General features: G+C 38.8%; 1 protein-coding gene and 2 long non-coding RNA genes across 4 annotated transcripts; 2 read left to right on the top strand and 1 right to left on the bottom strand.

Moving 5' to 3' along the window:
- Positions 1-3,208: 3,208 nt before the first annotated feature.
- LOC100369936 (atrial natriuretic peptide receptor 1-like) lies at positions 3,209-94,745 on the top strand. 2 transcript variants are annotated; one of them, XM_085503505.1, is made up of 21 exons: positions 3,209-3,681; positions 3,821-3,920; positions 5,098-5,254; positions 8,573-8,690; positions 36,664-36,874; positions 63,467-63,618; positions 65,180-65,252; positions 67,245-67,383; positions 68,206-68,292; positions 68,803-68,946; positions 70,267-70,388; positions 74,133-74,280; positions 75,594-75,759; positions 77,303-77,516; positions 77,827-77,914; positions 78,224-78,363; positions 83,735-83,887; positions 85,309-85,407; positions 85,553-85,644; positions 88,936-89,119; positions 91,161-94,745. In XM_085503505.1, exons 1-21 carry the CDS (start codon positions 3,610-3,612, stop codon positions 91,688-91,690), a joined length of 3,189 nt encoding a protein of 1,062 aa, XP_085359631.1. In that variant the 5' UTR covers positions 3,209-3,609; the 3' UTR covers positions 91,691-94,745. The 2 variants fall into 2 exon arrangements, with proteins under 2 accessions (XP_085359631.1, XP_085359632.1); XM_085503506.1 differs by having other exon boundaries at positions 91,254-94,745.
- On the top strand, positions 78,499-80,930 carry LOC102805385 (uncharacterized). The gene is made up of 3 exons (XR_014930467.1): positions 78,499-78,790; positions 79,234-79,423; positions 79,890-80,930. It is a non-coding gene; the product is annotated as an uncharacterized LOC102805385 (long non-coding RNA).
- LOC146739195 (uncharacterized) lies at positions 81,173-83,190 on the bottom strand. The gene is made up of 2 exons (XR_014930468.1): positions 83,032-83,190; positions 81,173-82,509 (listed from the first exon to the last, which is right to left on the bottom strand). It is a non-coding gene; the product is annotated as an uncharacterized LOC146739195 (long non-coding RNA).
- Positions 94,746-144,179: the final 49,434 nt, after the last annotated feature.

Here is a 144,179-nt window from a genome sequence, read left to right on the forward strand (position 1 = left end):
CTTCATGGCCCTGACCGTGTAAACGCCTTATTCTAATTACGTTCCATCTCGAGAGTGGAAATCGTCTGGACATCTGTAGATGAACGAATTGAAGCGGCGGCGGCGGTTTGAAAAAATCATTTACTACATTCTTGCTTGTCTTCTCCGAGCGTACCTATTTCTCAAAAAATCATGTAGGCCATGTCTCGACCTCATCGAGTCATGAACAGAAAATAGGAAGATGCGCTTGACAGCAAAATACTTACAAGACATGTTATTCTCTCACTACAGACGCACTGGGTCTCCAGCCGGAAAAACGTACAAGAGGAGGGGGTGTCAATAGTTCGGCTCCGGTGAAATGTTGCCGTGTAAAAATATCAATCGTTTCAAAGCTAATAATGAAAACGCCAAAACATACTACAATGCAAAACGGACAGTCAGAGTAAAACAGGTGTAGTAGTAAGGTATACGTCGTGGGTAAACTTGGTTCTTATTCAGCTCGGTTCGTCCAGAGCCGAACGGAAAACCCCCTTCGATCACTTGAGAACCAATATGACGGCAACACCTCCTAGATATTTATGTTACTCAAATACCATCCCAAATCTTGGGTTTTCTGTCATGACATAACCTACAAATTCTTGAGAAATAGGTACGCTCGGAAAAGACAAGAAAGAAAGCAGCAAACGAAGTGTACCTATCACCGCTGACAAACGGTCAGGCCCATTTCTATCTGAACTCAACACCGAGATTTATCGGAGCCCATTTTTGCTGGCTCGATCCGGCGGATAAAATGTTGTTGTGTAAACGAGGTATTAGTTCCACGTATTATCTTACATCTTGGGCAAACAATGAGGTGGGTTGATTACACAAAATCCTTATGACGTCATGAATGCTGATTACCTCAGTTTGTTATCCTTCTTATCCAAGGCCTATGGTGTTTGCAAATTAGGATAATTAGTACGGTGCTCTATGGGAGTAAAATAATGTAAACAATGTAAGTTGTTTCATGGTTTCCCAGGTTGTGCACCTATTCATACAGACAACTTTTCCTAAGTATTTGAAATTACGATAGTTCGTTTCACTCAAGGATTGCACTGAAATAAAAGATAAAAAGAATACCTTCGATTATACGAAATCCCTTGAAGATTCCAAGAGACAACAAATTAATGTATACATGTTAATTTGAAATAACACATTTTATAAGCAACAATGTCTAATTTATAAATGTTTGTACTTTGAAGGCAATATACCCGAGTGTTTAAAGTGTCCGCGACTTGTCACATCGTGAGTACCATCTAGTGCATTATATCAATCTAATCAAGGGCTTGGTAGGAAGGGTTTTATATATCTTCTTAAATTCATGAACGCTAAAAGGCATTTGCGTAAGTGTAATTCTTCTCACGAAAATAACTTTAGAAGGTTGGCGGCCCGAGATAGAACTCACCAAAGGATCCTAACCATTCAGACCATGGATATACCGATTCGAAAGTATTAACTGGTATTGAATCTGGACTATTTTTTTAAATCAAATTTCCACAGACTTGTGTGTTTCATCACAGTCCCTCAACTTGTTGAGGGACTGTGGTTTCATGCATGTTGATCAGTTTTGACAGTGTGATTGTTCATCACTCTCAAACACTGTGCACTTTGTTTGAACCAGCATGTATGCATGAATAAAAGAAAGAGTCCAGGGTTTGGATAATTTGAAATGTTCCAAACCCCGGCTTTTCTAAATGTCTAAATATTCCTAAATCTATCGAAGACTAACATAGACGTGGGGCCTATTGTTTACATTGTATTAGAAATCGATGTTATTGGCCACACTGAATTTCGCATCGATGGTCAGATACAATGCGGCTACCCAAGTAACCTTAAATGCGTTTTTCACAATAGATTCTCTGTATGTTTAATGAGACATTCATGTTGTATTGCACGTAAACAGGTGGATGTGGTGTTTAGATGTACTGAACCGACCCTGTCTCCACTCTTCCATAAACATTATTATTTTAATCAGGACAAATTGAGACACACGCAGTGGTTCTCAGGGGAAGGGTACTCAGTGAACTCGGCATGTCATTTGATTATTGGCTAATACTAGATAAGTGACACTTGTAGTCCGTAAAATTGTGTACAGCGCCCCCATCATTCAAAATAAGAATCTCTTGTTTGTCCTTATGGAATTGGCCACGGAACGCAGAACCCTGAAATATGGATGAGATTGTGGATTGTTTAAAACTGTATGTTCAATATTTTCATTGAATTGCGCTTTTTCGTAAATCATTGTTCTCGTAGCACACAACACTCGCTCTATAAAACAATAACATTCGCTAACACGCATTTGTGTCAATTGTTTGGATACATAGAACAGCAATCAATATAATTGTATAAACTCTGAACATCACATGAACTTTTTCAAGTTGACGCAAGACAACATCGACATAGGATACTAGTAGGTTGGGCGTCTTACAATCGTACAATTTACGATCAATCTACGACAAATGTACCGCCATTGTTCAGTCGTGTATGTAACCCGTCGAGTTTCAATGAAAAGGAAATTATTACTCAATTGACAAAATTTCCCTCCGAATATCATTCTTGCTTTAAAACTATCGTGTTTGGCCCAGTAACCATAAATCCATAGCAGACAGACATCTAAACAATGCATAACGCCCTCTGTTCGTGTTTAAACGCAGTCGGGAGCGGGCGTAAACAGTTTAATGTACCCTCCAACCAGGGAGCTGTAATGCTCCCTGCTCCAACTGAATGTTATTGGTGATCGGTGCTGCTGGCAAATACAGGAAATGATGCATCTACGTCTGAACAGATGAATTGTGGCTAGACGTATACATTGACTCGTCTATACGGTTTAAACGGCCTATGTTGAATGGAAAAAGTAGATCTTTTCTTCAAGACTTTGTGTGTGAAATAAAATGTCATTGTTACTGTAAAGGTAGATTGACAAATCCCCTTCAGTGAGTCGGAGTCTGTATGAATAGCTGCATCTACGTTGAGTTGACATGGTGTATTTGTAACGCCTCACTGTGATCGGATATAAAACATCTGAGACATTGGCATCACCTTCGTGCTCGGCAGTGATTGAGTTCGATTGGTCCAATTACACCGGGCTTTGGTCTGATTACAAGCAACAGACAATGTACTTCCCGACAATAACGCCTCAGTGTAAACAGTTGTCATAGCGATGGTCACGTGTCTCTACCTTTCACTCACTCACTCAGTCAACCAACAACCTCCAGAAAGTAAGAAACGCATGTCTTTGTCTAGGGAGGCATTGTCAAGCTCAAATAATCGTGTGTGTAGCTCGCATGCCCGCCGCCGTTGTGTGTTAACGTTCCGTTTGGCTATCTCGCTGTACACCCTATAATTTTCGTCGTAAAACTGTCGGACCAGCCACGGATTATTCGACGCTTGTAACTATAACAGCTAGGGAAACAAGACATATTTTATTTAATGTACGTGGAAATTGTCTGATGCCAGGGATCAGTGTGTTCCAGGAAGTTTTGCAAATGTGTAAATGTGTTGGATATTTTGACAGCAACAACATATTGTATCAAAGCCAATATACCATCATCATATAGGACGCTTTGTCTCAATCACTTCAGTTGTAGCAATATGTGGGTGACGATAGACATATCCAGTCTGAAATACCCCCGTATTTGTGCCGTATATCTAATCCTCGTCTCGGTGAGTAAAGTTTTAACACTCTCATTGTCGTAAACGCAACTCAGGCTATGTTATTGCGCTATAAGCAATTCAAACCACGGTATTGTGTTTGAATGACACTGATTCCCTGTCATATTACTACGGAGTTCTTGATTTCCAGGTGTTTGTCGAAGTACAAGGGTGGCATGATCTCGGCAACACGCTTTACCATTGCTGGCCGTTGATAAACCCCGACGATGCTAACATGGTTGATTGTCCAGGTGAGGTCCAGGTTAATTGTAAAAAAATAACATTAAATATATTGTGACTAATAATATTGTATTGAACAATGCAGCTGTTGTTAGACATTAAACTACACCAACACGTCCTCAAAACTCATACTAAATGGTTTTTAAACTTTGTTTTCGCTAAGTGAAAGTCGCCGTAGAGTATTTGACAAAGAATAGCACATTTACACTGTACTGAAATCACAACACTTCGACCCCCTGTTTAGTGGCTATTCAAAACAAACCGTCCCCATATGCACGTACCAACAAAGAATCGCCCCGGTTCCTTCTAGAAGAGTAGCTGAGAATGCCCGCATTGTATCCGTAGTGTCAGACGTGATTTATTTGCTGCGTATTCGGGTAGCAATGTCGGGTTTTATTATCGCGTTGCGATTCTGGATTGAAGAGGGAGGGGGACTGAAAGCTGGTTGTAAAAGGGCGGTTATTCCCGATCATTAACATATTTTTATTGTGTTACTCACAAACCCTGTGCAGCTGTTGGAGTTTCTATTTAAAACTGAGAACATGTTGATAAGTGAACTCTGACCAGCGTATCACCTTTTGCTGGTGTAGTCCGTTCTATAGTCGGTGTTAGTGTCGAAACCGACAAGACGTGCATTTCGAGTACATACTATAACGCTTGGTCATATTTTACGTGTACACCGCCAGGGTCCCCAATCGTACGCACCGCCATTGCTCATACCATGTGAACACACCTATACCATTACGACCAGGTTCCAGTAGAGTGTTCCCGTGAAATATATGTTTTATTGCGCAAAAGAGCGTAAACAAGCAATGAATCGTGTATATGTATATGTATAGATGTAATGAGAGACTAAATAGTCTTTATACGATGGAACACACGTAGATTGACGTACGTGATTTATTGAAGGCTTCATGCATGACTGATTTCCCAATTTTAAGATATCAAGTCCGAAAGACCAGCCTTCTTCAACTTTACCCCTCACTCACAGTCTATAGGCGTAGCGTAGCAATTAAGCAAACCGTTTAACTTCCACACACGTCAATGCAAATGTGAAAATATAGACGCCATGGGGTCTATGGTAATATACTATTAGTACGTTCAGTGATAAGTGCGTGAAATGGACGATAAATCTGTATTTTCTTTTGAGTAACCAAAGCTCGTTTATTTAATGTTTTCCCCTTCCAGGATTCTCAATGGAATGGATTGATGTGCCAAACACTGTAGTCAGCGAAGATAGTTTTAACGTTTCTTACCGCATAAACGCCAATGACATTTTTTTTGATTGGTCGGTGTTAAATAACTCGGACTATGCCGTCCAATATGGCAGTGTATTTCCTTTTAGGTAAGTATACGTGTCGTGTTTATTATTTCAACATATAATTCCATGTTTGAACCGAGTTTTTAAAGTAGTCAGGTCACGCGCTTGTCCCACGAACATTCACCACTGAAATGTGAAGCTATAGTTTCGTGAGGTCAAAAAAAGAGCAAATGTATAAACAAAAATATATTGACTGGAAACAATTAAGCCTGTTTGGTAGTCTAGGAAATAATTGTTGTTTATAATTGCCTCTATTGAAACAAAAAGTAATTTAATGATATAACAGTAGACAATACTTTCACTTATAAGTTGGTGGAGATGTACTCACGGGAAACGTCCTGCAAGGTCAGGGTCAAGGACGAGGTTCAGGTTTATTGGCCATGTATTGTTTAAAGAAGTTCCAAAACTCAACAATGGTATCAAGTTCTGGAGTTATCGCTGTTACTTGTACTTCTAAAAAACAGCCACAACTTGTTTTCCTATTTACTGAACAGCTGATACCAGTAGACGGTGTACAAAACATTTTACTACTATTTTATTACTAGTATATAGCTTTAGATAAGTTGATCTCAGGGAAAATGAGTTTCATAAGATTCACATAATACAGGTCTCTAAACCAAACTAAAGGAAATAACATGTACTTATAATGTAAGTGTGTTGGTGACACATAGCCTGGGTAATTAGCAGGTTGCAAGCAACTACTCAGATCTACACGTACGGGCTCGTACACATGTCACAATCTCGCACATCAAAGCCACAACTAACAAATATCTCTACGATATGCAACTAAATACTCAGGTATGCGTCGTACGTCATTATATGTTCATCTTACAAATTAACATTAGTGTAATACTAGTATATTTATATGTCAAGCTATGAGAACAGCCTTAGGGCTGAGCCATTGATTCTGTTGGTGGTGGGAAGGGACACACCCATGCGACTGTTGGTGGTGGGAAGGGACAAACCCATGCAACTGTTTGTGGTGGGAAGGGACAAACCCATGCAACTGATGGTGGTGGGAAGGGACAAACCCATGCAACTGATGGTGGCGGGGAGGGACAATCCATGTAATCTGAGGGTTGCGGGGATGAAAAGTACATGAAATCTGTGGGTTGCGAGAAAGGACAACCCATGTAATCTGTGGGTTGCGGGGAAGGACAAACCCATGGAATGTGTGGGTGGTGGGGAGGGATAAACCCATGCAATCTGTGGGTTGCGGGGAAATACAAACCCATGCACTGTGTGGGTGGCGGGGAGAGAAACAAACATGCAATGTGTGGGTCGGTGGCGGGGAGGGGCAACCCCATGTAGTTTGTGGGTTGCGGGGAGGGATAGACCCATGCAATCTGTGGGTGGCGGGGAGGGACAAACCCATGCAATCTGTGGGTGACGGGGAGAGACAAACCCATGCAATATGTGGATGGTGGGAGAGACAACCCCATGCAACCTGTTATTGACGGGGAGACAAACCCATGCAATCTGTGGGTGACGGGGAGAGACAAACCCATGCAATCTGTTGGTGACGGGGAGAGACAAACCCATGCAATCTGTTGGTGACGGGGAGAGACAAACCCATGCAATCTGTTGGTGACGGGGAGAGACAAACCCATGCAATCTGTTGGTGACGGGAAGGGACAAACCCATGCAATCTGTTGGTGACGGGGAGAGACAAACCCATGCAATCTGTTGGTGACGGGAAGGGACAAACCCATACAATCTGTTGGTGACGGGGAGAGACAACCCCATGCAACCTGTTATTGACGGGGAGACAAACCCATGCAATCTGTGGGTGACGGGGAGAGACAAACCCATGCAACCTGTTATTGACGGGGAGACAAACCCATGCAATCTGTGGGTGACGGGGAGAGACAAACCCATGCAATCTGTTGGTGACGGGGAGAGACAAACCCATGCAATCTGTTGGTGACGGGGAGAGACAAACCCATGCAATCTGTTGGTGACGGGGAGAGACAAACCCATGCAATCTGTGGGTGGCGAGAAGGGAAAGCCCCATTCAAACTGTGGGTTTTCTAACCGAAACGATTAGAGGGAAACAGTCAGAACATATGATATTGAACAAAAATAGTGATCCAGAACCCCCCCCCCCCGCCAATCACTGATGATGCCCTAATGTGAGCTGTTTACGTGCACCTTGCCACGCACGAAACCAACACAATGAAAGTAAGATTTAATTGTTAAATGTATCCCCTTGTACACCCTGGAAACTATCCGAAAACTGAGCTTGTCCAATAACATGCGCGGTTGTACCAGTTCATTTTCTGTTGATTTTTCTTTGGATATGACGTCATACCTGACCGTATTTACTTGACCCAAAAAATAAAAATGTATAATTTTGAAGGAAATCGAAAAATAACAAAAACTTGACGATGTTGAAGCAGGGTATTCTATTAAAATGACATCAAAGTATTATTTGTTATTTGCATGCATCCCTCGAAAGGATGGAAAAAGTGACATTATATTATAATACACAAAGAAACAAACAATATGTACAGATATGGATCACCAATTACTTCTAATTCATTTCCATAGTTAATATAAAAACATTCTTGACATACGGCGGGGTTTTGAGGTAGGTTGTAGCAATTGTAGGTGAAGATTGTAAATCGTGAAAGAAGGTATTAATCTTTCGACAAAATTTAACTTTGAATTCATTTTGTACTTGACGTTGTTTTAACTGAGTATTGTGTGAGAATGAATGTCACGGTGCATGTACGAAGTAATAGCCCTGGTCCAAAAGGTGGTTGCCAATGTGAGAAGAGAACTTATGACGTATATGTTCTATGATGTCATAATTGTTCAATCACGTAATTGGTTAACACCGATCAAATGCACATCAGTTTCACCCCATGAATATTCGATAATAAATAAATAAATAAATTAATAATTAATAATAATAACTAATAATAATAATAATACATGTTATTGATATGTACTAGTATATCTTTAAAAAATATATTAGTTGCGAAGCATAGACGAATGAGTTACCTAAACTCACGTCACGGTGACTTACATGGAACATCGACGCGATGGTTGTTGTGCTCGGCTCCGTCTCACATATACATACACCGCCAACCAGAACATGTTTTACGAGGACGTTGATTCGAGAATGTGTCATCGTATTGCACGTGTTTAGGAATGTTGATGCAAAGAGGGCGAAGTTTGTAATCCTGGTAGACATACAGTGTACAGTTCATACGTGTATTCATAAAATGCACGTACACAGTAAATGTTTTGACTCATACCCCACATACCACATAATGCATGTCTTCAACCTGTTATAACAACTACGATCACAAATATTCTACTCTGTTCTGTTTACAGCTCCGGGGCGGAAGCCAAACATTTCTGTGCAACTACGGATTGTCCTGCACCCAACATAGCCGGTGTGGATAATTGCTGTTTACATCACATCAATATCCACTCCTGTCCACAGGAAAGCGTAAGTGTATACATATTACTCAAATAGATGTTCGCCACTCGTTCTTCATATTCTTGTGTAAACGGAAACTAGATATATGTAGATATAAAAACAATGTAAGGTTTGCCTTGAACATCTATCATATTATGACTAGCAAGCTTATAGGAGACACTGTTGTATTATCATGTTCAACTTCGAGTTCGTGGAACAGTTGTTGTCGTCGATGATAGACTGTTCACGTCTTTTAGTGTCACGTGATATTTTTCAGTGTACGTTATTCAATTCACAATTTTGTTTAACTTAGTTCGCAGTTGATCATTAATAAATAACTACATTTGTATTTATGACGTCATGACTTGTCTGGAACCGTTAATTTTTGATTAACTGTGAAATATATACATGTTGTCACGTGTGAACCGTGGAGAAGGTAAATTTCTCTCGTTTAAAATAGAAATGACCTTGCCCATGTATATATTGTGCACATTTTTATATCACACTTGAATCTAAATTACTGTTTTACATTGTAATGAATAGTGGCTGCTTTTATTGTATGCCTTGCACCTTAGCATTGTTTCTTTGATGGCTAACCGGTACTGTCTGTTGTTAAAAGTTACTGATGCAGGGAACGTAAAATATTTAATATAATCTCGCGTCATTATCGGTGAATAGTTGCATTTCTTGTTTATTTCACTAACCGGTCGAGTCAAACAACTATTTAAATAGAAACACATGCTTGTGAGGGCAATATCATTATCTGTTGCCTGTCCAAGGGATGTTGGTCATGACATTGCCCAAATGACCACGTGTTAGTTATTTTTTATCACATCTGACACTCGTATATTTGTCATCTTTGTAAGGACAGGGAGGGGGTCTGTTTTTATTACGGGGTGTAGATAATGTACCCGGGGTAGTCATTGGTTATGAACATCTACAGACTTGTATTACCCGTCATTATGTTTTTACATACTAGTACTTATCACGGCGTATGGCATGGATTTATTGGTTTTCTATAAAAAGGTAGATCACAGCCATTGTATCGATTATAGCTGTATTGATCCAGAGTACCTGCGTATATGAGCTGGATGGTTTGATGCATCGTTATCGATCTAGTTCCGGGTTATGGGCATGGAAACAGAACTATTTATCACGACATCAAACTGCATGCGATGGTATACCGTATCGTTCTAAGCCCCATCCAGTGACGGAGAGGCTTGAAATGTCCTTTTATCACTACAACAAACGTTTGGTGGTGGGTTGTATCGCTTTTAGCTCCGTGCAGTAACGGAAAGGGTCGATATGTGCTGACATCGATATACTAAGTGCGTACTATGATCGCTACTTGAATACGTATAGTGGATTGGGCACATTGGTGTGTCGATATTACGTGTTGTCAGAACAAAATAACTGGAAATTCCACCCTCAACTAGAACATCTATATTCCCAATACGAAAAAAATTGTCCTTTCGTCACCGTTCAACACCGACCCTCACTCTGGCGACCCACTCCTCACCGTCGTTACGTATTTTGCTGGAGGAATCACCAAACATCGATAAACACTGTCATTGAAATGCACATCCTTTGGCCCATTCTCTTGCAGTGATTTATGCACCTGAATACAGATAGCGAATGAAGTGTTTAGTTTAGTTGCCCTTGGTTACCATAGCAATGTGCGTAGAAACTGACAATTATGTTCTGGAATCTAAGAACATTTATCAGTACATCATTAAAATAACAGTTAAATACAAGTAGACATGTTCACATTTTCCTTTCAAAACATAGATCACGTGATGAAGGGACTGTGATTTAGGCTTTTGTTATGCTATCCCAACTTTGAGAAAAATCATCGTCTGCTAGCTTCACCTTTGTTGTCAAAACTGCGTGGACAGTTGATAGTTTTTAGTGTTTTCTTTTTAAACAGTGTTAACAAGTTCAATTAGTTTTTATGAGATCGAAGGTACCAACTAAATAACAGCGTTGCAGAACAGTTGTAATAAATTTAAAAATGTATTACCAATAATAATATTTGTTGTTGATAAATCACTTGCGATGCTGCGTAGAACTGACTGGTGGTTACTGTAAAATTTGTATTACGAACCACGGCTTCAATTAAAATGGTACAATACAACAGAAGAGATGCGGTTTCTATTGGATCATCTAATTTGGTGAATTTTTAGTGAAAAAAATGAATGCAACTTCTATTAGAGATGCGGCTTCTAATAGGAATTTCACCTGTTGAACCCTTGTAGTAGTTCACAGAACACGTGGTGCAGTTTATTTGCATTTTCTCAAATTAGTACAAAACCTGTGAGAATAATACTATAAAACCATTTATATTCATTGGCATTTAATTTCACTATTTTGATGGTTTGAGCAATTTCAATGAGTTTTAAGTTCACGAACCTTGTAGGGAAACAATGCTCAGGTTCAGGATCCCGTGTGATTGATTTACAGTCAGTATGATGATATTAATCCACGGCCTTCTACTACATTGTTAAGTGGGGCTCAGATAACATAATAGTATCAATATAACATTTAATTGACATAACACGGACACGGAAAGGCACAGCAGTATGGTCTCAAAAACTAAAAATAAGACAAACAAAATACAACAATAAGATTGATAACATTATAAAAAATAAGAAGTAAAGGTGAAATATTTCAGAAGAATATAGCATTTGGACATAACAAGGAAGATTATTTAAATTAATTAATTATTGTGTTTTGTTTGTACTTTCCTAACATGATATTAAGAAATGAACTCATGATTGTGAAGAATTTGTTCTTTTTAGTCAAACCGATGGAAATTTGAGTTACTTTTGTCGAAAAGTATCTCTTTTGCATGACATTACGAAATGAGTCTCAATAACTTCAATAACAGTAAACCGTATAACTCGTAAAATCTGTTTTCAATCAGAGTTTTAGGTTTTGTATGCCTTTCCATTTCAATTTTGAGACAGTGATTGCCGAGTCTCAATTAACTCAACTGTTCTGTCAATTCGATGTTCTCGATATCAATCAGGTATTTTTCCAGTCTAGATATTGTTTTGGCATCTCTGTTTTCTCTGATGTCAATTCGATGTTCTCGATATCAATCAGGTATTTTTCCAGTCTAGATATTGTTTTGGCATCTCTGTTTTCTCTGATGCTATTCTTATTGTCACCATAGATATAATTTTTCAGTGTTAATATTTTTTGATTGGGTGATATTAGCAAGTTTGGTGTCCACCTCCTCGTAATATTTACTGTTAATTGGTTAAATCTGCAGATTCTTTCAGAAGGGTATTGTTTGTATTGATTATGCGATTGTAATATTTGATCATGTGTCTCTTGAAGAGTTTATCTAATGGGTATTTGTCGAGTCTTTCGTAAATGCCAATTTTTGGATAAACCGGCAGTAGCTTAGATGTACATCTTCTGTGGAAGATTTGTAATTACTTTGATCTTCCCCAGGTAAACTGCCATAATCTAATTTTGGTCGAATCAGCTTATCGAATAGTGATGAAAAGTGGTTATTTTTACATTTTGTTTATATCCTATACTTTCTTTAATTGAGAACATGGCCTTTTGGCGTTTTCATTTTAAGTTAATTGTTTCCTTTGGGATTCAGTACAATCCCGAGATAATTAAAAAAAATGGTGTTATCTGAAAGTGACGACTCCGTGAATTAACGCGGAAGGGCAGTACGCCAATTTTGGGGCCGTATGGAGACGACGTCTTTATGCCGCGTACACATATTGCCAATCCTGTCGGGTCTATTGTATTGGTGTTAGAAAGATATTTGTATAAGGTGCCTCGCGTATGGTGCCTGGATATGGTGCCCCGGGTACGATGCCCCGGATATAGTTCCCTGCGTATGGTGTCCCGCATATGGTGCCCCGGATATAGTTCCCTGCGTCTGGTGCCCGGATATAGTGCCCCGCGTATGGTGCCTGGATACGATGCCCGGATATGGTGCCCCGTGTATAGTCGGTTTGTATAGTGCTGCACTTGGGCACAGTATGAAAGTATGCAGAAAATCTAGTGTATAATTTGTCTAAAATTGAGGAAGATGTGATTTTATCAGCCGATATCCTACACTGGAATCTCGTAACCTTGTCCAGTCATTACTCGGTATTTATTTGTGGAAGGAATAGTACAATCAGCCAATATTCTACACTTTATAAAATAAATATATTAATATCCTGGCTTAGTAATCTATACCACACATCTGTATCCATTCCTAGCTGTTCACCGCCTTGATACAATCATATCAATCGAAATACACGCTGATGAATACATGTCTGAAAATCAAATCAGTTACACAGCCCCATGCGCACACAGCTGTATATTCGTTGATTTTGTTGCAACCTACAAAAATGTAATGCTATTCATAGTTATAAATATTCCATTTAATCATGACATGTTGTGTACAATAGTTCCCAGCATGCAATTCGATGTATAACTGTAATTACCAAACATTTATCATAATTAACCTAATTTCTCGTGAAGGAGTTCGTCTGTATACATCAGAAACGCGATATTCACACTTCAATCATCTCAGGTGTGAATGTCTGTTTGTCGGCAATCAACGAATACTTGATGACAATGAGACTGTCTAAAGTTATTAAATTGAAATGTTCGGGTTATCTGGGTGAAATGCTTTCGTCATAGTTCATCGTTTCCTCTTTGTAACCTGTTACAACCCCTACACAATAGATGTAAGAGCATGAACATTTCTAGGCGTGTACCATGGCAACGTATTCAATCTTCAGTTTTTAAGAGTATTTGTTGTTGAGTTCCTATAAAATAAAACCGCTATTCAGTCGAATCTGTCACTGCACTAGATAGCTGCGACGAAGACATGACTGCAATAAATAATAGGGGAATATACAGCTATTATTATACTAGATAACTGTGACGAAGACATCCCTGTTGTCACGGTAACCATGCTGCAGTATATAGCGGCGAATACATTACGGGATAAGCAGAACAGCGTCTCACAAATGATTAGTTTGATTAACCACAGTCCTTCAACAGGGTGTTGAGGGACTGTGGATTAACCTATGCCAAGTCCATGAACCTTGGGGCTTGTGCCTATACGTAGACCGAAACAATCTGTATTAGGAATGTTTTGACATCTAAGTAAATTAGCAATAGGTTTCTCGTGGAATACTGATGGGCCATAGAATTAACATTCATAGGAAATTAAATGGATGTGTTTTAACACCGAGTAGTCTATGCACGCCTGAATAGTATTCCATTATCTCCAAATCGCCGTACAACCAGTGACACTGATTACTTGTCTAATACATCAATTTGTTTTACGGAATGCGTACACATTACATCAAATTGCATCTCACAATAACTGCCTTTCCCTGTATTCCGTATCATTAGTCGTCGTCAACGTATCGTGCTAAAAAATAATGCTGTCATTGCTAAACATTCTACATATTTCATCATAAAAAATTAATATTCAAATTTTCAAAAAAAATACCGAAAACATTCAGATATGTGCGTCATTGATATGTGATCTGAAGGGGTGATTAGAGGCCTTGCCAAAGGCATCATTTTCGCTTCACTTCTCCCACTTTTAATAGACTACTATGATGTCGGTGATTATTTCTCTATTTGTGATTCCTCCAAGTTTATTTGTCCATTCGACCTTCAAGTACTCTCAAGGGTCCCGTGCCTAACGAATTGGTCGACGTAGACAATATGTTAACTCGGCACGAAGTATGCCCGCGCCGGTCCAAGGGAGCGTTACTATACTCATTTGGAGGACAAGCACACTAGTGAAAGTATTGAACCAAAAGTGTTGAAGGCAGGTGGAATTTTCCGGCGTTTGTTTGTTTTGGATTCATGTTGTGTGCATATTTGTTTTATTTTGTTATGTCTGATTTCACAATCTACTCCCCTGTAGAAATAATGACATGTTCCTTATCTGATCCAAGCTACCTGGTACATGTAGTCTTATTTCACCATCTACTTCCCTGTAGAAATAATAACTTGACACATGAAGTCTGACGGAGAGAATCTCTCCTTGGGAGAACCTAATTTTGTCAATGTGTAGTAATTCCTGACATGTAATCATTTGACCCTTGACCTAGAGTGGCTTTCAATCAGGGGTTATTATGTTGTCACTATCAATTGACAACAACTTTTAAAAATTAAATATACTATAATTATTGCGATATGATCACGTGGTGTCATGCATATAAACCGTCATTTCGCCATTACGCTACACATTTCGTGAAAGAAAGATGTGGAAGAGTCAATTTCAAAATTGCACTGTACAAATGTGCGGGCCATGTAGTGACTATGTGTCAGTAGAAAGGAATCTGCTATTAAGAATTACAGACCAAGAAATCACGTGGAATGGATGACATCTATTTCAAAAATGCTTCACCGATATTGTTGGATTTATTATGTTGTCCATCGTTCCTATTTTTCTCTGAATTCTGCCTGATTCTGGGATATATATGACTTTTATTCTAAGTATTAAAAACAACTGTCCTAACTAGTCTTAGTCAGTATTATCAGTAGTTTACTAGTACTCGAAAATATATTACTGAATCGTAAGTTAATAAACTTAATTTCACATTCGTTTTAAATTCTAGTATCAGGCCCGTAGCCAGCACTTTGAATAGGGGGTTCAAAAACAACACTAATATATTTGACGTAAAACGTGTGAATTTTATAATATTCAAAAAGTGTCTTTGAGCTCTGTTACAGATATTTTTATATTCTCGGTTTTAAATTCAATCGGTTTACTTTGTGTTACAATGTTAAGTTACTTCACATAACATCTTTGTACTATTTTTGGGCCATTCCCCACCCACAGACAAACACACCCACACCCTAGATACACTACGGCACAATGTTGTACACAAAAAAGACAAGACTGTACGTATCTTAGCATTATTCTCTAATCATTTTAAGATAGAATGCTACTCACGAGTTTTTTCGCTTTTTGCATATGTTATCGCACACAAGAATGATACGATTTATGTCGAAATCTGTCTACAGTTATTCATTTTAGTATTAGTCAATTTAGTATTATGTAATTTTATTTCTGTACAGGACCTCAGCCCATCGAACAAAATGTAATGCGTAGAAAAGTGCATAGCACGTTTTAAAAACAATAAAACATCCATGTAAACATATGGTACTATTAAAGTTAAGCTGGATTCATATTCATCTCGTCGCTTGAAACTGATACAGAGCTAGTTGATAAATGGCTTGACAGTTTGTGTTGCGACGAAGTAAGCCCAGACTGTCAGTATTTGCATAATTGCATATGGTTATTGACAAAAGATCAGCCCTTAGATCATTATAAAATGGACATATAAAAACAAAGTTAATTTAATTTTCTACCATGCTAAATTCAAACGTATCACTGCAAAAACTAAAAATTTATTATTCTAACTGTATTGTTGTGTGTCTGCCTAATTCAACATTATGTTTATGGCCAAAACAGCGAAAACTCGTCAGTATATATTTTATATAAATCTCCCAGGTTATAATACTACTTTGATTTTTCCGAAAGTACAAAGCCTGGAGGATTGTGAAATTGAGGCATGCCATTCTTGCTGACAACATTTGTTTATTCTTTGAAGTAAATATCTCTAAGAAATCTGCAGTATCTCCAACTTGGTTTTCAAACCAGACAATGCCGAAACCATATTTGAACAGGAGATTTTTATGTGGGTTTCCCAAGTAAGTCTGCCCGTCTTGTCTAATCGTTTAAGCATGATATAACATGTTTTGGGGTTCCAGCTACTTTTTACTTCAAATAATTCTAACCAATATGAGATACAACGCTTGAAATAACCACAGCATAATGGCAGCCTTCCACATTCGTCCAACATCGCTACATTGTTTGTACAACTATTAACGCCAAGTAGATATCTGCAAAATGTTGTCTGTACCCTCTCGATTTCCGAATTTTTGTACCCCCATATCGCTACCATAAGAAATAACAGGCACAATGATTGCATCAGACAAATTAAATGCACTACCCAATGGCATACCACCAAGTTTCTACCAGTATGTAAATCTTTTGGTTCACTGTAAATTTGTTTTTATATGGCGGCAAAATAATATGCATATAGTGGCAGTTTAGCAGCGGTCTCAAGAGTCTTCAATGACTACATCTCATTTTTATGAACCCACTAAATATATAGTAAATTTTCTAAGACATAAAAAAATATATATTTGAAAAATATAATTCGTCGCATAGTTTCAGTGCTGAAGCAACTCTATGGGGAAAATTGTTGGCTGCAAGAAGCTCTTCGACCTGTACAACTCGTGATGATAAATCATCGGCATTATTTTATGATATGTTCAGCCCGTAACTGTACACTATTGTCAAATAACAGAGGCTACACGTACTAATACAATAAGTTAACATTTGGCTGATACACTTAGAACAAAACAATATATATGCCATCATTAACTTGAAAAAAACAAAACTAATGAACCAAACTAGGAAAGTACAGTGTCGTGTTGTGTCAATCCCGTTCGATCCCCACAGTTTACTAACTGAGCGAACGCTAGCACATGACTACCATAACATTATTGTTTCAGTGTTTTACACCATAGCGGAATCACCGAATAAAAGCTTGCCTATTTATAACAACTTTTTTTTATTTGCTGCCGCTGTTGAGCTGAGACGGCGTAACTTCACGATTGACATTTAAAGCTCGTTTCCACCAAAATGCTCAATACTATGCTGTTAGTTAGTCAAGTGATTTAAACGATAATAATTATTTTTATTAATACTGTTCGTTTTATTATGTTCTAATCTTCGATTCACTTCCAAAATTTAGGGGGTTCAACCGAACCCCTCGAACCCCCCCCCCCCAAAAAAAAAAAAACTACGGGCCTGCAGTATATATACGAATACTTGTTTGTTACATGCCGGGAATGCTTGATAAACGTGTAGGCTGCCTTGGCTACATTATCGGATCATTGACCTGTGTTACATGGGGAGTTGATTTTGGTGTATCTAATGGTATAAGACAGTGTGACGTCTTGTTCCTGTATCATTATTATTGTTAACGTAGATGACCTAAGTGACAGGCCCAAAGCATGACATTCTTATTAAACATATTGCGTATTTTGACGGCTTAGTTGTTTTTGCGTATCAGTTAAAGGCGTAACCAGACTGTTATCAACACATGAAACATTCAGTAATAGCAATATCATTAAGTTCAGCTCTGTTAAAAGTGTTATCAAGATATTAAATCACTCAATTTGAGATACTCTGTGTTGTCAAGTTTAATTTTGAAAAAAAAGTGAGGAAGTTCGTCAAAGTCAAAATCAAATACCCTGCGTATTACTAGTATATGTTCAACCTCAGGTTAAACGATCTGACTATGCCGACATTGACAGACAGTTTTGGTGCAGGGTATATTTCACAACAATAATAATAATAACTTTATTGCCTCCGTGTAAAAAGATTTACATAAGATAAATGCAGCAAAAAAGAGTTAAAATTATAACAAGATATATGTAAAAATATTATAAAAAGTACGTAACTAGTATTTATATACTATAATTAGCAACTTCTTTAATTATGCTGGGATCTTTGATTGAGCATATATATGTGAATTGTGTATTTTAGTATCAACATTTTTTCGGTCAAGTTTTCCCTATATCATATTATATAGTGTACTAGTATTATATTTTGGGCAATTCAATAGAAAATGTTCTTCATTTTCAATTAAATTTGTATCACAGTTATTGCATATTCTTTTGTTTATATGTTTTTTTCTTGGAATTGAATATCTGCCTTCCTCTATTGCTAATTTATGGTTACTAATTCTAAATTTTTTCAACATTTTTCTCTTATGAGTGTCAAGTTCATTCAAATATGGCTCAAAGATGTATTCTGTTTCAAATTTAACATATGTTCTTAGTTTGCTTTGAAAATCATTTCTTTCCAGGAATTGGAATATTTATTTTCAAGGGAAGTATTTAAAATTTGATTAATTTGATTTTTTTTGTTTCATAGTGTATGTTTTTTCTTTTATGAAGTTTAATGATTTGTCTTCCAATATTGTATGTATATGTATTGCATTTATCTATTTGTATTGTATAGTATTGTGTTGTGTTTGTTCTAGGTATGCCTGTTTTGTTAGATTATCATCTGAGAGTTCCTTATATGCAACACGTAATTAATAGCTTGCACTGAGCAGTAGTAGATAATGACCAACCTCTGCTCTTGATGCATATGTGTACATTGCTTTATAATCTAGCTTTATTCCCTGCATATTGCAATCCAATGTATGCTATTCATTTGTGAGGGAACTGTAGCAGATCTTTCATTAATAGATTCCATCATTCGCGATACTTCATGGTCAAAGAAACTGAACACGACTGAGTTAGTAGATAAAATACATCGCATGTGTTGCCATCATGAAAGTAATTGAAACTCTGTAAAAAAAACACCATGCAGCGAAATCAATGCCAACGAATCGTACTCAGTCTGCGACCCATTTCGCAACCGGCAATGCGTTTTTAGCGATCGCTAATTTTCGGAATATGTCGGAAAAGGTCGACAATGCCATATGGTATTCTGATTGGTTAATCGCATTCTTGACCTATTGGGTCAAAGGATAACATGGCGGTCAACTCATATATGCTGGAAGTTGAAGTTTACAAATTACATATACTTCACAGTAAATTTAGGAAAATAACATAGTTTGTATCGCATTGTGACCGAATAATAAGTAATGCTGTTTGAAACTCGGAAAAGTATGTACGTTTACTTTTTAAATTACATTCACTCGAGGCTGAAAATCCAAGCTAAATAGATCAGGACTATGTATGAATATTTTTTCCCCGGCTGATTTTGATTTTTATCCATCATGTGTCTGTGTAGAAGCCAATTGCAAAAATCTGCAATTACGTAATTACAGTAATACGTGGTTGAACGTTTAGATTAGGCGTAGCTTATGGAATGTCACCGAAGACACGGACGTATCACCTTTTATTCTTTCTTAAAGCGGGGGATTCGTCACCTGCGCATGCGTCAGATGGCCATAGCGTGTCATTGTTTACAAACAAGTGTCTAACCAAAAGCCTTTGCGTTTTTAGAATGTATTGTTATCGTTGCTTGGGACTCAATTCCTGCGTGTTCGCAGCTGACGAGCCTCCCGCTTTAAACATTTGTAACCATTGCCAATCCCTTCGGGGAATGTGTAAGTGTTAATAAAATTATTATTATCAGTCAAACAATGATGATAATGAAGGGAAGTCAGATATTGAGCAGACTCAAATGATTTATTCAATAATTTATGAGTAAAAACAAGTTTCTTTTGCCAATCTTACCAAAAGGTATCAATTCCACAGAGTGCAAGGGATTACATTGTTTGCTTAATTGCTATGTTCATATGACAGCATTGTATCGAAGCCCCATGGCTCGAGACAGCAAAAATGGCCGTGTAGAGCTAAATACAATTTCAGCCATGTTTTTTTCATACTAAGTATTTGAAGGCACTGTTACGTTTGGTTCTGATCGAACTCTGGCAGATCTTGGTCCTTCTTCAACCCAAACGTGTGAACGCATTGGTGAAAATCTCCTGTTAATCGGTGGAAGAAGCAGTAGTTCAGCCCTGATAGATTGCTGCCATGTGAACATAGCAATATTCACTGTATAGTCCAGTGATAAATTATGACATCACATATAATCTTAATCTATTGGTGTTCATTATACATGTACATTAATTTGTATGATGTAGATTCAAATTTCAAACTACTGTGAAATACTTTTGGTGTTTTGTATGGAATTTCAGTAATTTGCGACTCGGATGTTTTCTTATACTGCATACTGTAAGTTGTGTTTTTTTCATTGCTAGAATGTTTTTGCAATTTCAGAATTTTATGGCATTTGTGTAGACAAAATTTCGCAGTGACCTTTCATAGGGGTGCTAGGGAGTCACAGTTCATTTCACTGGGGTCTTAGAGAGTCACTGTCTTACACTGGGGTCCTAGGGAGTCATGGTGACTTTGATTAGAGTTCTAAGGATTCAGTGACTTTCACAGAATCTGTTTTTTTTTATATTTGATTCATTCTTGCTTCCATTGTCAATTTAATATTTAATCATTTGTGCTTCATTTCATCGCATTTAGTGGATTTGAAATCGCAAATAAATAGTATTGTTGACCTGAAAAATACAGGAACACTTATCTAAATCTGGTGGAATTTATAAAATTGAATAAAAAAAAGTAATAAAAAAACATTCATAGTTAATTATATTTTAATAAAAAGTGGCAGAAGCACATTCAACTACACATGACAATGGGACATCTCACTGGATGAAGAAAAATTAGTTCTTATGACTTTGTTGCTTAGCAACCTCTGAAAGGTACGTTTCCTGACTGAGGATTGTTATTTTAAAGCCTAAGGAAATAAATGATGAGTGAATAAACACAGTAGTTATAGTCTTTTGTAGCTATTTAAGAATAAATCAGCTGCTGACCTTATGAGTCAATTTTTCTAACTTTAATGATAGCTACTTGTTTATTTGACCAGTTTGTTTTGCCAAATCATTCTAAAACTAGCCCCACACAACAATCCAGTGGTGTCTGCGTATGTGACGAATTTATTTACAAAAAGTAGTCAGATACAGAAGATTTTAACTGCTATGATCAAGTTAATGATCAATTCTCAACAGGCAATAGTTACATACAAATTTCCAGCAAATTTACATTTTCTTGAGTTCAGATTCTACATTGCCTTGTGATCAGAATTTGCTATTTTCATGCAAATCTACCTTGCCTTGTGATCAGAATTTGCTATTTTCATGCAATTCTACATTGCCTTGTGATCAGAATTTGCTATTTTCATGCAATTCTACCTTGCCTTGTGATCAGAATTTGCTATTTTCATGCAATTCTACACTGCCTTGGGATCCGAATTTGCTATTTTCATGCAATTCTACACTGCCTTATGATCAGAATTTGCTATTTGCATGCAATTCTACACTGCCTTGGGATCAGAATTTGCTATTTTCATGCAATTCTACACTGCCTTGGGATCCGAATTTGCTATTTTCATGCAATTCTACACTGCCTTGGGATCAGAATTTGCTATTTTCATGCAATTCTACACTGCCTTGGGATCCGAATTTGCTATTTTCATGCAATTCTACACTGCCTTGGGATCAGAATTTGCTATTTTCATGCAATTCTACACTGCCTTGGGATCCGAATTTGCTATTTTCATGCAATTCTACACTGCCTTGGGATCCGAATTTGCTATTTTCATGCAATTCTACACTGCCTTGGGATCAGAATTTGCTATTTTCATGCAATTCTACACTGCCTTGGGATCCGAATTTGCTATTTTCATGCAATTCTACACTGCCTTGGGATCCGAATTTGCTATTTTCATGCAATTCTACACTGCCTTGGGATCCGAATTTGCTATTTTCATGCAATTCTACACTGCCTTGGGATCCGAATTTGCTATTTTCATGCAATTCTACACTGCCTTGGGATCCGAATTTGCTATTTTCATGCAATTCTACACTGCCTTGGGATCAGAATTTGCTATTTTCATGCAATTCTACACTGCCTTGGGATCCGAATTTGCTATTTTCATGCAATTCTACACTGCCTTGGGATCAGAATTTGCTATTTTCATGCAATTCTACACTGCCTTGGGATCCGAATTTGCTATTTTCATGCAATTCTACACTGCCTTGGGATCCGAATTTGCTATTTTCATGCAATTCTACACTGCCTTGGGATCAGAATTTGCTATTTTCATGCAATTCTACACTGCCTTGGGATCAGAATTTGCTATTTTCATGCAATTCTACACTGCCTTGGGATCAGAATTTGCTATTTTCATGCAATTCTACACTGCCTTGGGATCAGAATTTGCTATTTTCATGCAATTCTACATTGCCTTGTGATCAGAATTTGCTATTTTCATGCAATTCTACATTGCCTTGTGATCAGAATTTGCTATTTTTATGCAATTCTACATTGCCTTGTGATCCGAATTTGCTATTTTCATGCAATTCTACACTGCCTTGTGATCAGAATTTGCTATTTTCATGCAATTCTACCTTGCCTTGTGATCCGAATTTGCTATTTTCATGCAATTCTACACTGCCTTGGGATCCGAATTTGCTATTTTCATGCAATTCTACACTGCCTTGGGATCCGAATTTGCTATTTTCATGCAATTCTACACTGCCTTGGGATCCGAATTTGCTATTTTCATGCAATTCTACACTGCCTTGGGATCCGAATTTGCTATTTTCATGCAATTCTACACTGCCTTGGGATCCGAATTTGCTATTTTCATGCAATTCTACACTGCCTTGGGATCCGAATTTGCTATTTTCATGCAATTCTACACTGCCTTGGGATCCGAATTTGCTATTTTCATGCAATTCTACACTGCCTTGGGATTCGAATTTGCTATTTTCATGCAATTCTACACTGCCTTGGGATCCGAATTTGCTATTTTCATGCAATTCTACACTGCCTTGGGATCAGAATTTGCTATTTTCATGCAATTCTACACTGCCTTGGGATCAGAATTTGCTATTTTCATGCAATTCTACACTGCCTTGGGATCCGAATTTGCTATTTTCATGCAATTCTACACTGCCTTGGGATCCGAATTTGCTATTTTCATGCAATTCTACACTGCCTTGGGATCCGAATTTGCTATTTTCATGCAATTCTACACTGCCTTGGGATCAGAATTTGCTATTTTCATGCAATTCTACATTGCCTTGTGATCCGAATTTGCTATTTTCATGCAATTCTACACTGCCTTGTGATCAGAATTTGCTATTTTCATGCAATTCTACCTTGCCTTGTGATCCGAATTTGCTATTTTCATGCAATTCTACATTGCCTTGTGATCAGAATTTGCTATTTTCATGCAATTCTACACTGCCTTGTGATCAGAATTTGCTATTTTCATGCAATTCTACACTGCCTTGTGATCAGAATTTGCTATTTTCATGCAATTCTACACTGCCTTGTGATCCGAATTTGCTATTTTCATGCAATTCTACATTGCCTTGTGATCAGAATTTGCTATTTTCATGCAATTCTACACTGCCTTGTGATCAGAATTTGCTATTTTCATGCAATTCTACATTGCCTTGTGATCAGAATTTGCTATTTTCATGCAATTCTACACTGCCTTGTGATCAGAATTTGCTATTTTCATGCAATTCTACATTGCCTTATGATCTGAATTTGCTATTTTCATGCAATTCTACACTGCCTTGGGATCAGAATTTGCTATTTTCATGCAATTCTACACTGCCTTGTGATCAGAATTTGCTATTTTCATGCAATTCTACATTGCCTTGTGATCCGAATTTGCTATTTTCATGCAATTCTACATTGCCTTATGATCAGAATTTGCTATTTTCATGCAATTCTACATTGCCTTGTGATCAGAATTTGCTATTTTCATGCAATTCTACATTGCCTTATGATCAGAATTTGCTATTTTCATGCAATTCTACATTGCCTTGTGATCAGAATTTGCTATTTTCATGCAATTCTACACTGCCTTGGGATCAGAATTTGCTATTTTCATGCAATTCTACATTGCCTTGTGATCCGAATTTGCTATTTTCATGCAATTCTACATTGCCTTATGATCAGAATTTGCTATTTTCATGCAATTCTACTTTGCCTTGTGATCAGAATTTGCTATTTTCATGCAATTCTACATTGCCTTATGATCAGAATTTGCTATTTTCATGCAATTCTACCTTGCCTTGTGATCAGAATTTGCTATTTTCATGCAATTCTACACTGCCTTGGGATCCGAATTTGCTATTTTCATGCAATTCTACACTGCCTTATGATCAGAATTTGCTATTTTCATGCAATTCTACATTGCCTTGGGATCAGAATTTGCTATTTTCATGCAATTCTACACTGCCTTGGGATCCGAATTTGCTATTTTCATGCAATTCTACACTGCCTTGGGATCAGAATTTGCTATTTTCATGCAATTCTACACTGCCTTGGGATCCGAATTTGCTATTTTCATGCAATTCTACACTGCCTTGGGATCAGAATTTGCTATTTTCATGCAATTCTACACTGCCTTGGGATCCGAATTTGCTATTTTCATGCAATTCTACACTGCCTTGGGATCCGAATTTGCTATTTTCATGCAATTCTACATTGCCTTGGGATCAGAATTTGCTATATTCATGCAATTCTACACTGCCTTGGGATCCAAATTTGCTATTTTCATGCAATTCTACACTGCCTTGGGATCCGAATTTGCTATTTTCATGCAATTCTACACTGCCTTGGGATCAGAATTTGCTATTTTCATGCAATTCTACACTGCCTTGGGATCAGAATTTGCTATTTTCATGCAATTCTACACTGCCTTGGGATCCGAATTTGCTATTTTCATGCAATTCTACATTGCCTTGTGATCAGAATTTGCTATTTTCATGCAATTCTACATTGCCTTGTGATCAGAATTTGCTATTTTCATGCAATTCTACATTGCCTTGTGAAGCGAATTTGCTATTTTCATGCAATTCTACACTGCCTTGTGATCAGAATTTGCTATTTTCATGCAATTCTACCTTGCCTTGTGATCCGAATTTGCTATTTTCATGCAATTCTACACTGCCTTGGGATCCGAATTTGCTATTTTCATGCAATTCTACACTGCCTTGGGATCCGAATTTGCTATTTTCATGCAATTCTACACTGCCTTGGGATCCGAATTTGCTATTTTCATGCAATTCTACATTGCCTTGTGATCCGAATTTGCTATTTTCATGCAATTCTACACTGCCTTGTGATCAGAATTTGCTATTTTCATGCAATTCTACCTTGCCTTGTGATCCGAATTTGCTATTTTCATGCAATTCTACATTGCCTTGTGATCAGAATTTGCTATTTTCATGCAATTCTACACTGCCTTGTGATCAGAATTTGCTATTTTCATGCAATTCTACACTGCCTTGTGATCAGAATTTGCTATTTTCATGCAATTCTACACTGCCTTGTGATCCGAATTTGCTATTTTCATGCAATTCTACATTGCCTTGTGATCAGAATTTGCTATTTTCATGCAATTCTACACTGCCTTGTGATCAGAATTTGCTATTTTCATGCAATTCTACATTGCCTTGTGATCAGAATTTGCTATTTTCATGCAATTCTACACTGCCTTGTGATCAGAATTTGCTATTTTCATGCAATTCTACATTGCCTTATGATCTGAATTTGCTATTTTCATGCAATTCTACACTGCCTTGGGATCAGAATTTGCTATTTTCATGCAATTCTACACTGCCTTGTGATCAGAATTTGCTATTTTCATGCAATTCTACATTGCCTTGTGATCCGAATTTGCTATTTTCATGCAATTCTACATTGCCTTATGATCAGAATTTGCTATTTTCATGCAATTCTACATTGCCTTGTGATCAGAATTTGCTATTTTCATGCAATTCTACATTGCCTTATGATCAGAATTTGCTATTTTCATGCAATTCTACATTGCCTTGTGATCAGAATTTGCTATTTTCATGCAATTCTACACTGCCTTGGGATCAGAATTTGCTATTTTCATGCAATTCTACATTGCCTTGTGATCCGAATTTGCTATTTTCATGCAATTCTACATTGCCTTATGATCAGAATTTGCTATTTTCATGCAATTCTACTTTGCCTTGTGATCAGAATTTGCTATTTTCATGCAATTCTACATTGCCTTATGATCAGAATTTGCTATTTTCATGCAATTCTACCTTGCCTTGTGATCAGAATTTGCTATTTTCATGCAATTCTACACTGCCTTGGGATCCGAATTTGCTATTTTCATGCAATTCTACACTGCCTTATGATCAGAATTTGCTATTTTCATGCAATTCTACATTGCCTTGGGATCAGAATTTGCTATTTTCATGCAATTCTACACTGCCTTGGGATCCGAATTTGCTATTTTCATGCAATTCTACACTGCCTTGGGATCAGAATTTGCTATTTTCATGCAATTCTACACTGCCTTGGGATCCGAATTTGCTATTTTCATGCAATTCTACACTGCCTTGGGATCAGAATTTGCTATTTTCATGCAATTCTACACTGCCTTGGGATCCGAATTTGCTATTTTCATGCAATTCTACACTGCCTTGGGATCCGAATTTGCTATTTTCATGCAATTCTACATTGCCTTGGGATCAGAATTTGCTATATTCATGCAATTCTACACTGCCTTGGGATCCAAATTTGCTATTTTCATGCAATTCTACACTGCCTTGGGATCCGAATTTGCTATTTTCATGCAATTCTACACTGCCTTGGGATCAGAATTTGCTATTTTCATGCAATTCTACACTGCCTTGGGATCAGAATTTGCTATTTTCATGCAATTCTACACTGCCTTGGGATCCGAATTTGCTATTTTCATGCAATTCTACATTGCCTTGTGATCAGAATTTGCTATTTTCATGCAATTCTACATTGCCTTGTGATCAGAATTTGCTATTTTCATGCAATTCTACATTGCCTTGTGAAGCGAATTTGCTATTTTCATGCAATTCTACACTGCCTTGTGATCAGAATTTGCTATTTTCATGCAATTCTACCTTGCCTTGTGATCCGAATTTGCTATTTTCATGCAATTCTACACTGCCTTGGGATCCGAATTTGCTATTTTCATGCAATTCTACACTGCCTTGGGATCCGAATTTGCTATTTTCATGCAATTCTACACTGCCTTGGGATCCGAATTTGCTATTTTCATGCAATTCTACACTGCCTTGGGATCCGAATTTGCTATTTTCATGCAATTCTACACTGCCTTGGGATCCGAATTTGCTATTTTCATGCAATTCTACACTGCCTTGGGATCCGAATTTGCTATTTTCATGCAATTCTACACTGCCTTGGGATCCGAATTTGCTATTTTCATGCAATTCTACACTGCCTTGGGATCCGAATTTGCTATTTTCATGCAATTCTACACTGCCTTGGGATCAGAATTTGCTATTTTCATGCAATTCTACACTGCCTTGGGATCCGAATTTGCTATTTTCATGCAATTCTACATTGCCTTGTGATCAGAATTTGCTATTTTCATGCAATTCTACATTGCCTTGTGATCAGAATTTGCTATTTTCATGCAATTCTACATTGCCTTGTGATCCGAATTTGCTATTTTCATGCAATTCTACACTGTCTGCCTTGTGATCAGAATTTGCTATTTTCATGCAATTCTACCTTGCCTTGTGATCCGAATTTGCTATTTTCATGCAATTCTACATTGCCTTGTGATCAGAATTTGCTATTTTCATGCAATTCTACACTGCCTTGTGATCAGAATTTGCTATTTTCATGCAATTCTACACTGCCTTGTGATCAGAATTTGCTATTTTCATGCAATTCTACACTGCCTTGTGATCCGAATTTGCTATTTTCATGCAATTCTACATTGCCTTGTGATCAGAATTTGCTATTTTCATGCAATTCTACACTGCCTTGGGATCAGAATTTGCTATTTTCATGCAATTCTACATTGCCTTGTGATCAGAATTTGCTATTTTCATGCAATTCTACACTGCCTTGTGATCAGAATTTGCTATTTTCATGCAATTCTACATTGCCTTATGATATGAATTTGCTATTTTCATGCAATTCTACACTGCCTTGGGATCAGAATTTGCTATTTTCATGCAATTCTACACTGCCTTGTGATCAGAATTTGCTATTTTCATGCAATTCTACATTGCCTTGTGATCAGAATTTGCTATTTTCATGCAATTCTACATTGCCTTATGATCAGAATTTGCTATTTTCATGCAATTCTACATTGCCTTATGATCAGAATTTGCTATTTTCATGCAATTCTACATTGCCTTGTGATCAGAATTTGCTATTTTCATGCAATTCTACACTGCCTTGTGATCAGAATTTGCTATTTTCATGCAATTCTACATTGCCTTATGATATGAATTTGCTATTTTCATGCAATTCTACACTGCCTTGGGATCAGAATTTGCTATTTTCATGCAATTCTACACTGCCTTGTGATCAGAATTTGCTATTTTCATGCAATTCTACATTGCCTTGTGATCAGAATTTGCTATTTTCATGCAATTCTACATTGCCTTGTGATCAGAATTTGCTATTTTCATGCAATTCTACATTGCCTTATGATCAGAATTTGCTATTTTCATGCAATTCTACATTGCCTTGTGATCAGAATTTGCTATTTTCATGCAATTCTACACTGCCTTGGGATCAGAATTTGCTACTTTCATGCAATTCTACACTGCCTTGTGATCCGAATTTGCTATTTTCATGCAATTCTACATTGCCTTATGATCAGAATTTGCTATTTTCATGCAATTCTACTTTGCCTTGTGATCAGAATTTGCTATTTTCATGCAATTCTACATTGCCTTGGGATCAGAATTTGCTATTTTCATGCAATTCTACTTTGCCTTGTGAACTGAATTTGCTATTTTCATGCAATTCTACATTGCCTTGGGATCAGAATTTGCTATTTTCATGCAATTCTACATTGCCTTATGATCCGAATTTGCTATTTTCATGCAATTCTACATTGCCTTGTGATCAGAATTTGCTATTTTCATGCAATTCTACATTGCCTTATGATCAGAATTTGCTATTTTCATGCAATTCTACACTGCCTTGTGATCAGAATTTGCTATTTTCATGCAATTCTACATTGCCTTATGATCTGAATTTGCTATTTTCATGCAATTCTACATTGCCTTGTGAACCGAATTTGCTATTTTCATGCAATTCTACTTTGCCTTGTGATCAGAATTTGCTATTTTCATGCAATTCTACATTGCCTTGGGATCAGAATTTGCTATTTTCATGCAATTCTACATTGCCTTATGATCAGAATTTGCTATTTTCATGCAATTCTACATTGCCTTGTGATCAGAATTTGCTATTTTCATGCAATTCTACATTGCCTTATGATCCGAATTTGCTATTTTCATGCAATTCTACATTGCCTTGTGATCAGAATTTGCTATTTTCATGCAATTCTACATTGCCTTATGATCAGAATTTGCTATTTTCATGCAATTCTACATTGCCTTGTGATCAGAATTTGCTATTTTCATGCAATTCTACACTGCCTTGGGATCAGAATTTGCTATTTTCATGCAATTCTACACTGCCTTGGGATCAGAATTTGCTATTTTTATGCAATTCTACATTGCCTTGTGATCAGAATTTGCTATTTTCATGCAATTCTACTTTGCCTTGTGATCAGAATTTGCTATTTTCATGCAATTCTACATTGCCTTGGGATCAGAATTTGCTATTTTCATGCAATTCTACATTGCCTTGGGATCAGAATTTGCTATTTTCATGCAATTCTACATTGCCTTGTGATCAGAATTTGCTATTTTCATGCAATTCTACATTGCCTTGTGATCAGAATTTGCTATTTTCATGCAATTCTACATTGCCTTATGATCCGAATTTGCTATTTTCATGCAATTCTACATTGCCTTGTGATCAGAATTTGCTATTTTCATGCAATTCTACATTGCCTTATGATCAGAATTTGCTATTTTCATGCAATTCTACATTGCCTTGTGATCAGAATTTGCTATTTTCATGCAATTCTACACTGCCTTGTGATCAGAATTTGCTATTTTCATGCAATTCTACATTGCCTTGTGATCAGAATTTGCTATTTTCATGCAATTCTACATTGCCTTATGATCAGAATTTGCTATTTTCATGCAATTCTACATTGCCTTGTGATCAGAATTTGCTATTTTCATGCAATTCTACACTGCCTTGGGATCAGAATTTGCTATTTTCATGCAATTCTACACTGCCTTGGGATCAGAATTTGCTATTTTTATGCAATTCTACATTGCCTTGTGATCAGAATTTGCTATTTTCATGCAATTCTACATTGCCTTGTGATCAGAATTTGCTATTTTCATGCAATTCTACATTGCCTTGTGAACCGAATTTGCTATTTTCATGCAATTCTACTTTGCCTTGTGATCAGAATTTGCTATTTTCATGCAATTCTACATTGCCTTGGGATCAGAATTTGCTATTTTCATGCAATTCTACACTGCCTTGTGATCCGAATTTGCTATTTTCATGCAATTCTACACTGCCTTATGATCCGAATTTGCTATTTTCATGCAATTCTACATTGCCTTGTGATCAGAATTTGCTATTTTCATGCAATTCTACATTGCCTTATGATCTGAATTTGCTATTTTCATGCAATTCTACATTGCCTTATGATCAGAATTTGCTATTTTCATGCAATTCTACATTGCCTTGGGATCAGAATTTGCTATTTTCATGCAATTTTACACTGCCTTGTGATCCGAATTTGCTATTTTCATGCAATTCTACATTGCCTTATGATCCGAATTTGCTATTTTCATGCAATTCTACATTGCCTTGTGATCAGAATTTGCTATTTTCATGCAATTCTACATTGCCTTATGATCTGAATTTGCTATTTTCATGCAATTCTACATTGCCTTATGATCAGAATTTGCTATTTTCATGCAATTCTACATTGCCTTATGATCCGAATTTGCTATTTTCATGCAATTCTACATTGCCTTATGATCAGAATTTGCTTATTTTCATGCAATTCTACATTGCCTTGTGATCAGAATTTGCTATTTTCATGCAATTCTACACTGCCTTGGGATCAGAATTTGCTATTTTCATGCAATTCTACATTGCCTTGTGATCAGAATTTGCTATTTTCATGCAATTCTACATTGCCTTGTGATCAGAATTTGCTAATTTCATGCAATTCTACTTTGCCTTGTGAACCGAATTTGCTATTTTCATGCAATTCTACATTGCCTTATGATCAGAATTTGCTATTTTCATGCAATTCTACTTTGCCTTGTGAACCGAATTTGCTATTTTCATGCAATTCTACACTGCCTTGTGATCCGAATTTGCTATTTTCATGCAATTCTACATTGCCTTATGATCTGAATTTGCTATTTTCATGCTATTCTACATTGCCTTGTGATCAGAATTTGCTATTTTCATGCAATTCTACACTGCCTTGTGATCAGAATTTGCTATTTTCATGCAATTCTACATTGCCTTGTGATCAGAATTTGCTAATTTCATGCAATTCTACTTTGCCTTGTGAACCGAATTTGCTATTTTCATGCAATTCTACATTGCCTTATGATCAGAATTTGCTATTTTCATGCAATTCTACTTTGCCTTGTGAACCGAATTTGCTATTTTCATGCAATTCTACACTGCCTTGTGATCCGAATTTGCTATTTTCATGCAATTCTACATTGCCTTATGATCTGAATTTGCTATTTTCATGCTATTCTACATTGCTTTGTGATCAGAATTTGCTATTTTCATGCAATTCTACACTGCCTTGGGATCAGAATTTGCTATTTTCATGCAATTCTACATTGCCTTGTGATCAGAATTTGCTATTTTCATGCAATTCTACATTGCCTTGGGATCAGAATTTGCTATTTTCATGCAATTCTACACTGCCTTGTGATCAGAATTTGCTATTTTCATGCAATTCTACACTGCCTTGGGATCAGAATTTGCTATTTTCATGCAATTCTACATTGCCTTGTGATCAGAATTTGCTATTTTCATGCAATTCTACATTGCCTTGTGATCAGAATTTGCTATTTTCATGCAATTCTACATTGCCTTATGATCAGAATTTGCTATTTTCATGCAATTCTACTTTGCCTTGTGAACCGAATTTGCTATTTTCATGCAATTCTACACTGCCTTGTGATCCGAATTTGCTATTTTCATGCAATTCTACATTGCCTTATGATCTGAATTTGCTATTTTCATGCTATTCTACATTGCCTTGTGATCAGAATTTGCTATTTTCATGCAATTCTACTTTGCCTTGTGAAACGAATTTGCTATTTTCATGCAATTCTACATTGCCTTATGATCAGAATTTGCTATTTTCATGCAATTCTACATTGCCTTATGATCTGAATTTGCTATTTTCATGCAATTCTACATTGCCTTGTGATCCGAATTTGCTATTTTCATGCAATTCTACATTGCCTTGGGATCAGAATTTGCTATTTTCATGCAATTCTACACTGCCTTGTGATCAGAATTTGCTATTTTCATGCAATTCTACACTGCCTTGTGATCAGAATTTGCTATTTTCATGCAATTCTACACTGCCTTGTGAACCGAATTTGCTATTTTCATGCAATTCTACATTGCCTTGTGATCAGAATTTGCCATTTTCATGCAATTCTACACTGCCTTGTGATCCGAATTTGCTATTTTCATGCAATTCTACATTGCCTTGTGATCAGAATTTGCCATTTTCATATAAATTTACATTGCCTTGGGACCAGAATTTGCCATTTTCATATAAATTTACATTGCCTTGGGACCAGAATTTGCCATTTTCATATAAATTTACATTGCCTTGGGACCAGAATTTGCCATTTTCATATAAATTTACATTGCCTTGGGACCAGAATTTGCCATTTTCATATAAATTTACATTGCCTTGGGACCAGAATTTGCCATTTTCATATAAATTTACATTGCCTTGGGACCAGAATTTGCCATTTTCATATAAATTTACATTGCCTTGGGACCAGAATTTGCCATTTTCATATAAATTTACATTGCCTTGGGACCAGAATTTGCCATTTTCATATAAATTTACATTGCCTTGGGACCAGAATTTGCCATTTTCATATAAATTTACATTGCCTTGGAATCAGAATTTGCCATTTTCATATAAATTTACATTGCCTTGGAATCAGAATTTGCCATTTTCATATAAATTTACATTGCCTTGGGACCAGAATTTGCCATTTTCATATAAATTTACATTGCCTTGGAATCAGAATTTGCCATTTTCATATAAATTTACATTGCCTTGGAATCAGAATTTGCCATTTTCATATAAATTTACATTGCCTTGGGACCAGAATTTGCCATTTTCATATAAATTTACATTGCCTTGGAATCAGAATTTGCCATTTTCATATAAATTTACATTGCCTTGGAATCAGAATTTGCCATTTTCATATAAATTTACATTGCCTTGGGACCAGAATTTGCCATTTTCATATAAATTTACATTGCCTTGGAATCAGAATTTGCCATTTTCATATAAATTTACATTGCCTTGGAATCAGAATTTAGATCAGACTTTATATATATGTCCAACTTGAAAATATTAACATAAATCTTTTTGTGTGTAATGCTTGTAATGAATGGCTAGAAATAAACCCCCTCTAAATAATAAGAATAAAATAAGAGATGATTAACTTCAAAGGTACCTGCACAATGGTAAATATGACTTTTAAGATGAACATATGCATAACAATGTAATGTCATTACCTATAACCGCTTATCATATCTTTTATGGTAATTATTCTTTATGCTTTATTTAAAATTATTAGTGGATCGTGGTATAAAAACCATAAATAAAAGGTACATGTACCTGTAAGGTACCAATAGTTATAAATAAAAGAATCAAAATCAGTTTTGACCAAAAATGAATAAAAATACTCCATCACATATGAATCCTCCCTGATGAGAGCAAAGTCAGTGACTATTCTGTTGTCTGTGTCAGACAATTACTAGTGTTTATGTATGTCATCTGACAGCTGACACAGGTAAAAATAGTTTGAATAATGTAGAGATTGATACACAAAAGTCAGTCAGAATTATACCTTTGAAAATTACAGTGCTTTTAGTTTGATATTTAGATCTGCTTGCAGATTATAGAGCAGAGTAAAAATACATCAACCTGTGTGACATAATTGTAACACATATACAACATGTCATTGTTAGTAGATAAAACAAATGATTTTATCTGAGTCTTTTGAAATATTTTCTGTGCTGATAAGCATTACTGTGTCAATGCTCTAATCCAATATTCCATAACCATATTTGCCCTATTAGATGCACATCTACAATAGAACCGTATTTGCCCTATTGGATGCACATCTACAATAGAACCATATTTGTTCTATTAGACGCACATCTACAATAGAACCATATTTGTTCTATTTGATGCACATCTACAATAGAACCGTATCTGCTCTATTAGTGCACCTCTACAATAGAACCATATTTGCTCTATTAGATGCACATCTACAATAGAACCGTATTTGCCCTATTAGATGTACATCTACAATAGAACCGTATCTGCTCTATTAGATGCACATCTATTATAGAACCATATTTGTTCTATTAGATGCACATCTACAATAGAACCGTATTTGTTCTATTAGACGCACATCTATAATAGAACCGTATCTGCTCTATTAGATGCACATCTACAATAGAACCGTATTTGTTCTATTAGATGCACATCTACAATAGAACCGTATTTGTTCTATTAGATGCACATCTACAATAGAACCGTATTTGTTCTATTAGACGCACATCTACAATAGAACTGTATTTGCCCTATAAGATGTACATCTACAATAGAACCGTATCTGCTCTATTAGATGCACATCTACAATATAACCATATTTGCTCTATTAGATGCACATCTACAATAGAACCATATTTGTTCTATTAAATGCACATCTACAATAGAACCGTATTTGTTCTATTAGACGCACATCTACAATAGAACCTTATTTGTTCTATTAGACGCACATCTACAACAGAACCATATTTGTTCTATTAGATGCACATCTACAATAGAACCGTATGTGCTCTATTAGATGCACATCTACAATAGAACCATATTTGTTCTATTAGACGCACATCTACAATAGAACCGTATTTGTTCTATTAGACGCACATCTACAATAGAACCGTATCTGCTCTATTAGATGCACATCTACAATAGAACCATATTTGTTCTATTAGATGCACATCTACAATAGAACCATATTTGTTCTATTAGATGCACATCTACAATAGAACCGTATTTGTTCTATTAGATGCACATCTGCAATAGAAGCGTATTTGTTCTATTAGACGCACATCTACAATAGAACTGTATTTGCCCTATTAGATGTACATCTACAATAGAACCGTATCTGCTCTATTAGATGCACATCTACAATATAACCATATTTGCTCTATTAGATGAAACATCTACAATAGAACCGTATTTGTTCTATTAGACGCACATCTACAATAGAACTGTATTTGCCCTATTAGATGTACATCTACAATAGAACCGTATCTGCTCTATTAGATGCACATCTACAATATAACCATATTTGCTCTATTAGATGCACATCTACAATAGAACCGTATCTGCTCTATTAGATGCACATCTACAATATAAACATATTTGCTCTATTAGATGCACATCTACAATAGAACCATATTTGTTCTATTAGATGCACATCTACAATAGAACCGTATTTGTTCTATTAGATGCACATCTACAATAGAACCGTATTTGTTCTATTAGACGCACATCTACAATAGAACCATATTTGTTCTATTAGATGCACATCTACAATAGAACCGTATTTGCTCTATTGGATGCACATCTACAATAGAACCATATTTGTTCTATTAGATACACATCTTCAATAGAACCGTATTTTCTCTATTAGATGCACATCTACAATAAATAAATTATATTTTAATCTCATTTGCATAACATTTTAGGAAAATTAGAAACTAAATGTAGAATGGAATATTTTTGAGAGCAACTGTAATTGTTCTGATAAAATAACACATTTTATTAGCAATATATTCACATGTATTAATTACGATACTATTTTAGCCTGAAGTAATTTAAAAAGTGTAGTGTAGGAAAATTCTCTATCAAATAGTTAATTATAATAATATTATATTGTACCAATGGATAGTCTACATATAACAATATAGGGGTTCAATTGGTTCAGCATCTTATTATTAGTTAATTATAACATTGCTACATTATACAAATATCATCTCATTTGCAGAACATGTGTTGGGAGAATTTACTTCTAAGTGGCTCAGCACAAACATTTTCATGATATATGTTTTTTCCCAGCTCCATGGTAGTATTTGCGGCCCTTGGGTGCCACCTGATGGGGATATTTTCACACACACTGGTAGTCTGGTCAGCCCTTTAGAAGATTCACTTGACTGGTGGACAGAAGTTAGACTGATCCCATCCGGCACTACATCCATTATTGCTCATATCCGTATCGGAAATCTACAAGCAGCCCTTCATCATGTCATTCAAGTAATTCCTCAAACAGGTAAAATACACAATTATATCTTTTCAGTTCTCAAAAATTTGTTTACTCTTCTCACCTATGGATTTTATTTTTTAATTCCTGGTTCATCTGAATTTCACAAAATAAACATCCACAGATTAATAACCACTTCAATTAGTTTACCAGAGTATTTATATTTTGAATACATATTTTAGTTATCTTTTCAACATTATCGATTTTTTATGGAGAATCTTTCAAGAAAATAGCATATTTTTTATTTTGTCGATTGATAGCATTTTTTCTTGAATTCAACTACAACCTCGTGTTAAACCATACCGTGTAACCGTACTTGCATAAATGTATCGTATCGTCTGTTGACACGGGTAAGTACTGATGCCACAAATAAAAAATGTTATGGGTTTTATTTTGAAAAAAATGTCCATTTTGGCTCAATGGTTCATTAATGATCTTGTATATTTTCTACATTATAACTCAAGTATGTTTTTCTCTTTGTAAATCAAAAGAATTGCATTTCATGAACACAGAGTATTTTGGGAACGTATAAATCACCGGCTTCGAACCTTGCATTGCGTAAATATTGATATTGACCAACCTGTATTTCAAAAATTGTAACATGTTTCAATTAAATGAAAAACAGAATAGTGAGAAACTTAGTGTGTACTGCAATTTGGGATATAAATGCTAGAATGCTGTATGTAAATGATATGCAAATTAATATTCAAAATTTATGCTAATTATTGTGGAGAACACTGATTGCATTTACATAACAAAGCAAATACAAAGAAATAACATAATTTTGGTAGATGTTTGAATTAGTGGCAGGTCTAAATGCACATTGATTTGGACTGTTTTATATGTCAGTTGCTGACAGGCTAAATACGCAATTCCACAGAAATACAATATGCTGTGTAGTACAGTTCACCATCTTGGATTGAAAATTGGTCCATCTATAAAATACAAAATACAACAGCAAAAATTAAATTGAGTAATGTATTAAGACTGAGATTTAACTGTATATTATTCTCAGCCAATTAGGCACAATCTTCAAAGACGATACGCCAGGTTGACTAACACTTGATTGACAACATTCAGTCAGTCTGTTTCAAATTCCAGTCATGCAATACAGGCTCATACAGGTCACAATTTAAACAGATTTGATGATCAAACAACAATGATAGTTTTACACCTGAATAAAACACTTTAAAAAAACAATTTGAGATATGAATGCCACTTAAAGCTTGCATTTCTTTTTTTAAATATTTTTGTGTCAAGTGACATCTGGACATTTGTGTCACTGCTGTCTCTCTTGATTTTTTCGTTGTTTTTAGTGCTAATTGCATATGCTTTACATTTTAAAGACAGGGCTTTGACAATTGAAACCACAACTACATTCTGTATGCAATAAATAATAAAATAAAAGCAAATCATCAGATAAAGGTGAACACAACTAATTGCATAAATATGGTGATTACCTGAGTGTCTATCAGTGATTGATCAGTAGCTGAATTATTGTCCCTACCTCTGTCCAGTGTCTTACTGTACACCTTTCAATGCTTTTGTTGAATTCTCCAAAGAACAGTAAAGTTGTCATGGAAAAAGAAAAACAATTGTTGAATACGTGCCAGATAGTTATTCAAAGGTGGGCTGTTAGTTGTGTAAGAAGACATTAAATTGTTGTTTTCTCTTTTATTGTTCATTCACTCATTGTCTGAGTTTAGTCAAGCGAAAAATTACTTGTCACATAATTTTACACAATTCGGAAGCATCCAGGTATTTTTAAATTGAGCAGTAAGGCCATCTGGATGAAATCTCAGTGACAGGCACCCTAATAAGAACAGAGGTTACTCGGGTGTATATTTCTTTAATTCTTAGTGATGTGAGTTTAGGTATAATTAGGTAAACATTTATTACAACAGAAATCAAGTGTTTCTCATTCATCTTTGCTGCCATTTATAATTTACAGACAGATGGATTTGCCGATGTTGTATGATCTTTTGGCTTGGATTTTGATGGGAAAGCGGTATGATTTGTTTTCAAATAAAAAAAATTTGTTGTGTTCAAAAGATAAACTGAGCATTTGAAGAATAATTTAACATTATTTACAGTGATAACAGCTCATTGTCGAAACAAAGTTTACCCATTCACGCTAGTCGCAATAAACATCGTACTCTTGAATAGGCGTCAATGACTACGGTGAAACTTCTAGGAATCAGAAAAGAAATAACACCTTAAAAAACTGCTGAAAAATGGTCCTGGACGATTTCTTGGTCCCATTTTATTTTTTTTAAATCCCAAACTGCCGTTTAACGACTCAAGGCGTATTTGTGGCAGAATCCCGTATTATGTGATACTTGGTTTAAAATAGGATTAGACATGCATGGTATTTTATGTCTTGCGAAGTGTGTATTGACTATTGTCACTTGCATGAAATGCTGCAATGCAGGGAGCACTTGTTCAAGGTGAGAGTGTTCAGCTGGATTCTGTTAACTGGTTATATGTATCTGATTGTTTTGGAGTGTTGGATTTATATTTATCATCTGTGATGCATGTGAGATTTACCTATGTTACCCTGCAATTGGGTACAAATGCCAGTATTCCATCTGTAATATATAATATTATTTTGAAAAAAGTACAGTAGGTTTAGTAATTCCATTCCCTGGGGTTATAGGTAATGGTATGTCATTGACAATATTTTGAATTGGTGGCCCTGGAAGGTACCATGATGTGGATCAATTCAGTGTGTGTGCTCATTCACTAGTTGGTATTTTTTCTGATGACATACTTTAGAGATTATATTTTGCCACACTACTGATAATAGTCATTTACAGACATAGTTTTGGCACAAATTAATGTTACTATGGTAACACTGACAACGGAAAGCAATTTGTAAGTCTGCCAGAAATTTGAAACATATTTTTGCAGAAAAAGTACATTAGGCAAAAGGATTTAAGGAAACATAGCCCATCAATAGACCATTAGCACTGCAGCCTTCCCTGATTTAAGGAAACATAGCCCATCAATAGACCATTAGCACTGCAGTCTTCCCTGATTCAAGGTTTGTAAACAAACTTTACATATTACATGGCATTAATTAATTGTTAGTACAAGAATCACTTGTAACTGTGTCATAATGCACCTGAAAACAATCATTTTTTACCACAAGTTAGGGCTGGTGGCTTTTCTCAAATTAAGTGATTACAAACACAATATAAATTGCAGTCCTTGGGTGCCACCTGATGGGGATATTTTAACGCACACTGGTAGTCTGGTCAGCCCTTTAGAAGATTCACTTAACTGGTGGACAGAAGTTAGACCGATCCATTCGGCACTACATCCATTATTGCTCATATCCATATCGGAAATCTACAAGCAGCCATTCATCATGTCATTCAAGTAATTTCATTTTGTGTTAACCTGTTGGGCTTAGTCACCCCCTCAGTCTCAATGGTTCATCCCCTCAGTCTCAATGGTTCATCCCCTCAGTCTCAATGGTTCATCCCCTCAGACTCAATGGTTCATCCCCTCAGTTTCAATGGTTCATCCCTCAGTCTCAATGGTTCATCCCCTCAGTCTCAATGGTTCATCCCCTCAGTTTCAATGGTTCATCCCTCAGTCTCAATGGTTCATCCCCTCAGTCTCAATGGTTCATCCCCTCAGTCTCAATGGTTCATCCCCTCAGTCTCAATGGTTCATCCCCTCAGTCTCAATGGTTCACCCCTCAGTCTCATTGGTTCATTCTCTCAGTCTCAATGGTTCACCCCCTCAGTCTCATTGGTTCATCCCCTCAATCTCAATGGTTCATCCCCTCAGTCTCAATGGTTCATCCCCTCAGTCTCAATGGTTCATCCCCTCAGTTTCAATGGTTCATCCCTCAGTCTCAATGGTTCATCCCCTCAGACTCAATGGTTCATCTCCTCAGTCTCAATGGTTCATCCCCTCAGTCTCAATGGTTCATCCCCTCAGTCTCAATGGTTCATCCCCTCAGTCTCAATGGTTCATCCCCTCAGTCTCAATGGTTCATCCCCTCAGTCTCAATGGTTCACCCCCTCAGTCTCATTGGTTCATTCTCTCAGTCTCATTGGTTCACCCCCCTCAGTCTCATTGGTTCATCCCCTCAGCCTCAATGGTTCATCTCCCTCAATCTTAATGGCTTGCACTATGGTAGAATAGCCTACTAAGACAGAAATAAAAAAATATTAAATAAAATTAATTCAGTACTCACTTCCGCTAGACCCTTGCCAATCACAAAGATAAACTTCCTATTCTGTGCATTTTAAAGTCAGGTAGACGAAAGTCTTTGTCTTTGGAAAGTAAATGTCTGATCATTATGTCAACAAATATGTATAATAATAGAGAGGATGGGAGGGGGGGTTTATAACAAGCACTATGATCTGTTTACATCCTACAACACACGTACACGCAGCTGTCGTTACGTACAATCTGTTTAGACGTGTTTGACTCAATGGGCATCATTCAAAAAAGAACCATTGTTTAAATCTCAATTTCTAAAGAACAAAGTGGTGAAAGGAATGAACAAAGAAATGGCAACCAGGATGGCTCTCTAGTAAAGAAAACACTTTTTTTTTATCAAATGTTCAAAAGTAACCAAAAAATGACTGTTAATGTTTTAGAAAATGTTTCCTTTGAAATTAATGTCTTTTATTAATGACTATTAATAGAGCTTTGACTGTAATTTAGTAAATATAATGACTGCATATATTGAATATTCTTTGCAATCCCTTATTGTTATGGTTCATTTGAGATTTGTTGGTAAAGTATATGGTATTAATATGTAGATGAAGTATATACACTAGTAAGTACACAAAATGTTCACAAAAACAGTTGTTAGAAATATAAAAACAATTTCTGATTACACACTATGTGTGTTTCATGTCATAAAATTTGAATTTATAGGATGACTATTCTACTCACATTAAACTAGTATCTAAGTGAACTTAGAACATCAAACATGTCATACTTCCTACTAGTAGTTCGTTTTGTTTATCAGACACCCAAATAAAATTTGAATTTACAATACTCTTTGATTACTATACCTTTTGAATGCTGAAACAGAAATGGCTTTCAACTAAGTTTTGCGGATAACTTTAAAAACCTGGTCTTTTATTAAAATACTAGTAATAAAATGTACATTTTTACTGAGTGTTGGTACATAGATAGACTTGAAATGTTTACAAAGTGCTCAAACAATCATGATTAAATGTTGATTACAATTTGTCATCTAAAAGTTGGCAAGAAGTCATATTTAAAATGGCCATGCATGCATGTCCTCAAAATGACTTTCAATCATGTACATTGAACACAATAATAGCTTGATCCACATCATTTTATTTTTTACTCCTGTCTGCGAAGCACACAATGGGTGTCTGCATGTCTGTCTGTCTGTATATGTTTGTGAGTGTGTGTGTGTGAGTGTTTGTCTGTCTGTTTCACTGATATCTAAAGAATCATATGTTGGTTTTTGATGAACTTGATGCATGGATACTATGGGTTAATGCACAGGTTTTGGTTAAAATCTGTGCATATTAATTACCTAATTTGCACTATAAATAGCTGATTTTTAGCTGTTCCATGGATATTGAAGAACTACTCATTGGATGCTCTGGGACAATGCGCAGACTTGATTAGTTTTCGGTAAAAATCCATGCGTTTTAATTATCTAATTTGCATAATGATTTGTCAATTGTTGACTTTTCCACTGATATCTGAAGTACTAATCATCACATTACAATGAAACTTGGTACATAGATGTCATAGGTCAATGCACAGACCTACCAGGTAAGTGTTGGCTTAATATCCTTGCATATCAATTACCTAATTTGCATAATTAGTAAATTTTTGGCTTTTCAAGTACTAATCTTTACATTTCAATGAAACTTGGTGCACAGATGCTCTATGACTATTCACAGACCTGATTAGTTTTTGGTTGAAACGATGCATATTAATAACGTAATTTGCATATTGATTAGCACATTTTAAGCAATTTCATTTGTTTCTCAAGTACCGTTCAACAGATTTTGGTGAAACGTGGTACATAGATGCCCTGGGATAGTGCGCAAACCTGATTAGTTTGGGGTTGAAATCAATTTGATATAAGCAATTTTATAAACAATTTTGTCCGACATATATGACCAAAATACCAAGTCATCTTATGTGGTCATTATTTCATTAAATATTTATAAATGTTAAACCATAGAACCCTCTTGATCATTGTTTGCAGTTATATTTTTAAATGCTTTATTTACTCTAATAGAATCACATGTGCTAACTTTATGCCTCAAATACCTTCAGCATTTGGCTTTCTTTGATCAGCTTGAGTTCAAAATGGCCAACTGGTGGTCATTTTGTTTTAAAGAATGCAGTTCCGAATCCCCTGACTGGCCACCATATTGTTTGATTGAATGCTGTGCATAATAGAATAGAATTTCTTTACTACATCTTTTAAGAAAATTGACATTTTTGTTTTGGTTTTTAGCGTAGTAAAACTCATTTATAATAAGTACAAAAATTATAAAACAGAAGAAAATGTATGTGTCTAGATGTGATGAGATATCTCATGCCTATATTGCAATCAGGACCCTCAACTAGTGGTGTGTTAAATTGCCTGAACTATACTCGAACGAAATGAACCCTCAGAACACTCACTATAAGTGGGTGTAAGTGGGTCCATTATGTGGGATTATAGTAGATGTATGTGTACCTCAAAGTAATAAGACACAATAACACAGAATTCTGACACAAGATCCATTCTTGCTGACCAAACATAGATACCAACAAAGACATATTTGTGTTTTTAGTAGGGACATGCAATGATATATGGGGTATAAGTACAGAGAGACAGAATGCTTTGTATTCATAGCATTGTTGTCATTGCTTCACTTCGCTTAGTTTTGTTTTATCAACACAATGTTTTAACATTTTATCTGTTCTTTTCTCATCACTATATTGCACTTAACGGTATTGTTCAAGGGTTTAAAAATAAACTTGTTTCATTTAATCAAATGCTACCCAATTTTTTAATAAATTTTTTAATTAAAATTAATTGAGTCACACATTTTGCTTATTTATAAATTGTATGTGTACTATTAAACAAGAATACCTATTGTCATATTCTCTGGTACCAATAGTGTTGCCATGACAACATATAGCCCTCTGAGCAGCAACAAAAAGGAATTGTTGTCTATTATTGTTGTGGTACATGTTAACCAAACTATTTGATTCTTTACGCCATTGATTACATCTAACAGCAGTGTTATATATTGTCCCCATTCTTATATGTCCATAATTATGGCACATTTTTGTTTCCATTGTTCACATAGCTGTATGGTATGTAGTTGGTGTGACTGTTAGTCAGGCTGTCTAATTGTACAAATTTATAACAAAATCAACCTTATACATCTTTGGCGGTATTTAATCAGACTTAAATATTTGTTAGATTTTCACCTATATTCGATAGACGAAATTAAAAATATTTTTTTTTTCTGCAATTGAATAATGGAAATCTTCACAAAAAGTTATTGTTAATGTGCAAGATTTGTTAGGGTACATATGTAATCTGTACAGTTATTTTGCAATAAGTCAATTCTTTTTAATAATCTAGGGAGCAATTCACAGAGAAAGAAAAAGGCACAATTCTTGATATGAAACATATATGCAGTATGTCCTCTAACTAGGACAGATTTTGTATGTATCTCAAGTCACAATGAACTTCTTGTATGGGTTTCTTCTAACAAAGTAAACTATTGTTCCTAATGTATTTATGCTTATTTTGTTCATGAAATACAGATTCTTATTACCAAATAGGTCATATTGTGGAGATCACCAGAACCACTACATTGCCCAGGATGATGTTTTGGCATTTTTTTCTCAACACTGTTTGTGAAAGCAACTGTTTTCACGTCCACCCTCAGTGTCAACACATACTGACTTTGTCTATTAATTCATGGTTTCTATTAATTTGTTTTTCCAAAATCATTTTATAAACTAGTTATTAAATGTATCGTATTAATTTTTGGTGTCCAAAAAAAGATTTTTATCTGTATCCCTTTTAATTCTATTCTAGCTTGTCATGTGAAATATATGCCATGCAAATTGTTATTGTCAAGGAAAAAAAGTGCAAGGCATCATAACACTTTTTCAGTCAACATGGGTAGAATTAGAAAGCATTGCTCTCGACATGAATGACTTTGACGTCATGTTGTTGAAAGGTTCATTGCTACCATATACGATGCCATGAGTGACTTGATGCGTGTATTCAGGTTTTTGATTATATACTTGTGGGTTAACAAGAGTACCTAGTTTTTTGGAGGTCTATCATGGGTTTAACTTAGATGTCACAACATTATTATGTAGTTAGAGACATTATCATCAATTGGATAGTGAGATTTTATTTTTCTTATTATAAAAGAAATCAATTCCCGGAATTTTAATTGACAATTATGAAGTATACACAGAAAAGATTGATTAGAAAGCTTTCTGTGTTCCTTCTGCTCTAAGTAAATTGTTCTAAATGAACACGAATTCAATTTCTTTTTATGCATGAGGTTACAAATTCCCAATCAATTTCCCCTCATGGAATTGAAAGTGATTATAAAGTTCAAATACAGGTAAACATGACAAAAAGCCACGTATATTAAAAAATATTGTTATTGTAAATACCTCCAGATATTACCAGGATTTGTAACCTTAAAGGGGATATGCATATAGGGTCTATTACTTCCACTCCATTCGAATAACAAGTCTTGTTTAAATTTCACCTCCTGAGGGCAGAATAACAAAGATTGTCATTGAATATTAAATTAGTTGTACATCAGGATCAGAATGTGAACAAAATTACAGTTAAAAGTCATGACAAATAACATGAAAAATAACAAATAACTTTAAATATTTGACAATAAATAGTTATTGTCACAAAATGATCAATTCTGATAAATGAGTAGTTTCAATTTGGCTTAAAGTGAAATGGTACGTTTCCTGCCCATGGGTATTTTGTCTTCTTTTATCGATATGCAAATTAGCAGAAACGCTGATTCAGCACTATTGGCATAAAGCCAAACCTGATAAATTAAAACCGATCAAAGAGACTTCCGACCAAGTTAATGTCAATACTCTGATATAATCTTTTTTCAAATCCCTCAGAGGCATAAACATGAGACAGATAATTAATGCCCCGAGACAAATCTGAATTCGATGGTTTTAATTAGAACACCAACTATAGCATTGCTCATTTCATTGGATTTCACTGCAGATGAATTAAGGCCAAATCTTGAAAACCTGTCTTGTATTTAGAGTAGGTGACCTAAATAGCTGCCCGGCTAGCACTCGATTTATATTGCAGATGAGTTTCTGCACTTGCATCACGGTCTGATGAAGTCACATGTGCCACTTCCTGGATTATGTTTGATTATATGACTTCCCCAGAGAGTCTCTTTTTGCAACAGGATAAAACGGTGACGTCACCTAGGGCATGATCTAACATACTCCAGTTGAGTGTCTTAATCTCTAGGTAATGTTCCTTTGTTACGGTAGGTCATAGGTATGACATGATTTACATTTTTTACAACTAAGTTGTGAACACACAGACAATTCCTTTAAATCAAATTGGTTTCCATTAAACATCCTCAGTGTCCCACATCCGAGTGTGAGTTCCACATCCGAGTGTGAGTTCCACATCCGAGTGTGAGTACCACATCCGAGTGTGAGTCCCACATTCGAGTGTGAGTCCGACATCCGAGTGTGAGTCCCACATCGGAGTGTGAGTCCCACATTCAAGTGTGAGTCCCCTCCATCCATCCATCCATCCATCCATCCATCCAAGAAAATTATCCTGATAAGATTAGAATTTATTTTAAATAGTTACTTCTCAAATTTATACTTCCTGGTATAAACTTACCCCTGTATAATTCATCTTGAAATATGCTCATTATGAAATCAGCTTATTGATTACCTACCAAAACTTTTGTACATTTGTGATGAAGATTCAACAGTGTTTCTCAGTGAGGTTTCTAATGCGAAATAAAAAACTCATTTCGTGTATGATGATCATAAATATCCATTATGTAATTTTCTTTTTTAATGTTTTAATTCAACAGTTGTGTTTTAAAGATTTCATCTTCTCTATATTTTTTATGAACATGTTTATTTCATTATCTTACTTTATCTTACAACACAATGTTTTTATAAATATGGAATATTTGTTATCAAAAGTAACAAAAACAGGTGAATCTAGATTAAGCTAATTCAAGAAAGAAACATCTTCTCTGAAATAATGCAGTGCAAATAGCCGGTAAATGCAATATTATTCAACAGCTACTATCCCAGAGCCTTTTCAGAAAAAGGAAAACAAGAAATAAACAATATATGAAAAAACAAAAATCAGTTAAACCATGTGGTCATGAAGTGTTCAAGCTTGGTCAGAAATCAACAGTTGAACCGTGTGGTCATGAAGTGTTCAAGCTTGGTCAGAAATGAACAGTTGAACCATGTGGTCATGAAGTGTTCAAGCTTGGTCAGAAATGAACAGTTGAACCATGTGGTCATGAAGTGTTCAAGCTTGGTCAGAAATGAACAGTTGAACCATGTGGTCATGAAGTGTTCAAGCTTGGTCAGAAATGAACAGTTGAACCATGTGGTCATGAAGTGTTCAAGATTGGTCAGAAATGAACAGTTAAACCATGTGGTCATGAAGTGTTCAAGCTTGGTCAGAAATGAACAGTTAAACCATGTGGTCATGAAGTGTTCAAGCTTGGTCAGAAATGAACAGTTAAACCATGTGGTCATAAAGTGTTCAAGCTTGGTCAGAAATGAACAGTTAAACCATGTGGTCATGAAGTGTTCAAGCTTGGTCAGAAATGAACAGTTAAACCATGTGGTCATGAAGTGTTCAAGCTTGGTCAGAAATGAACAGTTAAACCATGTGGTCATGAAGTGTTCAAGCTTGGTCAGAAATGAACAGTTAAACCATGTGGTCATGAAGTGTTCAAGCTTGGTCAGAAATGAACAGTTAAACCATGTGGTCATGAAGTGTTCAAGCTTGGTCAGAAATGAACAGTTAAACCATGTGGTCATGAAGTGTTCAAGCTTGGTCAGAAATGAACAGTTAAACCATGTGGTCATGAAGTGTTCAAGTTTGGTCAGAAATGAACAGTTAAACCATGTGGGCATGAAGTGCTCAAGCTTGGTCAGAAATGAACAGTTAAACCATGTGGTCATGAAGTGTTCAAGCTTGGTCAGAAATGAACAGTTAAACCATGTGGTCATGAAGTGTTCAAGCTTGGTCAGAAATGAACAGTTAAACCATGTGGTCATGAAGTGTTCAAGCTTGGTCAGAAATGAACAGTTAAACCATGTGGTCATGAAGTGTTCAAGCTTGGTCAGAAATGAACTGTTAAACCATGTGGTCATGAAGTGTTCAAGCTTGGTCAGAAATGAACAGTTAAACCATGTGGTCATGAAGTGTTCAAGCTTGGTCAGAAATGAACAGTTGAACCATGTGGTCATGAAGTGTTCAAGTTTGGTCAGAAATGAACAGTTAAACCATGTGGTCATGAAGTGTTCAAGCTTGGTCAGAAATGAACAGTTAAACCATGTGGTCATGAAGTGTTCAAGCTTGGTCAGAAATGAACAGTTAAACCATGTGGTCATGAAGTGTTCAAGTTTGGTCAGAAATGAACAGTTGAACCATGTGGTCATGAAGTGTTCAAGCTTGGTCAGAAATGAACAGTTAAACCATGTGGTCATGAAGTGTTCAAGCTTGGTCAGAAATGAACAGTTAAACCATGTGGTCATGAAGTGTTCAAGCTTGGTCAGAAATGAACAGTTAAACCATGTGGTCATGAAGTGTTCAAGTTTGGTCAGAAATGAACAGTTAAACCATGTGGTCATGAAGTGTTCAAGTTTGGTCAGAAATGAACAGTTAAACCATGTGGCCATGAAGTGTTCAAGCTTGGTCAGAAATGAACAGTTAAACCATGTGGTCATGAAGTGTTCAAGTTTGGTCAGAAATGAACAGTTAAACCATGTGGTCATGAAGTGTTCAAGTTTGGTCAGAAATGAACAGTTAAACCATGTGGTCATGAAGTGTTCAAGCTTGGTCAGAAATGAACAGTTAAACCATGTGGCCATGAAGTGTTCAAGCTTGGTCAGAAATGAACAGTTAAACCATGTGGTCATGAAGTGTTCAAGTTTGGTCAGAAATGAACAGTTAAACCATGTGGTCATGAAGTGTAAATGTAAAAGGTTTCTTCCAATGCAGAATGGCTATTGATTAGCAGCTGATGATGTTAAAGTCAATGTTTTAACCAATAACAGCTGGTGGTTCACTTGTATCTACTTGAAACAGACAAAAACACTTACCAGGGTACTAAAATGTTTGAAGGACACTGAGGTCAAGGTAACAAAACAACAAAACTGAAACTATATATGTCAGTGTGCTGTGATGGTGCAAAGTTGTTTTTAGTCTTGCTGTCGTCTATAGCCCGTGTGAATTTTTCAATTTTTTGACTTCTTCTTGAAAACTACAATTCTTATTTCTTTGATACTTGGTGTATATGTACCTTGGGCAGTCCTCTCAGATTTGCTCATTTCGTGATGATATCTTCAATTCACTATTTTTGATGAATATTTTTGTCATTTTTGGTAAAAAGTGATATTTTTTACTTTTTGGTAAAAACTGCAAGTTCGATTTATTTGATACTATACTATGACAGAACCCCACACCCTCCCCGTGGCTTTCGTTGCGTGTGGAAGTTATTTTCACGAGTGATGCGGTGTATCCTGCGGCCTTCGCGAGTGAAAATAACTTCCATACGCAACGAAAGCCACGGGGAGGGTGTGGGGTTCTGTTATTATTACATATGTTCCATACTTGATTATTTCGTATTAAAGAAAGAACGTGCAAACCGGGATGGAATTTAGGTCGGGGAACCCCATTGCCCATTAATATGTTCCAATGTAAGTGTTACGCCCTAGCAGCGCGTGTCAGTGTAGAACGCGCCCGGAGAATGCGTGTCACTGTTTGTTTGAAATTAAAATAATCAGACGTCTAATCTGAGTCACTGTCCGAATAAATAACTCGTTGACGTTTAGTTGGGGCCACGGCAGAACCAGAACTTGAACTGGACGACTATGATACACAGTTTATGTTGAAGTTAAAAGTTCCGCCACAGAATTGTGCATTGGCAAACATGCCGTGCAACTGCGGTACTCCACAGACGGGATGACTTTCGTCGACAGCGGTTGTCGCTTAGCTGCACCACAGTCCTTCGTTGATGGACTGTGGCTGCACGCTACACCTTCGTGTGTGATGTTGCTTGCTGGTCGTGGATTGACTGAGTCTTGATTACCGGTTAAAATGTTGCTCTTTTGGCGCTGGTAATTTTTATTTGGAACTGAGTAACGCCGCAACGTCGCCAGCAGAAACCTGGTATCGATGCTGATGGTTGCGGCTGCATAGTAATCGCTGATTTTACTGCTGGTGGATCTTCTGAGAGCCCTTCAAGGTTTATAAAACTCAGTTTCCAGGTGATCAACGAACATTAAGTTCTCCCAATCGTAGTATTCCATGTGATGTACACCTGACATGCCAAAAATGTTGTTGAAAGATTTGAACTGGATAAAAATAGCAGACGAAAATGTGTTTACAAAATAAAAATAGTTCGGTAGCCAATGAAAATACCATGTTCATTTGCATATCGACCGTGAAAATACCGAAAACATTATTGCATGGGTGATATGCAAATTAGTTTGGGCCAAAATAAGTGACTGCCTAAAAGTACCATTACTCTTGTTCAATTTTCATGTCACTCGGCAAGTATATTCATGTACCCCAAGGGGAAAATATCGTACTTCTAAATATTGTTTATTCCGAAAAACTGTACTCCTGAAGGGACTACTTTGTTTGCTCTCGGACCTCATTTGCATATGGCTTGTGGAAATACCGATTTTGATTTCAAGGACGAATGAAAATAAACTGCAGTACATATGTAATAAGTATAGGTACCTAATGTAGACCTCTCTCAGATTTGTTCATTTTTCAATGATATCTTCAGTTTTTTAATTGAAATGTGCATTGCTAATAGCCGAGATATCTCAGCCAAGAGGCTGCTTGTTTTATCTAAGCTGTATCTATCATTTTCCAGTTTTCCCAGCGAGCTCTTTAGGTTAAGATGTGTTTATATAGAGGAAAATATGGAAGAAATGTCTATGGGTGGTGACATTTTTGTTGTTGGAAAAACATCTTAGAAATGTTCTTCAATGATAAGGTAATTATTTTTTGACAAAAAAAGAAAATAGTTTAATTTTGAACGGTTTTTCAAGTGATTTAGTGATTCATTGATTGTCCTGAGTTGTGTGTGCAGATCATCTTCAATCCTGTTCAACTCAATGTTTTGCATTTCACACGTTTTGATGTTCCTTTGCTACATCAGTTTTATTTTTAGTAAATCAATAATGCGCATTACTTGCATAAATGACAGAGGTGCATGTATGGTCAAAATAAGTCATATTTTTAGTCAACACAGATGTGCACTTCTGTCACAGATGTACTTTTAATAGAGTAAATACAGTACATGTATATTTGATTCAGCATGGTTAAGTATTTTACTTAAAATTCAAAATGATACCTAGGTTGCTATGGGAACCATCACTGGTACTTCCTGTTTGCATTTTGAGATTTATAGGTGTTAACTGTTAAATTTACTTAAGTTTGTCACCAAGTCACATGACCCATTGTGGTAATGATGATGGAAATCTTGCTTGTTATAGGCTTCATAGATTTACAAAATATTATATTCTCTAATACCATAATCCCTACAACAGAAAATTTTATTGTATTCCATGAACTTTGTCTTTTTTTGTCCCTCCAACAGAGACAGACTAAACATAGTTGTAAAGCATAGCATAAACCATTTCCTAATTACAGTGCATTAACCTTAGATTGTGGGTTTAATTAGGCTAAGGATGTAGTACAGACAGGTTACTTGTTACTAAAATTAGTCAACCAATTTTGTAATGATGTAGTACAGACAGGTTACTTGTTACTAAAATTAGTCAACCAATTTTTTAATGATGTAGTACAAACAAGTTACTTGTTACTAAAATTAGTCAACCAATTTTGTAATGATGTAGTACAGACAGGTTACTTGTCACTAAAATTAGTCAACCAATTTTGTAATGATGTAATACAAACAGGTTACTTGTTACTAAAATTAGTCAACCAATTTTTTAATGATGTAGTACAAACAAGTTACTTGTTACTAAAATTAGTCAACCAATTTTGTAATGATGTAGTACAGACAGGTTACTTGTTACTAAAATTAGTCAACCAATTTTGTAATGATGTAGTACAAACAAGTTACTTGTTACTAAAATTAGTCAACCAATTTTGTAATGATGTAGTACAGACAGGTTACTTGTTACTAAAATTAGTCAACCAATTTTGTAATGATGTAATACAAACAGGTTACTTGTTACTAAAATTAGTCAACCAATTTTGTAATGATGTAGTACAAACAAGTTACTTGTTACTAAAATTAGTCAACCAATTTTGTAATGATGTAGTACAGACAGGTTACTTGTTACTAAAATTAGTCAACCAATTTTGTAATGATGTAATACAAACAAGTTACTTGTTACTAAAATTAGTCAACCAATTTTTTAATGATGTAGTACAAACAAGTTACTTGTTACTAAAATTAGTCAACCAATTTTGTAATGATGTAGTACAGACAGGTTACTTGTTACTAAAATTAGTCAACCAATTTTGTAATGATGTAGTACAAACAAGTTACTTGTTACTAAAATTAGTCAACCAATTTTGTAATGATGTAGTACAAACAAGTTACTTGTTACTAAAATTAGTCAACCAATTTTGTAATGATGTAATACAGACAGGTTACTTGTTACTAAAATTAGTCAACCAATTTTGTAATGATGTAGTACAAACAAGTTACTTGTTACTAAAATTAGTCAACCAATTTTGTAATGATGTAGTACAGACAGGCTACTTGTTACTAAAATTAGTCAACCAATTTTGTAATGATGTAGTACAGACATGTTACTTATTACTAAAATTAGTCAACCAATTTTGTAATGATGTAGTACAAACAAGTTACTTGTTACTAAAATTAGTCAACCAATTTTGTAATGGTGTAGTACAGACATGTTACTTATTACTAAAATTAGTTAACCAATTTTGTAATGATGTAGTACAAACAAGTTACTTGTTACTAAAATTAGTCAACCAATTTTGTAATGGTGTAGTACAGACATGTTACTTATTACTAAAATTAGTTAACCAATTTTGTAATGATGTAGTACAAACAAGTTACTTGTTACTAAAATTAGTCAACCAATTTTGTAATGATGTAGTACAGACATGTTACTTGTTACTAAAATTAGTCAACCAATTTTGTAATGATGTAGTACAGACAGGTTATTTGCTACTAAAATTAGTCAACCAATTTTGTAATGATGTAGTACAGACATGTTACTTGTTACTAAAATTAGTCAACCAATTTTGTAATGATGTAGTACAGACAGGTTACTTGTTACTAAAATTAGTCAACCAATTTTGTAATGATGTAGTACAGACAGGTTATTTGCTACTAAAATTAGTCAACCAATTTTGTAATGATGTAGTACAGGTAGTATGAATTTAATTAATTTGCCTGAAAATCACATGATTGTTATTAAATATTAAATTTGGTCATGAAGTTGGTATTGGCTTGTGATTTATCATTTTCATCTCATTACTGTGTTGGTAATGGCTTGTGATTGGTCATTTTCATCTCATCACTGTGTTGGTAATGGCTTGTAATTGGTTGTTTCCATCTCATTACTGTGTTGGTATTGGCTTGTGATTAGTTGTTTTCATCCCATTACTGTGTTGGTAATGGCTTGTGATTGGTCATTTTCATCTCATTACTGTGTTGGTAATGGCTTGTGATTGGTTGTTTTCATCTCATTACTGTGTTGGTATTGAATTGTAATTAGTCATTTTCATTTCATTACTGTGTTGGTATTGGCTTGTAATTAGTCATTTTCATCTCATTACTGTGTTGGTAATGGCTTGTAATTAGTCATTTTCATCTCATTATTGTGTTGGTAATGGCTTGTAATTAGTTGTTTCCATCTCATTACTGTGTTGGTGTTGGCTTGTGATTGGTTGTTTTCATCTCATTACTGTGTTGGTGTTGGCTTGTGATTGGTTGTTTTCATCTCATTACTGTGTTGGTGTTGGCTTGTGATTGGTTGTTTCCATCTCATTACTGTGTTGGTATTGGTTTGTAATTAGTCATTTTCATCTCATTACTGTGTTGGTAATTGCTTGTAATTAGTTGTTTCCATCTCATTACTGTGTTGGTATTGGCTTGTGATTGGTTGTTTTCATCTCATTACTGTGTTGGTGTTGGCTTGTGATTGGTTGTTTTCATCTCATTACTGTGTTGGTATTGACTTGTACTTAGTCATTTTCATCTCATTACTGTGTTGGTATTGGTAGTGAGCTTGTCAAATCAAGGTGGTAAACGGTTAGTATAAAAGTTCTTTTGATTTGCTAACTTGACTGGTCACATACTGCTCAGATCATATTGTGTTGGTGGGTTAATTGTTCGGACTAAGCCATATATAACAACTTTGTGTGTTTGCCCTTGCATGTTAAATTTAGTCATATTGACTGGTTCAATCATTGATCTGTTTTTATTTCCAATGCAGCATTCATTATTAACAGTCTCCTTCACTTCTTCTCTATAAGCCACCAATTTGTCTTTTGTAGCTTCATAGACATGTTTAGTGTCACATCAACACAATGCCCATGGCAATACAAATTGAAAAACACAATTGGCATTGTGAAATGAATTGTCCATGTAAGAGACAGAGTTTGTACAGTACTATTGAATCTACTGTAAACCCCCTACTTGTATGTACTTGTATTTCATAGTACCAAATCGGTTCTAACCTCATAAATAACTTAGCATTCACATATATCACATGTAAGTGCTAACACACAATGTCACATATTTATTAACCAAATCACTTCTATTTGCTGAGTTTGCCATTTTCAATCAGAGCATGAAACAATGTGCATCAGAGACCTACCGTATATGATTTTAAGTTTAATTAAACAAGGTATGCCTGAAAGTTTATCAGTACACAAAATTGCAAAAAAATGCGTGAGGCAAAGATTTGAAACTGAATGACGAGAAGCAAAACCTGGAATTGCCCTTAAAATCACTGTGTGTGTGTTGGCGATTCGCTCCGCTAGGATTGCCCTTATAATCACTTTTGTCGTTTTGTGTGCGTGTGTCTGTGTGTGTGATTTCCAGTGTTTTCACGTATGATTTCTTCTGTGATTTTATTGGCTTGGCCGATTTCTTTCAAACTTGGCAGGTAGGTCACACCTTCACCCTAGTTATTAGGAAAAATCTGAAAAAATTGTTGGATAGCTACGTGCCAAATGTATCTCCTCCTACAAATTTGGGATAAAACACTTCACACATAGCTCATTCTACTCAGATTAAGTGTGGGCACAAAGTTACTATTTGAATTTTTGATATCTTTTTTCATTACCGAGGAATTTGACCCCAAAATTGGGGTAACTTTTCACCAGCAATGGCTTTTAACTCCTCTGTGATTTTTTTTGGCTTGGCTGATTGTGTTCATACCTGGCAGGCAGGTCATACCATCAATAATTGGGAAAAAAATCCTGATCTACTACTGCCATGGCAACAGCCAAAAAAACTGATTTTTGAATACTTTCGCCTCGAATGTATTACCTTCTACCAGTCTTGTAATCATGCTTTTATTTTGGCTAAGTTGCACACAGACAAGAGATCACCGGCACCAACAGTGTTACACTGTAACATTGCCAGAAATAGACAATAGAATCTGGTCAAGTAGAGATTTCCTGTCTATCCACCCTGTGTCTATCCAATTGCAGTGACTATAATTACATGCAAAATTATTCAAGACAACCGATGATGTCATAGACTTTAAAGGTCTATTGTTTAGCCTAATTGAGAGTCTATTGTTACATTAAGTAGTTCACAGCTTGGGGTTGGAAACAATAGTAAGTGAGGTAATCTTTTGTTTCATTTGTTCGGTGCATACTTGTATTTGTCAGCTGATCATATGAAGCCATGTAATAAATGGTTGTGGTTACCAGAAGACAATATACCCTTAGGTACACTCTTAAGATGGCATTGAAGACAGTCACCTGTTATATACTTTATACAAAAATATGTGGACAGACTAATCTTGTTAATATCATTGTGGTTGTCAATGGCGATTGGTATGCAAATTACGTTTGTCTGACGCATTACAATACAAAAGTCGAGACTGTCGTGGAATAATACACAACTCACGGACAGACAGTGTGATGAAACCCCTTCTTTATAAAGAGGAAAAACGGCTGATACAATATATTGATCTTGTGGTCTGACCTTCAGCATCAAAAGCAGTATGGCGATAGTAGTTCACGTTCGAAAAGTGGGATAATTTTTAACATGAAATAACGGACATAAAATAAATCTTGATTCAGGTTACTTCCTGTTGTTAATTGGATAAAAACAGTTATATTTGCTAACAACTGGATCGTACATCTGTGTAAAAAATGCATGAATTTTAACTCTAATTTGGGCAGCGAATACTGCGTCTACAACTGCGTCAGCTGCGTCGCCGTGTTCATTGAACCAGAGAGTATCCAGAACGAAGCAAACAAACTTGAACAGTCACCTGCGTTACTGCATTTTCCTATTTTTAAAAATAGAGTCTGGCACACAATTACATATCGTCCATTGGTAATACACTGGGCCAGTGTAGAATTTATCATCAGGTTTTACGGCAAGTTGGGCATTTAATGGTGGAGATTTAATGGAAACATATCGAAAGCTTGGAACGTCACCTGTCTATTACGAAGCACACAAAAGTGAAAAAATGAAAAATATAAACTCAAAATTAAATTTTGTTTTAATATATGTTTATGCAATGCATTCTCTATGGCACATCCTGTGATGTTTATTTGACTGGGAAACACTGGCCAGGGCGGAAGTCGGCCATCTTGTCCACTCATTTCTGGCGATGTCTCAAAGTAACTTTGAACTTTAATGAACTGTAAATGCTGCGTTCGATCAAAGAATCTAGAAAAAACAATTGCAAAACGGTCAGAAATAATAATTATAACAGCAGAATACGTCCTAGTAATAAACTAAGTGACTTCTAAAGACTGATTGTTTTTTGCGAACTTCGTATATGGGCCCAGCTTTAGTTATAAACCAACGATAGCTTCTCGCTCATGTCCTACCATCGCAACAGCTGAAAACATAATCGCCAACCAGCCTACTGGCTTGTTTGTTTTGTTTCCTGCTAATGCAGAGAGTCAGAATGACTTTCAGGGAACTCAATTCTTGCCAACGCAGAGAGTCAAAATGACTATCAGGGAATTCAATTCTTGCCAATGCAGAGAGTCAAAATGACTTTCAGGAAATTCAATTCTTGCCAATGCAGAGAGTCAGAGTGACTTTCAAGGAATTCAATTCTTGCCAATGCAGAGAGTCAGAGTGACTTTCAGGGAATTCAATTCTTGCCAATGCAGAGAGTCAGAGTGACTTTCAAGGAATTCAATTCTTGCCAATGCAGAGAGTCAGAGTGACTTTCAGGGAATTCAATTCTTGCCAATGCAGAGAGTCAGAGTGACTTTCAGGGAATTCAATTCTTGCCAATGCAGAGAGTCAGAGTGACTTTCAGGGAATTCAATTCTTGCCAATGCAGAGAGTCAAAATGACTTTCAGGGAATTCAATTCTTGCCAATGCAGAGAATCAAAATGACTTTCAGGGAATTCAATTCTTGCCAATGCAGAGAGTCAGAATGACTTTCAGGAAATTCAATTCTTGCCAATGCAGAGAGTCAAAATGACTTTCAGGGAATTCAATTCTTGCCAATGCAGAGAGTCAAAATGACTTTCAGGGAATTCAATTCTTGCCAATGCAGAGAGTCAAAATGACTTTCAGGGAATTCAATTCTTGCCGATGCAGAGAGTCAAAATGACTTTCAGGAAATTCAATTCTTGCCAATGCAGAGAGTCAAAGTGACTTTCAGGGAACTCATTTCTTGCCAATGCAGAGAGTCAAAGTGACTTTCAGGGAACTCAATTCTTGCCAATGCAGAGAGTCAAAATGACTTTCAGGGAATTCAATTCTTGCCAATGCAGAGAGTCAGAGTGACTTTCAGGGAATTCAATTCTTGCCAATGCAGAGAGTCAGAGTGACTTGCAGGGAATTCAATTCTTGCCAATGCAGAGAGTCAGAGTGACTTTCAGAAAATTCAATTCTTGCCAATGCAAGAGAGTCAGAGTGACTTTCAGGGAATTCAATTCTTGCCAATGCAGAGAGTCAAAATGACTTTCAGGGAATTCAATTCTTGCCAATGCAGAGAGTCAGAGTGACTTTCAGGAAATTCAATTCTTGCCAATGCAAGAGAGTCAGAGTGACTTTCAGGGAATTCAATTCTTGCCAATGCAGAGAGTCAAAATGACTTTCAGGGAATTCAATTCTTGCCAATGCAGAGAGTCAAAATGACTTTCAGGGAATTCAATTCTTGCCAATGCAGAGAGTCAGAGTGACTTTCAGGAAATTCAATTCTTGCCAATGCAAGAGAGTCAGAGTGACTTTCAGGGAATTCAATTCTTGCCAATGCAGAGAGTCAGAGTGACTTTCAGGAAATTCAATTCTTGCCAATGCAAGAGAGTCAGAGTGACTTTCAGGGAATTCAATTCTTGCCAATGCAGAGAGTCAAAATGACTTTCAGGGAATTCAATTCTTGCCAATGCAGAGAGTCAAAATGACTTTCAGGGAATTCAATTCTTGCCAATGCAGAGAGTCAGAGTGACTTGCAGGGAATTCAATTCTTGCCCATGCAGAGAGTCAGAGTGACTTTCAGGAAATTCAATTCTTGCCAATGCAAGAGAGTCAGAGTGACTTTCAGGGAATTCAATTCTTGCCAATGCAGAGAGTCAGAGTGACTTTCTGGGAATTCAATTCTTGCCAATGCAGAAGGTCAGAGTGACTTTCAGGGAATTCAATTCTTGTCAATGCAGAGAGTCAAAATGACTTTCAGGGAATTCAATTCTTGCCAATGCAGAGAGTCAGAGTGACTTTCAGGGAACTCAATTCTTGCCAATGCAGAGAGTCAAAATGACTTTCAGGGAATTCAATTCTTGCCAATGCAGAGAGTCAGAGTGACTTTCAGGGAATTCAATTCTTGCCAATGCAGAGAGTCAGAGTGACTTTCAGGGAATTCAATTCTTGCCAATGCAGAGAGTCAGAGTGACTTTCAGGGAATTCAATTCTTGCCAATGCAGAGAGTCAAAATGACTTTCAGGGAATTCAATTCTTGCCAATGCAGAGAGTCAAAATGACTTTCAGGGAATTCAATTCTTGCCAATGCAGAGAGTCAGAGTGACTTGCAGGGAATTCAATTCTTGCCCATGCAGAGAGTCAGAGTGACTTTCAGGAAATTCAATTCTTGCCAATGCAAGAGAGTCAGAGTGACTTTCAGGGAATTCAATTCTTGCCAATGCAGAGAGTCAGAGTGACTTTCAGGGAATTCAATTCTTGCCAATGCAGAGTCAAAATGACTTTCAGGGAATTCAATTCTTGCCAATGCGGAGTGTCAAAATGACTTTCAGGGAATTCAATTCTTGCCAATGCAGAGAGTCAGAGTGACTTTCAGGGAACTCAATTCTTGCCAATGCAGAGAGTCAAAATGACTTTCAGGGAATTCAATTCTTGCCAATGCAGAGAGTCAGAGTGACTTTCAGGGAATTCAATTCTTGCCAATGCAGAGAGTCAGAGTGACTTTCAGGGAATTCAATTCTTGCCAATGCAGAGAGTCAAAATGACTTTCAGGGAATTCAATTCTTGCCAATGCAGAGAGTCAGAGTGACTTTCAGGGAATTCAATTCTTGCCAATGCAGAGAGTCAAAATGACTTTCAGGGAATTCAATTCTTGCCAATGCAGAGAGTCAAAATGACTTTCAGGGAATTCAATTCTTGCCAATGCAGAGAGTCAAAATGACTTTCAGGGAATTCAATTCTTGCCAATGCAGAGAGTCAAAATGACTTTCAGGGAATTCAATTCTTGCCAATGCAGAGAGTCAGAGTGACTTTCAGGGAATTCAATTCTTGCCAATGCAGAGTCAAAATGACTTTCAGGGAATTCAATTCTTGCCAATGCGGAGAGTCAGAGTGACTTTCAGGAAATTCAGTGCAGAAAGTTTGTTATTTCTTATTATTACCTAAGTCATTATAAAATGTCCACCTAACAAATTCAATTGCAGATAAAAGCAAATTCATGTAGAGTATTTTTTCATGTAATTACATGCTCCCACTCTATAAAGGGTCATTTTTCAATGCACACTTCCTTTTTTACTTCCTTTTCTTTCTTTTCTCATTTCAAATTATGACACACAAACAGGAACTCATTATAGCGGTGTTGTGCAGTATAATTTTCTCCATGAGCCTTTGGGACAATATCTGGGGCCAGTCATTCATTCAAAGAAAGTAGCGGTATTCAATCTTTCTGCAAAAAACGTACAAACCCTGAGCTGAGATATAATGCATACAATACTCTGAAAGCTGATTGATTATGATGCAATGCAATTATTTTGGCTGCCAAATTTGAATCGTATCAGTATGTTACAGATGCAGAGAATTTCTCTTATCTTTGGATCGTTGCTATGGATATCAGTCTGTTGCTATGGTGATTTTGAAATCATCATCAGCTGCACAGTTTTTCCTTTCATGAGATGAATTGGATAATGAAGTAGGCCATGTTTATTTAAAAGACAATTTATTTTTAAGTTCCAACTGAAGGCAATTAAGGCATTCCCAAATTACTACTCATCACAATAATTATTATAGAAGTGATAAATAAAACCACCTCATTATCTTGTTGGAATGAACTACTTTGTTTGTCAGTTAACATTTTGTGTGTTTTGTGCCCCAAAATGAGAGTCCTTTTCAAATACTGAAGGAATTTAGTGTTAACACATGGCCAGCTGAATGTCTCCATGTTTAGCCGAATTTAATGGGTAAAATAGGGCACTAGCAGATGTGCTGTATTTATTAACTCAATCCATGTTAGCTTTTTTACAGCAGTCTTGAGTTGTGAGTGTGACCTTTTGATTTGTGTTGATTTTTTAATTCTATTAACTGCTCAAACACAAGAAAGAGCAGGTCATCAGCCACTTATAGCTGAAACTAGGAATGTGGATTTTTCTGAAAAAAAGTACATGTGGATTACCTTGACCGCTGTGCTCTCAGTCAAATTGAATATTTGATCAAAAAGGAGATATTTAGAACAAAAGAGGCTGTCAAGCATTTTGATTGAACGATGAGATTATGAGTACCAATACTATCATGTGTGTAAAAATAAAAATCAGTATCTCACATCAACTGTCAATCAAAACAAGACCATGTGTTCAAGGTCTTCAGTCAGAGGTAAACATAAGAAAGCCAAAACCAGTTGTTTTTGATTACAGACTGGATTCTTACATAAAATGGGCAAAGATCATAATTATACACTATAGTAAATATTTAAATAATAAAGCAAGTAGATTTGTCTAGTTTGTAAGAGTATGTGGATTTATGGTATAAATATAACAAATGCTGAATTATAAAATAATTTGAGGGAATTTTTTGAGAAAGACAGATCTTCGCAATTTTTGGCAAATGTCATGAGTCAGTGAATATTGTAGAAGTTTTACAGCAGTGCACATTTCACTGAAACAGCAGACAAAGTGAATTTCATAAAATTGTTAGTATCAGAAAATCTAACGGCTACAATTTAATTGTTCACAGTCTGTACAATAAATGCACATGATATTTACAGACGTTACAGATAATACTTAATACATATTTAACCCAATATAGTAACTTGATTAACTTGCCAATTCAGATTGTAGTTGTAGCATCTGGAAGTGGCTAGAGTGGAGAGATGAGCATATGTTGTCTTGGCAACAACAGGAGGAAAGTAGATGAAGCAAACATTTTTCTTCTTGTTGTAACTTGAATGAGAAAGCTTGAAACCAATTACGTGTGTTATTTTCTTACATCTTCAGTAGTACAGATTTCATAAAAATTCTTTGTTAAAAGAAATCAAGATGCTTGTTGTCAAGACACTTTTCTCTAAGAGAGTGTTCTCTAACTAAATATGTTGAGTGTTAGAAAGGAAAGCCAAATTTATACTAACATTCTGCCTAACATAAACCATTTATAATCTTTTAATAACAAATAGCAAAAAGTGATAATTTATAAAATTAATTTTAAATAACCTATTAAAAGATTATATATATATATATATATATATATATAAATGAATAAAAAATTGAGATCTTTTATGTGAATAGATTTTTACTATCATTTATCTTTGATGAAATATTTTTATCTATTTATTTGGCTGATGGGAAATTGTATATTTGGTCTAAAATAAAGAAAATATAGAAAATACAAACACATTTGCAATTAATGTCGCACTAAAATATTGGCAGGAACAATTTTTAAAAAAGTTAATGACTTTATATTCAGATTAACATTTTGTCAGCTACAAGAATATACTGAACTGTAATTTCATGATATTGTAACAAATATTACGCATCAAAATCTGTTAACGAGATATACATTAAAGTCTTTGCATGAATTTTATGAAAAGCTGCAATTTATTTCTTTTAAACTCAAAGTATATTAGTGTTTTTAGACACAGTAGGGGTTAAGCCTGTTGTGACCTTAATTCAAAATGGTGTGTCATAATGTATAATAGCGTACCATATTATTTCCAAATTTAGAAACAGTCATCATTATTTTTTTTTCTACCTGGAAATCAATTCCCAAAAGTGTTGTTGGAGGTCAGGAAAGTCTATAATCAAATTGAATAGTTCAGAATGATTTGATGATTAATTTTTCTGAAATCAAATAAGAAATTATAATAATGTTATTTACAAAATTCACCTAATTTTTTGGACGCTCAAAGGATTTAACAGAAAATGTAAAAAACAAATTGAGATGACAATTTCAGAAATACAAGTTTTAATCAGACAGATTATAGAAGTTTATTTTCATGGTACAATACAGGTAAGGAATGAATTGAATTGATAAATATTACACATTTGTGATTTGAAACTATCTCATTCCACACGTTATTGTCTTGTACATTTATGAATCACAGTGTGGCTAAATCTGACATTCTGTATATATTGCTGGAAGGTTGTACAATGTACACCTACATGATGTCACCTGTACAACATATTTCATCAATACATGCCCACTTTATCATAGCAGACTCACTTCAGCATTTTCCAAGCTGCTCTCAGCTGCTCTCAAATCATTCCTCTACCACTCCAATCTAAATAATTTTCTAGCCTCTTTGCTCTGGGTCGAATAAATTAAATAAAAAAAACTATATGGAAATTAAATGCATTTCTTCAAAGCAAAAAAGTTGTTAGTCATTGTGTTTTGGCAGGGACATGTTAATTATCATAACACATTAGTTTATAAATATTGGGAAATACATACAACTACAAATATGTATCTGTATCTTTACAGTGTGTGGTAATGGTGAATGTGAGGATGACAGAGGAGAGGATTGCCAGGTCTGCCCCAAGGACTGTGGAATATGCCCCCTTGAGACGGTTGAGATTGTTGGCATTGTCATCGCATGTTTGTTTATCATATGCACATTTATTGCAATTATTTTGGTAAGTATGCATATTAGTTTGGGTTTAACAAGGTGATTGGGAATTGCAATGCACATAACTGATATTGAAAATAATAATAATATGATTAGCCGATTTAAAATGTAATAACATGAATGTTAGGTCAGTACATTCTATGCTTTATTAGAAATGCATGTGTGCTCATGTAAGAGCTTTGTTAAAATTGTTCACTAATTAGACAACATGTTCTTTGCACTTCTATTGGAGTTATGTAGCAACACAAAGTACTGTCAGTTGTACAAAGTTTACCACATGCAATTTCCAAAACTAACCACTAGGTGGCGCTATGTGCCTCTTGACTGATGTTCCTATCAGGTACTAGTATTACAGGCAATTTCACTTCATGGCTGCATCCCTTATAGATGAGTTTCAAGCTCTATGCCAAATTTAATTCCCCTGTGAAATGTGGCTTTATTTATAACCATAAAAAATGCAAATCAAAGCTACATTTACACACTATCATGTTCTATAAATTGCTGTCAGATATCTAGATATATACATAGTTGAAAATAACCACTTCAGATAGAAGGTGAAAATGCTTATTTGTCTTGTTATCCAGAATGCTACCCAGATTTGATCATATACCTCCTCCTTCGACTGTCTTTGAGTGATTTAACCATCTGACATCTTTCCTCTTTCTTCACACATTATCTTCCTTCCTTTCTACAAAGATTCATCATATGGTAAGACTCCACATCTAACCACTTACCTTGCTATCACTAGGGACATACCATTATGTTTGAAGGGGACACTATTCTGCTAAACTAGATAATTATGCCATCTGGATTGTACATTCAATGATGTAGGAATGAAAAAAGATTTTATAAACAAGGAAAATCTTCATCCCTCTCCTGGTACAAAATGGTCTGTCCCTGACTGTAATTTCACTGCACTTGTATCACTTACTAGCACATCCTCCTCACCATTGTATCTTTCTGAACATATCTCTCCTCATTCTCCAACTTAATCAAAATGAAGAAGTAAATATTTTAGACCAATAGGATGAGTTGTTCTGGAAAAAAATGTTTTATGCTTGTTTTTTGGTAAATTCAGTGTGAAGGCCTGACTGCTAAAGTTTATGTTCTTGAAGTTGGTAGCACATATTACAAAGTTGTAAAAACAATAAATTGGTATCAACTAGACCCATAGAAGTATGAGAAATATAACATTTCTTAACACCAGTATGGCCTACAACTATGTGACAGATCAAAATATTGAAAGTTAGGTATACCACTTTACATTATTCCATGTTGGTATAAGCATACCAAGTTTGAGATGACTCTGTTCAGCAGTGTTCTGAAAAAAAATGATAAGAGGAATATAAGCAATAACAAGACATTTATTAAGCAGGGTTCCAAGCAGGGACATACTGTAAGCTACAATCCAAACTGCGTTCCAAGCCAGGCAACAAGTCAGGTACTAAGCTACCGGGGTAGTTTCCTAAATGGATTCCCTTCAGGGTGCCAAGCAGTTTTCCAAGTCTGGCTCTTATAATGTTTCATGACAACGGCATTCTTTTAATTTTTTTTTATTACTTTTACAGTATTTTTATATCAAACAACAGAAAATGCTATGGGATGAAAGCTGGGTTATTCCATATGAAGACATACATCCAGGTAAACTCTCAAATCAATTTTTTAAGACTTTAGCAGTTACAAGTGGGAAATTGAGTGTTTATGCATATTTTTGACTCCCATGTGCGAAGCACATAATGGGAGTCTTTGCAGTTAGTGTGTCTGTGTGTGTGTATGTATGTGTGTCCGACTGTTCCACTGCTATCTCAAGAACCATACATCGGTTTTTGATGAGACTTGGTGGATAGATGCTCTGGGCCAATGCGCAGATTTGATTAGGTTTTGGTAAAAATCCATGCTCGTTAATTACCTAATTTGCATGATAATTAGCTATTTTTTAGCTGTTCTATGACTGTTCCACTGATATCTAAAGAACCACTCATTGGATTTTGATGAAACTTGGTACATAGATGCTCTGAACATTTGATTAGTTTTTGGTAAAAATCCGTGCATATTAATTACCTAATTTGCATGATAATTAGCTGATTTTTAGCTGTTCCATGATTGTTCCACTGATATCTAAACAACCACTCATTGGATTTTGATGAAACTTGGTACATAGATGCTCTGAACATATGCGCAGATTTGATTAGTTTTTGGTAAAAATCCGTGCATATTAATTACCTAATTTGCATGATAATTAGCTGATTTTTAGCTGTTCCATGATTGTTCCACTGATATCTAAACAACCACTCATTGGATTTTGATGAAACTTTGTACATACATGCTCTGAACTAATGCTAGGTTTTGATTAGTTTTTGGTAATAATCCGTGGATACTAATTACCTAATTTGCATAATGATTAGTCAATTTTCAGGTTTTCCACTGATATCTCAAGTACTAATCATCACATTTCAATGAAACTTGGTACATAGATATCATATGACACTGCACAGACCTGATAGTTTTTATGGTAATATCAGTACATATTAATTACCTAATTTGCATAATTAGTTAATTTTCAGCATTTGATATAAGTACTAATCATCACATTTCAATGAAACTTGGTACATAGATGTCATATATGACACTGCACAGACCTGATAGTTTTTATGATAGTATCAGTACATATTAATTACCTAATTTGCATATTTAATTAATTTTCAGCATTGGATATATGTAGTGAGCATTACATTTCAATGAAACTTGGTACTTACATACTCAAGGACTATGCAGAGATTGATTGTTTCCGATAAATATTTGTGCATATTAATCACCTAATTTGCATAATTAATTAATTTTCAGCTTTTTCGCAGCTATCTCAAGTACTAATCATCGCATTTCAATGAAACTTGGTACATAGATCTTTTAGGACTATGCAGAGACCTGATTAGTTTTAGGGTAAATAATTGTGCATATTAATTACCTAATTTGCATAATTAATTTTCATATTTTCTACTGATATCTAAAGTACTAATCATCACATTTCAATGAATCTAGAATTATGCAGACCCAATTAGTTTCCGGTAAATATTTGTGCATATTAATCACCTAATTTGCATAATTAACCAACTTTCACTCTGATATCTCAGGTACTAAACATCACATACCAATGAATGTACATGTATCACATACCAATGAATGTACATGGATGCTGTAGGACAATAGACAGACCTGGATAATTGTGGGTTAAAATCTGTACATATTAATTACCTAATTTGCATAATTAACCAATTTTATGCTTTCACTCTGATATCTAAAGTACTAATTATTCCATTTCAATGAAACTTAGTACAAAGATGCTCTAGGACAATGTACAAACCTAATTAGTTTGGGGTAAAAATCTGTTCATATTAATTCCCTAATAAGCATAATAATTCATAATTTTTTGGTTCTAATCACATTTTAATTAAACTTGGAAACATAGATTTTCTATTACATTGCGCAGACCTCATTAGTTTTACACTCAAATCTGATTTGCATAATTAGTTTTCAGCTAAGTAATTTCGAATTATATTTAATGCGTCTCCAATACTCTCAGCACATGGGAGTTCTTTCTAAGCTTTCTTTGATTATCATTCTTTTTTGTTTCAGATACGGGTATTCGTGGGTTTATGGGCAGCATTATTAGTGTACAAAAGAGTTATGACAAGGTTACTGACGGTGCAAGCAGTGCTGGGGCCATGGCAGTTGCTGCACAACAAAAACAAATATTTACTCAAACAGGGATATTGTAAGTATTCAATTCCTATTTTATTAAAAGCTCACATGATTCTGCCATTATAGTCATCATTCTTAGAAAAAATGAAATACACAATGTATTACTTTTTTCATGCGATATGTCCTGATTATGTTTCGTTATTTTCTTGAAGCAAATAAGAAATGCAGGCTGTGTAATTGATAAGCAGGAACAAATTGTCTGTGTAAACATTACAGGCATTGCTCAAATGAAATAGATATACATTTTAGATTTGAGTATATTTAGACACAAAAAAGAAACCTTTTAGTGTGACCTGCTTTTCAGATTTAAGTGATGCATTTAATGCTGTGTCTTTAAGTGAGATTACCTTGCATGCAATCCACTGATATTTTTTCCTGTCTGTTACTTTTATAAATATTTAAGCTTTTCTAAGTACACTGGCCAAACCAGTTCATATAAGTACAATTAGGGTCCTGATATGGCAATTTTATGAAAATATAAAAAAAAAAAAAATTGTGATCAGTATTGAATACTGTACTTTGCAGTATTTAGGCAAATTTGTATACCAAGGCTTCTTCATGAGAGAATACTTCATTAAATTAAAACGTTAAACATTATTTTATATATATATATATATTTTTTCTCTCTTATTTTCATTTTTAATAATATTTTTTTTTTTTATTTTCATTTCATTTAACTTTATTGTATTATGAACTATATCCCAATTAAGGATACGTTTATCAATAAATATTATTATTATTATTATTACATTACATTTTTTTCCTGACTTCAATGTAATGCAAGTGAAAATAATGTACTTTATATTTTGTGACTGACGTTTTCATTCTTTTTCAGTAATGGACAAACTATTGCAATTAAAAAGATAGAGAAAGTGAGTTTTTCTCTCACCAAGTCATTGCGTAAAGAAATCAAACAAGTCAGGTAGGTTAAAGATTACCTATAACATGTCAACATTCAGTCACTTCTAGGGAGGACGGAAGGAGGGGGGGGGGTGTTTCTTAAACAGTGGTATCTTAAACAGATTTCAAATTCTATCATAACATGTTTTGTTGAATCTAAATTATTATACTAGTATTTTCTTTCATGTGTCTTGAAATTATACCACCAATGAAAATTGTTTTGATAAATATAAATGTTTTTTCTTATTTTTTCTGGCAAATCAGAACTCTTGTCAAAAAAGTGGGTTTTTTCTTCACTTAGTTTTATTCAGTTATAATGTTGCTGTTATTATTTGTTCTCTTTGATGACACAATTTTCATGGAAGTTTGACCTGTATCTTGTGCAAACATTTTTTTGTGTTTTGTGAACTCCAGCATAAAATAAAACCATATTGTACAATTCAAGAAAAGCTGATCATTTGTTTTAGTAGTAGCCAACTACTTCCAATTTATTTATGTATTATCAAACCTTTTACTATTTACCATTCTACAGAGACATGAATCATCCCAATCTATGCAAGTTTATCGGTGGTAGTATTGAAGTGCCAAATGTCTGCATTTGTTCTGAATATTGTCCTAAAGGAAGTTTGAATGATGTCTTACTGAATGAGGATATTCCACTCAATTGGGGTTTCAGGTATATTAACATTAGATACAAATAGATAGATAAAATAGATAAAAACTTTATTGCAATCACAAACTTTTACATTTCTAATTTGGTGTTCTAATAAAGTAAATAACCAGAGCCAAATAAATACATATAATGTTGTGGTAACCATTGGAAACCAAATGTGGCATCTGCCACTTATCTTTCACAAAATATTACATATTTTTTCACCTATTTTGCGTATAAAATTTTACAAGATTCATCCAAGAAATCCACATATCAAGTATCAGCCTAGCAGTCTTCAATAAAAAAGTCTAAAACAGCATTTTTCACCATAAATATTTACTAAAATTAGGGAATTGAATGTATCATCACAAAATAAACAAATTGACTCAGGTCAATCCAAGACACCCACATATAAAATATGTAAGTAAATCAGGCAAGCCATCCCCAGAAAGAAGTGAAAATAAAATTTTTACCAAAATTAAAAAATACCCGGTAGACAATAAAATTATGGAATGTAGTTCATTATTATTGTAGGGGATTATAGTGAGTGTATGAAACCCACACAGTTATATTTTAAGATGGAAAATGTCAGGTTTACGATAATGACAGACAATCAGAAATAATAAAAAATGACATACTTGTGAAAAGGTATGACATATGTATAGCCCAAGACAATCATGTGACACTATTGTTTATAAGTTGTTTAGAATACCTGTCTTCGATTTTTCTATTGTAATTTTAGTCTGGAGTAAGTAAATGTGCTAGGAGATAGGATTAACTAAAGTAGTCCATAAATTGTTCATTAAATCAGCTTTACATTTCTCTCATTTGTAAGAGACATTACAGTTGTTTTCAATTCAAATCGTTTAACACATATCGAGAATTTTGAAGTATTTTGCAAAGTTACAGCAGGGTGTGAAATAGTATCTATTATTAGTTAACTATAATGTTTCACATTATAATCATTGAAATTTAAAATGAATAAATTAAGCACTTAGCCGTTACAATGATTGGGGTATTCAATCATTTAATTGACAAATGGTTGTTGAACCATCATAATGAGACATTGAGTATGTTGAGTACTGGGGTCACTGCACCATTTAAGTGGAAAATTAGTTAAACTAATATGTGAAGTCTGTCAGTTGTAAACATTTACCAACCTCAGCTTATTTCAAGGTTTATTTACTGTGTGAATTATAATTCCATTGAAGTACCCCACAGTGGTTCAGTTCTGCAGGGTCAATGAACTTTCACCTGGGATTTACTGATACAAACACTTGTTTACAACTCCAAACAGAGATTCTGCTTCATTTTCATGTACCAAGTTTTTTTTGTTTTCAACAGATTTTCATTTTGTGGCGATATTTCAAGAGCAATGGTTTACCTCCACCAGCACAAACTTTACCATGGCAGACTGAAGTCGAACAACTGTATCATTGATGATAGATGGGTAGTCAAAGTGTCAGGTGAGTTCAATGACCTTTGATGTTATGTTAGGAAGACAGTTCATATAACAATAATGAATTGTTTATAGTGGCCATAGCAGTCGAAGTCATAATCACTGTATTGGATTGTTTGTGAACATTTAGCACATTGAACACTACACATTGTGATGGAACACTACACAGTGCGATGGCACCCACATTGAACACTACACATTGTGATGGAACACTACACAGTGCGATGGCACCCATATTGAACACTACACAATGCAAATTGCACCCATATTGAACACTACACAATGCAAATGGCACCCATACTGAACACTACACAATGCAAATGGCACCCATATTGAACACTACACAATGCAAATGGCACCCATATTGAACACTACACAATGCAAATGGCACCCATACTGAACACTACACAGTGCGATGGCACCCATAATGAACACTACACAATGCAAATTGCACCCATATTGAACACTACACAATGCAAATGGAATCCATACTGAACACTACACAGTGCGATGGCACCCATATTGAACACTACACAATGCGATGGCACCCATATTGAACACTACACAATGCATATTGCACCCATATTGAACACTACACAATGCAAATGGCACCCATACTGAACACTACACAGTGCGATGGCACCCATACTGAACACTACACAGTGCGATGGCACCCATATTGAACACTACACAATGCAAATTGCACCCATGTTGAACACTACACAATGCAAATGGCACCCATACTGAACACTACACAGTGCGATGACGCCCATATTGAACACTACACAATGCAAATTGCACCCATATTGAACACTACACAATGCAAATGGCACCCATACTGAACACTACACAGTGCAATGGCACCCATATTGAACACTACACAATGCGATGGCACCCATATTGAACACTACACAATGCAAATTGCACCCATACTGAACACTACACAGTGCAATGGCACCCATATTGAACACTACACAATGCGATGGGACCCGTATTGAACACTACACAATGTGATGGCATGAAGGTACCCATATTGAACACTACAAAATGCAAATTGCACCCATATTGAACACTACACAATGCAAATGGCACCCATACTGAACACTACACAGTGCGATGGGACCCATATTGAACACTACACAATGCAAATGGCACCCATACTGAACACTACACAGTGCGATGGCATCCATATTGAACACTACACAATGCAAATGGCACCCATATTGAACACTACACAATGCAAATGGCACCAATACTGAACACTACACGGTGCGATGGGACCCATATTGAACACTACACAATGCAAATTGCACCCATATTGAACACTACACAATGCAAATGGCACCCATACTGAACACTGCACAGTGCGATGGGACCCATATTGAACACTACACAATGCGATGGCACCCATATTGAACACTACACAATGCATATTGCACCCATAATGAACACTACACAATGCAAATGGCACCCATACTGAACACTACACAGTGCGATGGCACCCATGCTGAACACTACACAGTGCGATGACACCCATATTGAACACTACACAATGCAAATTGCACCCATATTGAACACTACACAATGCAAATGGCACCCATACTGAACACTACACAGTGTGATGGCACCCATATTGAACACTACACAATGCAAATTGCACCCATATTGAACACTACACAATGCAAATGGCACCCGTACTGAACACTACACAGTGCAATGGCACCCATATTGAACACTACACAATGCGATGGCACCCATATTGAACACCACACAATGCAAATTGCACCCATATTGAACATTACACAATGTGATGGCACCCATATTGAACACTACACAATGTGATGGCACCCATATTGAACACTACACAATGCGATAGGACCCGTATTGAACACTACACAATGTGATGGCACCCATATTGAACACTACACAATGTGAAGGTACCCATATTGAACACTACAAAATGCAAATGGCCTCCATATTGAACACTACACAGTGCGATGGGACCCATATTGAACACTACACAATGCAAATGGCCTCCATATTGAAAACTACACAATGCGATGGGACCCATATTGAACACTACACAATGCAAATGGCACCCGTACTGAACACTACACAGTGCAATGGCACCCATATTGAACACTACACAATGCGATGGCACCCATATTCAACACTACACAATGCAAATTGCACCCATATTAAACATTACACAATGTGATGGCACCCATATTGAACACTACACAATGTGATGGTACCCATATTGAACACTACACAATGCGATAGGACCCGTATTGAACACTACACAATGTGATGGCACCCATATTGAACACTACACAATGTGAAGGTACCCATATTGAACACTACACAATGCAAATTGCACCCATATTGAACACTACACAATGCAAATGGCACCCATACTGAACACTACACAGTGTGATGGCACCCATATTGAACACTACACAATGCAAATTGCACCCATATTGAACACTACACAATGCAAATGGCACCCGTACTGAACACTACACAGTGCAATGGCACCCATATTGAACACTACACAATGCGATGGCACCCATATTGAACACCACACAATGCAAATTGCACCCATATTGAACATTACACAATGTGATGGCACCCATATTGAACACTACACAATGTGATGGCACCCATATTGAACACTACACAATGTGATGGCACCCGTATTGAACACTACACAATGTGATGGCACCCATATTGAACACTACACAATGTGAAGGTACCCATATTGAACACTACAAAATGCAAATGGCCTCCATATTGAACACTACACAGTGCGATGGGACCCATATTGAACACTACACAATGCAAATGGCCTCCATATTGAAAACTACACAATGCGATGGGACCCATATTGAACACTACACAATGCAAATGGCACCCGTACTGAACACTACACAGTGCAATGGCACCCATATTGAACACTACACAATGCGATGGCACCCATATTCAACACTACACAATGCAAATTGCACCCATATTAAACATTACACAATGTGATGGCACCCATATTGAACACTACACAATGTGATGGCACCCATATTGAACACTACACAATGCGATAGGACCCGTATTGAACACTACACAATGTGATGGCACCCATATTGAACACTACACAATGTGAAGGTACCCATATTGAACACTACAAAATGCAAATGGCCTCCATATTGAACACTACACAGTGCGATGGGACCCATATTGAACACTACACAATGCAAATGGCCTCCATATTGAAAACTACACAATGCGATGGGACCCATATTGAACACTACACAATGCAAATGGCACCCAGACTGAACACTACACAATGCAAATGGCACCCATATTGAACACTACACAATGCGGCGGCACCCATATTGTACACTACACAATGCGGCGGCACCCATATTGAACACTACGCAATGCAGTGGCACCCATATTGTACACTACACAATGCAAATGGAACCCATATTGTACACTACACAATGCATATTGCACCCATATTGAACACTACACATTGCGATGGCACCCATATTGATCACTACACAATGCGATGGCACCCATATTGAACACTACACAATGCGGCGGCACCCATATTGAACACTACACAATGCGGCGGCACCCATATTGAACACTACAAAATGCGGCGGCACCCATATTGAACACTACACAATGCGGCGGCACCCATATTGTACACTACACAATGTGATGACTCTGTGATGCCTTTTTCTTGTATCAGACTATGGATTGAGAAATATCCGTAAAGAAGAATTTGGTGATGATGAATATGAAGAGACTTACCAGAAACAAATGGCAAGAGTCTATCTACCACCTGAAGCATTAGACGATCCAAAGAATATATATCTACCTACAACCGATGTGTATAGGTAAGTGATATTTATAGTGTGATGGCTGACTAAGTCAATATTCACCTGCTGACAACCATGGTACAGTGGACGACTGAGTCAATATTCACCCTGCTGACAACCATGGTGTGGTGGCAGACTGAGTCAATATTCACCTGCTGACAACCATGGTACAGTGGACGACTGAGTCAATATTCACCTGCTGACAACTATGGTGTGGTGGCTGACTAAGTCAATATTCACCTGCTGAAAACCATGGTGTGGTGGCTGACTAAGTCAATATTCACCTGCTGACAACCATGGTACAGTTGACGACTGAGTCAATATTCACCTGCTGACAACTATGGTATGGTGGCCAACTGAGTCAATATTCACCTACTGACAACCATGGTATAATGGACTACTGAGTCAATATTCACCCACTGACAACCATGGTACAGTGTTGACTAAGTCAATATTCACCTACTGACAACCATGGTGTGGTGGCAGACTGAGCTGGCACCATTGCAAAGACATTGTCTATGGTATACCATGGTTGTCATCAGGTGAATATTGACTCAGTCTGCCACCACACCATGGTTGTCATCAGGTGAATATTGACTCAGTCTGCCACCACACCATGGTTGTCATCAGGTGAATATTGACTCAGTCTGCCACCACACCATGGTTGTCAGCAGGTGAATATTGACTTAGTCTGCCACCACACCATGGTTGTCAGCAGGTGAATATTGACTTAGTCAGCCACCACACCATGGTTGTCAGCAGGTGAATATTGACTTAGTCAGCCACCACACCATGGTTTTCAGCAGGTGAATATTGACTTAGTCAGCCACCACACCATGGTTTTCAGCAGGTGAATATTGACTCAGTCTGCCACCACACCATGGTTGTCAGCAGGGTGAATATTGACTCAGTCGTCCACTGTACCATGGTTGTCAGCAGGTGAATATTGACTTAGTCAGCCACCACACCATGGTTGTCAGCAGGTGTACTCTAAAACCCACTGATTGTCCAGACAATATGTAAGTAGACACTCAAGAATCAACTGGTTGCTACAAAGTCGTAAGAGGTTGCAACTAAAATTGTATTATACATGTATGTGCCAAGCATGAAACAAAAACATTTGCTTTCATGTATATGGTGCGTAATACCCAAAAGTTGATCTAATTGGTTGTGCCTATTGCAACTATAAAATATTCATGGAAGTAGTACATCCCATCATATGTGACAACCCTATGACCCATCATGTACTGTTTTTTGTACGGTTCTGTTTTTTTATTGTTATTTTTAATCTTATAAAGAATAAACAAATTTTATTTTCATTAATTTTTCAGTTTTTCTATTATCCTGGTTGAGGTAGCAACACGGAATGAACCATGTAGTTCTGATGATGTGGAGTTAATGGATGGACTGTGGCGTCCTGATTTACCTGACCTCTCCGTAGCAGCTGAAGGAGATACCAGTGACGAGCTGTGTCCATGTCCACAACAATTCACTGATGTAAGAATAATAGTTCATCCTTGCCAAAACTTTCTATTAAACCATTGTTCAAATTTTGGTGACAATAATTCTTCTAATAGTTAGATCACTTATTTATTGCGAATACTTAAAGGTTTACAAATGATCTTAGTATTTGGATGTTAATATACCAAAGTCACAAGTAAAATATATCACATGGAGATGCCATATGTGGTGCGCTGTGGGACAAATACAAATGATTTTTCTGCAGATTTCATCATTTCCTTTGGAACTGGATGCCCTGCTAGATGTGTGTAATTGGTGAATGACACAGCTCTACACACTCTTGGCTGAAGTTTGTGGAACACTTTATAGTTGATAGAGAAACATGCAGTAGTATTGTGTATGCTCAATTTAAAATTAGCAATTCATTCTTGTCGATCATAACTGCTTATGACGATTTCTGAAATTGCTATATTGGTTTAAAACAAAATAACAGTGTTTGTGGATCTGCAGTTTCATACACCTGTATGATTAATGGAATATGTGAGTGATAGAGGATACAAAGTTAAAACATAACATTCTAGATGTGGTGCGTAGTTTGTGCTATTTCATTTGCAATCGCTGCAAACTATCATGTTTTCTGTTTGATTGCTTTTTAGTACCCGTTCGGGCGAAGTCCGAAAACGGGGACTTATAATTCGGTCTCCGTCTGTGCGTCCGTCCGGAGTCACATCTCAGAATCCCTTGGACCGATTCCGTTCATTCTTTGCATGTGCCTAGTACTTTATCTGGGACATATGCACATGCAGTGGTTTAGCGATTTGATTCAAAATGACCGACTGGCAGCCATCTTGTTTTTTGAAAATGTTGTATTTTGGACATGCTCTGTCAGTTTTCATTCAAATTTGGTACATAGATTATCCATGTTAGGTTACATGACAATTTATTTCGCAATTGGATCAAAGATGGTCGACTGGCAGGCATCTTGTTTTGTTTTTTTATGCGGTATCTTGGAAGTGCTCTGTCAGTTTTCATTCAAATTTGGCACATACATGTACTTTATACATGTTAGGATGCATGTCCATGACAATTTGTTTCAAAATCTGGTCAAGGATGGCCGATTGACAGCAATCTGACTTTTTGGCCTTACTACTATATTTCCACAATTTATGTACCATTTTCATTTGTATTTGGCACATACATCATACATATCAGTGTGTTTCATAATCAGATCAAAGATGGCCAAATTACTACTACACGGAACACGTGTTTTGATGTAAATAAACAATCTGTTGTATACGCCACTTGGAACTCAAGTTTCAAGGACACGCTCGCGACAACCCCCCCTCTTCCCGCTTTAATATGACAAGCACAAAGAGAACTTTCAAAAATTTAACGGGGACTGTGTCATTTTCAATGACTTGTTCTTAGCTGGAACAGGCTAAGTACAAAAAATATACAGTGAGGATAAGACCAAAAATGATTTACCAGATGCTTTCTCAACTTCAGTGTCTGTGACTTTATTATCTTCCCTTCATCTTTATATTCTTAGTAATAAATATGAATTACATTTTGTTTCCAGTTGATTAAAGCATGTTGGAATGAAGACCCAAATGAAAGACCAACATTTTCAAATATCAAACAAAGCCTTCATCGTATCAATCCAAATAAGGCAAGTCCTGTGGATATGATGATGCAGCTGATGGAAAAATACTCCAAACATTTAGAAGTACTTGTTGCAGAAAGAACACAGGATTTAGTGTTAGAGAAACAGAAAACAGACAGGCTCTTATACAGTAAGTGAATTCAGAAAAGCATTATTAGTGATATTAATGTTCACAAAATAGTTACTAATCAATATTTATGAGTTTAATATTTATCAATATTCCTGGACCAATTAGTTGATTTAAATCATATTCATGATTCTTGATTGAATAATTGTGTGTGTCATTTTTACTGAGTTGTGAGGAAATATTTTCTGAATTCATTGTATCATATTTCCTTGAAAAATACCACTTGTTGGTAAGCCATGGAGAAGAATATATCATTTCATTTGTTAAAAATCATAAACAGCATAATTAAAATGATTCTTGTTTATATTTTCAGGTATGCTTCCAAAGGCAGTAGCAGATCAACTACGACAGGGGATGTCTGCTGCAGCTGAAAACTTTGATGAGTGTACTATTTTCTTCAGGTAATTTTAAACAGATATTATGATTTTGCAAAAGGTGTAATTATTATTTAAAATATATAATTTTTAATGATAATATAGCCATATAAGGTCATATTTATTTGACTTCCTAATGTTGCTGCGTAAACTCTATTCATGTTCATAAAGACACTTAATATTCATGTGGTTAATCAATATTCATAAAGTCTATTATTATTCACAAAGTCAATATTCATGAAATCTATTAAAAATATTCATGAGTTTGAAGAAGTGCACTAAGATTATTCATAAAAAAAAGGCACTCTGTAATTTGAATTTTGTTTCCCTCTGTAGTGACATTGTTGGTTTTACTTCTATATCTGGATCAAGTACACCATATGAAGTAGTGGCATTATTAAATAAACTCTATGTTGCATTTGATTCAATTATTGATAGCTATGATGTTTATAAAGTAGAAACAATTGGAGATGCATGTAAGTATACTTATTATTATGCAAATTAATAGTTGCCATAATTAATTATTCAATATAGTGTACATGCTGAATTCAATCTGATTAAAATAAGATCCTGGTTTGGGCTTTTTTTTTTTTTTTTTTTAAATAATATCATTCATATTTTTTTCATATATTCTATTATTTTTTTTTTCAAAATTTATTTGCTGGTATTTTTTTGAAGTTTTGGTAATCGCGAAAGCCCACAAGGATCTGACCAACTACCTATACAAATCGCGTTCAAGTACCTCTCCGCTGACGGGATTAGTCAACCAATCACAGAGCGCCTTACGAAAACATGGTGATGCACTTTGCGCGTGCGCATGAAGTGGTCACAAAAAAAATGAAAAAAATGGCGGTGCTTACCGGCCAATCGAGCGAGAAACTCGAACAAATAATTGACCATGAGGTGAGTATTTGTTGAATATGACATGTTTCCTATTATGATTGAACTATGTCGGGTATTGGTGGACGTTTAGTCAAGTAACAATGTTTATATACGCGAAAATGCGTACTTGTGTGGATATAAATAAAAACACCAGTGTTATTCACAGGCGCTCGGAACGTTTCTTGGATAATAAAAAATGACCTAAAGTAGAATCGACATAATTAGTCAGTCGCCTACCACTCATGTTAGTCACATTAACAAGGATACAAGGAGATTGTGTTTTAATATTGTCGCCTCCTGTCTCATTAATGAAAGACCAAGTCACAGTCCCGCTATCCTCTACTGTCACTGGGAATTGTTTAATTTGACTGGTTCATCTCATTTCGAAATCTATACTTCCTGTTATTATTTTAATATCTTGGTGATTAGTTTCTAAGTGATTGATTAATTGGTAATTCTTCCAGATAGACAGTTTGACTTTGTTGGGATTTAGTGCAAAAATGGCCAGAGATATCCAGATTGATAGAAAGTTGCCAACCTATATATATAGTACCCCAGAAGAACAAAGCACACCTTCATAGACATGCTACATCAACATCATGGTGATAAGATTGTATTATTGGTAGTTGATGAAGTTCATACTATTCAAAAGGGGTAAGCATATTGCTTGTATGCTTGCATGTAAAATTTGTATGCATGTTATTTCCATAATTGACACTAGAGGCATTTTGAGTCGATCTGTAATTCCAAACCACTCACTGCATCATGGGAAAGAACTTCCATTGTATATATAATCTGGAAACTGACTAAATCCTTATGTAAATTTTATGAAATTTTTCAACAATATTAGGATTTGTATCACTATATTAATATACAATTTTTTCATCCTATGTCAGAGATTTTTTGGAGAAACAAGTGAAAAAAAACAAAAACATTATTACCATATACATGTACCACATTTTGGACTCTTGTAATCTCGATTTTATTTATTTTATTTTGAGTATCCTGATGGCCCAGTACCGATAATGATAAAACTATGACAAACACGACCTAATCTTGAATTCAACATGAATCTCTTTAACATCTAAATTTAGCATAATTTTTTTGATCAATTTAACAGGGGTGAAAAATCTGATGCAAGTAACAAAAGCAGACGAAAGGCACAAGAAGGGGCATTCCGAACTAGGGAACTGAGATAGTTTTTTCCTGGTGTCGGAGTTTTGGCATTAACAGCAACAGCATCAAAATGTCTGCAAAATCAGATTAAGGAAAATTTAATTATGCAGACTGCAAAGTTGTAAATGTTTGCCCAAACAGAGATAATATCAGACTATCTGTTTTGAAGATTCAACGAGATATCCCATCATCATTTTATTGAATGGTCGACAAGCTACGAGAAGATCTACATGAATCCCAAAGGACAATAGTATACTGTTCATCTATTGATGCAACAGAAACACTTTATTATTTTTTTAAGGAGGAATACCCTCAATTACAGCGAGACGGAAAATACAGTCCAGGAATCGCACTTAAAAGAGTTTACTAAATTATCTACTTCTAATTTTGAGATTATTTTTTGTACAACAGCCCTTGGGCATTGACATGAAATCAATATACCATGTACTTCACTATGGGTCATCATTTGATCTCGAGAGCTATATACAAGAATCTGGCAGAGTTGGAAGAGATGGTAAACCATCTCATGCCGCGTTATTTTATCACGGTGGAATGTTATGCGACATTTGTCCAGAACTAAAAAGTTATGTCAAAAATGATACTCTTTGTAGGAGAGTTTAATTATTTGAAGATTTTACATCCAGTAAATACTTAAGTGTTTTAAAAAACAAGGAATCACAACTGCTGTGATATATGTGAACGGAACTGTTCTTGTAGTAATTGCGACTCTCATGCTAATTGTGTAGAAAAATATATGGTCCATTACTGTGCCAATACAGAGAGTGATGAGTCACGTGCAGTTTAGAATCGGATGCTGTATTGGCAGATTCATTACAGTCTTCATGTTCTAATGAAAGTTCGGAAGCAGACCAAACTGAATAAATCAATGTACATGTACATATCACTTTGTTGATCATGTATGCATTTAAAATCAGAGTAAAAAAAAACACATCATTAATGTAAATAAATAATTGTTTATTACAAATTATATGATTCATTTTTGGCTCAAGTGTGAGTTTAAGGTGTGTTCCAGAAAATTATTTTGTGAACAAATCAAAGGATTTGCACCAAATTTGATAGGGATATTATACATTGATGTATCTACATGGCATTACTGTTGGGGATAATTTACTCGTGCAAATTAGTTTTACATCATGAACACCTCCAATTTGTATTCTGAGCTTTTACAAGCTTGTCATTAAAACCCATACAAATCACACATATGGATGATAACCAAAATAACAAAGCCTTTTATTTCTATAGCGCTAAATGTGACATACAAAAAAGAATTAAAATAACAAGCAGATAGATATAACAGCTATAGAAAAGGGGCAACAAGAAGCATTGCCACCTGTATACATTGTGATTATAGGGGATGTGATGATTTTGGCATGGCAAGGTTCTGGTAAATAATATAAGGGAGAAATAATTGACAAAATAAGTTAAACATTAAATAGACTCTTTACATAGAGGTGTTTAAATTTTGTTTGACTATTGCAATATTTAATATAATTTTTGATATTACTACCGGTAGTATTCCAAAGTTTGATTCCATAACATGACATGCACATTGACTTGAGTAGTTCTTCTATATTTTATACAGAAATCTAAATGTTTTGTACAATGGTTGTGTACTTCATGGGTATTTGTAAAGTACTTCAAGTTGTTTTCTGGGACTTTTTTATGATAAACATTATACATTGCAAGCATGGTTCTTAATTCAATTAGATTTAATACATTTAGTTTATAAAATAATGGTTTTGTATGGCTAAAGTATCCCTCTTTTGTAACAATTCTTATAGCTTTTTTTGGAGTAAAAATAAACAAATTAGAGTAGTTTTATATGTATGTCCTCAGATTTCACAACAATACACAAGATATGGCAATATAAGGGTTAAATACAGACGAGTCTAACAGGTATTTTAATTTTTAAAGAATACCTAAGTTTTTAGCAGCTTTAACTAAATATTTTTCACATGTTCTTTCCACTGGAATTTACAGTCCAGTTCTACACATAAGAATTTAGTATGATACACTCTTTCAATATAAACATCATTGATTGGATGGACACTGTTTACATTTTTACAATAGAAAATCGTGTAGTTAGTTTTAGTAATATTTAAAGATAATTTGTTAGCCATAAACCATAAGTGTAAATTCTTCATATTTTCTAGATAAAAATATGTTAGTATCATTTGCATATAGAATAACCTTTAACAATTATGATACATTACAGATATCATTTGCATATAGTATAAATAAAGTTGAACCTTGCGGAACGCCATGAATTATACTCATTAGATCTGAGTTAATACCATCAATACAGACCTGCTGTAACCTGTTATCCAAACACCTCGAATGCCATAATTACATATTTTTTGGACTAGGATTTTGTGATCTATAGTGTCAAACGCCTTTTTTAGGTCGATGAAAACACCAACTGTATACATAGAGACCATGATGGTAATTGTATATCTTGTAAAACATCACATTAGATATCTGGATTATCGTGGAACTTTAAATCACAAACTGCACACAGGTTTGTTTGGGTTGCCATGATTAATCTGTGTGGAAAAAATACAAAACCAATTATCTCCACAATTACTAGTAGTATAACGTTTTACTGGGACGTGAAGTTGACGATCTAACGTATGCGGTTGGTTGCCGAAGTCTAGTAGAAAATATTGTTTATAAATGATAAAAGACGCCCAAAATTGCCGCTACTACGTTTTAAGCCGACCCTGTATAACTAGTGTCATTTATAAGCATTATTTCCTGCTAGATTTCGGCAGAGACCTTTTGTCTTTTAAGTTCTATTGATTTCAGCAACCAACCGGCGACTGACTGACTAACTATGCCGATCCCACTTTAGGTAATTTTTTTTATTATCCAGGAAACGTTCCGAGCGCCTGTGCAACCAACCACATACTAAAATCGCCTATGATTGTTTCGTTACGGCACGGAAATCTTACAATCAAATCAATAATGCATAACGTTAATCATTTTCCAAGCTAAACTAATTAGTGAATGGCAGCTCAAAAAACAAGGCACGTGAATGGTTACTGAAATCGATAGCGATAACTTACGTATTTGCACTGTTCAATGTAGCTTAGTATACGTCTTCTGAAAAAATACAGCAGAAAAACAAGTCCACCATTGTTCATGTGTTTGTTTGTTGTGTCGCTTCTCCTGCTCTAGAAAGTGATTTGTAACACGAGTTCTGATTGGTTGCTGATTCTACGAGACTTGAACGCGATTTGTATAGGTAGTTGGTCAGATCCTGGTGGGCTTTCGCGATTACCAAAACTTAAAAAAATACCAGCAAACAAATTTTGAAAAAAAAATAATAGAATATATGAAAAAAATATTAATGATATTAGTTTAACAAAAAAAACAAAAAAAAAACAAAAAAAAAAAAAAAAGCCCAAACTAGGATCTTATTTTAATCAGATTGATGCTGAATTATATTGTAACTAATATGTTTTTTATTGTGAAACAAATAGTATTGAGAAAAATAAATATGAAATTAATAAAAATTACATGTACAATGAAATAATTTTTCATTGGTCAACTAATATTGATGCTGTTTATTAACCATTTTAGCACCATTTAAGCAAAGTTTTGCTGCAACATTTTGGACCAAATGGACATTTTCTATTGGCTACAAGTGTTGATCACAATTTTGGTAAAATTATGTTGACTATGCAGATGCATTATGTTATTCATATTACCCCTTTCATCGTATTACCAATAATAAAATGACTGATGTCATTGTTTGATTGTTTTCAGATATGGTTGTGTCTGGGGTACCTAAACGTAATGGTTACATACATGCCTCTGAAATTGCCAGTATGGCTTTAGATTTAGTCAAAGTCTGTGAAACGTTTGTCATTCCACATAAACCAGATGAAAAACTTCAAATACGAGCAGGAATACACTCAGGTACAGTTGTTTTTAAGCACCCAGGGGACTTACTATATGTTCACATGATTTAATCTGTGTTAATCTTTTTCATCCAAAATTTTAGTGCCATATTTTGTTTTTGTTTTTAGCTCCGCTGTCGAATTTGTCGAGCGGAGCTTATCATATGAGTGATTGTTCGTCGTCGTCCGTGTCAATGTTTTACTTTTTCGACTTCTTCTTGAAAACTACAAGCCTGAATGCTTTGATACTTGGTGTATATGTACCTTGGGTAGACCTCTCTTAGGTTTGTTCATTTCATGTTGATATCTTCAATTCTCTAATTTTGGTGAATATTTTTGTCATTTTTGGTAAAAAGTGATATTTTCGACTTCTTGTTAAAAACCGCAAGTGCAATTGCTTTGATATTACATATATAGGTACTACATGTGGACCTCTTTCAGATTTGTTCATTTTGTAATGATATCTTTAATTCTCTAATTTTGGTGAATATTTTTGTCATTTTTGGTAAAAAGTGATATTTTCGACTTCTTGTTAAAAAACGCAAGTCCAATTGCTTTGATACTACATATATAGGTACTACATGTGGACCTCTCTCAGATTTGTTCTTTTCGTGATGATATCTTCAATTCTCTAATTTTGGTGAATATTTTTGTAATTTTTGGTAAAAAGTGATATTTTCGACTTCTTGTTAAAAATCAATAGTTCAATTGCTTTGATATTACATATATAGATACTACATGTAGACCTTTCTCAGATTTGTTCATTTTGTGATGATATCTTCAGTTCTCTAATTTTGGTGAATATTTTTGTCATTTTTGGTAAAAAGTGATATTTTCGACTTCTTGTTGAAAACTGTAAGTCCGATTGCTTTGATATTACATATATAGGTACTACATGTGGACCTCTTTCAAATTTGTTCATTTTGTGATGATATCTTCAATTCTCTAATTAATTTATTTTGGTGAATATTTTTGTAATTTTTGGTAAAAAGTGATATTTTCGACTTCTTGTTAAAAACTGTAAGTCCGATTGCTTTGATACTATTCATATTGTTCATTTTCTAATGATGTCTTCAGTTCTTTAATTGAAATGTGCATTGCTAACAGCGGAGTTATCTCAGCCGATAGGCTGCTTGTTTGTATTTACAATGTACTTTGTTAATTTTGGACCAAACTGGCATAACTTCTTGTTAACAAAAATATTTGAACAATATGCAGCTGACCAAAGTTGACTTTGACATTCAAGTTTTGTGAGTTTGTTTATGATGTTTTTGTTAATATTGATCACTAAGGATTTGCACATAATCTCCAGTTGGATACTGGTCTTGAAAAACATTTGTGAAATAGAACAAATTAAGTGATTTAAGTGACAAAATTTACTTTGGTATTTTTACTGAATTCTATGAGTTTATTAATACTTGCATGATTTGACAATGTTAGGCTCTGTGGTGGCTGGTGTGGTGGGACTTAAGATGCCCAGATATTGTCTGTTTGGTGATACCGTAAATACAGCATCAAGAATGGAATCGACAGGAGAAGGTAAAACAATATATTTACTATTTTGAGGAATTCATGCAAATGGAAGCATACTTTGATAGCATTCAAGCTACTTTAATCTTGTATAAGACAGTTTTCTCAAATTATGATTCTAACAGATCTTGTATTTTTGATGTTATACCCACAGCTCTGAAGATCCAAGCGAGTGATCCATGCGTGACTTGTCTGAAACAGATTGGATCATTCAAAGTAGAGTGTAGAGGAGATATGCAAATCAAGGTAAGCAATCCCACCCACAATGCAATGGACAGGAAATAATATGCATACCATGTGACACCCCTGGGCCAATAACAATCAACCCTTCAAATAAAACTGTTAAAATGAGGCACATGCATGGGTAGGATTATTGCATATTTGTGTAAACTGAAATTGAATTGGCAAGTACAATGACAATATCCTTTCAAGGATTTGCCCATTATCTCTACTGGTGGTGGCAAAGTCACATTTTGGAGACTATGAACTTCTTACTTACTGTTCCTCTGAGATCTCTGTAAGACCTAGAAAATATACATGTTCTTGGTCATCATCACACATGTGTTAAAAATGTGTGTTTTACAAACACCTGCACTTGTCAGATTTTTAGCTCCGCTGTCGACTTTGTCGAGTGGAGCTTATCATATGAGTGATTGTCCGTCGGCGTCCGTCGTCCGTGTCAATGTTTTACTTTTTCGACTTCTTCTTGAAAACTACAAGCCTGAATGCTTTGATATTTGGTGTATATGTACCTTGGGTAGACCTCTCTTAGGTTTGTTCATTTCATGTTGATATCTTCAATTCTCTAATTTTGGTGAATATTTTTGTCATTTTTGGTAAAAAGTGATATTTTCGACTTCTTGTTAAAAACCACAAGTGCAATTGCTTTGATATTACATATATAGGTACTACATGTGGACCTCTCTCAGATTTGTTCATTTTGTAATGATATCTTTAATTCTCTAATTTTGGTGAATATTTTTGTCATTTTTGGTAAAAAGTGATATTTTCGACTTCTTGTTAAAAACCAAAAGTTCATTTGCTTTGATATTACATATATAGATACTACATGTAGACCTTTCTCAGATTTGTTCATTTCGTGATGATATCTTCAATTCTCTAATTTTGGTGAATATTTTTGTCATTTTTGGTAAAAAGTGATATTTTTAACTTCTTGTTAAAAACTGTAAGTTCGATTGCTTTGATATTACATATATAGGTACTACATGTGGACCTCTCTCAGATTTGTTCATTTTGTAATGATATCTTTAATTCTCTAATTTTGGTGAATATTTTTGTCATTTTTGGTAAAAAGTGATATTTTCGACTTCTTGTAAAAAACCGCAAGTCCAATTGCTTTGATACAACATATATAGGTACTACATGTGGACCTCTCTCAGATTTGTTCATTTCGTGATGATATCTTCAATTCTCTAATTTTGGTGAATATTTTTGTAATTTTTAGTAAAAAGTGATATTTTCGACTTCTTGTTAAAAACCAAAAGTTCATTTGCTTTGATATTACATATATAGATACTACATGTAGACCTTTCTCAGATTTGTTCATTTCGTGATGATATCTTCAATTCTCTAATTTTGGTGAATATTTTTGTCATTTTTGGTAGAAAGTGATATTTTCGACTTCTTGTTAAAAACTGCAAGTCCGATTGCTTTGATACTATACATATTGTTCATTTTCATAGCAATGTTACAAACTCCTTATTGATGTTATAATTGATTGCAACATAGCCATGCTACAAACTCCTTACCAATGTTATAATTGATTGCAACATAGCCATGCTACAAACTCCTTACCAATGTTATAATTGATTGTAACATAGCCATGCTACAAACTCCTTACCAATGTTATAATTGATTGCAACATAGCCATGTTACAAACTCCTTACCAATGTTATAATTGATTGTATCATAGCCATGCTACAAACTCCTTACCAATGTTATAATTGATTGCAACATAGCCATGCTACAAACTCCTTACCAATGTTATAATTGATTGCAACATAGCCATGTTACAAACTCCTTACCAATGTTATAATTGATTGCAACATAGCCATGCTACAAACTCCTTACCAATGTTATAATTGATTGCAACATAGCCATGTTACAAACTCCTTACCAATGTTATAATTGATTGCAACATAGCCATGTTACAAACTCCTTACCAATGTTATAATTGATTGCATCATAGCCATGTTAGCAACTCCTTACCAATGTTATAATTGATTGCAACACAGCCATGTTACAAACTCCTTACCAATGTTATAATTGATTGCAACATAGCCATGTTAGCAACTCCTTACCAATGTTATAATTGATTGCAACATAGCCATGTTAGCAACTCCTTACCAATGTTATAATTGATTGCAACATAGCCATGTTACAAACTCCTTACCAATGTTATAATTGATTGCAACATAGCCATGTTACAAACTCCTTACCAATGTTATAATTGATTGCAACATAGCCATGTTACAAACTCCTTACCAATGTTATAATTGATTGCAACATAGCCATGTTAGCAACTCCTTACCAATGTTATAATTGATTGCAACATAGCCATGTTACAAACTCCTTACCAATGTTATAATTGATTGCAACATAGCCATGCTACAAACTCCTTACCAATGTTATAATTGATTGCAACATAGCCATGTTAGCAACTCCTTACCAATGTTATAATTGATTGCAACATAGCCATGTTACAAACTCCTTACCAATGTTATAATTGATTGCAACATAGCCATGCTACAAACTCCTTACCAATGTTATAATTGATTGCAACATAGCCATGTTACAAACTCCTTACCAATGTTATAATTGATTGCATCATAGCCATGTTAGCAACTCCTTACCAATGTTATAATTGATTGCAACATAGCCATGTTACAAACTCCTTACCAATGTTATAATTGATTGCAACATAGCCATGTTAGCAACTCCTTACCAATGTTATAATTGATTGCAACATAGCCATGTTAGCAACTCCTTACCAATGTTATAATTGATTGCAACATAGCCATGTTACAAACTCCTTACCAATGTTATAATTGATTGCAACATAGCCATGTTACAAACTCCTTACCAATGTTATAATTGATTGCAACATAGCCATGTTACAAACTCCTTACCAATGTTATAATTGATTGCAACATAGCCATGTTAGCAACTCCTTACCAATGTTATAATTGATTGCAACATAGCCATGTTACAAACTCCTTACCAATGTTATAATTGATTGCAACATGGCCATGTTACAAACTCCTTACCAATGTTATAATTGATTGCAACATAGCCATGTTACAAACTCCTTACCAATGTTATAATTGATTGCAACATAGCCATGTTACAAACTCCTTACCAATGTTATAATTGATTGCAACATAGCCATGTTAGCAACTCCTTACCAATGTTATAATTGATTGCAACATAGCCATGTTACAAACTCCTTACCAATGTTATAATTGATTGCAACATAGCCATGTTACAAACTCCTTACCAATGTTATAATTGATTCAGGGTAAAGGTATAATGCGTACATGGTGGGTGAAGGATAAAGACCCTAATATCAAACCGGAGAGTAAAATTGAAGGCTATCTAGATATCAACCAGATTGTCAGGGATGATAAAGACAATAATGTGAAGAAACTGTCACTTGAGGAAAGAAGTGACGATCTCAGTTGCCAGAATATTTCACTACCAGGTGAGTTTTGTTCAAACCACTATCAAGAATAGCATTTGCTATATAGCACCACAAGTGTTGAATAGCTGTATAATATTTTCTTTTGTTTTTCTTCTGTCATTTTTAATTTAAAATGATCACAATGAGTTCTTAATCTTATTTGTTTTATTTTTTCATAATTAACTAACATTGCTTTTCCCATTAGCAGTTATCATATAACCTTTAGCCTTTTTAATTTGTTGAGGAAGGATTAATTTCACAATTGGTCCTGATATTTTAAGTCTTTAAGGGACGACGTCAAAAGATCAATGTCGGATAAAAAACTTATTTGCTTTAGTTTGGGGGTGGGGGGTTTTGACCTCAAAAAGTTTCCATCCTACAAAATTTTTTAATGAAGTCTAAAAAACCTTGGAGTATTTGTAGTTCGTTTTTTTCTATCCAATCATAGACAAAAATAACAGAAAATGAAAAAACAAACATCCAAGAGGAGAAAATGGTTTGGTTCGAGTGTAAATATGTGCGTCAAATGAGGTCAACTTCAGGGCATGGACCTAGAGCAAGCGCAGAACCCAGAAAAGTAGTTTGCGCATGCGTATATTCCGCTTCATTATTAAACCAACTGCTATGCCATACTACTGTCCGATTATCAATTTGTATTTAATGGTGGATGTAGTCTGACGCCATGATCAATATTTATCAATTAAGTTTCAGTGGGGGGGGGGGGTGGAAAAAAACTAAAAGAATTAAGTTTTTTATCCGACATTAATCTTTTGACGTCGTCCCTAAAAGGTTTTTGTTGTTTAACCTTCAAAGCTAGTAATTTGAATTTTAACTAAATTTTAACTGAACTTTTACAGAAAACATGCAACGTTATGTGATACTTGTAACTTGAAATTTGCTTCATAGTTAAATTAAAATTATCCTAGTTAAAAATGACCTTTGCCAAGCATGCTTCTTAAACATCAAATAACGATGACGTGGTAAGTGGAAAACAATGATAGATTCACACTGGATAGTTCCTATTTAGTTTTTTTAGATATAAGGGTATTTACAAAGTATCTCATCATTCAATTAAACTGAATGGTATATCAGAAATATAGGGCAATGTCAATAACTCAGTTGTCAAATTGCACCATGTTTTACCAAATTCAGACATGTTTTGACATTTACCTTTACCAATAGATATTCACACTTTGATTAAGATCAGAAAAACAGTTGACATAGGTCATTGGAAAGGCATGCCACTGGAAACAAAATACAGTTTTCAAGTGCCAGTAGACGATGGACTGCTCCGTTCCTGTAGTAAAATTGTTTGTGTGAAAACTAATAAAAACATGCCTGTTGTCTCCTGAAGTATTTGAAAGGTCTAAGTGGGGCTTTGTACCAGACACTTTCAGATAAGCTCAGTCGATTACATGTGTGACGTTGAAAAAACATGATTATCATTATCGCACAATAGTTTCGCCATTTTGTTTCCTGCCAATTGATGACAAACTGACTTTTAAATACGTTGTGTGTGTGAAATATGATGCTATGACCCTGGTAGGATCATGCAAACTTGTTATTGGGATAGAATATCTTCATTTTGGTGGCAATTTATCTCTGTTTTTTTCATGTAATCGCATTATGGGAATGTTTAGGAATTAAATAAATCAAAATGATCATAGAACATGGGAGAACAATAGTATCCTCTCTTCTGTCCTGTTACCTTTATGCTGGTGAAGAATAGTCAAGACAGGCTTATTTGCATAGAATTAGCATATCTAAATGATCAGTAGTAAGCTTGGTGGACCACAATTGTAGAGAGAGAACACTGCCAGTTTCAAGACAGGCTTATTTGCATAGAATTAGCATATCTAAATGATCAGTAGTAAGCTTGGTGGACCACAATTGTAGAGAGAGAACACTGCCAGTTTCAAATAATCACAACTATCCTTCCTCAATAAGACTAAAATGATTTTCTAAATACTAACCTCTATCACCATGGCAACCAATTGTGTATGATTTATTTCTCCCTTTGTCATCATAACCAAATTCCCCTTTCCCATCGCTATCAAATTAGGTTCCATAGAAGAAAAAGAAACAAATGAAGGACCAGAGATGGGTGGGTTCAAGCAGTATGATAAACCAGCCCACCTGTTTTTACCACCCCTAGATAACGGAGGTCTGAATATTCCATTGGATAGCGATGTAACAGAACACACCAGAGTGCCTTCACCAACTGACAACACTGTGCCAGTCAACATATCACATGTGGTTACATCATCAAATTTGAACAGAGCATCCCTGCCACCAGTTGAAACAATTACAATGAATGGAGCAGTGCCGCCTTCAGTTGAAACAATTGCTGACATAGCAAGTCCAATGGAGAATACAGAAAAAGCGAAAAAGAAACATAAAAAGAAAAAGAAGCACAAGGAAAAGAAAAGAAAAGAAGAAAAAGAAACAGTTCAAAATTATTTGGGCAGCGGGACGCTAAAGGATAACGGTGACGTTAAGAACGGACAAGTTAGTGTTGTGTTTAATGAAAGCACGCAGAAATTTGGAAGTGCTGAACCCTTAATAGGAAATGATTTAGAAAGTAAAGTTTGAATCAAAATCACTGCAAATATTGACCCTGCCCTGTGCTTGCCAATAGGTGTATACCCATTGCATAATAATTATTTTTTAAATTGTGATAAAAAATTTTATTTGCATTCCAAGAACCTTTTTAAATCATTACATGTTGGTACATTCAGGAAATTATTCAAAAACAGTTTAACACTGCGAAAAAAGTGAATGTGTGACTTTTAGGGCTTGTAAATAATGCTCATTTTAAATTCATATATTTGTATCAGGGCAAGAGCTTAATCAAATAAGTATATAAGAACAATTCATTATTAGTAATAATTGCAGTAACTATGACAATAAATATAATTAAGGATTCATATTATAAGGGTGTGTAACTTTGTACATAATCAAAGAAGATCCTATTTCCTATCAATCAGACATATTTAAAATGAATGGTATTACACTTAGAAAGGTTTGAATGCACAAATTGAAAGGAGTGATAATATCGCTGTATTCAAAAAAGTAATATGTAAATAATATACACTTTGTGAATATGCAAAAACTAACCAGTTCTTTGAAAGACTTACCATGCTCATACATTTGTATTTCACGAAATGTATATTAGTTAATTCTCTTGACTCTACTTCAATTTTCACCATATATCACACAGATTGCATAGCCTTATATTATACATTGTAGTTACTTCAATAGTTTTAAATTAGTAAATGCAGTGAGGTATATTATAAAATGAAATAGGTCTCATGTACTGTAAGCATTGCTACACAACAATAATGTTTTGAAAAATATGGTGCAAACTGTTATACATGTAGTTTTATCATACTTCATAACAGAAGACATGTGATCAAAATGAATGAAATGTAGATTCAGAATATACAGGTGTTGTTTCCAAGTTACAAAAGTTGACATTATTATTAATGTTGATTATTCGTATATGGTAATGCCTGAGACAAAATTTGATTTATAGAGTTTTTGAAACTTGGGCAAACTTATCCATTTATAATCATTGCCGCTGTAACATTGTTTAAATCAGATTTATGTGCTGATACAGCATACTGGTAATTTTTACACACAGAGCAGAGAGTTAACCAGTTTATTAACCAGTTTTTAGCTCCGCTGTCGACATTGTCGAGCGGAGCTTATCATATGAGTGATTGTCCGTCGTCGTCCGTGTCAATGTTTTACTTTTTCGACTTCTTCTTGAAAACTACAAGCCTGAATGCTTTGGTGTATATGTACCTTGGGTAGACCTCTCTTAGGTTTGTTCATTTCATGTTGATATCTTCAATTCTCTAATTTTGGTGAATATTTTTGTCATTTTTGGTAAAAAGTGATATTTTCGACTTCTTGTTAAAAACTGCAAGTGCAATTGCTTTGATATTACATATATAGGTACTACATTTGGACCTCTCTCAGATTTGTTCATTTTGTAATGATATCTTTAATTCTCTAATTTTGGTGAATATTTTTATCATTTTTGGTAAAAAGTGATATTTTCGACTTCTTGTTAAAAACCACAAGTGCGATTGCTTTGATATTACATATATAGGTACTACATGTGGACCTCTCTCAGATTTGTTCATTTTGTGATGATGTTTTCAATTCTCTAATTTTGGTGAATATTTTTGTAATTTTTGGTAAAAAGTGATATTTTCGACTTCTTGTTAAAAACCAATAGTTCAATTGCTTTGATATTACATATTTAGATACCACATGTAGACTTTTCTTAGATTTGTTCATTTCGTGATGATATCTTCAATTCTCTAATTTTGGTGAATATTTTGGTCATTTTTGGTAGAAAGTGATATTTTCGACTTCTTGTTAAAAACTGTAAGTCCGATTGCTTTGATACTATACATATTGTTCATTGTCTAATGATGTCTTCAGTTCTTTAATTGAAATGTGCATTGCTAACAGCGGAGCTATCTCAGCCGATAGGCTGCTAGTTTTATTTTTATGTTGTTTGAAGTATTTTAATAAGTTTTTATTTTGTTCCGCGTTTTTGTAATCTCAAGAAGTAGCAAGAATTATTTTTATTTGCTTGTAATTTTGTTGTGATTTTGCATTATATTTTTCAAAACACGTTCTTCCCATATTTTAAAATGTGGTGTTTTAAATGCACTGCATTGATCTGCCTGCTTTAATTAATAATTAATTAACTGTTAGGGAATATGAAGTACTAACAATATGAGACACATGATAACTTTTCATGACAATGACTTAAACAATAAATGGTGAGTTAATTTGCATAATTACCGTTGTCATTATCCAGTTATGCCTGTGAGCTGACAATACAGTAAGAGAATTTTTACCTGATATAATGTACATATATAAACACGTTTTATTTATATACCAATAATTACCTAAAGACATTATTTATATTTTTTAGTTTTTAAACTTATATTAACATAAAAATAATAATCATCAATTTGATATCTATTTTTCTACCTTAAATGTATAATGATTGCAGACTATCAGTGTTTGTATTGTTCATATTCAAAAAAAGACATTATGGTGATCTTCTCAAACATATTAGATATTCAAAGCCAGCTTAGGATGATGTGTTTCTTTTCACTGAAGCCATTTTAGCCAAATCACCAAGGTAACAATTGTATTAAATTGATTATGACCAAAGGTGATAGGAGAAAAGGGCATGCAACCGAGGTGGCATGAGATAAACATATCAATGTTAGTGAGACATATAGACTGTACTGTACTGTGTGCTGCCTTCAATGGAAGCACAACTACAGTGATTTGTGATTGGTCATAACAAGGTTAATTGACACTTGCATGGGACACTAGTTTGAATTGCGTACATGGTTATAAAAGTTGCATGCCCTTATCTTATCTACCTTTGCTATGACATATTGAGACTAATTTGAATGCTGTCTATAGACGTAGATTGTGACACTTCTTATTTCTCAAAGACTTTCACAAAGATTTTAATTTGAGTTGGGTTTTACCACTTGAATTTATGATATAGTATTTTCATTGCATCTGAATGCTCCAGTTTTTTTCACACTGTACTGTAATATAGTACATATTTACAAAATAAAGTGTTTTCTAATGAACAAACAAATTCATACTAGTTATGTGTTGCGCTGTTATGGATACCAAAAAAAATTTTTAATTGAGCACAAAAATGATCAGTCTTCTTGAATTGTAACACCAGCCAAAATGATATGCATATAGATTTGTAGACTGCTACTAGGAGAGTGACTGTGGTGCAAAACACACAATGGCAGTCTTTGCAGTTAGTGTGTCTCTGTGCGTTTGTCCACCTGTTCTACAGATATCTCAAGAAACATATGTTGGTTTTTGTTGAAACTTGATGCATAGATGCTCTGGGGAGAGTTAAGTTTTGAGTTAAATCCATTTATATCAATTTCCTAATTTGCATGAAGATTTGTCAATTTTTGGCTTTTCCACTGATATCTCAAGTACTAATCATTACATTTCAATGAAACTTTGCACATAGATGCGCTAGGACTATGCACACACCTAATTATTTTTGAATGAAAATCTGTGTTATTAATCATCTAATTTGCATAATAATTCATAATTGTTCAGCTTTTCCATTAACATCTCAAGTTCTTATCACATTTCAATGAAACTTGGTACATTGGTGGCTTGACATTGCGGAGAACTTATTAGTTTTACATTAAAATCTGTGCATAATAATTACCTGATTTGCATGATAATTAGTTTTCAGCTTTTCATCAATAGCTCGAATAATTATCTTTTTCCAATGAATATTGGTACATAAATATACTAAGACAATGTAACTAATTAGTTTTGGGTTTATATACTTAATAGTTTACATTTTGGCTTTCCATCATTTTTTTTAAAGGCTTGGTCATAGCACTGCACATGAGTGACATTTATGTTGATAAACATTGTTTTTCCCACAATCAAATGCGCTCTTCTAATTGAGTTTGTATGAGTTTGGCCTGGGCGTGACTTGCACTAACTATTGCCAGTGTGAGATATAAGTCTACTTTAGTGTAGCATTGGACCATGATAGTCTACTGAGTCTACGATGTGAGATACAAGTCTACTTTAGTGTAGCATTGGACCAAGATAGTCTACTGATTCTACAATGTGAGATACAAGTCTACTTTAGTGTAGCATTGGACCAAGATAGTCTACTGAGTCTACGATGTGAGATATAAGTCTACTTTAGTGTAGCATTGGACCAAGATAGTCTACTGATTCTACAATGTGAGATATAAGTCTGCTTTAGTGTAGCATTGGACCATGATAGTCTACTGAGTCTACAATGTGAGATATAAGTCTGCTTTAGTGTAGCATTGGACCAAGATAGTCTACTGATTCTATGATGTGAGATACAAGTCTACTTTAGTGTAGCATTGGACCAAGATAGTCTACTGAGTCTACAATGTGAGATATAAGTCTGCTTTAGTGTAGCATTGGACCAAGATAGTCTACTGAGTCTACAATGTGAGATGCAAGTCTGCTTTAGTGTAGCATTGGACCATGATAGTCTACTGAGTCTACAATGTGAGATATAAGTCTGCTTTAGTGTAGCATTGGACCAAGATAGTCCACTAATTCTACAATGTGAGCTGGAAGCCCGCTTTAGTGTAGCATTGGACCAAGATAGTCTACTGAGTCTACGATGTGAGATATAAGTCTACTTTAGTGTAGCGTTGGACCAAGATAGTCTACTGATTCTACAATGTGAGATATAAGTCTGCTTTAGTGTAGCATTGGACCATGATAGTCTACTGAGTCTACAATGTGAGATATAAGTCTGCTTTAGTGTAGCATTGGACCAAGATAGTCTACTGATTCTACAATGTGAGATACAAGTCTACTTTAGTGTAGCATTGGACCAAGATAGTCTACTGAGTCTACAATGTGAGATGGAAGTCTGCTTTAGTGTAGCATTGGACCAAGATAGTCTACTGAGTCTATGATGTGAGATGGAAGTCTGCTTTAGTGTAGCATTGGACCAAGATAGTCTACTGATTCTACAATGTGAGATAGAAGTCTGCTTTAGTGTAGCATTGGACCAAGATAGTCTACTGATTCTACAATGTGAGATAGAAGTCTGCTTTAGTGTAGCATTGGATCAAGATAGTCTACTGATTCTACAATGTGAGATGGAAGTCTGCTTTAGTGTAGCATTGGACCAAGATAGTCTACTGATTCTACAATGTGAGATAGAAGTCTGCTTTAGTGTAGCATTGGACCAAGATAGTCTACTGAGTCTACAATGTGAGATATAAGTCTGCTTTAGTGTAGCATTTGACCAAGATAGTCTACTGATTCTACAATGTGAGATAGAAGTCTGCTTTAGTGTAGCATTGGACCAAGATAGTCTACTGATTCTACAATGTGAGATAGAAGTCTGCTTTAGTGTAGCATTGGATCAAGATAGTCTACTGATTCTACAATGTGAGATGGAAGTCTGCTTTAGTGTAGCATTGGACCAAGATAGTCTACTGAGTCTATGATGTGAGATGGAAGTCTGCTTTAGTGTAGCATTGGACCAAGATAGTCTACTGAGTCTACAATGTGAGATAGAAGTCTGCTTTAGTGTAGCATTGGACCAAGATAGTCTACTGAGTCTACAATGTGAGATATAAGTCTGCTTTAGTGTAGCATTGGACCAAGATAGTCTACTGATTCTACAATGTGAGATGGAAGTTTGCTTTAGTGTAGCATTGGACCAAGATAGTCTACTGAGTCTATGATGTGAGATATAAGTCTGCTTCAGTGTAGCATTGGACCAAGATAGTCCACTGATTCTACAATGTGAGCTGGAAGTCTGCTTTAGTGTAGCATTGGACCAAGATAGTCTACTGAGTCTATAATGTGAGCTGGAAGCCCGCTTTAGTGTAGCATTGGACCAAGATAGTTTACTGAGTCTATGATGTGAGTTATAAGTCTGCTTTAGTGTAGCATTGGACCAAGATAGTCTACTGAGTCTACAATGTGAGATACAAGTCTACTTCAGTGTAGCATTGGACCAAGATAGTCCACTGAGTCTACGATATGAGATGGAAGTTTGCTTTAGTGTACCATTGGACCATGATAGTCTACTGAGTCTACAATGTGAGATATAAGTCTTCTTTAGTGTAGCATTGGACCAAGATAGTCTACTGAGTCTACGATGTGAGATGGAAGTTTGCTTTAGTGTAGCATTGGACCATGATAGTCTACTGAGTCTACAATGTGAGGTATAAGTCTGCTTTAGTGTAGCATTGGACCAAGATAGTCTACTGAGTCTACGATGTGAGATATAAGTCTGCTTCAGTGTAGCATTGGACCAAGATAGTCCACTGATTCTACAATGTGAGCTGGAAGTCTGCTTTAGTGTAGCATTGGACCAAGATAGTCTACTGAGTCTATAATGTGAGCTGGAAGCCCGCTTTAGTGTAGCATTGGACCAAGATAGTTTACTGAGTCTATGATGTGAGATGGAAGTCTGCTTTAGTGTAGCATTGGACCAATATAGTCTACTGAGTCTACGATGTGAGATACAAGTCTGCTTTAGTGTAGCATTGGACCAAGATAGTTTACTGAGTCTACAATGTGAGATACAAGTCTGCTTTAGTGTAGCATTGGACCAAGATAGTCTACTGAGTCTACAATGTGAGATATAAGTCTGCTTTAGTGTAGCATTGGACCAAGATAGTCTACTGAGTCTACAATGTGAGATGCAAGTCTGCTTTAGTGTAGCATTGGACCATGATAGTCTACTGAGTCTACAATGTGAGATATAAGTCTGCTTTAGTGTAGCATTGGACCAAGATAGTCCACTAATTCTACAATGTGAGCTGGAAGCCCGCTTTAGTGTAGCATTGGACCAAGATAGTCTACTGAGTCTACGATGTGAGATATAAGTCTACTTTAGTGTAGCATTGGACCAAGATAGTCTACTGATTCTACAATGTGAGATATAAGTCTGCTTTAGTGTAGCATTGGACCATGATAGTCTACTGAGTCTACAATGTGAGATATAAGTCTGCTTTAGTGTAGCATTGGACCAAGATAGTCTACTGATTCTACAATGTGAGATACAAGTCTACTTTAGTGTAGCATTGGACCAAGATAGTCTACTGAGTCTACAATGTGAGATGGAAGTCTGCTTTAGTGTAGCATTGGACCAAGATAGTCTACTGAGTCTATGATGTGAGATGGAAGTCTGCTTTAGTGTAGCATTGGACCAAGATAGTCTACTGATTCTACAATGTGAGATAGAAGTCTGCTTTAGTGTAGCATTGGACCAAGATAGTCTACTGATTCTACAATGTGAGATAGAAGTCTGCTTTAGTGTAGCATTGGATCAAGATAGTCTACTGATTCTACAATGTGAGATGGAAGTCTGCTTTAGTGTAGCATTGGACCAAGATAGTCTACTGATTCTACAATGTGAGATAGAAGTCTGCTTTAGTGTAGCATTGGACCAAGATAGTCTACTGAGTCTACAATGTGAGATATAAGTCTGCTTTAGTGTAGCATTTGACCAAGATAGTCTACTGATTCTACAATGTGAGATAGAAGTCTGCTTTAGTGTAGCATTGGACCAAGATAGTCTACTGATTCTACAATGTGAGATAGAAGTCTGCTTTAGTGTAGCATTGGATCAAGATAGTCTACTGATTCTACAATGTGAGATGGAAGTCTGCTTTAGTGTAGCATTGGACCAAGATAGTCTACTGAGTCTATGATGTGAGATGGAAGTCTGCTTTAGTGTAGCATTGGACCAAGATAGTCTACTGAGTCTACAATGTGAGATAGAAGTCTGCTTTAGTGTAGCATTGGACCAAGATAGTCTACTGAGTCTACAATGTGAGATATAAGTCTGCTTTAGTGTAGCATTGGACCAAGATAGTCTACTGATTCTACAATGTGAGATGGAAGTTTGCTTTAGTGTAGCATTGGACCAAGATAGTCTACTGAGTCTATGATGTGAGATATAAGTCTGCTTCAGTGTAGCATTGGACCAAGATAGTCCACTGATTCTACAATGTGAGCTGGAAGTCTGCTTTAGTGTAGCATTGAACCAAGATAGTCTACTGAGTCTATAATGTGAGCTGGAAGCCCGCTTTAGTGTAGCATTGGACCAAGATAGTTTACTGAGTCTACAATGTGAGATACAAGTCTACTTCAGTGTAGCATTGGACCAAGATAGTCCACTGAGTCTACGATATGAGATGGAAGTTTGCTTTAGTGTACCATTGGACCATGATAGTCTACTGAGTCTACAATGTGAGATATAAGTCTTCTTTAGTGTAGCATTGGACCAAGATAGTCTACTGAGTCTACGATGTGAGATGGAAGTTTGCTTTAGTGTAGCATTGGACCATGATAGTCTACTGAGTCTACAATGTGAGGTATAAGTCTGCTTTAGTGTAGCATTGGACCAAGATAGTCTACTGAGTCTACGATGTGAGATATAAGTCTGCTTCAGTGTAGCATTGGACCAAGATAGTCCACTGATTCTACAATGTGAGCTGGAAGTCTGCTTTAGTGTAGCATTGGACCAAGATAGTCTACTGAGTCTATAATGTGAGCTGGAAGCCCGCTTTAGTGTAGCATTGGACCAAGATAGTTTACTGAGTCTATGATGTGAGATGGAAGTCTGCTTTAGTGTAGCATTGGACCAATATAGTCTACTGAGTCTACGATGTGAGATACAAGTCTGCTTTTGTGTAGCATTGGACCAAGATAGTTTACTGAGTCTACAATGTGAGATACAAGTCTGCTTTAGTGTAGCATTGGACCATGATAGTCAACTGATTCTACAATGTGAGATGGAAGTCTGCTTTAGTGTAGCGTTGGACCAAGATAGTCTACTGAGTCTACGATGTGAGATACAAGTCTGCTTTAGTGTAGCATTGGACCAAGATAGTTTACTGAGTCTACAATGTGAGATACAAGTCTGCTTTAGTGTAGCATTGGACCATGATAGTCAACTGATTCTACAATGTGAGATGGAAGTCTGCTTTAGTGTAGCATTGGACCATGATAGTCTACTGAGTCTACGATGTGAGATACAAGTCTGCTTTAGTGTAGCATTGGACCATGATAGTCAACTGATTCTACAATGTGAGATGGAAGTCTGCTTTAGTGTAGCATTGGACCAAGATAGTCTACTGAGTCTACGATGTGAGATACAAGTCTGCTTTAGTGTAGCATTGGACCATGATAGTCAACTGATTCTACAATGTGAGATGGAAGTCTGCTTTAGTGTAGCATTGGACCAAGATAGTCTACTGAGTTTACAATGCGAGATAGAAGTCTGCTTTAGTGTAGCATTGAACCAAGATAGTCTACTGATTCTACAATGTGAGATGGAAGTCTGCTTTAGTGTAGCATTGGACCAAGATAGTCTACTGATTCTACAATGTGAGATGGAAGTCTGCTTTAGTGTAGCATTGGACCAAGATAGTCTACTGATTCTACAATGTGAGATGGAAGTCTGCTTTAGTGTAGCATTGGACCAAGATAGTCTACTGATTCTACAATGTGAGATGGAAGTCTGCTTTAGTGTAGCATTGGACCATGATAGTCAACTGATTCTACAATGTGAGATGGAAGTCTGCTTTAGTGTAGCATTGGACCAAGATAGTCTACTGAGTTTACAATGCGAGATAGAAGTCTGCTATAGTGTAGCATTGGACCAAAATAGTCTACTGAGTCTACGATGTGAGATGGAAGTCTGCTTTAGTGTAGCATTGGACCAAGATAGTCTACTGAGTCTACAATGTGAGATAGAAGTCTGCTTTAGTGTAGCATTGGACCAAGATAGTTTGGGAGGTTGTCTCACATGTCACATTGATAGGGTCTGGGTTTGAAGGAGTTTGTCTCTCATGTCATATTAATTGGGACTGGGTTTGAAGGTTGTTTCACATTGATAGGGACTGGGTTTGAGGCAGGTTGTCTCACATTGATAGGGACTGGGTTTGAGGGAGGTTGTCTCACATGTCACATTAATTGGGACTGGGTTTGAGAGAGGTCTCACATTGATAGGGACTGGGTTTGAGGGAGTTTGTCTCTCATGTCATATTAATTGGGACTGGGTTTGAAGGTTGTTTCACATTGATAGGGACTGGGTTTGAGGCAGGTTGTCTCACATTGATAGGGACTGGGTTTGAGGGAGGTTGTCTCACATGTCATATTAATTGGGTTTGAGGGAGGTTGTCTCACATTGATAGGGACTGGGTTTGAAGGAGGTTGTCTTAAATGTCACATTAATGGGGACTGGGTTTGACGGAGGTTGTCTCACATGTCACATTAATGGGGACTGGGTTTGAAAGAAGTTGTCTCACTTGTTACATTGATAGGGACTGGGTTTGAGGGAGGTTGTCTCACATGCCACATTAATTGGGACTGGGTTTGAAGGAGGTTGTCTCACTTGTCACATTGATAGGGTCTGGGTTTGAAGGAGGTTGTCTCACATGTCACATTAATTGGGACTGGGTTTGAGAGAGGTCTCACATTGATAGGGACTGGGTTTGAGGGAGGCTGTCTCACATTGATAGGGACTGGGTTTGAGGGAGGTTGTCTCACATGTCATATTAATTGGGATTGGGTTTGAGGGAGGTTGTCTCACATTGATAGGGACTGGGTTTGAAGGAGGTTGTCTTACATGTCACATTAATGGGGACTGGGTTTGACGGAGGTTGTCTCACATGTCACATTAATGGGGACTGGGTTTGAAAGAAGTTGTCTCACATGTCACATTAATTGGGACTGGGTTTGAAGGAGGTTGTCTCACATGTCACATTGATAGAGTCTGGGTTTGAAGGAGGTTGTCTCACATGTCACATTAATTGGGACTGGGTTTGAGGGAGGTTGTCTCACATTGATAGGATCTGGGTTTGAAGGAGGTTGTCTCACATGTCACATTAATGGGGATTGGGTTTGAGGGAGGTTGTCCCACATTCATAGGGACTGGGTTTGAGGGAGGTTGTCTCACAAGTCACATTAATTGGGACTGCGTTTGAAGGAGGTTGTCTCACATTGATAGGGAGTGGGTTTGAGGGAGGTTGTCTCACATGTCACATTAATTGGGACTGCGTTTGAAGGAGGTTGTCTCACATTCATAGGGACTGCGTTTGAAGGAGGTTGTCTCACTTTGATAGGGACTGCGTTGGAAGGAGGTTGTCTCACATTGATAGGGACTGGGTTTGAGGGAGGTTGTCTCACATGTCACATTAATTGGTACTGTGTTTGAAGGTGGTTGTCTCACATTGATAGGGAATGCGTTTGAAGGAGGTTGTCTCACATTGATAGGGACTAGATTTGAGGGAGGTTGTCTCACATATCACATTGATAGGGAATGGGTTTGAAGGAGGTTGTCTCACATTTCACATTAATTGGGACTGGGTTTGAAGGAGGTTGTCTCACATTGATAGGGACTGCGTTTGAAGGAGGTTGTCTCACATTGATATGGACTGGGTTTGAAGGAGGTTGTCTCACATTGATAGGGACTGGGTTTGAAGGAGGTTGTCTCACATTGATAGGGAATGGGTTTGAGGGAGGTTGTCTCACATTGATAGGGACTGGGTTTGAGGGAAGTTGTCTCACATTGATAGGGACTGGGTTTGAGGGAGGTTGTCTCACATGTCATATTAATTGGGATTGGGTTTGAGGGAGGTTGTCTCACATTGATAGGGACTGGGTTTGAGGGAGGTTGTCTCACATTTCACATTGATAGGGACTGGGTTTGAAGGAGGTTGTCTCACATTGATAGGGACTGCGTTTGAAGGAGGTTGTCTCACATTGATAGGGACTGGGTTTGAAGGAGGTTGTCTCACATTGATAGGGACTGCGTTTGTAGGAGGTTGTCTCACATTGATAGGGACTGGATTTGAGGGAGGTTGTCTCACATTGATAGGGACTGGGTTTGAGGGAGGTTGTCTCACATTGATAGGGACTGGGTTTGAAGGAGGTTGTCTCACATTGATAGGGACTGGGTTTGAAGGAGGTTGTCTCACATTGATAGGGACAGGGTTTGAGGGAAGTTGTCTCACATTGATAGGGACTGGGTTTGAAGGAGGTTGTCTCACATTGATAGGGACTGGACTGGGTTTGAATGAGATTGTCTCACATGTCACATTAATTGGGACTGGGTTTGAGGGAGGTTGTCTCACTTGTCACATTAATTGGGACTGGGTTTGAGGGAGGTTGTCTCACATGCCGTTAATGGGGACTGCGTTTGAAGGAGGTTGTCTCACATGTCATTAATGGGGACTGGGTTTGAAGGAGGTTGTCTCACTTGTCACATTGATAGGGACTGGGTTTTAGGGAGGTTGTCTCACATGTCATTAATGGGGACTGGGTTTGAAGGAGGTTGTCTCACTTGTCACATTGATAGGGACTGAGTTTGAGGGAGGTTGTCTCACATTGATAGGGACTGGGTTTGAGGGAGGTTGTCTCACATTGATAGGGGCTGGGTTTGAAGGAGGTTGTCTCACATTGATAGGGACTGGGTTTGAAGGAGGTTGTCTCACATTGATAGGGACAGGGTTTGAGGGAAGTTGTCTCACATTGATAGGGACTGGGTTTGAGGGAGGTTGTCTCACATTGATAGGGACTGGGTTTGAAGGAGGTTGTCTCACATTGATAGGGACTGGACTGGGTTTGAATGAGATTGTCTCACATGTCACATTGATAGGGTCTGGGTTTGAAGGAGGTTGTCTCACATGTCACATTAATTGGGTCTGGGTTTGAGGGAGCTTGTCTCACATTGATAGGATCTGGGTTTGAAGGAGGTTGTCTCACATGTCACATTAATGGGGATTGGGTTTGAGGGAGGTTGTACCACATTCATAGGGACTGGGTTCGAGGGAGGTTGTCTCACAAGTCACATTAATTGGGACTGCGTTTGAAGAAGGTTGTCTCACATTGATAGGGAGTGGGTTTGAGGGAGGTTGTCTCACATGTCACATTAATTGGGACTGCGTTTGAAGGAGGTTGTCTCACATTCATAGGGACTGCGTTTGAAGGAGGTTGTCTCACATTGATAGGGACTGGGTTTGAAGAAGGTTGTCTCACATTGATAGGGACTGGGTTTGAGGGAGGTTGTCTCACATGTCACATTAATTGGGACTGCGTTTGAAGGAGGTTGTCTCACATTGATAGGGACTGCGTTTGAAGGAGGTTGTCTCACATTGATAGGGACTGGGTATGAGGGAGGTTGTCTCACATGTCAGATTGATAGGGAATTGGGTTTGAAGGAGGTTGTCTCACATTTCACATTAATTGGGACTGGGTTTGAAGGAGGTTGTCTCACATTGATAGGGACTGCGTTTGAAGGAGGTTGTCTCACATTGATAGGGACTGCGTTTGAAGGAGGTTGTCTCACATTGATAGGGACTGGGTTTGAGGGAGGTTGTCTCACATTGATAGGGAATGGGTTTGAGGGAGGTTGTCTCACATTGATAGGGACTGGGTTTGAGGGAGGTTGTCTCACATTGATAGGGACTGGGTTTGAAGGAGGTTGTCTCACATTGATTGGGACTGGGTTTGAAGGAGGTTTTCTCACATTGATAGGGACTGGGTTTGAGGGAAGTTGTCTCACATTGATAGGGACTGGGTTTGAAGGAGGTTGTCTCACATTGATAGGGACTGGACTGGGTTTGAATGAGATTGTCTCACATGTCACATTAATTGGGACTGGGTTTGAGGGAGGTTGTCTCACTTGTCACATTAATTCGGACTGGGTTTGAGGGAGGTTGTCTCACATGTCGTTAATGGGGACTGCGTTTGAAGGAGGTTGTCTCACATGTCATTAATGGGGACTGGGTTTGAAGGAGGTTGTCTCACTTGTCACATTGATAGGGACTGGGTTTGAGGGAGGTTGTCTCACATGTCATTAATGGGGACTGGGTTTGAAGGAGGTTGTCTCACTTGTCACATTGATAGGGACTGGGTTTGAGGGAGGTTGTCTCACATTGATAGGGACTGGGTTTGAGGGAGGTTGTCTCACATTGATAGGGACTGGGTTTGAAGGAGGTTGTCTCACATTGATAGGGACTGGGTTTGAAGGAGGTTGTCTCACTTGTCACATTAATTGGGACTGGGTTTGAGGGAGGTTGTCTCACATGTCGTTAATGGGGACTGCGTTTGAAGGAGGTTGTCTCACATGTCATTAATGGGGACTGGGTTTGAAGGAGGTTGTCTCACTTGTCACATTGATAGGGACTGGGTTTGAGGGAGGTTGTCTCACATGTCATTAATGGGGACTGGGTTTGAAGGAGGTTGTCTCACTTGTCACATTGATAGGGACTGGGTTTGAGGGAGGTTGTCTCACATTGATAGGGACTGGGTTTGAGGGAGGTTGTCTCACATTGATAGGGACTGGGTTTGAAGGAGGTTGTCTCACATTGATAGGGACTGGGTTTGAAGGAGGTTGTCTCACATTGATAGGAACAGGGTTTGAGGGAAGTTGTCTCACATTGATAGGGACTGGGTTTGAGGGAGGTTGTCTCACATTGATAGGGACTGGGTTTGAAGGAGGTTGTCTCACATTGATAGGGACTGGGTTTGAAGGAGGTTGTCTCACATTGATAGCGACTGGACTGCGTTTGAATGAGATTGTCTCACATGTCACATTGATAGGGTCTGGGTTTGAAGGAGGTTGTCTCACATGTCACATTAATTGGGTCTGGGTTTGAGGGAGCTTGTCTCACATTGATAGGATCTGGGTTTGAAGGAGGTTGTCTCACATGTCACATTAATGGGGATTGGGTTTGAGGGAGGTTGTCCCACATTCATAGGGACTGGGTTTGAGGGATGTTGACTCACAAGTCACATTAATTGGGACTGCGTTTGAGGGAAGTTGTCTCACATTGATAGGGACTGGGTTTGAAGGAGGTTGTCTCACATTGATAGGGACTGGACTGGGTTTGAATGAGATTGTCTCACATGTCACATTAATTGGGACTGGGTTTGAGGGAGGTTGTCTCACTTGTCACATTAATTGGGACTGGGTTTGAGGGAGGTTGTCTCACATGTCGTTAATGGGGACTGCGTTTGAAGGAGGTTGTCTCACATGTCATTAATGGGGACTGGGTTTGAAGGAGGTTGTCTCACTTGTCACATTGATAGGGACTGGGTTTTAGGGAGGTTGTCTCACATGTCATTAATGGGGACTGGGTTTGAAGGAGGTTGTCTCACTTGTCACATTGATAGGGACTGGGTTTGAGGGAGGTTGTCTCACATTGATAGGGACTGGGTTTGAGGGAGGTTGTCTCACATTGATAGGGACTGGGTTTGAAGGAGGTTGTCTCACATTGATAGGGACTGGGTTTGAAGGAGGTTGTCTCACATTGATAGGGACAGGGTTTGAGGGAAGTTGTCTCACATTGATAGGGACTGGGTTTGAGGGAGGTTGTCTCACATTGATAGGGACTGGGTTTGAAGGAGGTTGTCTCACATTGATAGGGACTGGGTTTGAAGGAGGTTGTCTCACATTGATAGGGACTGGACTGGGTTTGAATGAGATTGTCTCACATGTCACATTGATAGGGTCTGGGTTTGAAGGAGGTTGTCTCACATGTCACATTAATTGGGACTGCGTTTGAAGAAGGTTGTCTCACATTGATAGGGGGTGAGTTTGAGGGAGGTTGTCTCACATGTCACATTAATTGGGACTGCGTTTGAAGGAGGTTGTCTCACATTCATAGGGACTGCGTTTGAAGGAGGTTGTCTCACATTGATAGGGACTGGGTTTGAAGGAGGTTGTCTCACATTGATAGGGAATGGGTTTGAGGGAGGTTGTCTCACATGTCACATTAATTGGGACTGCGTTTGAAGGAGGTTGTCTCACATTGATAGGGACTGCGTTTGAAGGAGGTTGTCTCTCATTGATAGGGACTGGGTATGAGGGAGGTTGTCTCACATGTCAGATTGATAGGGAATTGAGTTTGAAGGAGGTTGGCTCACATTTAACATTAATTGGGACTGGGTTTGAAGGAGGTTGTCTCACATTGATAGGGACTGCGTTTGAAAGAGGTTGTCTCACATTGATAGGGACTGCGTTTGAAGGAGGTTGTCTCACATTGATAGGGACTGGGTTTGAAGGAGGTTGTCTCACATTGATAGGGACTGGGTTTGAGGGAGGTTGTCTCACATTGATATGGACTGGGTTTGAGGGAGGTTGTCTCACATTGATAGGGACTGGGTTTGAGGGAGGTTGTCTCACATTGATAGGAACTGGGTTTGAAGGAGGTTGTCTCACATTGATACATGTAGGGACTGGGTTTGAAGGAGGTTGTCTCACATTGATAGGGACGGGGTTTGAGGGGAGTTGTCTCACATTGATAGGGACTGGGTTTGAGGGAGGTTGTCTCACATTGATAGGGACTGGGTTTGAAGGAGGTTGTCTCACATTGATAGGGACTGGGTTTGAAGGAGGTTGTCTCACATTCATAGGGACTGGACTGGGTTTGAATGAGATTGTCTCACATGTCACATTGATAGGGTCTGGGTTTGAAGGAGGTTGTCTCACATGTCACATTAATTGGGTCTGGGTTTGAGGGAGCTTGTCTCACATTGATAGGATCTGGGTTTGAAGGAGGTTGTCTCACATGTCACATTAATGGGGATTGGGTTTGAGGGAGGTTGTCCCACATTCATAGGGACTGGGTTTGAGGGAGGTTGTCTCACAAGTCACATTAATTGGGACTGCGTTTGAAGAAGGTTGTCTCACATTGATAGGGGGTGAGTTTGAGGGAGGTTGTCTCATGTCACATTAATTGGGACTGCGTTTGAAGGAGGTTGTCTCACATTCATAGGGACTGCGTTTGAAGGAGGTTGTCTCACATTGATAGGGACTGGGTTTGAAGGAGGTTGTCTCACATTGATAGGGAATGGGTTTGAGGGAGGTTGTCTCACATGTCACATTAATTGGGACTGCGTTTGAAGGAGGTTGTCTCACATTGATAGGGACTGCGTTTGAAGGAGGTTGTCTCTCATTGATAGGGACTGGGTATGAGGGAGGTTGTCTCACATGTCAGATTGATAGGGAATTGGGTTTGAAGGAGGTTGTCTCACATTTCACATTAATTGGGACTGGGTTTGAAGGAGGTTGTCTCACATTGATAGGGACTGCGTTTGAAGGAGGTTGTCTCACATTGATAGGGACTGCGTTTGAAGGAGGTTGTCTCACATTGATAGGGACTGGGTTTGAAGGAGGTTGTCTCACATTGATAGGGACTGGGTTTGAGGGAGGTTGTCTCACATTGATATGGACTGGGTTTGAGGGAGGTTGTCTCACATTGATAGGGACAGGGTTTGAGGGAGGTTGTCTCACATTGATAGGAACTGGGTTTGAAGGAGGTTGTCTCACATTGATACATGTAGGGACTGGGTTTGAAGGAGGTTGTCTCACATTGATAGGGACAGGGTTTGAGGGGAGTTGTCTCACATTGATAGGGACTGGGTTTGAGGGAGGTTGTCTCACATTGATAGGGACTGGGTTTGAAGGAGGTTGTCTCACATTGATAGGGACTGGGTTTGAAGGAGGTTGTCTCACATTCATAGGGACTGGACTGGGTTTGAATGAGATTGTCTCACATGTCACATTGATAGGGTCTGGGTTTGAAGGAGGTTGTCTCACATGTCACACTAATTGGGTCTGGGTTTGAGGGAGCTTGTCTCACATTGATAGGATCTGGGTTTGAAGGAGGTTGTCTCACATGTCACATTAATGGGGATTGGGTTTGAGGGAGGTTGTCCCACATTCATAGGGACTGGGTTTGAGGGAGGTTGTCTCACAAGTCACATTAATTGGGACTGCGTTTGAAGAAGGTTGTCTCACATTGATAGGGAGTGGGTTTGAGGGAGGTTGTCTCACATTGATAGGGACTGGGTTTGAGGGAGGTTGTCTCACATTGATAGGGAATGGGTTTGAGGGAGGTTGTCTCACATTGATAGGGACTGGGTTTGAGGGAGGTTGTCTCACATTGATAGGGACTGGGTTTGAAGGAGGTTGTCTCACATTGATTGGGACTGGGTTTGAAGGAGGTTGTCTCACATTGATAAGGACTGCGTTTGAGGGAAGTTGTCTCACATTGATAGGGACTGGGTTTGAAGGAGGTTGTCTCACATTGATAGGGACTGGACTGGGTTTGAATGAGATTGTCTCACATGTCACATTAATTGGGACTGGGTTTGAGGGAGGTTGTCTCACTTGTCACATTAATTGGGATTGGGTTTGAGGGAGGTTGTCTCACATGCCGTTAATGGGGACTGCGTTTGAAGGAGGTTGTCTCACATGTCATTAATGGGGACTGGGTTTGAAGGAGGTTGTCTCACTTGTCACATTGATAGGGACTGGGTTTTAGGGAGGTTGTCTCACATGTCATTAATGGGGACTGGGTTTGAAGGAGGTTGTCTCACTTGTCACATTGATAGGGACTGGGTTTGAGGGAGGTTGTCTCACATTGATAGGGACTGGGTTTGAGGGAGGTTGTCTCACATTGATAGGGACTGGGTTTGAAGGAGGTTGTCTCACATTGATAGGGACAGGGTTTGAGGGAAGTTGTCTCACATTGATAGGGACTGGGTTTGAGGGAGGTTGTCTCACATTGATAGGGGCTGGGTTTGAAGGAGGTTGTCTCACATTGATAGGGACTGGGTTTGAAGGAGGTTGTCTCACATTGATAGGGACTGGACTGGGTTTGAATGAGATTGTCTCACATGTCACATTGATAGGGTCTGGGTTTGAAGGAGGTTGTCTCACATGTCACATTAATTGCGTCTGGGTTTGAGGGAGCTTGTCTCACATTGATAGGATCTGGGTTTGAAGGAGGTTGTCTCACATGTCACATTAATGGGGATTGGGTTTGAGGGAGGTTGTCCCACATTCATAGGGACTGGGTTTGAGGGAGGTTGACTCACAAGTCACATTAATTGGGACTGCGTTTGAAGAAGGTTGTCTCACATTGATAGGGGGTGAGTTTGAGGGAGGTTGTCTCACATGCCGTTAATGGGGACTGCGTTTGAAGGAGGTTGTCTCACATGTCATTAATGGGGACTGGGTTTGAAGGAGGTTGTCTCACTTGTCACATTGATAGTGACTGGGTTTTAGGGAGGTTGTCTCACATGTCATTAATGGGGACTGGGTTTGAAGGAGGTTGTCTCACTTGTCACATTGATAGGGACTGGGTTTGAGGGAGGTTGTCTCACATTGATAGGGACTGGGTTTGAGGGAGGTTGTCTCACATTGATAGGGACTGGGTTTGAAGGAGGTTGTCTCACATTGATAGGGACTGGGTTTGAAGGAGGTTGTCTCACATTGATAGGGACAGGGTTTGAGGGAAGTTGTCTCACATTGATAGGGACTGGGTTTGAGGGAGGTTGTCTCACATTGATAGGGACTGGGTTTGAAGGAGGTTGTCTCACATTGATAGGGACTGGGTTTGAAGGAGGTTGTCTCACATTGATAGGGACTGGACTGGGTTTGAATGAGATTGTCTCACATGTCACATTGATAGGGTCTGGGTTTGAAGGAGGTTGTCTCACATGTCACATTAATTGTGTCTGGGTTTGAGGGAGCTTGTCTCACATTGATAGGATCTGGGTTTGAAGGAGGTTGTCTCACATGTCACATTAATGGGGATTGGGTTTGAGGGAGGTTGTCCCACATTCATAGGGACTGGGTTTGAGGGAGGTTGACTCACAAGTCACATTAATTGGGACTGCGTTTGAAGAAGGTTGTCTCACATTGATAGGGGGTGAGTTTGAGGGAGGTTGTCTCACATGCCGTTAATGGGGACTGCGTTTGAAGGAGGTTGTCTCACATGTCATTAATGGGGACTGGGTTTGAAGGAGGTTGTCTCACTTGTCACATTGATAGGGACTGGGTTTTAGGGAGGTTGTCTCACATGTCATTAATGGGGACTGGGTTTGAAGGAGGTTGTCTCACTTGTCACATTGATAGGGACTGGGTTTGAGGGAGGTTGTCTCACATTGATAGGGACTGGGTTTGAGGGAGGTTGTCTCACATTGATAGGGACTGGGTTTGAAGGAGGTTGTCTCACATTGATAGGGACTGGGTTTGAAGGAGGTTGTCTCACATTGATAGGGACAGGGTTTGAGGGAAGTTGTCTCACATTGATAGGGACTGGGTTTGAGGGAGGTTGTCTCACATTGATAGGGACTGGGTTTGAAGGAGGTTGTCTCACATTGATAGGGACTGGGTTTGAAGGAGGTTGTCTCACATTGATAGGGACTGGACTGGGTTTGAATGAGATTGTCTCACATGTCACATTGATAGGGTCTGGGTTTGAAGGAGGTTGTCTCACATGTCACATTAATTGCGTCTGGGTTTGAGGGAGCTTTTCTCACATTGATAGGATCTGGGTTTGAAGGAGGTTGTCTCACATGTCACATTAATGGGGATTGGGTTTGAGGGAGGTTGTCCCACATTCATAGGGACTGGGTTTGAGGGAGGTTGACTCACAAGTCACATTAATTGGGACTGCGTTTGAAGAAGGTTGTCTCACATTGATAGGGGGTGAGTTTGAGGGAGGTTGTCTCACATGTCACATTAATTGGGACTGCGTTTGAAGGAGGTTGTCTCACATTCATAGGGACTGCGTTTGAAGGAGGTTGTCTCACATTGATAGGGACTGGGTTTGAAGGAGGTTGTCTCACATTGATAGGGAATGGGTTTGAGGGAGGTTGTCTCACATGTCAAATTAATTGGGACTGCGTTTGAAGGAGGTTGTCTCACATTGATAGGGACTGCGTTTGAAGGAGGTTGTCTCTCATTGATAGGGACTGGGTATGAGGGAGGTTGTCTCACATGTCAGATTGATAGGGAATTGGGTTTGAAGGAGGTTGTCTCACATTTCACATTAATTGGGACTGGGTTTGAAGGAGGTTGTCTCACATTGATAGGGACTGCGTTTGAAGGAGGTTGTCTCACATTGATAGGGACTGCGTTTGAAGGAGGTTGTCTCACATTGATAGGGACTGGGTTTGAAGGAGGTTGTCTCACATTGTCAGGGACTGGGTTTGAGGGAGGTTGTCTCACATTGATATGGACTGGGTTTGAGGGAGGTTGTCTCACATTGATAGGGACTGGGTTTGAGGGAGGTTGTCTCACATTGATAGGAACTGGGTTTGAAGGAGGTTGTCTCACATTGATACATGTAGGGACTGGGTTTGAAGGAGGTTGTCTCACATTGATAGGGACAGGGTTTGAGGGGAGTTGTCTCACATTGATAGGGACTGGGTTTGAGGGAGGTTGTCTCACATTGATAGGGACTGGGTTTGAAGGAGGTTGTCTCACATTGATAGGGACTGGGTTTGAAGGAGGTTGTCTCACATTGATAGGGACTGGACAGGGTTTGAATGAGATTGTCTCACATGTCACATTGATAGGGTCTGGGTTTGAAGGAGGTTGTCTCACATGTCACATTAATTGGGTCTGGGTTTGAGGGAGCTTGTCTCACATTGATAGGATCTGGGTTTGAAGGAGGTTGTCTCACATGTCACATTAATGGGGATTGGGTTTGAGGGAGGTTGTCCCACATTCATAGGGACTGGGTTTGAGGGAGGTTGTCTCACAAGTCACATTAATTGGGACTGCGTTTGAAGAAGGTTGTCTCACATTGATAGGGAGTGGGTTTGAGGGAGGTTGTCTCACATGTCACATTAATTGGGACTGCGTTTGAAGGAGGTTGTCTCACATTCATAGGGACTGCGTTTGAAGGAGGTTGTCTCGCATTGATAGGGACTGGGTTTGAAGGAGGTTGTCTCACATTGATAGGGAATGGGTTTGAGGGAGGTTGTCTCACATGTCACATTAATTGGGACTGCGTTTGAAGGAGGTTGTCTCACATTGATAGGGACTGCGTTTGAAGGAGGTTGTCTCTCATTGATAGGGACTGGGTATGAGGGAGGTTGTCTCACATGTCAGATTGATAGGGAATTGGGTTTGAAGGAGGTTGTCTCACATTTCACATTAATTGGGACTGGGTTTGAAGGAGGTTGTCTCACATTGATAGGGACTGCGTTTGAAGGAGGTTGTCTCACATTGATAGGGACTGCGTTTGAAGGAGGTTGTCTCACATTGATAGGGACTGGGTTTGAAGGAGGTTGTCTCACATTGACAGGGACTGGGTTTGAGGGAGGTTGTCTCACATTGATATGGACTGGGTTTGAGGGAGGTTGTCTCACATTGATAGGGACTGGGTTTGAGGGAGGTTGTCTCACATTGATAGGAACTGGGTTTGAAGGAGGTTGTCTCACATTGATACATGTAGGGACTGGGTTTGAAGGAGGTTGTCTCACATTGATAGGGACAGGGTTTGAGGGGAGTTGTCTCACATTGATAGGGACTGGGTTTGAGGGAGGTTGTCTCACATTGATAGGGACTGGGTTTGAAGGAGGTTGTCTCACATTGATAGGGACTGGGTTTGAAGGAGGTTGTCTCACATTGATAGGGACTGGACTGGGTTTGAATGAGATTGTCTCACATGTCACATTGATAGGGTCTGGGTTTGAAGGAGGTTGTCTCACATGTCACATTAATTGGGTCTGGGTTTGAGGGAGCTTGTCTCACATTGATAGGATCTGGGTTTGAAGGAGGTTGTCTCACATGTCACATTAATGGGGATTGGGTTTGAGGGAGGTTGTCCCACATTCATAGGGACTGGGTTTGAGGGAGGTTGTCTCACAAGTCACATTAATTGGGACTGCGTTTGAAGAAGGTTGTCTCACATTGATAGGGAGTGGGTTTGAGGGAGGTTGTCTCACATGTCACATTAATTGGGACTGCGTTTGAAGGAGGTTGTCTCACATTCATAGGGACTGCGTTTGAAGGAGGTTGTCTCGCATTGATAGGGACTGGGTTTGAAGGAGGTTGTCTCACATTGATAGGGAATGGGTTTGAGGGAGGTTGTCTCACATGTCACATTAATTGGGACTGCGTTTGAAGGAGGTTGTCTCACATTGATAGGGACTGCGTTTGAAGGAGGTTGTCTCACATTGATAGGGACTGGGTATGAGGGAGGTTGTCTCACATGTCAGATTGATAGGGAATTGGGTTTGAAGGAGGTTGTCTCACATTTCACATTAATTGGGACTGGGTTTGAAGGAGGTTGTTTCACATTGATAGGGACTGCGTTTGAAGGAGGTTGTCTCACATTGATAGGGACTGGGTTTGAAGGAGGTTGTCTCACATTGATAGGGACTGGGTTTGAAGGAGGTTGTCTCACATTGATAGGGACTGGGTTTGAGGGAGGTTGTCTCACATTGATATGGACTGGGTTTGAGGGAGGTTGTTTCACATTGATAGGGACTGGGTTTGAGGGAGGTTGTCTCACATTGATAGGAACTGGGTTTAAAGGAGGTTGTCTCACATTGATACATGCAGGGACTGGGTTTGAAGGAGGTTGTCTCACATTGATAGGGACTGGGTTTGAGGGAGGTTGTCTCACATTGATAGGGACTGGGGTTGAGGGAGGTTGTCTCACATTGATAGGGACTGGATTTGAAGGAGGTTGTCACACATTGATAGGGACTGGGTTTGAGGGAGGTTGTCTCACATTGATAGGGACTGGATTTGAGGGAGGTTGCCTCACATGTCACATTAATTGGGACTGGGTTTGAGGGAGGTAGTGTCACTTGTCACATTAATTGGGACTGGGTTTGAGGGAGGTTGTCTCACATGTCGTTAATGGGGACTGCGTTTGAAGGAGGTTGTCTCACATGTCATTAATGGGGACTGGGTTTGAATGAGGTTGTCTCACTTGTCACATTGATAGGGACTGGGTTTGAGGGAGGTTGTCTCACATGTCATTAATGGGGACTGGGTTTGAAGGAGGTTGTCTCACTTGTCACATTGATAGGGACTGGGCTTGAAAGAGGTTGTCTCACATGTCACATTAATGGGGACTGGTTTTGAAAGAAGTTGTCTCACTTGTTACATTGCTAGGGACTGGGTTTGAGGGAGGTTGTCTTACTTGTCACATTGATAGAGACTGGGTTTGAGGGAGGTTGTCTCACATGTCGCATTAATTGGGACTGGGTTTGAAGGAGTTTGTCTCACATGTCACATTAATTGCGACTGGGTTTGAAGGAGGTTGTCTAACTTGTCACATTGATAGGGACTGGGTTTGAGGGGGGTTGTCTCACTTGTCACATTAATGGGGACTGGGATTGAAGGAGGTTGTCTCACATGTCACATTGATAGGGTCTGGGTTTGCAGGAGGTTGTCTCACATGTCACATTGATTGGGACTGGGTTTGAAGGAAGTTGTCTCACATTGATAGGGACTGCGTTTGAAGGAGGTTGTCTCACATTGATAGGGACTGGGTTTGAGGGAGGTTGTCTCACATTGATAGGGACTGGGTTTGAGGGAGGTTGTCTCACATTGATAGGGACTGGGTTTGAGGGAGGTTGTCTCACATTGATAGGGACTGGGTTTGAAGGAGGTTGTCTCACATTGATAGGGACTGGGTTTGAAGGAGGTTTTCTCACATTGATAGGGACTGGGTTTGAGGGAAGTTGTCTCACATTGATAGGGACTGTGTTTGAGGGAGGTTGTCTCACATTGATAGGGACTGGGTTTGAAGGAGGTTGTCTCACATTGATAGGGACTGGGTTTGAGGGAAGTTGTCTCACATTGATAGGGACTGTGTTTGAGGAAGGTTGTCTCACATTGATAGGGACTGGGTTTGAAGGAGGTTGTCTCACATTGATAGGGACTGGACTGGGTTTGAATGAGATTGTCTCACATGTCACATTGATAGGTTCTGGGTTTGAAGGAGGTTGTCTCACATGTCACATTAATTGGGTCTGGGTGTGAGGGAGGTTGTCTCACATTGATAGGATCTGGGTTTGAAGGAGGTTGTCTCACATGTCACATTAATGGGGATTGAGTTTTAGGGAGGTTGTCCCACATTCATAGGGACTGGGTTTCAGGGAGGTTGTCTCACAAGTCACATTAATTGGGACTGCGTTTGAAGGAGGTTGTCTCACATTGATAGGGAGTGGGTTTGAGGGAGGTTGTCTCACATGTCACTTTAATTGGGACTGCGTTTGAAGGAGGTTGTCTCACATTGATAGGGACTGGGTTTGAAGGAGGTTGTCTCACATTGATAGGGACTGGGTTTGAAGGATGTTGTCTCACATTGATAGGGACTGGGTTTGAGGGAGGTTGTCTCACATGTCACATTAATTGGGACTGCGTTTGAAGGAGGTTGTCTCACATTGATAGGGACTGCGTTTGAAGGAGGTTGTCTCACATTGATAGGGACTGGGTTTGAGGGAGGTTGTCTCACATGTCACATTGATAGGGACTGGGTTTGAAGGAGGTTGTCTCACATTTCACATTAATTGGGACTGGGTTTGAAGGAGGTTGTCTCACATTGATAGGGACTGCGGTTGAAGGAGGTTGTCTCACATTGATAGGGACTGGGTTTGAAGGAGGTTGTCTCACATTGATAGGGACTGGGTTTGAAGGAGGTTGTCTCACATTGATAGGGACTGGGTTTGAGGGAGGTTGTCTCACATTGATAGGGACTGGTTTTGAGGGAGGTTGTCTCACATTGATAGTGACTGGGTTTGAGGGAGGTTGTCTCACATTGATAGGGAGTGGGTTTGAAGGAGGTTGTCTCACATTGATACATGTAGGACTGGGTTTGAAGGAGGTTGTCTCACATTGATAGGGACTGGGTTTGAGGGAGGTTGTCTCACATTGATAGGGTCTGGGTTTGAGGGAGGTTGTCTCACATTGATAGGGACTGGATTTGAAGGAGGTTGTCTCACATTGATAGGGACTGAGTTTGAGGGAGGTTGTCTCACATTGATAGGGACTGGATTTGAGGGAGGTTGCCTCACATGTCACATTAATTGGGACTGGGTTTGAGGGAGGTTGTCTCACTTGTCACATTAATTGGGACTGGGTTTGAGGGAGGTTGTCTCACATGTCGTTAATGGGGACTGCGTTTGAAGGAGGTTGTCTCACATGTCATTAATGGGGAATGGGTTTGAAGGAGGTTGTCTCACTTGTCACATTGATAGAGACTGGGTTTGAAGGAGGTTGTCTCACATGTCACATTAATGGGGACTGGGTTTGAAAGAAGTTGTCTCACTCGTTACATTGATAGGGACTGGGTTTGCAGTAGGTTGTCTCACATGTCACATTGATTGGGACTGGGTTTTAGGGAGGTTGTCTCACATGTCATTAATGGGGACTGGGTTTGAAGGAGGTTGTCTCACTTGTCACATTGATAGGGACTGGGTTTGAGGGAGGTTGTCTCACATTGATAGGGACTGGGTTTGAGGGATGTTGTCTCACATTGATAGGGGCTGGGTTTGAAGGAGGTTGTCTCACATTGATAGGGACTGGGTTTGAAGGAGGTTGTCTCACATTGATAGGGACAGGGTTTGAGGGAAGTTGTCTCACATTGATAGGGACTGGGTTTGAGGGAGGTTGTCTCACATTGATAGGGACTGGGTTTGAAGGAGGTTGTCTCATATTGATAGGGACTGGGTTTGAAGGAGGTTGTCTCACATTGATAGGGACTGGACTGGGTTTGAATGAGATTGTCTCACATGTCACATTGATAGGGTCTGGGTTTGAAGGAGGTTGTCTCACATGTCACATTAATTGGGTCTGGGTTTGAGGGAGCTTGTCTCACATTGATAGGATCTGGGTTTGAAGGAGGTTGTCTCACATGTCACATTAATGGTGATTGGGTTTGAGGGAGGTTGTCCCACATTCATAGGGACTGGGTTCGAGGGAGGTTGTCTCACAAGTCACATTAATTGGGACTGCGTTTGAAGAAGGTTGTCTCACATTGATAGGGAGTGGGTTTGAGGGAGGTTGTCTCACATGTCACATTAATTGGGACTGCGTTTGAAGGAGGTTGTCTCACAATCATAGGGACTGCGTTTGAAGGAGGTTGTCTCACATTGATAGGGACTGGGTTTGAAGAAGGTTGTCTCACATTGATAGGGACTGGGTTTGAGGGAGGTTGTCTCACATGTCACATTAATTGGGACTGCGTTTGAAGGAAGTTGTCTCACATTGATAGGGACTGCGTTTGAAGGAGGTTGTCTCACATTGATAGGGACTGGGTATGAGGGAGGTTGTCTCACATGTCAGATTGATAGGGAATTGGGTTTGAAGGAGGTTGTCTCACATTTCACATTAATTGGGACTGGGTTTGAAGGAGGTTGTCTCACATTGATAGGGACTGCGTTTGAAGGAGGTTGTCTCACATTGATAGGGACTGGGTTTGAAGGAGGTTGTCTCACATTGATAGGGACTGCGTTTGAAGGAGGTTGTCTCACATTGATAGGGACTGGGTTTGAGGGAGGTTGTCTCACATTGATAGGGAATGGGTTTGAGGGAGGTTGTCTCACATTGATAGGGACTGGGTTTGAGGGAGGTTGTCTCACATTGATAGGGACTGGGTTTGAAGGAGGTTGTCTCACATTGATTGGGACTGGGTTTGAAGGAGGTTGTCTCACATTGATAGGGACTGGGTTTGAGGGAAGTTGTCTCACATTGATAGGGACTGGGTTTGAAGGAGGTTGTCTCACATTGATAGGGACTGGACTGGGTTTGAATGAGATTGTCTCACATGTCACATTAATTGGGACTGGGTTTGAGGGAGGTTGTCTCACTTGTCACATTAATTGGGACTGGGTTTGAGGGAGGTTGTCTCACATGTCGTTAATGGGGACTGCGTTTGAAGGAGGTTGTCTCACATGTCATTAATGGGGACTGGGTTTGAAGGAGGTTGTCTCACTTGTCACATTGATGGGGACTGGGTTTGAGGGAGGTTGTCTCACATGTCACATTAATTGGGTCTGGGTTTGAGGGAGCTTGTCTCACATTGATAGGATCTGGGTTTGAAGGAGGTTGTCTCACATGTCACATTAATGGTGATTGGGTTTGAGGGAGGTTGTCCCACATTCATAGGGACTGGGTTCGAGGGAGGTTGTCTCACAAGTCACATTAATTGGGACTGCGTTTGAAGAAGGTTGTCTCACATTGATAGGGAGTGGGTTTGAGGGAGGTTGTCTCACATGTCACATTAATTGGGACTGCGTTTGAAGGAGGTTGTCTCACAATCATAGGGACTGCGTTTGAAGGAGGTTGTCTCACATTGATAGGGACTGGGTTTGAAGAAGGTTGTCTCACATTGATAGGGACTGGGTTTGAGGGAGGTTGTCTCACATGTCACATTAATTGGGACTGCGTTTGAAGGAAGTTGTCTCACATTGATAGGGACTGCGTTTGAAGGAGGTTGTCTCACATTGATAGGGACTGGGTATGAGGGAGGTTGTCTCACATGTCAGATTGATAGGGAATTGGGTTTGAAGGAGGTTGTCTCACATTTCACATTAATTGGGACTGGGTTTGAAGGAGGTTGTCTCACATTGATAGGGACTGCGTTTGAAGGAGGTTGTCTCACATTGATAGGGACTGGGTTTGAAGGAGGTTGTCTCACATTGATAGGGACTGCGTTTGAAGGAGGTTGTCTCACATTGATAGGGACTGGGTTTGAGGGAGGTTGTCTCACATTGATAGGGAATGGGTTTGAGGGAGGTTGTCTCACATTGATAGGGACTGGGTTTGAGGGAGGTTGTCTCACATTGATAGGGACTGGGTTTGAAGGAGGTTGTCTCACATTGATTGGGACTGGGTTTGAAGGAGGTTGTCTCACATTGATAGGGACTGGGTTTGAGGGAAGTTGTCTCACATTGATAGGGACTGGGTTTGAAGGAGGTTGTCTCACATTGATAGGGACTGGACTGGGTTTGAATGAGATTGTCTCACATGTCACATTAATTGGGACTGGGTTTGAGGGAGGTTGTCTCACTTGTCACATTAATTGGGACTGGGTTTGAGGGAGGTTGTCTCACATGTCGTTAATGGGGACTGCGTTTGAAGGAGGTTGTCTCACATGTCATTAATGGGGACTGGGTTTGAAGGAGGTTGTCTCACTTGTCACATTGATGGGGACTGGGTTTGAGGGAGGTTGTCTCACATGTCATTAATGGGGACTGGGTTTGAAGGAGGTTGTCTCACTTGTCACATTGATAGGGACTGGGTTTGAGGGACTGGGTTTGATGGGGGTTGTCTCACATTGATAGGGACTGGGTTTGAAGGAGGTTGTCTCACATTGATAGGGACTGGGTTTGAAGGAGGTTGTCTCACATTGATAGGGACAGGGTTTGAGGGAAGTTGTCTCACATTGATAGGGACTGGGTTTGAGGGAGGTTGTCTCACATTGATAGGGACTGGGTTTGAAGGAGGTTGTCTCACATTGATAGGGACTGGGTTTGATGGAGGTTGTCTCACATTGATAGGGACTGGACTGGGTTTGAATGAGATTGTCTCACATGTCACATTGATAGGGTCTGGGTTTGAAGGAGGTTGTCTCACATGTCACATTAATTGCGTCTGGGTTTGAGGGAGCTTGTCTCACATTGATAGGATCTGGGTTTGAAGGAGGTTGTCTCACATGTCACATTAATGGGGATTGGGTTTGAGGGAGGTTGTCCCACATTCATAGGGACTGGGTTTGAGGGAGGTTGACTCACAAGTCACATTAATTGGGACTGCGTTTGAAGAAGGTTGTCTCACATTGATAGGGGGTGAGTTTGAGGGAGGTTGTCTCACATGTCACATTAATTGGGACAGCATTTGAAGGAGGTTGTCTCACATTCATAGGGACTGCGTTTGAAGGAGGTTGTCTCACATTGATAGGGACTGGGTTTGAAGGAGGTTGTCTCACATTGATAGGGAATGGGTTTGAGGGAGGTTGTCTCACATGTCACATTAATTGGGACTGCGTTTGAAGGAGGTTGTCTCACATTGATAGGGACTGCGTTTGAAGGAGGTTGTCTCACATTGATAGGGACTGGGTATGAGGGAGGTTGTCTCACATGTCAGATTGATAGGGAATTGGGTTTGAAGGAGGTTGTCTCACATTTCACATTAATTGGGACTGGGTTTGAAGGAGGTTGTCTCACATTGATAGGGACTGCGTTTGAAGGAGGTTGTCTCACATTGATAGGGACTGCGTTTGAAGGAGTTTGTCTCACATTGATAGGGACTGGGTTTGAAGGAGGTTGTCTCACATTGATAGGGACTGGGTTTGAGGGAGGTTGTCTCACATTGATATGGACTGGGTTTGAGGGAGGTTGTCTCACATTGATAGGGACTGGGTTTGAGGGAGGTTGTCTCACATTGATAGGAACTGGGTTTGAAGGAGGTTGTCTCACATTGATACATGTAGGGACTGGGTTTGAAGGAGGTTGTCTCACATTGATAGGGACTGGGTTTGAGGGAGGTTGTCTCACATTGATAGGGACTGGGTTTGAGGGAGGTTGTCTCACATTGATAGGGACTGGATTTGAAGGAGGTTGTCACACATTGATAGGGACTGGGTTTGAGGGAGGTTGTCTCACATGTCATTAATGGGGACTGGGTTTAAAGGAGGTTGTCTCACTTGTCACATTGATAGGGACTGGGTTTGAGGGAGGTTGTCTCACATTGATAGGGACTGGGTTTGAGGGAGGTTGTCTCACATTGATAGGGACTGGGTTTGAAGGAGGTTGTCTCACATTGATAGGGATTGGGTTTGAAGGAGGTTGTCTCACATTGATAGGGACAGGGTTTGAGGGGAGTTGTCTCACATTGATAGGGACTGGGTTTGAGGGAGGTTGTCTCACATTGATAGGGACTGGGTTTGAAGGAGGTTGTCTCACATTGATAGGGACAGGGTTTGAGGGAAGTTGTCTCACATTGATAGGGACTGGGTTTGAGGGAGGTTGTCTCACATTGATAGGGACTGGGTTTGAAGGAGGTTGTCTCACATTGATAGGGACTGGGTTTGAAGGAGGTTGTCTCACATTGATAGGGACTGGGTTTGAAGGAGGTTGTCTCACATTGATAGGGACTGGACTGGGTTTGAATGAGATTGTCTCACATGTCACATTGATAGGGTCTGGGTTTGAAGGAGGTTGTCTCACATGTCACATTAATTGGGTCTGGGTTTGAGGGAGCTTGTCTCACATTGATAGGATCTGGGTTTGAAGGAGGTTGTCTCACATGTCACATTAATGGGGATTGGGTTTGAGGGAGGTTGTCCCACATTCATAGGGACTGCGTTTGAAGGAGGTTGACTCACATTGATAGGGACTGGGTTTGAAGGAGGTTGTCTCACATTGATAGGGAATGGGTTTGAGGGAGGTTGTCTCACATGTCACATTAATTGGGGCTGCGTTTGAAGGAGGTTGTCTCACATTGATAGGGACTGCGTTTGAAGGAGGTTGTCTCACATTGATAGGGACTGGGTATGAGGGAGGTTATCTCACATGTCAGATTGATAGGGAATTGGGTTTGAAGGAGGTTGTCTCACATTTCACATTAATTGGGACTGGGTTTGAAGGAGGTTGTCTCACATTGATAGGGACTGCGTTTGAAGGAGGTTGTCTCACATTGATAGGGACTGGGTTTGAAGGAGGTTGTCTCACATTGATAGGGACTGGGTTTGAAGGAGGATGTCTCACATTGATAGGGACTGGGTTTGAGGGAGGTTGTCTCACATTGATATGGACTGGGTTTGAGGGAGGTTGTTTCACATTGATAGGGACTGGGTTTGAGGGAGGTTGTCTCACATTGATAGGAACTGGGTTTGAAGGAGGTTGTCTCACATTGATACATGCAGGGACTGGGTTTGAAGGAGGTTGTCTCACATTGATAGGGACTGGGTTTGAGGGAGGTTGTCTCACATTGATAGGGACTGGGTTTGAGGGAGGTTGTCTCACATTGATAGGGACTGGATTTGAAGGAGGTTGTCACACATTGATAGGGACTGGGTTTGAGGGAGGTTGTCTCACATTGATAGGGACTGGATTTGAGGGAGGTTGCCTCACATGTCACATTAATTGGGACTGGGTTTGAGGGAGGTAGTGTCACTTGTCACATTAATTGGGACTGGGTTTGAGGGAGGTTGTCTCACATGTCGTTAATGGGGACTGCGTTTGAAGGAGGTTGTCTCACATGTCATTAATGGGGACTGGGTTTGAAGGAGGTTGTCTCACTTGTCACATTGATAGGGACTGGGTTTGAGGGAGGTTGTCTCACATGTCATTAATGGGGACTGGGTTTGAAGGAGGTTGTCTCACTTGTCACATTGATAGGGACTGGGTTTGAAAGAGGTTGTCTCACATGTCACATTAATGGGGACTGGTTTTGAAAGAAGTTGTCTCACTTGTTACATTGCTAGGGACTGGGTTTGAGGGAGGTTTTCTTACTTGTCACATTGATAGAGACTGGGTTTGAGGGAGGTTGTCTCACATGTCGCATTAATTGGGACTGGGTTTGAAGGAGTTTGTCTCACATGTAACATTAATTGGGACTGGGTTTGAAGGAGGTTGTCTAACTTGTCACATTGATAGGGACTGGGTTTGAGGGGGGTTGTCTCACTTGTCACATTAATGGGGACTGGGATTGAAGGAGGTTGTCTCACATGTCACATTGATAGGGTCTGGGTTTGAAGGAGGTTGTCTCACATGTCACATTGATTGGGACTGGGTTTGAAGGAAGTTGTCTCACATTGATAGGGACTGCGTTTGAAGGAGGTTGTCTCACATTGATAGGGACTGGGTTTGAGGGAGGTTGTCTCACATTGATAGGGACTGGGTTTGAGGGAGGTTGTCTCACATTGATAGGGACTGGGTTTGAGGGAGGTTGTCTCACATTGATAGGGACTGGGTTTGAAGGAGGTTGTCTCACATTGATAGGGACTGGGTTTGAAGGAGGTTGTCTCACATTGATAGGGACTGGGTTTGAGGGAAGTTGTCTCACTTTGATAGGGACTGTGTTTGAGGGAGGTTGTCTCACATTGATAGGGACTGGGTTTGAAGGAGGTTGTCTCACATTGATAGGGACTGGGTTTGAGGGAAGTTGTCTCACATTGATAGGGACTGTGTTTGAGGAAGGTTGTCTCACATTGATAGGGACTGGGTTTGAAGGAGGTTGTCTCACATTGATAGGGACTGGACTGGGTTTGAATGAGATTGTCTCACATGTCACATTGATAGGTTCTGGGTTTGAAGGAGGTTGTCTCACATGTCACATTAATTGGGTCTGGGTGTGAGGGAGGTTGTCTCACATTGATAGGATCTGGGTTTGAAGGAGGTTGTCTCACATGTCACATTAATGGGGATTGGGTTTTAGGGAGTTTGTCCCACATTCATAGGGACTGGGTTTCAGGGAGGTTGTCTCACAAGTCACATTAATTGGGACTGCGTTTGAAGGAGGTTGTCTCACATTGATAGGGAGTGGGTTTGAGGGAGGTTTTCTCACATGTCACTTTAATTGGGACTGCGTTTGAAGGAGGTTGTCTCACATTCATAGGGACTGCGTTTGAAGGAGGTTGTCTCACATTGATAGGGACTGCGTTTGAAGGAGGTTGTCTCACATTGATAGGGACTGGGTTTGAAGGAGGTTGTCTCACATTGATAGGGACTGGGTTTGAGGGAGGTTGTCTCACATTGATATGGACTGGGTTTGAGGGAGGTTGTCTCACATTGATAGGGACTGGGTTTGAGGGAGGTTGTCTCACATTGATAGGAACTGGGTTTAAAGGAGGTGGTCTCACATTGATACATGTAGGGACTGGGTTTGAAGGAGGTTGTCTCACATTGATAGGGACTGGGTTTGAGGGAGGTTGTCTCACATTGATAGGGAGTGGGTTTGAGGGAGGTTGTCTCACATTGATAGGGACTGGATTTGAATGAGGTTGTCACACATTGATAGGGACTGGGTTTGAGGGAGGTTGTCTCACATGTCATTAATGGGGACTGGGTTTAAAGGAGGTTGTCTCACTTGTCGCATTGATAGGGACTGGGTTTGAGGGAGGTTGTCTCACATTGATAGGGACTGGGTTTGAGAGAGGTTGTCTCACATTGATAGGGACTGGGTTTGAAGGAGGTTGTCTCACATTGATAGGGATTGGGTTTGAAGGAGGTTGTCTCACATTGATTGGGACTGGGTTTGAAGGAAGTTGTCTCACATTGATAGGGACTGCGTTTGAAGGAGGTTGTCTCACATTGATAGGGACTGGGTTTGAGGGAGGTTGTCTCACATTGATAGGGACTGGGTTTGAGGGAGGTTGTCTCACATTGATAGGGACTGGGTTTGAGGGAGGTTGTCTCACATTGATAGGGACTGGGTTTGAAGGAGGTTGTCTCACATTGATAGGGACTGGGTTTGAAGGAGGTTGTCTCACATTGATAGGGACTGGGTTTGAGGGAAGTTGTCTCACTTTGATAGGGACTGTGTTTGAGGGAGGTTGTCTCACATTGATAGGGACTGGGTTTGAAGGAGGTTGTCTCACATTGATAGGGACTGGGTTTGAGGGAAGTTGTCTCACATTGATAGGGACTGTGTTTGAGGAAGGTTGTCTCACATTGATAGGGACTGGGTTTGAAGGAGGTTGTCTCACATTGATAGGGACTGGACTGGGTTTGAATGAGATTGTCTCACATGTCACATTGATAGGTTCTGGGTTTGAAGGAGGTTGTCTCACATGTCACATTAATTGGGTCTGGGTGTGAGGGAGGTTGTCTCACATTGATAGGATCTGGGTTTGAAGGAGGTTGTCTCACATGTCACATTAATGGGGATTGGGTTTTAGGGAGTTTGTCCCACATTCATAGGGACTGGGTTTCAGGGAGGTTGTCTCACAAGTCACATTAATTGGGACTGCGTTTGAAGGAGGTTGTCTCACATTGATAGGGAGTGGGTTTGAGGGAGGTTTTCTCACATGTCACTTTAATTGGGACTGCGTTTGAAGGAGGTTGTCTCACATTCATAGGGACTGCGTTTGAAGGAGGTTGTCTCACATTGATAGGGACTGCGTTTGAAGGAGGTTGTCTCACATTGATAGGGACTGGGTTTGAAGGAGGTTGTCTCACATTGATAGGGACTGGGTTTGAGGGAGGTTGTCTCACATTGATATGGACTGGGTTTGAGGGAGGTTGTCTCACATTGATAGGGACTGGGTTTGAGGGAGGTTGTCTCACATTGATAGGAACTGGGTTTAAAGGAGGTTGTCTCACATTGATACATGTAGGGACTGGGTTTGAAGGAGGTTGTCTCACATTGATAGGGACTGGGTTTGAGGGAGGTTGTCTCACATTGATAGGGAGTGGGTTTGAGGGAGGTTGTCTCACATTGATAGGGACTGGATTTGAATGAGGTTGTCACACATTGATAGGGACTGGGTTTGAGGGAGGTTGTCTCACATGTCATTAATGGGGACTGGGTTTAAAGGAGGTTGTCTCACTTGTCGCATTGATAGGGACTGGGTTTGAGGGAGGTTGTCTCACATTGATAGGGACTGGGTTTGAGGGAGGTTGTCTCACATTGATAGGGACTGGGTTTGAAGGAGGTTGTCTCACATTGATAGGGATTGGGTTTGAAGGAGGTTGTCTCACATTGATAGGGACAGGGTTTGAGGGGAGTTGTCTCACATTGATAGGGACTGGGTTTGAGGGAGGTTGTCTCACATTGATAGGGACTGGGTTTGAAGGAGGTTGTCTCACATTGATAGGGACTGGGTTTGAAGGAGGTTGTCTCACATTGATAGGGACTGGACTGGGTTTGAATGAGATTGTCTCACATGTCACATTGATAGGGTCTGGGTTTGAAGGAGGTTGTCTCACATGTCACATTAATTGGGTCTGGGTTTGAGGGAGCTTGTCTCACATTGATAGGATCTGGGTTTGAAGGAGGTTGTCTCACATGTCACATTAATGGGGATTGGGTTTGAGGGAGGTTGTCCCACATTCATAGGGACTGCGTTTGAAGGAGGTTGTCTCGCATTGATAGGGACTGGGTTTGAAGGAGGTTGTCTCACATTGATAGGGAATGGGTTTGAGGGAGGTTGTCTCACATGTCACATTAATTGGGGCTGCGTTTGAAGGAGGTTGTCTCACATTGATAGGGATTGCGTTTGAAGGAGGTTGTCTCACATTGATAGGGACTGGGTATGAGGGAGGTTATCTCACATGTCAGATTGATAGGGAATTGGGTTTGAAGGAGGTTGTCTCACATTTCACATTAATTGGGACTGGGTTTGAAGGAGGTTGTCTCACATTGACAGGGACTGCGTTTGAAGGAGGTTGTCTCACATTGATAGGGACTGGGTTTGAAGGAGGTTGTCTCACATTGATAGGGACTGGGTTTGAAGGAGGTTGTCTCACATTGATAGGGACTGGGTTTGAGGGAGGTTGTCTCACATTGATATGGACTGGGTTTGAGGGAGGTTGTTTCACATTGATAGGGACTGGGTTTGAGGGAGGTTGTCTCACATTGATAGGAACTGGGTTTGAAGGAGGTTGTCTCACATTGATACATGCAGGGACTGGGTTTGAAGGAGGTTGTCTCACATTGATAGGGACTGGGTTTGAGGGAGGTTGTCTCACATTGATAGGGACTGGGTTTGAGGGAGGTTGCCTCACATTGATAGGGACTGGATTTGAAGGAGGTTGTCACACATTGATAGGGACTGGGTTTGAGGGAGGTTGTCTCACATTGATAGGGACTGGATTTGAGGGAGGTTGCCTCACATGTCACATTAATTGGGACTGGGTTTGAGGGAGGTAGTGTCACTTGTCACATTAATTGGGACTGGGTTTGAGGAAGGTTGTCTCACATGTCGTTAATGGGGACTGCGTTTGAAGGAGGTTGTCTCACATGTCATTAATGGGGACTGGGTTTGAAGGAGGTTGTCTCACTTGTCACATTGATAGGGACTGGGTTTGAGGGAGGTTGTCTCACATGTCATTAATGGGGACTGGGTTTGAAGGAGGTTGTCTCACTTGTCACATTGATAGGGACTGGGTTTGAAAGAGGTTGTCTCACATGTCACATTAATGGGGACTGGTTTTGAAAGAAGTTGTCTCACTTGTTACATTGCTAGGGACTGGGTTTGAGGGAGGTTTTCTTACTTGTCACATTGATAGAGACTGGGTTTGAGGGAGGTTGTCTCACATGTCGCATTAATTGGGACTGGGTTTGAAGGAGTTTGTCTCACATGTAACATTAATTGGGACTGGGTTTGAAGGAGGTTGTCTAACTTGTCACATTGATAGGGACTGGGTTTGAGGGGGTTTGTCTCACTTGTCACATTAATGGGGACTGGGATTGAAGGAGGTTGTCTCACATGTCACATTGATAGGGTCTGGGTTTGAAGGAGGTTGTCTCACATGTCACATTGATTGGGACTGGGTTTGAAGGAAGTTGTCTCACATTGATAGGGACTGCGTTTGAAGGAGGTTGTCTCACATTGATAGGGACTGGGTTTGAGGGAGGTTGTCTCACATTGATAGGGACTGGGTTTGAGGGAGGTTGTCTCACATTGATAGGGACTGGGTTTGAGGGAGGTTGTCTCACATTGATAGGGACTGGGTTTGAAGGAGGTTGTCTCACATTGATAGGGACTGGGTTTGAAGGAGGTTGTCTCACATTGATAGGGACTGGGTTTGAGGGAAGTTGTCTCACATTGATAGGGACTGTGTTTGAGGGAGGTTGTCTCACATTGATAGGGACTGGGTTTGAAGGAGGTTGTCTCACATTGATAGGGACTGGGTTTGAGGGAAGTTGTCTCACATTGATAGGGACTGTGTTTGAGGAAGGTTGTCTCACATTGATAGGGACTGGGTTTGAAGGAGGTTGTCTCACATTGATAGGGACTGGACTGGGTTTGAATGAGATTGTCTCACATGTCACATTGATAGGTTCTGGGTTTGAAGGAGGTTGTCTCACATGTCACATTAATTGGGTCTGGGTGTGAGGGAGGTTGTCTCACATTGATAGGATCTGGGTTTGAAGGAGGTTGTCTCACATGTCACATTAATGGGGATTGGGTTTTAGGGAGTTTGTCCCACATTCATAGGGACTGGGTTTCAGGGAGGTTGTCTCACAAGTCACATTAATTGGGACTGCCTTTGAAGGAGGTTGTCTCACATTGATAGGGAGTGGGTTTGAGGGAGGTTGTCTCACATGTCACTTTAATTGGGACTGCGTTTGAAGGAGGTTGTCTCACATTCATAGGGACTGCGTTTGAAGGAGGTTGTCTCACATTGATAGGGACTGGGTTTGAAGGAGGTTGTCTCACATTGATAGGGACTGGGTTTGAGGGAGGTTGTCTCACATGTCACATTAATTGGGACTGCGTTTGAAGGAGGTTGTCTCACATTGATAGGGACTGCGTTTGAAGGAGATTGTCTCACATTGATAGGGACTGGGTTTGAGGGAGGTTGTCTCACATGTCACATTGATAGGGACTGGATTTGAAGGAGGTTGTCTCACATTTCACATTAATTGGGACTGGGTTTGAAGGAGGTTGTCTCACATTGATAGGGACTGCGGTTGAAGGAGGTTGTCTCACATTGATAGGGACTGGGTTTGAAGGAGGTTGTCTCACATTGATAGGGACTGGGTTTGAAGGAGGTTGTCTCACATTGATAGGGACTGGGTTTGAGGGAGGTTGTCTCACATTGATAGGAACTGGGTTTGAGGGAGGTTGTCTCACATTGATAGGGACTGGGTTTGAGGGAGGTTGTCTCACATTGATAGGGAGTGGGTTTGAAGGAGGTTGTCTCACATTGATACATGTAGGACTGGGTTTGAAGGAGGTTGTCGCACATTGATAGGGACTGGGTTTGAGGGAGGTTGTCTCACATTGATAGGGTCTGGTTTTGAGGGAGGTTGTCTCATATTGATAGGGACTGGATATGAAGGAGGTTGTCTCACATTGATAGGGACTGGGTTTGAGGGAGGTTGTCTCACATTGATAGGGACTGGATTTGAGGGAGGTTGCCTCACATGTCACATTAATTGGGACTGGGTTTGAGGGAGGTTGTCTCACTTGTCACATTAATTGGGACTGGGTTTGAGGGAGGTTGTCTCACATGTCGTTAATGGGGACTGCGTTTGAAGGAGGTTGTCTCACATGTCATTAATGGGGACTGGGTTTGAAGGAGGTTGTCTCACTTGTCACATTGATAGGGACTGGGTTTGAAGGAGGTTGTCTCACATGTCACATTAATGGGGACTGGGTTTGAAAGAAGTTGTCTCACTCGTTACATTGATAGGGACTGGGTTTGCAGTAGGTTGTCTCACATGTCACATTGATTGGGACTGGGTTTGAAGGAAGTTGTCTCACATTGATAGGGACTGCGTTTGAAGGAGGTTGTCTCACATTGATAGGGACTGGGTTTGAGGGAGGTTGTTTCACATTGATAGGGACTGGGTTTGAGGGAGGTTGTCTCACATTGATAGGGACTGTGTTTGAGGGAGGTTGTCTCACATTGATAGGGACTGGGTTTGAAGGAGGTTGTCTCACATTGATAGGGACTGGGTTTGAAGGAGGTCGTCTCACATTGATAGGGACTGGGTTTGAGGGAAGTTGTCTCACATTGATAGGGACTGTGTTTGAGGGAGGTTGTCTCACATTGATAGGGACTGGGTTTGAAGGAGGTTGTCTCACATTGATAGGGACTGTTTTGAAGGAGGTTGTCTCACATTGATAGGGACTGGACTGGGTTTGAATGAGATTGTCTCATATGTCACATTGATAGGGTCTGGGTTTGAAGGAGGTTGTCTCACATGTCACATTAATTGGGTCAGGGTGTGAGGGAGGTTGTCTCACATTGATAGGATCTGGGTTTGAAGGAGGTTGTCTCACATGTCACATTAATGGGGATTGGGTTTGAGGGAGATTGTCCCACATTCATAGGGACTGGGTTTCAGGGAGGTTGTCTCACAAGTCACATTTATTGGGACTGTGTTTGAAGGAGGTTGTCTCACATTGATAGGGAGTGGGTTTGAGGGAGGTTGTCTCACATGTCACATTAATTGGGACTGCGTTTGAAGGAGGTTGTCTCACATTCATAGGGACTGCGTTTGAAGGAGGTTGTCTCACATTCATAGGGACTGGGTTTGAAGGAGGTTGTCTCACATTGATAGGGACTGGGTTTGAGGGAGGTTGTCTCACATGTCACATTAATTGGGACTGCGTTTGAAGGAGGTTGTCTCACATTGATAGGGACTGCGTTTGAAGGAGGTTGTCTCACATTGATAGGGACTGGGTTTGAGGGAGGTTGTCTCACATGTCACATTGATAGGGACTGGGTTTGAAGGAGGTTGTCTCACATTTCACATTAATTGGGACTGGGTTTGAAGGAGGTTGTCTCACATTGATAGGGACTGCGTTTGAAGAAGGTTGTCTCACATTGATAGGGACTGGGTTTGAAGGAGGTTGTCTCACATTGATAGGGACTGGGTTTGAAGGAGGTTGTCTCACATTGATAGGGACTGGGTTTGAGGGGGGTTGTCTCACATTGATAGGGACTCGGTTTGAGGGAGGTTGTCTCACATTGATAGGGACTGGGTTTGAGGGAGGTTGTCTCACATTGATAGGGACTGGCTTTGAAGGAGGTTGTTTCACATTGATACATGTAGGGACTGGGTTTGAAGGAGGTTGTCTCACATTGATAGGGACTGGGTTTGAGGGAGGTTGTCTCACATTGATAGCGACTGGGTTTGAGGGAGGTTGTCTCACATTGATAGGGACTGGATTTGAAGGAGGTTGTCTCACATTGATAGGGACTGGGTTTGAGGGAGGTTGTCTCACATTGATAGGGACTGGATTTGAGGGAGGTTGCCTCACATGTCACATTAATTGGGACTGGGTTTGAGGGAGGTTGTCTCACTTGTCACATTAATTGGGACTGGGTTTGAGGGAGGTTGTCTCACATGTCGTTAATGGGGACTGCGTTTGAAGGAGGTTGTCTCACATGTCATTAATGGGGACTGGGTTTGAAGGAGGTTATCTCACTTGTCACATTGATAGGGACTGGGTTTGAGGGAGGTTGTCTCACATGTCATTAATGGGGACTGGGTTTGAAGGAGGTTGTCTCACTTGTCACATTGATAGGGACTGGGTTTGAAAGAGGTTGTTTCACATGTCACATTAATGGGGACTGGTTTTGAAAGAAGTTGTCTCACTTGTTACATTGCTAGGGACTGGGTTTCAGGGAGGTTGTCTTACTTGTCACATTGATAGAGACTGGGTTTGAGGGAGGTTGTCTCACATGTCGCATTAATTGGGACTGGGTTTGAAGGAGGTTGTCTAACTTGTCACATTGATAGGGACTGGGTTTGAGGGGGGTTGTCTCACTTGTCACATTAATGGGGACTGGGTTTGAAAGAGGTTGTCTCACATGTCACATTGATAGGTTCTGGGTTTGCAGGAGGTTGTCTCACATGTCACATTGATTGGGACTGGGTTTGAAGCAAGGTGTCTCACATTGATAGGGACTGCGTTTGAAGGAGGTTGTCTCACATTGATAGGGACTGGGTTTGAGGGAGGTTGTCTCACATTGATAGGCACTGGGTTTGAGGGAGGTTGTCTCACATTGATAGGGACTGGGTTTGAAGGAGGTTGTCTCACATGTCACATTAATTGGGTCAGGGTGTGAGGGAGGTTGTCTCACATTGATAGGATCTGGGTTTGAAGGAGGTTGTCTCACATGTCACATTAATGGGGATTGGGTTTGAGGGAGATTGTCCCACATTCATAGGGACTGGGTTTCAGGGAGGTTGTCTCACAAGTCACATTTATTGGGACTGTGCTTGAAGGAGGTTGTCTCACATTGATAGGGAGTGGGTTTGAGGGAGGTTGTCTCACATGTCACATTAATTGGGACTGCGTTTGAAGGAGGTTGTCTCACATTCATAGGGACTGCGTTTGAAGGAGGTTGTCTCACATTCATAGGGACTGGGTTTGAAGGAGGTTGTCTCACATTGATAGGGACTGGGTTTGAGGGAGGTTGTCTCACATGTCACATTAATTGGGACTGCGTTTGAAGGAGGTTGTCTCACATTGATAGGGACTGCGTTTGAAGGAGGTTGTCTCACATTGATAGGGACTGGGTTTGAGGGAGGTTGTCTCACATGTCACATTGATAGGGACTGGGTTTGAAGGAGGTTGTCTCACATTTCACATTAATTGGGACTGGGTTTGAAGGAGGTTGTCTCACATTGATAGGGACTGCGTTTGAAGAAGGTTGTCTCACATTGATAGGGACTGGGTTTGAAGGAGATTGTCTCACATTGATAGGGACTGGGTTTGAAGGAGGTTGTCTCACATTGATAGGGACTGGGTTTGAGGGGGGTTGTCTCACATTGATAGGGACTCGGTTTGAGGGAGGTTGTCTCACATTGATAGGGACTGGGTTTGAGGGAGGTTGTCTCACATTGATAGGGACTGGCTTTGAAGGAGGTTGTTTCACATTGATACATGTAGGGACTGGGTTTGAAGGAGGTTGTCTCACATTGATAGGGACTGGGTTTGAGGGAGGTTGTCTCACATTGATAGGGACTGGGTTTGAGGGAGGTTGTCTCACATTGATAGGGACTGGATTTGAAGGAGGTTGTCTCACATTGATAGGGACTGGGTTTGAGGGAGGTTGTCTCACATTGATAGGGACTGGATTTGAGGGAGGTTGCCTCACATGTCACATTAATTGGGACTGAGTTTGAGGGAGGTTGTCTCACTTGTCACATTAATTGGGACTGGGTTTGAGGGAGGTTGTCTCACATGTCGTTAATGGGGACTGCGTTTGAAGGAGGTTGTCTCACATGTCATTAATGGGGACTGGGTTTGAAGGAGGTTGTCTCACTTGTCACATTGATAGGGACTGGGTTTGAGGGAGGTTGTCTCACATGTCATTAATGGGGACTGGGTTTGAAGGAGGTTGTCTCACTTGTCACATTGATAGGGACTGGGTTTGAAAGAGGTTGTTTCACATGTCACATTAATGGGGACTGGTTTTGAAAGAAGTTGTCTCACTTGTTACATTGCTAGGGACTGGGTTTCAGGGAGGTTGTCTTACTTGTCACATTGATAGAGACTGGGTTTGAGGGAGGTTGTCTCACATGTCGCATTAATTGGGACTGGGTTTGAAGGAGGTTGTCTAACTTGTCACATTGATAGGGACTGGGTTTGAGGGGGGTTGTCTCACTTGTCACATTAATGGGGACTGGGTTTGAAAGAGGTTGTCTCACATGTCACATTGATAGAGTCTGGGTTTGCAGGAGGTTGTCTCACATGTCACATTGATTATGACTGGGTTTGAAGCAAGTTGTCTCACATTGATAGGGACTGCGTTTGAAGGAGGTTGTCTCACATTGATAGGGACTGGGTTTGAGGGAGGTTGTCTCACATTGATAGGCACTGGGTTTGAGGGAGGTTGTCTCACATTGATAGGGACTGGGTTTGAGGGAGGTTGTCTCACATTGATAGGGACTGGGTTTGAAGGAGGTTGTCTCACATTGATAGGGACTGGGTTTGAAGGGGGTTGTCTCACATTGATAGGGACTGGGTTTGAGGGAAGTTGTCTCACATTGATAGGGACTGTGTTTGGGGGAGGTTGTCTCACATTGATAGGGACTGGGTTTGAAGGAGGTTGTCTCACATTGGTAGGGACTGGGTTTGAAGGAGGTTGTCTCACATTGATAGGGACTGGACTGGGTTTGAATGAGATTGTCTCACATGTCACATTGATAGGGTCTGGGTTTGAAGGAGGTTGTCTCACATGCCACATTAATTGGGTCTGGGTGTGAGGGAGGTTGTCTCACATTGATAGGATCTGGGTTTGAAGGAGGTTGTCTCACATGTCTCATTAATGGGGATTGAGTTTGAGGGAGGTTGTCCCACATTCATAGGGACTGGGTTTCAGGGAGGTTGTCTCACAAGTCACATTAATTGGGACTGCGTTTGAAGGAGGTTGTCTCACATTGATAGGGAGTGGGTTTGAGGGAGGATGTCTCACATGTCACATTAATTGGGACTGCGTTTGAAGGAGGTTGTCTCACATTCATAGGAACTGCGTTTGAAGGAGGTTGTCTCACATTCATAGGGACTGGGTTTGAAGGAGGTTGTCTCACATTGATAGGGACTAGGTTTGAGGGAGGTTGTCTCACATGTCACATTAATTGGGACTGCGTTTGAAGGAGGTTGTCTCACATTGATAGGGACTGCGTTGGAAGGAGGTTGTCTCACATTGATAGGGACTGGGTTTGAGGGAGGTTGTCTCACATGTCACATTGATAGGGACTGGGTTTGAAGGAGGTTGTCACACATTTTACATTAATTGGGACTGGGTTTGAAGGAGGTTGTCTCACATTGATAGGGACTGCGTTTGAAGGAGGTTGTCTCACATTGATAGGGACTGGGTTTGAAGGAGGTTGTCTCACATTGATAGGGACTGGGTTTGAAGGAGGTTGTCTCACATTGATAGGGACTGGGTTTGAGGGAGGTTGTCTCACATTGATAGGGACTGGGTTTGAGGGAGGTTGTCTCACATTGATAGGGACTGGGTTTGAGGGAGGTTGTCTCACATTGATAGGGACTGGATTTGAGGGAGGTTGCCTCACATGTCACATTAATTGGGACTGGGTTTGAGGGAGGTTGTCTCACTTGTCACATTAATTGGGACTGGGTTTGAGGAGGGAGGTTGTCTCACATGTCATTAATGGGGACTGCGTTTGAAGGAGGTTGTCTCACATGTCATTAATGGGGACTGGGTTTGAAGGAGGTTGTCTCACTTGTCACATTGATAGGGACTGGGTTTGAGGGAGGTTGTCTCACATTGATAGGGACTGGGTTTGAGGGAGGTTGTCTCACATTGATAGGGACTGGGTTTGAAGGAGGTTGTCTCACATTGATAGGGACTGGGTTTGAGGGAAGTTGTCTCACATTGATAGGGACTGGGTTTGAGGGAGGTTGTCTCACATTGATAGGGACTGGGTTTGAAGGAGGTTGTCTCACATTGATAGGATCTGGGTTTGAAGGAGGTTGTCTCACATGTCACATTAATGGGGATTGGGTTTGAGGGAGGTTGTCCCACATTCATAGGGACTGGGTTTGAGGGAGGTTGTCTCACAAGTCACATTAATTGGGACTGCGTTTGAAGGAGGTTGTCTCACATTGATAGGGAGTGGGTTTGAGGGAGATTGTCTCACATGTCACATTAATTGGGACTGCGTTTGAAGGAGGTTGTCTCACATTCATAGGGACTGCGTTTGAAGGAGGTTGTCTCACATTGATAGGGACTGGGTTTGAAGGAGGTTGTCTCACATTGATAGGGACTGGGTTTGAGGGAGGTTGTCTCACATGTCACATTAATTGGGACTGTGTTTGAAGGAGGTTGTCTCACATTGATAGGGACTGCGTTTGAATGAGGTTGTCTCACATTGATAGGGACTGGGTTTGAGGGAGGTTGTCTCACATGTCACATTGATAGGGAATTGGGATTGAAGGAGGTTGTCTCACATTTCACATTAATTGGGACTGGGTTTGAAGGAGGTTGTCTCACATTGATAGGGACTGGGTTGGAGGGAGGTTGTCTCACATTGATAGGGACTGGGTTTGAGGGAGGTTGTCTCACATTGATAGGGACTGGGTTTGCGGGAGGTTGTCTCACATTGATAGGGACTGGGTTTGAGGGAAGTTGTCTCACATTGATAGGGACTGTGTTTGAGGGAGGTTGTCTCACATTGATAGGGACTGGGTTTGAAGGAGGTTGTCTCACATTGATAGGGACTGGGTTTGAAGGAGGTTGTCTCACATTGATAGGGACAGGACTGGGTTTGAATGAGATTGTCTCACATGTCACATTGATAGGGTCTGGGTTTGAAGGAGGTTGTCTCACATTGATAGGGACTGGGTTTGAGGGAAGTTGTCTCACATTGATAGGGACTGTGTTTGAGGGAGGTTGTCTCACATTGATAGGGACTGGGTTTGAAGGAGGTTGTCTCACATTGGTAGGGACTGGGTTTGAAGGAGGTTGTCTCACATTGATAGGGACTGGACTGGGTTTGAATGAGATTGTCTCACATGTCACATTGATAGGGTCTGGGTTTGAAGGAGTTTGTCTCACATGCCACATTAATTGGGTCTGGGTGTGAGGGAGGTTGTCTCACATTGATAGGATCTGGGTTTGAAGGAGGTTGTCTCACATGTCTCATTAATGGGGATTGGGTTTGAGGGAGGTTGTCCCACATTCATAGGGACTGGGTTTCAGGGAGGTTGTCTCACAAGTCACATTAATTGGGACTGCGTTTGAAGGAGGTTGTCTCACATTGATAGGGAGTGGGTTTGAGGGAGGTTGTCTCACATGTCACATTAATTGGGACTGCGTTTGAAGGAGGTTGTCTCACATTCATAGGAACTGCGTTTGAAGGAGGTTGTCTCACATTGATAGGGACTGGGTTTGAAGGAGGTTGTATCACATTGATAGGGACTAGGTTTGAGGGAGGTTGTCTCACATGTCACATTAATTGGGACTGCGTTTGAAGGAGGTTGTCTCACATTGATAGGGACTGCGTTGGAAGGAGGTTGTCTCACATTGATAGGGACTGGGTTTGAGGGAGGTTGTCTCACATGTCACATTGATATGGACTGGGTTTGAAGGAGGTTGTCACACATTTTACATTAATTGGGACTGGGTTTGAAGGAGGTTGTCTCACATTGATAGGGACTGCGTTTGAAGGAGGTTGTCTCACATTGATAGGGACTGGGTTTGAAGGAGTTTGTCTCACATTGATAGGGACTGGGTTTGAAGGAGGTTGTCTCACATTGATAGGGACTGGGTTTGAGGGAGGTTGTCTCACATTGATAGGGACTGGGTTTGAGGGAAGTTGTCTCACATTGATAGGGACTGTGTTTGAGGGAGGTTGTCTCACATTGATAGGGACTGGGTTTGAAGGAGGTTGTCTCACATTGGTAGGGACTGGGTTTGAAGGAGGTTGTCTCACATTGATAGGGACTGGACTGGGTTTGAATGAGATTGTCTCACATGTCACATTGATAGGGTCTGGGTTTGAAGGAGGTTGTCTCACATGCCACATTAATTGGGTCTGGGTGTGAGGGAGGTTGTCTCACATTGATAGGATCTGGGTTTGAAGGAGGTTGTCTCACATGTCTCATTAATGGGGATTGGGTTTGAGGGAGGTTGTCCCACATTCATAGGGACTGGGTTTCAGGGAGGTTGTCTCACATGTCACATTAATTGGGACTGCGTTTGTAGGAGGTTGTCTCACATTGATAGGGACTGCGTTGGAAGGAGGTTGTCTCACATTGATAGGGACTGGGTTTGAGGGAGGTTGTCTCACATGTCACATTGATAGGGACTGGGTTTGAAGGAGGTTGTCACACATTTTACATTAATTGGGACTGGGTTTGAAGGAGGTTGTCTCACATTGATAGGGACTGCGTTTGAAGGAGTTTGTCTCACATTGATAGGGACTGGGTTTGAAGGAGTTTGTCTCACATTGATAGGGACTGGGTTTGAAGGAGGTTGTCTCACATTGATAGGGACTGGGTTTGAGGGAGGTTGTCTCACATTGATAGGGACTGGGTTTGAGGGAAGTTGTCTCACATTGATAGGGACTGTGTTTGAGGGAGGTTGTCTCACATTGATAGGGACTGGGTTTGAAGGAGGTTGTCTCACATTGGTAGGGACTGGGTTTGAAGGAGGTTGTCTCACATTGATAGGGACTGGACTGGGTTTGAATGAGATTGTCTCACATGTCACATTGATAGGGTCTGGGTTTGAAGGAGGTTGTCTCACATGCCACATTAATTGGGTCTGGGTGTGAGGGAGGTTGTCTCACATTGATAGGGACTGGGTTTGAAGGAGGTTGTCTCACATTGATAGGATCTGGGTTTGAAGGAGGTTGTCTCACATGTCACATTAATGGGGATTGGGTTTGAGGGAGGTTGTCCCACATTCATAGGGACTGGGTTTGAGGGAGGTTGTCTCACAAGTCACATTAATTGGGACTGCGTTTGAAGGAGGTTGTCTCACATTGATAGGGAGTGGGTTTGAGGGAGATTGTCTCACATGTCACATTAATTGGGACTGCGTTTGAAGGAGGTTGTCTCACATTCATAGGGACTGCGTTTGAAGGAGGTTGTCTCACATTGATAGGGACTGGGTTTGAAGGAGGTTGTCTCACATTGATAGGGACTGGGTTTGAGGGAGGTTGTCTCACATGTCACATTAATTGGGACTGTGTTTGAAGGAGGTTGTCTCACATTGATAGGGACTGCGTTTGAATGAGGTTGTCTCACATTGATAGGGACTGGGTTTGAGGGAGGTTGTCTCACATGTCACATTGATAGGGAATTGGGATTGAAGGAGGTTGTCTCACATTTCACATTAATTGGGACTAGGTTTGAAGGAGGTTGTCTCACATTGATAGGGACTGGGTTGGAGGGAGGTTGTCTCACATTGATAGGGACTGGGTTTGAGGGAGGTTGTCTCACATTGATAGGGACTGGGTTTGCGGGAGGTTGTCTCACATTGATAGGGACTGGGTTTGAGGGAAGTTGTCTCACATTGATAGGGACTGTGTTTGAGGGAGGTTGTCTCACATTGATAGGGACTGGGTTTGAAGGAGGTTGTCTCACATTGATAGGGACTGGGTTTGAAGGAGGTTGTCTCACATTGATAGGGACAGGACTGGGTTTGAATGAGATTGTCTCACATGTCACATTGATAGGGTCTGGGTTTGAAGGAGGTTGTCTCACATTGATAGGGACTGGGTTTGAGGGAAGTTGTCTCACATTGATAGGGACTGTGTTTGACGGAGGTTGTCTCACATTGATAGGGACTGGGTTTGAAGGAGGTTGTCTCACATTGGTAGGGACTGGGTTTGAAGGAGGTTGTCTCACATTGATAGGGACTGGACTGGGTTTGAATGAGATTGTCTCACATGTCACATTGATAGGGTCTGGGTTTGAAGGAGTTTGTCTCACATGCCACATTAATTGGGTCTGGGTGTGAGGGAGGTTGTCTCACATTGATAGGATCTGGGTTTGAAGGAGGTTGTCTCACATGTCTCATTAATGGGGATTGGGTTTGAGGGAGGTTGTCCCACATTCATAGGGACTGGGTTTCAGGGAGGTTGTCTCACAAGTCACATTAATTGGGACTGCGTTTGAAGGAGGTTGTCTCACATTGATAGGGAGTGGGTTTGAGGGAGGTTGTCTCACATGTCACATTAATTGGGACTGCGTTTGAAGGAGGTTGTCTCACATTCATAGGAACTGCGTTTGAAGGAGGTTGTCTCACATTGATAGGGACTGGGTTTGAAGGAGGTTGTATCACATTGATAGGGACTAGGTTTGAGGGAGGTTGTCTCACATGTCACATTAATTGGGACTGCGTTTGAAGGAGGTTGTCTCACATTGATAGGGACTGCGTTGGAAGGAGGTTGTCTCACATTGATAGGGACTGGTTTTGATGGAGGTTGTCTCACATGTCACATTGATATGGACTGGGTTTGAAGGAGGTTGTCACACATTTTACATTAATTGGGACTGGGTTTGAAGGAGGTTGTCTCACATTGATAGGGACTGCGTTTGAAGGAGGTTGTCTCACATTGATAGGGACTGGGTTTGAAGGAGTTTGTCTCACATTGATAGGGACTGGGTTTGAAGGAGGTTGTCTCACATTGATAGGGACTGGGTTTGAGGGAGGTTGTCTCACATTGATAGGGACTGGGTTTGAGGGAAGTTGTCTCACATTGATAGGGACTGTGTTTGAGGGAGGTTGTCTCACATTGATAGGGACTGGGTTTGAAGGAGGTTGTCTCACATTGGTAGGGACTGGGTTTGAAGGAGGTTGTCTCACATTGATAGGGACTGGACTGGGTTTGAATGAGATTGTCTCACATGTCACATTGATAGGGTCTGGGTTTGAAGGAGGTTGTCTCACATGCCACATTAATTGGGTCTGGGTGTGAGGGAGGTTGTCTCACATTGATAGGATCTGGGTTTGAAGGAGGTTGTCTCACATGTCTCATTAATGGGGATTGGGTTTGAGGGAGGTTGTCCCACATTCATAGGGACTGGGTTTCAGGGAGGTTGTCTCACAAGTCACATTAATTGGGACTGCGTTTGAAGGAGGTTGTCTCACATTGATAGGGAGTGGGTTTGAGGGAGGTTGTCTCACATGTCACATTAATTGGGACTGCGTTTGAAGGAGGTTGTCTCACATTCATAGGAACTGCGTTTGAAGGAGGTTGTCTCACATTGATAGGGACTGGGTTTGAAGGAGGTTGTATCACATTGATAGGGACTAGGTTTGAGGGAGGTTGTCTCACATGTCACATTAATTGGGACTGCGTTTGAAGGAGGTTGTCTCACATTGATAGGGACTGCGTTGGAAGGAGGTTGTCTCACATTGATAGGGACTGGGTTTGAGGGAGGTTGTCTCACATGTCACATTGATAGGGACTGGGTTTGAAGGAGGTTGTCACACATTTTACATTAATTGGGACTGGGTTTGAAGGAGGTTGTCTCACATTGATAGGGACTGCGTTTGAAGGAGTTTGTCTCACATTGATAGGGACTGGGTTTGAAGGAGTTTGTCTCACATTGATAGGGACTGGGTTTGAAGGAGGTTGTCTCACATTGATAGGGACTGGGTTTGAGGGAGGTTGTCTCACATTGATAGGGACTGGGTTTGAGGGAAGTTGTCTCACATTGATAGGGACTGTGTTTGAGGGAGGTTGTCTCACATTGATAGGGACTGGGTTTGAAGGAGGTTGTCTCACATTGGTAGGGACTGGGTTTGAAGGAGGTTGTCTCACATTGATAGGGACTGGACTGGGTTTGAATGAGATTGTCTCACATGTCACATTGATAGGGTCTGGGTTTGAAGGAGGTTGTCTCACATGCCACATTAATTGGGTCTGGGTGTGAGGGAGGTTGTCTCACATTGATAGGATCTGGGTTTGAAGGAGGTTGTCTCACATGTCTCATTAATGGGGATTGGGTTTGAGGGAGGTTGTCCCACATTCATAGGGACTGGGTTTCAGGGAGGTTGTCTCACAAGTCACATTAATTGGGACTGCGTTTGAAGGAGGTTGTCTCACATTGATAGGGAGTGGGTTTGAGGGAGGTTGTCTCACATGTCACATTAATTGGGACTGCGTTTGAAGGAGGTTGTCTCACATTCATAGGAACTGCGTTTGAAGGAGGTTGTCTCACATTGATAGGGACTGGGTTTGAAGGAGGTTGTATCACATTGATAGGGACTAGGTTTGAGGGAGGTTGTCTCACATGTCACATTAATTGGGACTGCGTTTGAAGGAGGTTGTCTCACATTGATAGGGACTGCGTTGGAAGGAGGTTGTCTCACATTGATAGGGACTGGCTTTGAGGGAGGTTGTCTCACATGTCACATTGATAGGGACTGGGTTTGAAGGAGGTTGTCACACATTTTACATTAATTGGGACTGGGTTTGAAGGAGGTTGTCTCACATTGATAGGGACTGCGTTTGAAGGAGGTTGTCTCACATTGATAGGGACTGGGTTTGAAGGAGTTTGTCTCACATTGATAGGGACTGGGTTTGAAGGAGGTTGTCTCACATTGATAGGGACTGGGTTTGAGGGAGGTTGTCTCACATTGATAGGGACTGGGTTTGAGGGAGGTTGTCTCACATTGATAGGGACTGGGTTTGAGGGAGGTTGTCTCATATTGATAGGGACTGGATTTGAGGGAGGTTGCCTCACATGTCACATTAATTGGGACTGGGTTTGAGGGAGGTTGTCTCACTTGTCACATTAATTGGGACTGCGTTTGAGGAGGGAGGTTGTCTCACATGTCATTAATGGGGACTGCGTTTGAAGGAGGTTGTCTCACATGTCATTAATGGGGACTGGGTTTGAAGGAGGTTGTCTCACTTGTCACATTGATAGGGACTGGGTTTGAGGGAGGTTGTCTCACATTGATAGGGACTGGGTTTGAGGGAGGTTGTCTCACATTGATAGGGACTGGGTTTGAAGGAGGTTGTCTCACATTGATAGGGACTGGGTTTGAAGGAGGTTGTCTCACATTGATAGGGACTGGGTTTGAGGGAAGTTGTCTCACATTGATAGGGACTGGGTTTGAGGGAGGTTGTCTCACATTGATAGGGACTGGGTTTGAAGGAGGTTGTCTCACATTGATAGGATCTGGGTTTGAAGGAGGTTGTCTCACATGTCACATTAATGGGGATTGGGTTTGAGGGAGGTTGTCCCACATTCATAGGGACTGGGTTTGAGGGAGGTTGTCTCACAAGTCACATTAATTGGGACTGCGTTTGAAGGAGGTTGTCTCACATTGATAGGGAGTGGGTTTGAGGGAGATTGTCTCACATGTCACATTAATTGGGACTGCGTTTGAAGGAGGTTGTCTCACATTCATAGGGACTGCATTTGAAGGAGGTTGTCTCACATTGATAGGGACTGGGTTTGAAGGAGGTTGTCTCACATTGATAGGGACTGGGTTTGAGGGAGGTTGTCTCACATGTCACATTAATTGGGACTGTGTTTGAAGGAGGTTGTCTCACATTGATAGGGACTGCGTTTGAATGAGGTTGTCTCACATTGATAGGGACTGGGTTTGAGGGAGGTTG

Source organism: Saccoglossus kowalevskii, chromosome 9, assembly GCF_978046115.1.
Source record: "Saccoglossus kowalevskii chromosome 9, keSacKowa6.1, whole genome shotgun sequence".
NCBI lineage: Eukaryota > Metazoa > Hemichordata > Enteropneusta > Harrimaniidae > Saccoglossus > Saccoglossus kowalevskii.

Excerpts from the sequence above, each read along its gene's own strand:
- LOC100369936 (XM_085503505.1), top strand. The coding sequence starts at position 3,610 with ATGTGGGTGACGATAGACATATCCAGTCTGAAATACCCCCGTATTTGT. Across the intron at positions 63,619-65,179 it reads CATTTATTGCAATTATTTTG|TATTTTTATATCAAACAACA; the intron begins GTAAGTATGCAT and ends TTACTTTTACAG. Across the intron at positions 74,281-75,593 it reads CCTACAACCGATGTGTATAG|TTTTTCTATTATCCTGGTTG; the intron begins GTAAGTGATATT and ends TTAATTTTTCAG.